The sequence below is a fragment of the Polypterus senegalus genome, chromosome 13, assembly GCF_016835505.1.
Source record: "Polypterus senegalus isolate Bchr_013 chromosome 13, ASM1683550v1, whole genome shotgun sequence".
Taxonomy (NCBI): domain Eukaryota; kingdom Metazoa; phylum Chordata; class Cladistia; order Polypteriformes; family Polypteridae; genus Polypterus; species Polypterus senegalus.
This window is the reverse complement of record NC_053166.1, coordinates 87745051-87889229: the sequence shown is the minus strand read 5'-3', so window position 1 is coordinate 87889229 and position 144179 is coordinate 87745051. Positions and strand designations below refer to the sequence as shown.

The 144179-nt window shown below is 38.5% G+C and overlaps 3 protein-coding genes across 7 annotated transcripts; 2 read left to right on the top strand and 1 right to left on the bottom strand.

Annotated features, from left to right (window-relative positions):
- Positions 1 to 26298: 26298 nt before the first annotated feature.
- pih1d1 (PIH1 domain containing 1) lies at positions 26299 to 66426 on the top strand. Of its 2 annotated transcripts, XM_039774718.1 has the most exons (11): positions 26299 to 26403; positions 41476 to 41577; positions 42557 to 42630; positions 42982 to 43167; positions 43244 to 43305; positions 44753 to 44834; positions 50724 to 50820; positions 53451 to 53477; positions 53813 to 53903; positions 60690 to 60833; positions 66239 to 66426. In XM_039774718.1, exons 2-11 carry the CDS (start codon positions 41543 to 41545, stop codon positions 66278 to 66280), a joined length of 840 nt encoding a protein of 279 aa, XP_039630652.1. In that variant the 5' UTR covers positions 26299 to 26403; positions 41476 to 41542; the 3' UTR covers positions 66281 to 66426. The 2 variants fall into 2 exon arrangements, with proteins under 2 accessions (XP_039630652.1, XP_039630651.1); XM_039774717.1 differs by lacking the exon at positions 26299 to 26403 and having other exon boundaries at positions 41481 to 41577; positions 42561 to 42630.
- An 8-nt stretch (positions 66427 to 66434) lies between these two features.
- prl (prolactin) lies at positions 66435 to 111865 on the bottom strand. Of its 3 annotated transcripts, none has more exons than XM_039774721.1 (6): positions 111792 to 111865; positions 83312 to 83508; positions 70584 to 70753; positions 67863 to 67973; positions 67488 to 67670; positions 66435 to 66758 (listed from the first exon to the last, which is right to left on the bottom strand). In XM_039774721.1, the coding sequence occupies exons 3-6, from the start codon at positions 70746 to 70748 to the stop codon at positions 66549 to 66551; spliced, it is 669 nt and encodes a 222-aa protein (XP_039630655.1). In that variant the 5' UTR covers positions 70749 to 70753; positions 83312 to 83508; positions 111792 to 111865; the 3' UTR covers positions 66435 to 66548. The 3 variants fall into 3 exon arrangements, with proteins under 3 accessions (XP_039630655.1, XP_039630656.1, XP_039630657.1); XM_039774722.1 differs by having other exon boundaries at positions 111762 to 111808; XM_039774723.1 differs by lacking the exon at positions 83312 to 83508 and having other exon boundaries at positions 111792 to 111855.
- On the top strand, positions 104032 to 137892 carry tnnt1 (troponin T type 1 (skeletal, slow)). Of its 2 annotated transcripts, XM_039774719.1 has the most exons (15): positions 104032 to 104116; positions 109882 to 109939; positions 110138 to 110148; positions 113356 to 113382; positions 121054 to 121074; positions 122545 to 122550; positions 123171 to 123192; positions 123498 to 123558; positions 123654 to 123770; positions 124932 to 125009; positions 125093 to 125206; positions 125913 to 126022; positions 129390 to 129480; positions 133652 to 133692; positions 137589 to 137892. In XM_039774719.1, exons 2-15 carry the CDS (start codon positions 109905 to 109907, stop codon positions 137635 to 137637), a joined length of 783 nt encoding a protein of 260 aa, XP_039630653.1. In that variant the 5' UTR covers positions 104032 to 104116; positions 109882 to 109904; the 3' UTR covers positions 137638 to 137892. The 2 variants fall into 2 exon arrangements, with proteins under 2 accessions (XP_039630653.1, XP_039630654.1); XM_039774720.1 differs by lacking the exon at positions 113356 to 113382 and having other exon boundaries at positions 104033 to 104116; positions 137589 to 137651.
- The last annotated feature ends 6287 nt before the right edge of the window (positions 137893 to 144179 follow it).

The window sequence follows — 144179 nt, the reverse complement described above, 5'->3', positions numbered from 1 at the left end:
GTAGTCATTAGACAGTTAACAGAACCTTAAGTTGCTAAATTGAGTATTTTTGACAAACACCAAGAGAGAGTTTCTTATTTTGAGGGATTATTTCCCATATGGCAAAACAAACGGAAATATCAAGGTTTTTCAGAAAGCCTTGTTTAGCTATATGGAATAAATATCCAGGATGCAGAATACACAGTGTTATTCCAACAAATTAACAGAAAAGTGGAAACAAGACAGCAAAAATGGTCATGCCTTTTGGAGGTGCTTGACAACTGCCCTGTGGACATTTTCACTAATGCTAATGCTTTGCTGCAAGTAATGTTTTTTTTCCCTCCGTAAATCAGTTCAAGACGTGTTTGAGATCATCATTGTCATCAGTTGGTTTCAGTAACTTGACCTTCTTGTCATTTGAACACAATCGTGTTGAAAATCGAGATGCGTCTCTCGTAAAACTTTACAGAATAGGTAGGGACTGATTTTGTATGTGTGTGTCAGCCGTAGCACAATAATGTGTGATTGCCTTGATAATTTTTGGTCAACTTTTGCATGGTCCTAGTAATTCAGTTATGTGAATGTACCACAGTATACCACTTTATATGAGTAAGACTAGAACACCCATTTTAACACAGGCCCACCCTAAAATATATTCCTGGCTACACCCCTGCTCACAAATGGTGGTGAGGAATAAAGTACGATATTTGCTCAGTTTTAACATATATCCATTTGGGAGATGATCATAGTTTGGGTTAAATCAGCTTTTAGCAATTATACAAGAGCTACAGTCCTGTTGCCATTTTAATCATTTAATGTTATTTCATCATGTCTGTCTCTTCTGTGCTGCAGTTTTAGGATTATTATTATTGACATCGTCATCATTGTTGTTGTTGGACTTTGTAGGTCATCAGACTTTAAGACCGAACATTGTTAGTATGCAAAAATAATATGGAACACTATAATTGCTTTGAGTCCGAGTGTTTGTAGGTCTGTATTGTTTAAAAAAAAGTGGTGTTGCCCAGGGCTGTTTCTGGGCAACAGATTATCCTGTGCATGATGTAGATGCTGCTGAGGTGCACAACATAAATATTTCTTTGTGTTCCGGTCTGGACAAACTTTTCTAAATCAAATTAGAGAAGGTTTCTGCTGTAGGTTGAAGACTCGGCCTAAAATTGTAAAATAAAAATAGGAATCTCTATGTTGGGCTGCAGTAATGCACCCTGACCACTAGACACTTACCTAGACCACCTATGCCCAGAAACAGCCCTGCCTTAGCTTATCAAAATTACGCCACAGTACTTACCCATCCTTCAGCAATGGTAGGCTGCACCACAGCTCACTGTCTGCACCCAATATATCACCACTAAATGGACTAACAACGATGTCTCCTCGTTCTCCTGCAGGACCTCGGTGAGACACAAACAATCTCTAACCCCTCAGGGACTGCTAGTTAAAGTGAGATAATAACACACTTTAGTTCATCTAAACCTACATTTGCTTACAGTGAATCCAGACGTATCAAGCACTAGGAATTAAAATGGATGAAAAGCGCACCACCTGTACGATTCAAATCATCCATCATCCAGTGCATTTACTTGTTCCCTAACCATCTGGTTATTCACAGAAAGCTGGTTTCTTCCCTATGTGGGGTTTGGTACAGTTTCTCCCTACTGTCCAAAGATGCATGCAGATTAGGTGAACTGGTGATGTTATATTGGCATGTGTGTGTTCACCCTGTGATGGATGGCTCCTCATTCAGGGTTTGTTCCTAGCCTTTCACCCTGTGCTTGCTGGGATAGGCTCCAGCACCTCCCTGTGAACCTGGCCTGGTTTAGGTGGGTAAGAAAATAACTTGACTTTATATCCACCCAGCAGCCTATCCATCAGTCTGTCTGTATACAGAGAGCTCTCTTCCAGGAAAACACATACTTCTCTTTATGAGCGATTCTATCAATTCAAAAACAGCATTTTCTCTAAATAATCCTGTTTCAATGGTAGACCCATCTAACAAAAATTTTGTAAGTCTTGTTATCATATGATGTATGAAGTATTATTTTAATCCCAGTACAGCTAAAATACATTGCAATGCTTTCATTACATCTCATGTGGATTATTACAATTTAGTTCCATCCTTATTCGCCATTTCTTTCCACTCATCAATAACATTTGGCTCAGGCAGTACCAGTAACACTTCTGAGCAAACCTAGATTGTGCCGTGTGTGCGTTTCAAAAGTCCAAAGCTGATACTTTCCAGAGTGCTTTCACAATATCTAAGAAGGTCGAACTATCCTGAATCCCTGATGTGTGCACAGATGTTGGGGACCACTCGTAGTTCCTTTTGTCAACTGAAGCGACCAACTTGTTAGGTCAGTTCAAACTCCACTTGTACACCAATAAGAGAACAGCTACGCAGTGTCATGTTTCAGCTAGGGTTCAAATGCTGTTAGGTTTATTTTGTTCATATTCTATGTTAATTGCATTGGTTATTTAGTTTCCTTGTGTCAATGTGTACAGGGTGCTCCAGATCTAATTATGCAAATCTAGATCGTCTGGGTGACCTTGATTATGCGGGAACAATTCCAGTTCAGCACGAAGACGATTCTTCATGTCGTCAGTTCGCACACTTCTCGATGGTCTAGGATTTTTTGGGTGATTTTTCTATGTAATAAACTTAATAAGTTTTATAGCGTAATGAAAATTACATACAGTAATTAGATCTGGACCACCCTATATTGTGTTATGTCCTAAGTGTTTTGTGGGAGGTCCCCCATGGGGTTAGGGGAGGGGGTCATATGCCAATAACTGCAAGGAATGGCCCTCCATCCTGTACATCAAGAGTGTCTCCCATAGTTTCTGGCGTATCATAATGAATGCTGTTGTGCTCATTGGATTACCTGGATTTCGGCACCAATGCTCAGTCTTTTGACCATTATTTGATATTTGTATTGGGACTGTGCTTGCCTTGAATTGCCTTGTCTTCAGGCAGTTCCTTTTTGTGCTCCATGGAGCTTCATGTGCTACAGAGCATTTTTGTTAAATATAGTTTATTTTATGAAAATTCTCTGAGGCCCTTTTTTTTTCTAGTCAGAGTTTTGATGGTAATCCCTTTCCAGTGAGTAATTCTGGAAGTATTCATGAGATTTATATGCTGTTGGGACTCCCAGTTCATGACAAGCAGTGAGTTCTACTGTGTATATTTAGATTATTTTGTAAATGACTAGGGGGCTCCGGCCCTGCTCACTTCGCTCGCCCATCCCCGGGTTTGGTTTACCAGATATACAGTACATTTAAAGGGATTGTTATTTTCATGGGAATTGTTTACATATGCATTATTTTCACTTTTACTTTAAAACTTTTGTAAAAACAATACTTGTCCTTTATTTCCAGCCCCGGGTGTTGGTAAATCTCTTTCTCACTGGACGTATAACGCTGCTTGTGTTGTGAAGGGGGGGTCAGCTGAACGCACGCTAAGGAGATGCCGAAGCTGCTGCTGCTGGCGAGCTGCATGTTTTGTTTGTTGTTCTGCTTTCGATCATTTAAAACCCTGTACAGCAGCTGTCCTTTTGCCACTTCATGTCTCTGCCGCTCATTTTTTGAGGGGGGTGGTATGAACACACGCTAAGGGGAAGTGGTCGGATCATCTGCTGGCTTGCTGCTGCTGGCGAGCTACATTTTCTGCTTGTTGTGCTTTGCATCAATTATTTCAAAGCCTGTACAGCAGCTGTCCTTTTGCCACTCACGTTGTGAAGGGGGTGGGGGGGGGTTGTTGGGTTGTGTCGCTGACCACACACTGAGGAGAAGCGATCGGATCATCTGCTGGCTTCCTGCTGCTGGTGAGCTGTATTTTCTGCTTGTTGTTGTTTTAAGATCTGGGAGCACATGAAGTGTGTCTGCCAAAAGCATTCCAACAACTGCTAGGTTTGATGCCCGTGAACTTGTTTTAAATGTTGTCTCACTGCCTTGTCTCGCAGGACGTTAAAGTGTCTCTCGGGACGTCAAATTGTCTTCCAAGAAGATCACATTTCATCTCCCTAGTCTCCCTTCCAGGAATTTTTTTTAGTAATAAAGAGACTAGATTTTTGACCTTGCACTCCATTTTTGACTTCATTTGCTGGATTTGTGATTTGGACTTGTTTAGCTTGGATTGCCTTTACCTTTTCAGGCATTCTCTGCTGTGCCTTTTGTGTTCTTTGGAGCTTCTCTGCTTGACAGAGCTTTTTTTGAAAATAAATATTTTATTTACAAAGATTGTATGTTGCCATTTGTGTGACTAGCAGGGTTTTTGATGGTATTTCCTCCTCTAGTGGGTATTTTAAGTATTTTTGGTAGCTTTTGAGCTTGGGACCTCTCTAGGCTGTAACACACAGGAGGGAAACATTTTATGAAAATACAAATCATTCTCTTTATTAGTTACTATAGGCACATGGCGGTGCACAAAATTAAGATATTATGCATTGTAAATTCCAGCACAGCAGTACTTACTCAGCCCTATCTTGACCCAAAACCTTTTTTTCATAGTTTTTTACCACTGACAGTTCATGCTAAAGAGGATTAAAACCATGCAAGGGGAAAATGAAATGAAAAATGAAAAGCATTTATTGATTATAAAATAATTATAATCAGATTATAAACTGATTATAAAATAACAGCTAATTAATAATAATAATAATAATAATATACAGTTAATAATTAAGAATGACTGCCCTTCTGTCAACACTGACTTTGACAACTGCAGTTAGATGTGAGCTTACCCAAATTATAGCCAGACCATCCTAGGGCTGTAGCCCAGGGCCTTGATACCTTATGGGCCCCTAAAAAATGTTTTTCTCTGATCTGTTTCCTGAAAATTTGCCATGCGGGTGGCTTAGGCAAACATTTTTTTTCCCAGATGCTTTGTGAGGTTAGCGTGACTTATGTTGCACATTCCTGGGTGGTTCTTTGATATATTGCCATGGCAACAACTGATATCATCACTCCAAAATAACAAACAAATACGGTTTTGCAGCTAGACTATAAATATTTTCTACTTTTACATTTCACCATAAATTGAAAAAACAATGCTATTTTTAGATTCCTTGAAGGTCAATATACATCTATTTAGATGCATATTTGTTGATAATTTATCCAGGAAAACCTACAAAATTTAACAAAGACTGCTATTCTTCTATATACCTGTATATAAAAGTCAGTGTGTGTATGTGTGTATGTTCCAGCATCACTTCCAAACGGCTGGAGAGATTTTCATGAAACATGGTACACATGTTTCTCATTGGCCGACTAAAAATACCATAGTGTGAAATTAACACTAACCCACCCCCTTCTGGGTAGAGTGGGGGGGATCTTGCGGTATGTTATCATCCAGTTGACACTCGGAATGACCACCAGAGGGTGAACTGGAGGTGACTGCCAGCATTCTTTATGTTTGAGCACCGCCTCGCCCCTGTTGCTTTTGAAATTAAATAGTGTGGCCCGGTTCCGAGTGTCAACTGGATGATAACATACATACAGGACCACAAGACAAGCACATTAGTGAGTCTTCATTGTTTGTTAATTTATTTTATAAATTTGTATATATTACCGTATATACTCGCAGATACATTCACCCACGGATAAGTCAGAACTTGATTTTACAGTATAATTTCAGGTATTTTATAATGTCGGCCGTATAAGTCGAATGCAGAAAACTCACATTATTGGTCCAAGAGATTATGATACGATAACGCGCACCTGACACAGTAACCACAGAGCACACTGCCTTTTTTTCTATGTGGGTGCGGCAATGCGCTGTATTAGCGTGTGCTCCTAACAACAACAACATTTATTTATATAGCACATTTTCATACAAACAGTAGCTCAAAGTGCTTTACATAATAAATAATAGAAAAATAAAAGACACAATAAGAAAACAAAATAAGTCAACATTAATTAACATAGAATAAGAGTAAGGTCAATGGCCAGGGGGGACAGAAAAAAAAAAAACTCCAGACGGCTGGAGAAAAAATAAAATCTGTAGGGATTCCAGACCATGAGACCGCCCAGTCCCCTCTGGGCATTCTACCTAACATAAATGAAACAGTCCTCTTTGGATTTAGGGTTCTCACGGAAGGACTTGATGATGATGATGGTCACGTAGACTTCTGCCTTTTAATCCATCCATCATTGTTGGAGCATCATGAAGCTTTGAGTAGGTGGAGGTGGCGCAGGCCACCACCACAAAGAAAACGGGAAAAAAGAAACAGAAGAGAGAGTAGTGGTCAGTACAGATTTTAGAGCTACCATGAATAGTTTTTATGATGAATTGAACATACAGAGTATCAGGATTAAGTTAAATTGAAGTTATAGAAAGGCCATGTTAAAGTAATGTGTTTTCAGCAGTGTTTTAAAGTGCTCTACTGTATCAGCCTGGCGAATTCCTATTGGCAGGCTATTCCAGATTTTAGGTGCATAACAGCAGAAGGCCGCCTCACCACTTCTTTTAAGTTTTGTTCTTGGAATTCTAAGGAGACACTCATTTGAGGATCTGAGGTTACGATTTGGAATATAAGGTGTCAGACATTCCGATATATAAGATGGGGCGAGATTATTTAAGGCTTTATAAACCATAAGCAGAATTTTAAAGTCAATTCTGAATGACACAGGTAACCAGTGTAGTGACATCAAAACTGGAGAAATGTGTTCGGATTTTCTTTTCCTAGTTAGGATTCTAGCAGCTGCATTCTGCACTAGTTGCAAACGATTTATGTCTTTTTTGGGTAGTCCTGAGAGGAGTGCGTTACAGTAATCTAGTCGACTGAAAACAAACGTGAACTAATTTCTCAGCATCTTTCAGTGATATAAGAGGTCTAACTTTACTATGTTTCTTAAGTGAAAAATGCTGTCCTAATGATCTGATTAATATGTGATTTAAAATTCAGATTACAGTCAACAATTACCCTAAGCTTTTTACCTCCGTCTTGACTTTTAATCCTAATGTATCCAGTTTATTTCTAATAGCCTCATTGTATCCATTATTGCTGATCACTAAGATTTCAGTTTTCTCTTTATTTAACTTGAGAAAGTTACTATTCATCCATTCTGAGATACAGTCAGACATTGTGTTAGTGAATCAAGAGAATCGGGTCATCAGGTGCTATTGATAAGTACAGCTGTGTGTCATCAGCATAGCTGTGGTAGCTCACGTTGTGCCCTGAGATAATCTGACCTAACGGAAGCATGTAGATTGAGAATAACAGCGGACCCAGGATAGAGCCTTGTGGAACACCATATGGATATCATGTGTCTTGAGTTGTAATTCCCACAACTAACAAAAATTTTCTCCCTGTCAGGTAGGATTCAAACCAATTTAAGACACTGCCAGAGAGGCCCACCCATTGACTAAGGCGATTTCTAAGAATATTGTGATCAATGGTGTCAAATGCAGCACTCAGATCTAAGAGGATGAGAACAGATAAATGGCCTCTGTCTGCATTTACCCGCAAGTCATTTACTACTTTAACGAGTGCAGTTTCTGTGCTGTGATTTGTTCTAAAACCCGACTGAAATTTATCAAGAATAGCATGTTTATTGAGGTGGTCATTTAACTGCATAATGACTGCCTTCTCTAGAACTTTACTTAAGAAAGGCAGGTTAGAGATGGGTCTAAAATTTTCAAGAGCGAGGGTCAAGATTATGTTTCTTAAGTAGGGGTTTAACTACAGCAGTCTTAAGACAGTCTGGGAAGACCCCAGTATCTAGTGACGAATTTACTATGTCAGAACATTATCAATTAGCACCTGATACTTCTTTGAAAAACCTTGTTGGTATTGGGTCAAGGACGAGGTGGAGGGTTTTAATTGAGATATTATTTTTGTAAATCAGGTAAATCTATCCTAGTGAAAGAGTTTAATTTGTTTATAACAGGATGCTGGGGTTTAGGAGGATCCTTAGTGTTGGAGGGATATACTATGTTATTTCTAATATCATTAATTTTTGATTGAAAATACAGCACAGCCTCACAGGTTTCACTGGAAGTACTTAGGAGGCATTCCTTTGAGTTACCTGGGTTTAGTAGGCGATCAATTGTAGAAAATAAGACTCTGGGATTACTAGCATTGTTATTTATAATCTTAGAGAAATAGCAGCACCTCTCAAGACGGACAGTGTTATTGTATTCTGTTATTTTGACTTTTAATATTTCATAGTGGATAGTAAGTTTAGTCTTCCTCCATTTACGCTCAGCTCTACGGCATGTTCTCTTTAAATCAGACACTCTTTGGGTCTTCCATGGTATAACAATGCTAGAAGATTTTTTCACTGTCTTTTCAGGTGCAACTATGTCAACAGCAGCTCTCACTTTAGTATTAAATCTTTCCACCTTACTATTTACATTATCCTCGCTATTATAGCTGGCACTATAAACGGACTGATTGCTTAGAATGTTTGTAAGTTTTAAAGCTGCTGCTGAGTCAAAGAAGCGTTTTTAACAATATGCTTCTCATGGGTGTTTTTTATCATTATTTCTATATTAAAAGTAGAAGAAAATGGTCTGATAGACCAATATCAATGATCTGTTTTATATCAACTTTCAGTCCTTTAGTAATCACTAAGTCTAATGTATGACCTGCTTTATGTGTAGGCTGATTTATGAGTTGTCTCAAATCAAAAGAATCCAGGAGGTTCATAAATTCTTTTACTTTTAGATCACACTGATTATCTATATGAAAATTAAAGTCGCCAACTATTAGGAGTGTGTCATAGTTAGTAATTAAAATTGACATTAAGTCAGAGAATTCCTCAAAAAACGCGTTAAATTTTGGAGGTCTATACACGGATAATACTAGAACCTGAGAATCTCCATGAATAACAACGGCGAGATACTCAAGGGACTTGAACTTACATCTTTACATTTTAACCGGCTCGAGTAAATGTTTGCCAACCCCCCCTTTTTCCCTGGCGGTCTGCACGAGTAAAACTGTAATCCGGAGGCGCAGATTCGATTAAAACAGCCGCGCCGTCTGAGTTAAGCCACGTTTCACTTAGTGCAATAAAATCTATTTTTTTATCACTAATAAGATCGTTGATAAAAAAACGTTTTGTTGGTTAAAGCTCTAACATTTAATAGTGCCATATTTAATGTTTCGGAGGTGCAGAGATGAATACTATGTGCTTATTGATATTTGGAATAGGAACTAAATTATTTTATTAGCCGCTCTGTGTGTATTTTTTGTTTAATCTGTGATCTGTTTTTATAGTTTTAATACATTGTTCCTCTAAAATAGTAATTTTAATTAGATTATTGGAGTTTATGCCATATTTCCTAGATTTTCTACGTGCATTGAGATTGCTTATTACAGTATTAATGTTGTGCACTTTAACGGAAGATTCTATTAAACACTTATCATGTCCTAGCACAACAGTATCATTTCGGAAGGGGTTAAGAGCAGAGATAGATAGTCAACCTCTCTCTCTCTCTCTATTGTGCCTACGTGACCACACAGTAATACCTGAACTATTCCGAAGCAATGTTTGCAATAAGTTGTGTTTTTTGTATCTCACACCCTCATACACCTTTATCGTAAGAGCATCCCTTATCTACGATGGATCGTTCAATCAGAAGAAAATATGAAGCTGGTTTTAAATTAAACGTTGTTAAAGTAGCCAAAGAAATTGGTAACTGCCCTGCTGCAACAAAATTTAATGCGTCTGAGAAACTGATGTGAGATTGGAGGAGGCAAGAAGAAGAATAAAAAAAATAATGTGTCACATTTTTGACAGGGCGTATAAGTCGGGGTCTGATTTTATGATCGATTTTGTGTTTCAAGACCTGACTTATATGTGAGTATATACAGTATATTTTTCTCAAATAATTAAAAAAAAAAACACTTTATTTTCCTCCCGTGCAATGCTGGGTATGTCAGCGAGTCAATATGAAAAATGCTATAGTATATTGTGCTGTGCTATTGGGATTTTGTTTTCTGTGCTGTACTTGTTTGAAACTGATGTCATATATATATATATAGTGGTAGATAGGGGGCACTCTCGCTCCCTTGAACCCCTGTCCACGACTCCAAACACCAGGTAAAAGTCCAATTGTTGACTTTATTTTGTTGCCACAGTGCACAAAGCACACTCTCCACCACAATACTCATATAATAACAATAACTACAATAATAAACACAATAAACCAATCCTCCAGCTCCCAGACGCGTTGCCACGCTTCCGCACACCTCAGCTTGTTGTCTGGGAGCTCCCACAGTCCTTTTATACTCCCTGACCTGGAAGTGTTCCTAGCCAACAGTCCACAAGTCCATATTCCTTCTGGGTCAGGGTAAATAGTACTTTTTTTCAACCCGGAAGCCCGTCGCTCATTCTATGACGAACTTCTGGGTCATAGGGCACAAAGAATTCTTCAGTCCTCCCTGCAGCTCCCTCTCGTGGCCCCCATGGCATCCAGCAGGGTGGTGCATAAAAACTCCATTGTCCATGATGCCCTGCTGGTCTTCTGGGGACCTCCATGCTGCTCCACCTGGCGGCTTGGGGGTATTGGCCGGGTTAAACGACCGGCCATCCTCCACTATATATCCTCCATATATATATATATATATATATATATATATATATATATATATATATATACACTCACCTAAAGGATTATTAGGAACACCTGTTCAATTTCTCATTAATGCAATTATCTAATCAACCAATCACATGGCAGTTGCTTCTATGCATTTAGGGGTGTGGTCCTGGTCAAGACAATCTCCTGAACTCCAAATTGAATGTCAGAATGGGAAAGAAAGGTGATTTAAGCAATTTTGAGCGTGGCATGGTTGTTGGTGCCAGACGGGCCGGTCTGAGTATTTCACAATCTGCTCAGTTACTGAGATTTTCACGCAGAACCATTTCTAGGGTTTACAAAGAATGGTGTGAAAAGGGAAAAACATCCAGTATGCGGCAGTCCTGTGGGTGAAAATGCCTTATTGATGCTAGAGGTCAGAGGAGAATGGGCCGACTGATTCAAGCTGATAGAAGAGCAACTTTGACTGAAATAACCACTCGTTACAACCGAGGTATGCAGCAAAGCATTTGTGAAGCCACAACACGCACAACCTTGAGGCGGATGGGCTACAACAGCAGAAGACCCCACGGTACCACTCATCTCCACTACAAATAGGAAAAAGAGGCTACAATTTGCACGAGCTCACCAAAATTGGACAGTTGAAGACTGGAAAAATGTTGCCTGGTCTGATGAGTCTCGATTTCTGTTGAGACATTCAAATGGTAGAGTCAGAATTTGGCGTAAACAGAATGAGAACATGGATCCATCATGCCTTGTTACCACTGTGCAGGCTGGTGGTGGTGGTGTAATGGTGTGGGGGATGTTTTCTTGGCACACTTTAGGCCCCTTAGTACCAATTGGGCATTGTTTAAATGCCACGGGCTACCTGAGCATTGTTTCTGACCATGTCCATCCCTTCATGACCACCATGTACCCATCCTCTGATGGCTACTTCCAGCAGGATAATGCACCATGTCACAAAGCTCGAATAATTTCAAATTGGTTTCTTGAACATGACAATGAGTTCACTGTACTAAAATGGCCCCCACAGCCACCAGATCTCAACCCAATAGAGCATCTTTGGGATGTGGTGGAACGGGAGCTTCGTGCCCTGGATGTGCATCCTACAAATCTCCATCAACTGCAAGATGCTATCCTATCAATATGGGCCAACATTTCTAAAGAATGTTTTCAGCACCTTGTTGAATCAATGCCACGTAGAATTAAGGCAGTTCTGAAGGCGAAAGGGGGTCAAACACCGTGTTAGTATGGTGTTCCTAATAATCCTTTAGGTGAGTGTATATATATATATATATATATATATACAGTAATCCCTCCTCGATCACGGGAGTTGCGTTCCAGACCCCCCAGCGATAGGTGAAAATCCGCGAAGTAGAAACCATATGTTTGTATGGTTATTTTTATATATTTTAAGCCCTTATAAACTCTCCCACCCTGTTAACATTATTAGAGCCCTCTATACATGAAATAACACCCTTTAGTCAAATGTTTAAACTGTGCTCCATGACAAGACAGAGATGACAGTTCTTTCTCACAATTAAAAGAATGCAAACATATCTTATCTTCAAAGGAGCCATCAGGAGCAGAGAATGTCAGAGAGAGTGCTCGCTAAGAAAAGCAAACAATCAAAAAATCAATACGTGCTTTTAAGTATACAGAAGCACCGCGATAAAGCGGAATTTTGTAGAGGAGCCTCCGTGTCCTCTGTGCAAACAGCCCCTCTGCTCACACCCCCTCCGTCAGGTAGAGAGAGTGAGAAAGATAGAGAGAAGCAAACAATCTCAAGCACCGCGCGGGAAGCATATCTTATATCATTGAGGAGTTTTAGTTAATATGTAATACATGCTCTGATTGGGTAGCTTCTAAGCCATCCGCCAATAGCTTCCCTTGTATGAAATCAACTGGGCAAACAAACTGAGGAAGCATGTACCATAAATTAAAAGACCCATTGTCTGCAAAAGCGCGAACCAGCGAAAAATCTGTGATATATATTTAGATGTGCTTACATTTAAAATCCAGCGATAGTGAAGAAAGTGAATAGCGAGGATTACTGTACCTGTATATATATATATATATATATATATATATATATATATATATATATATATATATATATATATATATATATATATATATATATATACATACACAGTATATATATAAATTATTTCTGAGTATATAAAGTCAAAGTATGAATATGCAATCAAGTATATATTTGAATATATTCAGACTTTTGGCTTTATATATGAAGACATTACATTATACAGTAATCCCTCGCTATATCGCGCTTTGACTTTCGCAGTTTCGCTCTATCGCGGATTTTATATGAAAGCATAACTAAATATATAACGCGGAGTTTTCGCTGCTTCGCAGGTTCCGTGGACAATGTGTCTTTTTACTTCCTGTACATGCTTCCTCAGTTGGTTTGCCCAGTTGATTTCATACAAGGGACGCTATTGGCGGATGACTGAGAAGCTAACCAATCAGAGCACGCAGTTAAGTTCTCCTGACTGAGAAGCTAACCAATCAGAGCATGCAGTTAAGTTCCTGCGTGCTGAATGCAGTGTTAACCAGGAAGTCTCGTCTCGCTCATTCAGCATCAACGTGTTTCGCTGTGTAAAGAGTTGTGCTCTTTTGTGTTTATCTTTGTGCATAGTCAAGCCCTTCATTATGGCTCCAAAACGATCTGCTACTGCTTCAGGGGCCGTGCCCAAGCGGAAACGGAAGATGTTAACGATTGCCGAAAAGGTAAACGTTTTGGATTTGTTGAAGGCTACGATTCTTTTTATTTAAAAAGTAGGAAAGGAATATAAGATCTACGGCCGCAGTGTCCTTTTAACCAGGGTGCAAAACGAGTTGTAAGTGGATGTAATAAGACAGTAGTCTGGATGGAATCTGCTTTAGGGATTTGGATTGAAGACTGCCAGAAGAAGAACAACGGCAGTGCTACACAATCGCCCGAAGTGGCTCCTTTAAGGGCTGTAACGCTCTCCTTTGTTGAGCAGTAAAATTAAACTCATTGTTATCGGACAAGTCATCGTGTCATTGTTGGTGAGTAACCATAATTAATTTTCTACTTACAGTACTTAGTACATGTACGTACGTTTAGTGTCACTGTACACACATTTACTGTATACTATTTTTGTTGCATTGTACATATTTATTGCTGGTGGCATGTCTATCGTAATGGCTGTAACATATGTGATATCGGAGACACTCGATATCTTTAAAATAATATTTAGGTTTTACTGTATATAAACAGTGTGTTTATATACATAATTTCAATGAATCTTACCTAATATCTAAGAGAATACAAAGGGATTATGCTGTATAACTCTGCGGGGAATATTTACAAACAGTGTGGGAGAGTTTATAAGGGCTTAAAATATATAAAAATAACCATAGAAACATATGGTTCCTACTTCGCGGATTTTCACCTATCGCGGGGGGGGGTCTGGAACGCAACCCCCGCGATCGAGGAGGGATTACTGTATATTCAGGAATGACTTTATATAGTCAAACTTCAACTTTATATATTCAGGAGTCACTTTATACATTTAGACTTTAGATTTTGAACTTGAGAAAATTCAATATATTTGCCTGTTTGGCACCCATAATTGCACATGTAGACGAATAGATTTTTTTGTTAGTTTGTGGCTGTTATGGTGTATAAAATCTGTACATTTTGGTTTCCATTATATTTTGTTCAAGACAAGACAACAGATGAACTAAGACAAATTAAAGCAGGTTTTCCTCCCTTACACCTTACTTTTATAACACTTGTTCATAGCTTCGTGCTAATTTGGTTTTATAGCCTGGGAAAGGATGCTCAGCTGATACCTCAGGCTATTGATTACTTTATGGATGGACATCTGGAACAACAATTTGCTTTATAGCCTGGGACAGGAAGAACTACTGATACCTCAGAGCACATCAAAGGTTTTGTTGTGTGGGAAAACGGACATTGAATTAATTCATCAATCATTTGGACAGCCAGCCAATCAGGTGCATGTGTTGTGAAACCAAGGCTTGACATTTCATAATAAATATGCCTTGGTTTGGAAAGCAAGAAGAGAGAAGCAAAGGGAGAAGAAGAGAGAAGAAGAGAAGAAGAAGAGGAACGGATGAAGACGGCCCTGGTCGTCAGAAAGGCATCATGAACATCGATTGCTAAATCAAACACCTCCCTGGGACATTCATCCTTGTCATCTGTAACTTTTTCGTAAGCTTTTTCTAAAGACTATATATATTCAGACTTTCCTATCACTACCTATTTTCTAGTATTCTTTGTTCTTGTGGTATTATTATTGTTCTTGTAATAAATACCATGCTGCTTTTAACTTTCAATGCTTTGTCTTAATGTCTAGAGTGATTGAAGTAATAAGTTAGATTTCTTTGAGCACCTGGTGACAGCCGGATTTTTGCCATTATTTCTGTGCTGCAAGGTTTATATGGCTGAGAGTGAGAGCGCTATACTCAATAGAAGGAACAAATACGAGAAAGAAGGTATTCTTGGCTGATGAATGGCCTATAGTCAAGAGTGCCGAGTCTTCTTATGTTTAAATGTATTCTTGTAGACCAAAAGTAATATTTAGGTCTGAGATATCACTAAAACATCGTATTGTTGTTTGTGCCGAAAATAAGTAAGTCTCTTGAAGTGCTGAATGACAGGCTGTTATTCCTATAGCACTTGTGTGGTTTAAAGTGCTATGGGTTAATCAGCGTGTGTGTGTCATTCATGGAGCACTGTTGTGGTTAGGGTCTGTGTGTGTGTTTATCTATGTGTGTTTGTGTTCATCTTAAAGTGCAACAGTAGACCAACCCGATAACGAACTTGACGAGAACCCTTACCCTTGAGGAATCAGGTAAAAGGGCAAGTGGAGGGAAATACCACGATAATACAGTGGCCATTTGTTATATTTTGTTATTTTATTTGACAGTATTGTTCTGTCTGTGTCTTGTATTGTTTGAGACAAGGTGTTGCAGTGGTTAGCAGATTGTACAGATCAGAGAATTCATAAACAGTAACGGCATTTCATCTACTCTAGAGCTTTTACTGTTTCTTAGAGAAAGAAAAAAAAACTTGTAAGACATCTCTACAACCCCCCCACCCCGATGCAGACACTGTCTGTCACAATTGCAAGTGAAAGAGACTTTTCTCCAAATTCCAAACTCAGATCCACAGTGGAAGAAAAAACACTGAATTAGTTGACTCTGATGTCATATGATAGCGATCTGGTTTGGAAACTGGACTTTAGTGATGATCCAGTAAAGTACAATTTTGTAAACCAAGCATTTATCTGTGTTAACATATGGAATGGCCTATGTCTTATTTTAATGTTCCTGCTTTTGTAGGTGTTCACAAAACAATAGGGTTCAATGGTTGACTTTCAAATCTTAGTTTGTGATGGCTAAATGTTCCTCTGTCCTGTACATTCAGGGGTTTTGCTAGGCTGTGACTGTTGAGTGTTCATTCTTGTTCATTTAAGTGGTCTAATATCAGCTGACATGTGGACTGCATTAACACGCGCATGCAAATTTACACCCCATGGGAGTGTCTAAGGGCATCCTAACCACATGCCTGAAAATTGCTAGGGGTAGCTGGCTTGACATGTTCCCACTGTGACCTTTAACAGAGAAAGTGGATTGAAAGTGAAGTAAAGTGAATTGGTAAACTAATTCGAAACCGACTTTCAGTATACACAATGCTTATAAAAAGTTTTTATGTTTTATTTTTACACAACATTGAATCACAGTAGCTTTGATTTGGTTTTTGACACTGATCAACAGGAAAAAAAAAAGACAGATGTTTGCAAAGTGATCTAAATTAATCGCAAATATAAACTACTAAATCATTGATTGCCCACTTTAATATGACACTCCTAAATCATAACTGGTGCAGCTAATTGGTTTGAGAAGTCACATAATTAGTTCAATTGAAATCTGTAGCCAGGGGGTGTAAGAGCCATTTGCTAAGAGTTAGCGAAGTTAGTGGATGGACGCTATTGCATTAATCTGCCTTTTAAAGATGAGAAACTTAATATGCATTGCAGAGCAGTGTGCCATTGGCATCAAGAGAAATCTTAAAAAGAGCCTGGCATTCCATGAGGATTACAAAATTTTCATGAAAGACATTTTAGAAAAGGGATATGCCGTTAAGGTACCCTCAGCACAATTGTCACTCAAAGAAGAAAGAGTGTGGTACATCTCTCACCATGGAGTATATCATCGGAAGAAAAATAAAATTATAGTGGTGTTTGACTGTACAGCCACTTACCAAGGGTAATGAACAGTTGCTGAAAGGTCCTGACTTAACTAACACCCTCAATGGAGTTCCTACAACATTCAGAGAGCAGCCAATTTCACTAATGGCGGATATCAAATCAATGTTCTACCAAGTAAAAGTTCCAGATGAAGAGTCTGATGATCTTCATTCTGTGTGGTTGACTGAAGGTAATCTAAACAATGGACTTGAGCAGGGTGTCCATGGATGGGTTTCAGAGGGTCCATGAGGGTCAGATAAAAAATAAATTTATATTCACTATATAGCCCAATACTGTTGATTTAGAGTAGATGTAGTAGTAGTAGTAATGGTAGTAGAAAACATAGTAGTAGTAGATCTGTTTTAATTTGCACAAGAGGATTGTATTTCATAATTATAATGAGTGGCCATTACTTTTTATGTAAAAAGGAGTGTTTTTCTTAGATTGTTTACTTAAAAGTTTAATAATACTTTCAAATCTCGATTAATAAAGCACATTAATTTCACTGCATGCAACGTTGTGTTCATGTGAATATTTCTAAGGAAGGGGGTCCATAGCTTTCATCAGATTCTTAAAGGGGTCTGTGACTCAAAATAAGTTAAGAATCACTGGACTAGAGGAATACAAAATAACAGTACATCTTTTTGGTGCTACTTCTTCACCCAGTTTTGCTTCTTATGCTTTACGAACAACAGCTGAGGATGCAAGAAGCACAGCTTCTGAGGAAGCCATTAACACTGTGCTTCACAATTTCTAGGTTGATGACTATTTAAAGTCAATTGCTACAGAAGAATAAGACATAAGAATGGCCAAAGATCTTCAAGTGGTGCGTCTCAAAGGAAGATTTCACCTTACCAAATGGGTGAGTAATAGACGAGCAGTCTTATTGTCCATACCTATAGAAGACGGGGCTATTGAACAAAAGGACTTAGACTTAAGCCATGATTTGTTACCAATTGAGAGAGCCTTCAGTGTTCAATGGTGCACACAGATTGACAGTTTCAAGTCCCAGGTAAAGCTGCAAGACAGGCCTGCTACAAGACATGGTATTCTGTCAGTGGTCAGTTCAATATATGATCCACTCGCATTTTGTAGCACCAGTTATGTTGCCTGTTAAACGTATTGTAAGGGAACTGCGCAAAAAGAGAAATATGGATGGGATGAAGAAGTGAAAGTTAAGGGTGCCCAGCAATGGAAAAAATACATGGACGATTTGTATCAATTTGTGCATTACAATGTAAGCAGGTGCATTAAACCGACTTGGTTTGCTCACATAATGTCTGCACAATTGCATCACTTTGGAAATGTTTCTGAAGATAGATACAGCACTGCTTCTTATCTTCTCCTAACTGACAAAGAACATAAGAGGCATTGTCCATTTTTAATGGGTAAGTCAAGAGTGGCACCACTGAAACCTATCACTACACCAAGATTAGAATTAACAGGAGCTGTGGTAGCAGTCAAAATAGATAACATGCTAAAACACAAACTGCAAATTCCCCTGCAAGAGTCAACCTTATGGACTGACAGTGCCACTGTGTTAAGGTACATTGCAAATTAAAGTGCTCGCTACAAAACCATTGCTGCCAACAGAGTTACAGTGATAAGGGAGCCCTCACTGCCCTCGCGATGGAGATATGTCACATCTGCTCTAAATCCAGCAGACCAGGCACCAAGACGATCGACCTTAGAAAGCTTCATCAATAGTAAGACATGGATTCAAGGCCCAAACGCCCTGTTAAAGCCAGAACATGAATGGCCAAAAAGGCCTGATGAAGGGGACTTGCTTATTAATGAAGATCCAGAAATCAAAATCTGTGTAGCAAATTCAACAAGTGTAGGAAAAAAAAAAAAGAAACAGTAAAAGAACTTACAGACTACTATTCAGAATGGCTACGTCTGAAGAAAGCAGTAGTGTGGTTTCTTAAATTCAAGAAAGTGCTACTGCATCTGATAGATAAATGAAAGGCACTCCAATATATAGTCAGCCAATCTGAACACAGCCCAGAAAGACAAAAAACACTAACCACAGAACATATGAAGGAATACAAATCAACAATGAAGATAAACCCACCTTCTTTAGAAGACATATCTAAAGCAGAAAAGGAGCTTATCTGTCACAGTCAATTACAAGTTCATCCAGAAGAGATTAAAGCCTTATACAAAAATCACCATGTAAAGAAAAGTAGTCAGATTTACAAACTTGATCCGGTCAGAAATCTAAACGTTAGAGCCAGACTCAGCTATGCTAGAAGAGGCTAAGCATTCACAAGTTGCCGCCTTTGTTTTGCAACACATCCATAAAGAAAATGGACATTGTGGACATAACTACATGCTAGCACAGTTGCGTCAGAAATTTTGGATTCCTCGAGCCAATTCAGCTATCAGAAAAGTTATTTCAAAGTGTATAACCTGCAGAAGATACAATGCCAAAATAAGTGAGCAAAAAAAGCAGATTTGCCAGAAGATCATCTACTCCTGGACCAGCCCACTCTTTACCAACGTTGGAATCGATTATTTTGGACCTTTTCAAGTAAAAAAAGGATGAAGCTTAGTCAATTAGTCAGGTATGGAGTAATTTTCACTTGCATTAACAACTAGAGCTGTACATATAGATTCTTGTATCAATGCCATATGTCGATTTATTTGCAGTAGAGGGTAAGTTAAAATTATGCATTCAGATAATGAAACAAAATTTATCGGAGCAGGAGAACTGCGAGAAGCAACTAAAAATCTTGACGAAGAAAAAATCTGAAGAAGAAAGAAATCAAGTAGATTTTTAATCCACCATTGGCCTCCCATCAAGGCAGTGTGTGGGAAAGACAAATTAGAAGCATAAGAAAAATTCTAAACTCAGAACTTAACCAACATACACTAGACAATGAAAGTTTCGAAACAGTGATGTGTGAAGCTGAATCCATCATCAACAACAGACCCATTACAAAGGTGTCAGATGATCCAAATGACTTGCTGTTACTCAAGACTCAACCCAGCACACCCCCAGGACTTTCTTCTAAAAATGACCAGTATAACCAAAGACGCCGGAAACAAAGTACCTTGTTGATTTGTTTTGGAAAAGATTAACTAAAGAGTATTTACCAATACTTTAAGAACGTCAAAAATGGCTTTCACCAAGAAGAAACTTTGAACCAGGTGACATTGTTCTCATTGTAGATGAAACGGCACCTCGTAACTCCTGGGCCACGGGTTGAGTCATCAAGACAATGCCGGATGCTAAAGGGGCAGTCAGAAGAGTTTGTGTGCAGACCAAAACCAGCACACCGAACAGATCTGTGAACAAATCGTGTCTACTACAAGAAACAGCAATTAGTTGAAAGGATTAATTTTAAAATATGCATGCTTGAATTGTGTTTGTGCTTTTACATTTGAGTTTAAGTTTACATTTAAGCCTAGGATTAAGTTTTAAGTTTCCTAAGTTTAGTTTTATTTTTCATTGACTAGTTAAGGCTCTTACTAACTAATGTTAAAGTAGTTGATTTTTGCCCTTAGCATAAACAAGTAGGGGCTGGAAGTGTAAGAGCCATTTGCTAGTTATTTAAATTATATTAAACGTTTGCCTATATATTAGATCATAGTCTATGAGAGGTTCTTATAATCCACCAAGCTGAACTGAATTGGTATATTCTAACTATTTATTTTCCCTAGATTAGTCTCAGTTAGTGACCTGCCATGCTGTAGGTAAGCCATAGAAGGCACACAGTTTTAAACCGTGCCTTAACGTGCACAGTTGTATGTTTAGAACGTACTGAATGTGAAGTAAAGCCTAGTGAAATAATTCATCCTTAAGTATAGAAACAACTGAAATTTAAAAAGAAGAAACATGTTTCCTTTTTTTGCCTTTTATTCTAGGCATGTAAGAACTTTTCTCTATTCTTCTGTGGACTGTTTGCTTGAATTTTCAATAAACCTTTTTAAAACAAACCTTTCTGGACTGAGAGATTTCTTATGGCACGCGTCTGACCCATGCTTGATCCTGCCTTAATTACCAGCAGCTACAGGGTGGGGGGCATCAGCTGATTGTAGTGTAAATCCATCTGTATCTGGGAGGTCCAACTTGTGGTGAGTCAGTATTGTGTTCTAACCTACATAATGAAGACAGAAGAACTTCATGCAACTCCATGAAAAGGTAAATGAAAAGCAAAAATCAGAGAATGGATGCAGGAAAATAATCAAGTCACTGAGTAACCCTTGAAGTTGTGAAATGGAAATAGTATGGCACAGCCGTAAATCTGCTAGAGCAGACTGTCCACAAGAACTGAGTGATTGTGCAAGAATGAGTCTAGTGAGGGAGGCCACTAAGAAACCTATGAAAACTCTGAAGGGGTTACAAGCTACAGTGGAAGAGATTTGAGGAGACTGTGCTTACAACAAATGTTGTCTGGGTGCTTTACCATTCATAGCTTTATGTGAGACTGGCAAAGACAACGCCACTGTTTAATTAAAAAAACACACACACACACACACGACATCTCAGCTAGAGTTTGCCATAAGGTACATGGGAGACTCTGAAGTCAACTGGAAAAATGTACTTTGGTGTAATGAGACCAAAACTGAGGTTTTTGACCTCAGGCTAAGCGTCATGTTTGGTGTAAGCTGAGCTCATGCATCATTTGTGAATTTCCCCTTGGGATTAATAAAGTATCTATCTATCTATCTATCATTGAAAAGTCACCATCCCACCATGATACATAGTGGAGGCTGCATCCTGCTATGGGGACGCCTCTCTAAAGCAGACCTGTTAGGGTGCAAGGTGAAGTAAATGCAGCAAAAGACCAGGAAATCCTGAGGGTGGTCTACAGGAAACCTACGTCTTGGGAGAAGAAGTGTTTTACTGGCAGGTTTGAGCAGTTTTGTCAAGATGAATGGACAACAAAACTGCTGTGTAATGATGTGCAAACGTGACAGGGAGACTTATCCACACAGATTCAAGGCTGTCATGGCTGCTAAAGGTGCATGTGATTAATTATTTTGTGTTTTATATTTGTAATTAGTTTAGACCACTTTGCAGAGATCTGCTTTCACTTTTAACATTAAAGAGCCTTTTTTCTGTTGAACAATGTCAAACTACGAAATGAAATCCTTTATGATTCAATGTTGTATAATAATAAACTGTGAAGATTTCCAAAGGGCTTGAATACTTTTTATAGGCATTGTATAGGGTGGTCCAGATCTAATTATGCAATTTTCATTACACTGTAACATATTAAGTTTATTACATAGAAAATCACCCGAAAAATCCCAGACCATCTAGAAGAGTGTGAACTGACGACATGAAGAATCGCCATCGCGCCAAACTGGAATCGTCCCCGCATAAATCAAAGTCATCCAGATGATCTGGATCTGCATAATTAGATCTGGACCACCCTGTATACTTTTTTTTTCAGGTTCTTTTACATGTGCTGTGTTTTAGTCCTGTAATTGTTAGGATGTGATGTTACTGGTGGCAAATGAAAAGTTTTGCAAGGAAAGCTTTCTTTTTGTGTGAGCATGAAAAATTAAACTGTTAAAGTTTTGAGCATTGTAAACTTGAACCTGGACACAGACAGACACGGACTCAGAATGTCCCACAAATACACACGTTTTATTACCATTCTGCACAACACAATTAACACAACCAATAAAGCTCAGTCCTTATCTCTTCACTCTTCTCTCTCTTTTCTTCAGCCACCTCCATTCCTCACTCTCTAGCTCTGTCTTCTTCCATCTGACTCCGGCTCCCCGAGTGGAGTGAGCTGACCTCCTTTATATTACACCCGGCAATGCTCCAGGTGCTTCCTGATTAACATCCGGCAGCTCTTCCGGGAGTGGTGGAAGTGCTGCATGCCAAGGCTCCAGAGCTGTCCTGGCGCCCCCTGGTGGTGGCCACAGACCCCCACGGGGTTGAGCTTCTAAGCTCCAAGGGCCTCATGCGTAACACCGTGCGTAGAATTCGCACAGACAAATCCAGATGCAGGAATCTGTGCGTTCGCCAACTTCTGCATTCTTTCTACATAAATCCTGGTCAGCGTGAAAAGTAACGTACATGCACGCGCCTGCTGTCCCCAGAATTACGCCTCTTTGAATATGCAAATCAATATAAATAGCCCTTAAGCTCAGCATTCTGTGAAAAGACAATGGGAAAAGCAAGAGGGAAAATGGAAGAATTTCAGTGAATACCAAGTGGAGGCAAAGGAAAAACATACTATTTGTTGGTTTAAACAGTGGTATAAACAACAAGAGGAAGCTGATCAAGTGACCTAGTGTGTCGGAGAAACTCGAAAGCTCAAGTTCACAAAGTCGCACAGTGCCCGAAATGAAAAAGAAGCTGTCAAATATCAAAGTCGCCGTGAAAAGGCGAGTTGTAGCCCACCATCTGAGTGTCATATGAAAGCTTATTAAGGTACAGAGAAAAAAAAGGCACACAGTGGGAAAAAGCACGAAATGTCAACTTCAATCTCGAAATTTCCACTTTAATCACGTAGTTTATTTTGTCATTAAAGTAGAACTTCATAAACGTCATCTTAAAATCGTTTAATTAACCAGTTTCTCATCGTAATTAAAGTAGCACGTTAAATGCTTTGTTTTGTATGCGTTCTTCTATGTGCTCTATGTGTGTGAATCACTATGTGCTTCTTAAACCAGCGTTCTCTTCATCTGACAGGACACAGAATCCATTACATTTGTGATATTACAGCTCTCTGAATAACTAAAATACTGAGATGTATATGTGATATCATTTTCATGATGATAGAAGTTAAAGCATGTTATTAAAAATGGAAACACGGTGGCGCAGCGATTGTGCGCGACCTTCGATGAAATAATTTATTGCAGCAGTACTCAGGGGGCGGCCCTGGGAAGAGAAAGAATCGGTGGCCCCTTCGCCCGCCAATGTCAATATGGTATCTTATGAATGGCGGATGGCCACGTCCTTTGTGGACACTGCATAGCCGCCTCGTGCTCATGACACAAGAGTTTAACTTTTGCCGAAATTTGCCGCTGCGTTTTTAACTGTGTAGTTATTTTCTCTTTCTGTTTTATATTCAATATACGTTGGCTTGGCGGCCCTGTACAGGTGCACAGTTTGCACATGCCTAGGGCCGCCCCTGCAGTATTGTCTCTTTCAAACGTGCTAATCTCCAATTCTTGTCCTTCCTTTTCTTTTTTCAAGTATCCGATCGCCACACAATCAGCTCTGTAATGGACGTTAAGCCATCTGTAAGCTTATAACGCTGATTCTTCAAAACTTTTAAGGAACATTGAAATATGTTCATAGTACATGCTTAATTATTCTATCTTTCACGCCAGTCCCAGTGAAGCATACAGCGCGAATGGAGCGCCAGATCCTTGCTAGCGTAGCAACACTGTGTCCTTTAATTATTAACAATATAGATTATATAAATGAAGTAAAGTTTTATCTGTATAATATAATAAACATATTTTGCTGCATTTCATCTTAAAAATGATATTGTCATCATATGTAAATACACTCTTTATAAAGTGGCACAGGTTGTGCAATATTAGTGCAAGTTTACAGTGAGGTAATTGTACTTATAAGTACAAACAGTTCTACAAGGAGCAGTTGATGGACTGATTGAGTGCGTTTAGAACTCTTGGGATGAAACTCTTTCTGAACTGCGAGGTCCTTACAGGAAAGGTTTGAAGCGTTTGCAGTGTGAGAAACAGTTCAAATAGGAAGCATGGCTGAGGCAGCGTGTGCTTGATGCTGTATACCGATAATTCTCTTTCCGATCAGCTGCTCCGAGTGGTGCAGTGAGAGTAATATGGAAGAAGATTGTCCGCTGTGGCAACCCCTAACGGGAGCAGCTGAAAGAAGAAGAAGAAGGTGCAGTGAGAGTAACAATGCTAAATCAGCTATGGTATTTAGAATACTGTAGTTTGACCATTCCGTGGACCAGTATATTGTTACTGGTTAATTACAATCAGATGCATTAAACTAATAAACAATATGCGGTAAATTTCAGTGTATTTATAAAGCCGCGTCAGGAAAAGAAAGGATAACCACACAGGAACAGTAGCACTGCTTTGACGCTGGGGGCCGCCAGCGGAGAACTTGTGTACGACAGGGTATGAGGTACTGTGGAAATGTGCGTAGCTTTACGCCAAGTTTAGGTTTTATACATCGCGATTTGAACGTGGAAACGTTTTACGCAACATTTCTGGGCGTACCCACCGTTTATACATGAGGCGCCTGTTCCGTGGCCCCAATGTAAACAGGGGGCTGCCCTCTCATGTCCCGGGGGAGGTACTGTTGGTGATATGTCCATTCCCGTGGTCTTCTCCTCAAAAGGGCATCCCTTCATAGCATGTACAAAACAGCATAACTACAATGTTCAATCGTATATCATTATTTTGTACTTAGTATTAACTGGTACTGTTCCACTGAAGCTTATTTGGAAAGATGAGCCGGCCAGGGTGACCTGTGCGCATTACCTTGTTATCCTGTAATTAGCCCCACATTTGGGTTGTACATCATGCTAGTGTGCGTTCGGTTCAGGTCTTGTGTCTTGTACTTCTGATTTTTCTTGTTTCCCACTTCTCTAAATTCAAGGGACTTAAGATAGACTGCACCAGCATTTTACATAGGGAAAATAAATGAATCAGCATGTGAAAAATGAATGCACCATACTCAGTGCTCACCGAGTTATTTAATACTATGACTTGAAAGCAAATTCTGCAAATTTTATGACTGGATTTAGCAAAACTGGTAAATGATGGATAGATTAATGTTTCAGACAATCTTGCAATATTAAATAATTATTCTGGAGCCTGATATCAGCCACTTACAAATAAAATACATATTATTATTTGTGGCCAAAATACATGCTCGATTGGTGCAGACAAATACAAACCACAAATTCTGATTCAAATCAATGACTCAAATGTTTAAGCCAAAACCTTAATTTGCCGACAAAACATGTCTGTCTGATGTGCTGCATTCCTTATGATGGACAGTAAAGGACAAATGAAAATTAGTGAGTATGCCCTGGTGTATTAGCATGGTCTGCTGTAGGAAGCACATTTTATTTGGCAGTCATACCAATACTTTGACAGGTGAAATTGGGTTTTCAGAAAAGTACTGCTCTGGTTCCAATACAAGAATCATTGTGAAAATGCTCTTGATTCTCTCCTTCATATAACACCATAGGGAAAAATATTTTTTTAGGTATCAAAAGATGTTAGTTGCCATACAAGCAGTAATTAGAAAGGGGGATGCAGATTGACAAGTATTCTTTCGAACACAAAACGAGAAAAATAAGTGCGGCAACAAAAAAATCATAATCCAGTTAAACAGCCAGTCTGTGGGCAGGCACAGCTAGCACGCAGTTCATCAATTCGAAAACAGCATTTCAAATTTCGGAAAAACTATGAAAGCATCACGTCTCGCGAATTGCGGCTCTGTAGGTACGATGCATCCTCTAGCATGGCTTAAAGATGCTTCCGTGTAAGTGGACTCTTATTTTGATACATCGACGCGCATGAAGTACCGGAAGTCACTGTTTTCGGTTGTTAGTCGTTGCTAGCTTCATGCGTAGCACGCGTTTTGTCGGTGTTGATACCTTGGAGTCTGGGTGACATAAACCGGTGAGTACCTCGGAAGCTCGGTGAGTGAGAGCACAGAAAGACTTTCCGACACGTTCGAGTCACAGTCACTCCATTTCGTGGATATTTTGAAAAGCGGGACTCCTGCAAACGGAATCTACTAACGCAAATACTCTTGTCTACCCGGCATATCAGAAAATGTGCAAAAACACGAGCAGGTCTTGTTAAGCAAAGGGCTGCATGTGTCACAGAGAACGGGAGAGTGTCATATTGTATATTTAGCAACGTGCTTGTTTTGAGTTTGAAAAAAGGCCCGATGGAATGACCCGGTTCCACATAACGTGCGTCTCTTACTGTCTTGCTTGAGTTTACATTTTTAACGCACCGCACAAGAAAACAAGCACAGTCAAATAAATGAAAAGAGGTGGCAAGCGCACGCAATGTCAAATTGAATTCGTGGAGAAATACAGTACCATGTAATAAATTTACTGTCCAGTCTAGTCTTCTGTACCTCATACCCGTACGCCGTAGACCTAAAGAGCGAGAGACAGATGAAGTTATGAGAACAGAGGCACTGGTCAAATTTTATGACATTACCTGGCATATTTTATAGCCTGTTTCTGAACAGACAGTCATAAGAGAAATTACTGTTAGATAAATATATAATACTTGCAAGTACATATTTGTATATGAATATATTGCGTATATACATACCTGTCAAAAGCTTCAGAAAACCCCAGTTTTTCCAGGTTTTATTTAAACTTAAGCGTTTCTAGTCTAGTGAGTAACCTGAAATGACATCAATGTAAGCGGTAGACTTCCAAAGGTTTAAAAAAAATAACTTCTTGCCTAAAGTAAAAACAAATGCGTTTTTAACAATTATACACAAGAGTCTCTCCAGGCAACAAGTAATGGGTTAACAACGTACAGCGTTTTTACAGAAAAGAATATGAATTAAGCCTTTAAAGTTAATGTAAACAATTGTTACAGTTGTCCAAACAGAAACAAACTGTACTCACTGACACCTTCGGCTTTCTTTGCAATTTTTCCAAAGGAATGGCCTACACTTTAAGTGTTGTAATGCTTTTCCTGGCTGTCTTCATTTGTTAATTGCCCTTTTCTTGCAATTATGACTGCAATATACAGTGCAGTTATTGTCCAAATAATGCTTCAGAGGTTGTAGCAATACATTTTGTTCTAACATTGCTTTTATACAGATGGATTGTTTGTGAGTAATAAATAAGAGGTGGGACATCAGTAGGAATTGTTTGCATCAGATTTCAAGGCTTAATTAATTTCCATTGCTGCAGATAAGCTGAATGTTGTTAATTCATTATAGGTTACCTGGAAAAGGCATTTTTGTTTAACTCTGAAAATTACATTATTTTTAAAAACCAAAAAAATTTTTAAACTCCTGGTAGTTTACTGGTTGCTCTGTACCACTCAACTTAAACTTTGTTTCAATAACAACTGAAGAAATGGTGTGTTCTAAAATGTTTGACTCTATCTATCTATCTATCTATCTATCTATCTATTCTATTCTATCTATACTATACGATTATACTGTATCTGTGTGTGTGAAATGTCTGTATTGAGTACTGGGTAGTACCAGCCCATTTCAAGCATCGACTTTACCTTGCCTCCTGATGTTCAACTAATCCTGGCTGAATGAGGCTTTGCACTATGCAAGATGTGAATAAAATCCGTCCATCCAGTGTTTGTATGAATCAGGCTAAAAAATGCTCGTGTGAACTGGACCAATAAAGCCCAGATAAGTTACTTCCCATATGCATAAGAGAGAAAGTTAATGCACTGCTAGAACTTTCTCATAAAGATGTATCCCTGTTTCCTGCATCCATAGACCTTTTATTACATACATTAATGATCTTTCTGATCTTGAGATGGAGCTGGTTAAGTTATATCATTGTAATAAGTTGAAGAAATTACATGAAGGGATGGGCAAGCAGAGTAAAAAAGAACAGCAGATTAAATTTGGAAACAAACTGGATAATAAACAGAATTGGTGAACTTGAGGCCTTAATGACCATCTAGTTATAGAGCACATTTAAAACAACATTACTATTGCTGTAGCCAAAGTGCTTTACAACAAAATATACAATAAACATAAATAACATTACAGCACAATACAAACTAGCAGTAAATTGAAACAAACAAGTGATTATGAGGAAGGAACTGTCAGTACAGTAATCCCTCCTCGATATCGGGTTGCGTTCCAGACCCCCCCGCGATAGGTGAAAATCAGAAGTAGAAACCATATGTTTCTATGGTTATTTTTATATATTTTAAGCCCTTATAAACTCTCCCACACTGTTTATAAATATTCCCCGCAGAGTTATACAGCATAATCCCTTTGTATTCTCTTAGATATTAGGTAAGATTCATTGAAATTATGTATATAAACACACTGTTTATATACAGTAAAACCTAAATATTTTAAAGATATTGAGTGTCTCCGATGTCACATGTTACAGCCATTACGATAGACAGGCCACCAGCAATAAATACGTACAATGCAAGAAAAATAGTATACAGTAAATGTGTGTGTACAGTGACACTAAACGTACGTACATGTACTAAGTACTGTAAGTAGAAAAGTAATTATGGTTACTCACCAACAATGACACGATGACTTGTCCGATAACAATGAGTTTAATTTTACTGCACAACAAAGGAGAGCGTTACAGCCCTTAAAGGAGCCACTTCAGGCGATTGTGTAGCACTGCCGTCGTTCTTCTTCTGGCAGTCTTCAATCCAAATCCCTAAAGCAGATTCCATCCAGACTACTGCCTTATTACATCCACTTACAACTTGTTTTGCACCCTGGTTAAAAGGACACTGCGGCCGTAGATCTTATATTCCTTTCCTACTTTTAAAAAAAAAGAATCGTAGCCTTCAACAAATCCAAAACGTTTACCTTTTCGGCAATCGTTAGCATCTTCCGTTTGCGCTTGGGCACGGCCCCTGAAGCAGTAGCAGATCATTTTGGAGCCATAATGAAGGGCTTGACTATGCACAAAGATAAACACAAAAGAGCACAACTCTTTACACAGCGAAACACGTTGATACTGAATGAGCGAGACGAGACTTCCTGGTTAACACTGCATTCAGCATGCAGGAACTTAACTGCGTGCTCTGATTGGTTAGCTTCTCAGTCATCCGCCAATAGCGTCCCTTGTATGAAATCAACTGGGCAAACCAACTGAAGAAGCTTGTACAGGAAGTAAAAAGACACATTGTCCGCAGAACCCGCGAAGCAGCGAAAAATCCGCGTATATATTTAGTTATGCTTTCATATAAAATCCGCGATAGAGCGAAACCGCAGAGTCAAAGCGCGATATAGCGAGGGATTACTGTATCACTAAAGGTCACAGAAAGTGAGAGAACAGAAATGCATCTTCCATTTAGTTTTTAATAGTTTAATTGAGTGTGACTCCATAATGTAATTAGGTAAAGAATTCCACAGACTTGGTGCAGCTGCTGCAAAAGCCTTGTCCCACATAGTTTTACACAAGACAACTGACTGGTAGATCTAAGCTCTGTGGATGGCTGGTGTATAACACACAATTCAGATGAATAGGCAGGAGCATACCCATGTATTGATTTAAAAACCAGCAGGAAAATTTTAAAATCAATTCTGAAACTAACAGGCAACCAGTGTAAAGAAGCTAAAATTGGAGATCATCATCTTCTTTCGGCTGGTCCCATTAGGGGTCACCACAGCGGATCAGGAGATGCAGAATCAAAACTTTCTTTCCCTGACCAAAAGCGGGCAGCAGCATTCTAGACCAGCTGCAGGCTGCATGTCAGGGATTTGCGGATCCCAGAATACAACAAGTTACATTTATCAAGCCCGGAAATGATAAAAGCTTGAGTAACTTTCTCAACATGCCTAGGAGATAAAAAGGGCTTAACCTTTGCTAATAGACAAAGCTGGAAGAAGCAACTCCTGACCATAGAATTGATCTGGTTCTCAAAAGAGAGGCTACTATCAAAAATAACCCCAAGATTCCGAACATGAGGTTTACAAAAGTCACTGCAAGAACCAAGGAGTTCAAAACCAATTTGAGCTTTGGCAACAGTACCAGCTATCAGCACTTCCGTTTTATTTTGAATTAAGATAAAGAAAATTGTCTGCCATCTAGGATCTAGGTTAAGGAGGACAAGGACTGCTGCCACACCTGAGTCAGTAATAACAGGGAGGTCATTTAAATACTTTCAGAAGGGCTGTCTGAACACCAAGATAACACCTAAAGCCGGATTGGTAGATCTCAAATATATTATTGGAGTTAACCAACCAATTGCTTATAAGTAATTTTTTCTGATATTTTAGCCAAAAATGGCACTTTGGAAGTTGGGTGAAAATTAGCTATCACTCCAGGACCTAATTCTGATTTTTAAAGACTGGGTTGCACTACTGTACAGGATGTTTAAAAAATGAGGGCACATTCACCTCACTAATGGAACCATTTATAATATCCAACAATGCTGAATCCAAGATATCAAAAGCTTCCAGTAAGAGCTGTGGTGGAATAGTATCAAGAGGACAAAAAGTGCATTAAGTGTGTCAGTAGAGTACCTTTTAGCTGTCAAAAGTGAAACAACATCAAAGGATTCTAAAACAATGCCATGATTAACAATAGGAAGTATATACTGTATCCAGTTTCAGCAGATATTGTATCTTTTTGCTAATAATAAATAAGAATGTTATCAAAATGTGGAGTGTTTAGCTAGCAACAATTGGCAACAGAAAAAAGTACTTACCCCGTGGTAAGTGCAACAAAATGTTTCAAGATAGAAACGCCCTCAAACCTGCAATCCTCTAGTTTACAAGACTAAAATAAGTAAGATGTTTGATATTTTTTAAATATTTGAGAAAAGGGTAACTGTCAATTATGTGTTGTAGGCATGTTTGTGAGAATCCTGTTATGAGGTATTGAGTGTGCTTGACGTGGGAGAAAAATTGAAATGATTTCAGGACAAAGCTAAAACCTAGCAAAATGTGAAAAAAAAGTAAAGGGGTCTAAATATTTTCTCAATTCCCACTGTATTTGCAAGTGTTTGTTTATATTGTATTTATATTTACATTGTGTGTTATGTCAATATTTGTTTATTATGATTGACCCTTAAGCAACAATATGACCTGTAGATAGAAACTCTACGAGTCTATTGGTGCAAGTGCAGTTGGTCCTGTATCGTTTACCAAAAAAAATTAGTTTTCGCATGAATGCAGTTTCTTTTGTTTTTTCATTTGTATTAAGTTACTAGCAAAATACTCGCGCTTCACAGCGGAGAAGTAGTGTGTTAAAGAAGTAATGAAAAAGAAAAGGAAACATTTTGAAAATAACGTAACATGATTGTCAATGTAATTGTTTTGTCACTGTTGTGAGTGATGAGTGTTGCTGTCATATATATATATATATATATATATATATATATATATATATATATACATATATATATATATATATATATACACACACACATATATACATACATATATATATATACATATATACACATTCATCCACATATATATACATATCTACATACACACATATATATATACACACACAAACACACATATATATATATATATATATATGTATGTATATATGTATATATATCTATATATATATATACTAATAAAAGGCAAAGCCCTCACTCACTCACTCACTCACTCACTCACTCACTCACTCACTCACTCACTCACTCACTCATCACTAATTCTCCAACTTCCCGTGTAGGTAGAAGGCTGAAATTTGGCAGGCTCATTCCTTACAGCTTACTTACAAAAGTTGGGCAGGTTTCATTGCGAAATTCTACGCCTAATGGTCATAACTGGAAGGTATTTTTCTCCATTAACTGTAATGGAGTTGAGTTGGCAATGATGTGGGGGGCGGAGTTTCGTGTGACATCATCACGCCTCTCACGTAATCACGTGAACTGACTGTCAACGCAGTGCGTAGAAAACCAGGAAGACCACCAAAAAGCGCTTAAGAAAACATGCATTATATAATTGAGAAGGCAGCGAAACAATAAGAAGCGAGCGAGTGACATATACTACCATATTCATGACTGCTGCTACCTCGAAAGAAAGCAAGGTGTAAACCTAAACTTTAAATTAAGTTCATAGACAGGCTACGCTGGCGTTTCACATGCCCACAGGTAATGCGGGATACAAGTTTAATGAGAGGACGAGGATATAAGCGAGAGTTTTGATCACTTTATAACTAAGTTAAAATTGTAGGTGAAGGGGTGTGCTTATGCAAATTCCGAGACTGTGTTTGTGGGGATTGACAGTTAAGGCGGGTGGGGGAGTCACGTCATCATCTCCCCTCCCATTCATCTCATTTGGCTCTGAGCTGAGCTCTGCAGCTAACGCCGTCTTCCGAAGCAACTTGGTCAGACTGCCACCAAATACAGAAAAATCCACAAGTTAATACACACGCTGTCTCTATAGAGTTTCTCCACACTGAATCCTCCAGGCACTACTTACAAAAGGTTACATTGACAATCGTGTTACGTTATTTTTAAAATCTTTCCTTTTCTTAGCACAAGCACAGCTGAAAAGCTTGATGCATGTGCTCCATAACGCTAAAAATAATGCATTTAATCACACTTTGCATTACAAGCACAGGGAGCTTTTGTCAATGCATGATTTCCTGGTACACGGATTACATTGATCAGCATCCCGATTCATTTTACCCTCGCACCACCTTAGTTTGAGAAGAAGTATGAAAAAATATGAGGTTAACACAGAAAAACATCACCAATTCAAGCTTTATGAATAATCGCCCATCAATAATTGTTTTGGTAAAGCCATCCTCCTTCCATTTTATAATTTTTCCGCCACTAGCCGTGATTAAATGAACGGTAAATAAAGTAAGAGCAAAGCGAGGGTGACTTATTTAGGCAGGCATATATATGACAGCAACACTCATGACAATGTCAATCATGTTACGTTATTATTAAAATGTTTCCTTTTCTTTTTCATTACTTCTTTAACACACTACTTCTCCGCTGCGAGGGGCGGGTATTTTGATATATATATAATATATGAATGACCTCCAAAGAGCGCTGAGACTTTTGATATCATGAACGTGTCTGCAAAAACTGTGGTCTCCTGCCCTGCAAAAGTCGAGCAGCCAGCGCTGCATAGCTGTGCCGCCTTTGAGACGCTGACTGCGCTTCTGCCTTAAGTCAAAGTGAGCACTTTTAATTTTTTTCATCCTCCCCTGCGCTATAGCCCAGACAAGTGCAAACACGGGACCCCTTTTCTACACCACGGCAAAATAATATTAAGGCGATTCACACTTTCTTTTGCACGTATACGATTATCAGGTTCTCACCCCGGATTATGAAGACACGCACGAGTAGAGGACTGACAGTGCCATCACAGCCGATTAATGGCGAGGACGTCTCACCAGTCTACACAAGACCCACCGCGACTGTCGTCAAAAGGCGATCATAACGTCAGCGAACACATCTCTCTATACTATATAAAAGAAAAAGGCAACTTTCCTTTCTTTACAACTTTTTTCCTTTTATCCCAAACTAAAGCCTTTCTCTTAACACTGCAGAGGACACAAAACTAATTTTCTTTAAATGCCGGTAAGGCACATTACCAGAGGCACAAATTTGAACGTTCACATAGAAAATGTAATTTCTATACCACAGCCGTCGTGTAGCGCCTTTCAAAAGGGATCTACTACCGAGAGATGATCCATATACATTTTAGCTGCTGTTAGTTACTTACCTGTTGTGTTACACAGTCTTTAAAATGTAGTTTACCCGCAACCACTCCAGTAGTGCTCAATGTACCTGTACTTCTTAAAACGTTAATGTTTTACTGTTTAATAACTTATAGACTATATTTTATTATTTCTCCCTTGCACTCAGTGACCAAAGCTATACACACACATACTGTATATAAAAGCTATACACACAAGTATATGTATGTGTATATATATGTATGTATGTGTGTATATACACACACACACACACCCCTATCTACATTATATATATATATATATATATATATATATACACACACACACACATACATACATACATACGTACGTACGTACATACATACATACATACATACACACATATATATATAATTTGTGTGTGTGTATGTATGTATGTGTGTGTATATCTGATGTAGATAGGTATGTGTATATATATATAGATATGTATATAGATATGTAGATATGAAGATATGTATGTGTATATATATGTGTGTATGTATGTATGTATGTATGTGTGTGTATATATATATATATATATATGACAGCAGCAATCCAAGCTGTGAGAAAACAGTAAAAAGGAGGCGTGTCAGACGTCGTGGTACATTTTCTGATGCAGCTAGACGAAAAAAACTTTGTGACGCTGCCGCCAAATACACAAAACAATTACTTTGACAATCATGTTATATTATTTTTAAAACGTTTCCTTTTCTTTTTCATAACTTCTTTAACACACTACTTCTCCGCTGCCAAGCTGGTATGTATATATATATATATATATATATATATATATATATATATATATATATATATATATATATATATAGATATATATAGATATATATATATAGATATAGATATATAGATATATATATAGATAGAGAGATGAGAACAACACTCATATCAATGACAAAACAATTACATTAACAATCATGTCACGTTATTTTTAAAATTTTTCCTTTTCTTTTTCGTACCTTCTTTAACACACTACTTCTCCGCTGCGAAGCGCGGGTATTCTGCTAGTATATATATATATATATACACATATATATACACATACATACATACTCTTTGGGGTGCGAGCAACTGTTGCTGGGGGTGCCACAATCCATAAAGGAAGAAAAATGAAAAACATTATTTGTACAAAATCTTAATTTATTTATCCATTCCTAAATAATTAAATGGGCAGGCTATTTCGTATCCGTGCAATATGCTGTTTGTTAAAACGGATGACTCCCCCTCTTACGTGCAAGTCTGCGTGGATATTATGAACTATTGTATCTGTTCAAGTTCTATTTAAATTTTAAATAGAAGGAAATTTTATTTAGTCGACAGAAATATCTTTGGTAGGAATGTAAGCTAAATGTAGGCATCATTGCATACATTTTTCTTCACCATATAAATGTAAAGAGTAAATTCGCCTTACATTCCAACCAAAGATATTTGTGTCGACTAAATAGAACTTGAAAAGATATATTTTTTCGAATGTGATCGTGCAATTCAGATCGAGTTGACGCGCACCGACGCATCGAGCCCGCGTGCTATTGTGGTTTCGCCTGTGTGCCTCAATAAGTCACCCTCCTCTCGCTCTTACTTTTTTACCGTTCATCTAATGATTACACTGAGTATGGCTTTACCAAAACAATCATTGATGGCGAATAAAGTATTCATTATTAATAAAGCTTCAATTGGTGATCTGTCTTTCTGCGTTAACCGCATATTTTTTCATATGTCTCAAACCAAGGGGATGCGAGGGTAAAATAAATCTGGAAGTGCGCGTACATACTCAGTGCACCCCTTCTCGGGAATCGAACCTCGGACGATGGCGCTAGAGGTGAAGCCTCTGCCATTGCGCCACGGCGTGTGGTTTGTTTATTTGAGTGTATGTAGATCGGGGTGTGCATATATATATATATATATATATATATATATATACACCAAGCCGCAGCGGAGAAGTAGTGTGTTAAAGAAGTTATGAAAAAGAAAAGGGAACATTTTAAAAATAACATAACATGATTGTCAATATACAGTAATTGTTTTGTGAGTGTTATGAGTGTTGCTGTCATCAAGGATTTGATTATTATTTCTTTCAATCAGGTTCGTATTTGTAGGATGTGTTGTGTTCAAGTTACATTCCGTGTTTATCAATCGTTGTAAAGATAACAGGTTTCATTCATCGATTCGTTTCTTACTGCATCAATAAACAGCTCGTCTTCCTCTTTATCTGAGACGTGACACACTGCATGCACGGGTTTTTTTTTACACTGTCTTCCTTTAGCGGGACATTGACTTTTTCCACCCCACGGCTGTATTTAATGTTAGCTAAGACCCGGCACTTAAAAATTTCTCTCACAGTTTCGCTCAGTTTGTGCCAAACACCACCCTGACCATCTCATCTTCCTCTGCATAAGCACAGTCCTTCACCCATGAATATTTAGCAGCAGTGTTTCTATTGGATTGCTGCTGACGGACGGCCTTATATGGGCAGGCACTAAATTACGTGGGAGGTGTAACTCCGCCTCCCACGGGCATCGAGCAGCAGTCTATTATACAGTAGTATATGGACGAAAAAATAGGTTCCAGTTATGACCATTACGCGTAGAATCTCAAAATGAAATCTGCCAAACTTTTGTAAGTAAGCTGTAAGGAATGAGCCTGCCAAATTTCAGCCTTCTACCTACATGGGAAGTTGGAGAATTAGTGATGAGTGAGTGAGGGCTTTGCCTTTTATTAGTATAGATAATTTATATGTGCAGAAAACACTATCTTAAATACACTACCTGGGATGATTACTTTATTAATTTAATTAATGCATTAAAAAATTGATAACATCTTGAGAAACTACAATCTTTTAGAGCTTTGTTTAAACACACATGATTAAAAACATGCAATATATTTCATACCATGTGTCTCTGAACTGGATAATCAGGTTAGAAAATGAATGGATATTATTAATTTAGTGGTTTAAATATTTATTTGTTCATAATATTCTTGAAAATGCTTGTGGGAATCTGACTCCTGCCTTGAAATTGCAGTCAGAAGTGGAAAAATTGAAGACTTGTTGAATTTCAAGATGAAAAGATGTGATTAATCAGTGTTAGTTTTCATCAATGAGGGTGCATTTTTATTTAGTTTTTGTTACATATTCATCACAGAAAAAATGTTGTTTACAAGTAATTTTCATCTTAGTTTTTATCAACAAAATTAAGACAAATATTTTTAAAATCCTAGTTGACAAAAAGTAAACGAAAAACAAAAATGTTGCAAACAGACAACTAGTCAGTGAGCAATGCAATGCCTTTTGCACATCTCTTTCAAACATGACATGGTCCGCCAACAAATAACGAATATGAATGCAGCGGTATAATTTAAAAAAAAAAAAAAACCCAAAAACTTGTTTGCATGCTTGTAAGTGGACTCTACTGTGTACTCTAGTGTATTGGACTCTAGTGTAGTTGACCACTAGTTAGGGTGCCATTAGGAAATCATTACGCCAGCCAGAATAGTGCTCCACTCCACCCCTAAAATGTGAAGAAAGTGGTAGAAGCACTTGTGTCATATATTAGAATATAGCATGTTAGTGATTGTAATTCAGTCTCACAGTTATGATTAATTGACTAGAGGTAGCTTTTGTAATTCTGGATTTGCAATCAGGCTAAGCAGTAACAAAGTCTGATCACTCATGTGACACACTTTGGAAACACCACAGCAAGGACACTTTTGTAAGAGTTCTGAAATACAGGATTAATGTAAAACATGGACTCCTCTGTTACATGCTACTCTTTAATGAGTTTTTAACAAGCTAATGATGTAAAAATAAATCTTTCAATAACAAATGGTACAAACCTAACAGTGGGATTCTCTGACAAACCAGATTTTAAAAGTATTTTGTTTACAAAAACAGCTTTTAAGGATTTGTTTAAATGTAAATTTTTACCAACGTTAGTTTGGAATTCACTAGTATAACAGTGTTTGAAGTGTTGTTTTAATCAGTGGTTTTCAGTTGCTGGATTAAAAAAAAAATAAAAACTATCACAAGAAAAAATTTAAAATGTGCAAATGGTCTGATAAATCCAATAGTCCATGATGATAATGTTCTTTCTAAATCCTGTGCTGAAATTAAATGTGTGCTGCTTGGTCCAGCCATTTTTGGTAAAATCTCATAGCAGCATAACTAAGTCATGGTGAAGGCCAGAAAACTGTGATGACAGACCAGAGCTGCCATTATCTGACCAAGTTCTTCTGGATTTAAATCCTTTCTACACATACTCCTCATTTCATGTTCAATAATCAATACGTGCTGGTTTGCTCATTAGTGTACAAGTTAGTATAATAGTTTAGAGGTACAGTATATTCTGTGCATATTCATATGTTAAACAAGATATCCATCTGCTTTTGACTGTTTGACTACTTTACTTTTAGTCAACTAAAAATGATTTACTTTTTCTTGACTAAAATGTATTTTTTGTCAACTAAAGCTGGACTAAAACTAACAATAATTAAATGACTAAATTGTGACAAAGGCTGAACTGCAATTTAGTCAGAAGACTAAGACTAAAATTACATTAAAATTTATTGTCAAAATTAACAGTTGACACTAATGCCAAACCATACATCAGTCCATTTTCCTATCAAAGTAATCCACATCAAACTCTGGAGCTATACTATGGCATCAGTGGCTGAAAGGCAGGCACTAGTTCATTGCAGAACGTGCTTATACCAAAATGGAGTCACCAGTCAGTGTTGCCCATGGGTCTTTAGAGAAACTTTAGAAAATGACATGTAAAGTGACAATTAGTAATAAAAATATTAAATAATACATGATAAATAATATTACATTAATATTAAATAAAGGCTTAGTCACTCTATCTTGGTGACCATATGTCCATTACAGAAAGACTTGGACACCCATAGTGCCAAGCTTTAATGATAAATGTGGTATAAATGAAAATAAAACCTCCTTCAGCCTGCTCCATATGTGCCAGTAACGAAGTTCCAGAATCTTGTTACGTTAATGAATTTCAGTAAAGAAATGTCTAATCCATTTTTGGCTCCTTGAAAATAGTTTTTGTAAAAAACAAGATCATGAACGTACAGCTGAATTTAGACTCTTACAGACAACATTGATATGCATATTTAGTGTTTGTTGTTTGTCTCTGTGCACATAGATGCACAGCAGTTCTTTGAATGCTCAGGCTGTGCAATTTACTGTCATGCAGTAAAGATGTTTTTGAATTTAAATCAAACAATGGAATGTGAGTGAAATTTAATGATAAATGAGTTGTGAAATGTTTGTTGTGTATTGAAATGTTATTTAAGCATGTAGTTACATGCTACCTCAAAAATGTAAAGCCAAGCGCACACCGAGTCTACTCAGTTACTTTATGAAGGTAATAGAAATCAGTGGCTTTGAACTATTGCATGTTAGGAGTAGACTGAAATATTTGGGGATTGATAATTGGGATTTGCATGTGTCAGGACAGCCCGTTTATGTTTTAAATAAAAATTGATGATAAAACTTCGTACTTACCTTCCTCGGTCCAAAAGTGTTGTAGTTAAGTTAAATGTTTGCTGTCATTATCCCTGTTTTCAGGATATTCTTCCATGACAAGAGTTCAGGGAGATGACGCTTGCATATGGTGGCATTTCAGTCCAATGCAGAGTCTTTGAAAAACATTGTTTAAAGGAAACGCAATCCTGGAGCCACTGTTGAACACATAGACTATGTAGTTATGCTTTGAAATTAAGTAAAGTGTTTAGGTCAGGGTTGTCAAAATTTTTTTCTCTGGGGCCACAGAGAAATATATGGAGGTCCGAGCCACCCACTAGAGGTGAGCTACAGTATATTGCCTCACTTCCTGTGTATTAAGATAGCAAAATCAATCAAATATACGAGAAATTATGCTTCATAAATGAATATGCTTAAAGAAAAAAAACGCATCACAGCTCTCCATTAATGGGTTTTCATTTAGTCAGTCAGTCATTTTCCAACCCGCTATATCCTAACACAGGGTCACGGGGTGGTCTGCTGGAACCAATCCCAGCCAGCACAGGGCGCAAGAAAGGAACAAATCCTGGGCAGGGAGCCAGTCCACCACAGGGCACACACAGTAAGCACACACTAGCGACAATTTAGGATATCCAATACACCTAACTTGCATGTCTTTGGACTGTGGGAGGAAACTGGAGTACCCGGAGGAAACCCACGCAGACACGGGGAGAACATGCAAACCCCACGCAGGGAGGACCCAGGAAGCAAACCCAGGTCTCCTTACTGCATGGCAGCAGCACTGCCACTGCGCCACTGTGTGACCAGTTTTCATTTATTGTATTTCAGAGTGCTTTTATCGCATGTAATTGAGTAAAAATCCAAAGTACAAGCTTTATCTGACACGTGATGTTTTAAGTTAGCTGACAAATCTTCAATTTGCCACACAACTGAGTTTCTGGACAAGCGAATGTTGTTGAATTCCTGCATTTTCTCTGGACACATTATTCCTGCAACTTTAGTGAGGCACTGTTTTATGAAGTCACCATCTGAGAAAGGTTTCCCGTGACGGGCAGTGAGTTGGGTTACTTCGTAACTGGCTAATGTGGCATTTTCTTGTGTTTTGTTAGCACGGAAAATATCCTGTTATTGAGTTAGCAGACTAGCTGCCATTTGCTTGACTTTCTGTTCTCGCTCAGCACCAGTGTAGGTCAGATGTTTGGTTTCTTAGTGTCGACACCCATTATACTCTTTCATCACTGCAATACAGTATTTTCTATTGCAAATCAAATAGACACACTTGCCCTTGACTTCTAGGAAGAAATATTCATTTTCCCACCTTATCTGAAATTTTCTGCACTCACTTGCTATTGTGCCTTTCTTTGGTTCTGACATTTTTGGTCACCCATAGTAAAATTGTTCTTTGGTTGTGCTTGTTTGTGAAGACGCTGCCTTGATCAAGACAGTAACTCCGCCTTGTGTTAAACCTAAGAAGTACACTACAGTTAAGAAGAAGTTTCATGTGAGGGCCATATTCCACTATATTTTTAGAATTTGCTGCGGGCCAATTAAAAATGGACCACAGGCCACAGTTGGCCCACGGGCCATAGTTTGGACACCCCTGGTTTAGGTCAAAGAATTTTAGGATACGTTACTAATACATATATGGCTAAATCATTTTTACACATCCATGGTTTACAAGTTTTATTCATAAAAGCCTGTACATTAAAAATAAATAAATAAATAAAACATTTACATGAGCAGCAAAATTATTACAATATTCACTTGACATCTATTTTGCTCTTGACTACATTGTATGGTATTTTTAATATTCCTTACTCTTATGTGACCTTTTAGGAATTTAAATTCATGAAAATGCCATCCAACACCACAACTGATCAGTCCCTCCTTGCCACAGAGATGGATGCAGAAGATTTCTACAGTCAAATTCTACTTCAGGTGCAAAGCATTTGTTACTTTCTCTTCATGTCATAAAGAGTTTGGTGAATGTAAACTAACATGACATTTCATAATTCAAATTTTGAACAAGGGCTTAAGCTTTGGTTGTAAATTATATTATCAGTAGTTTCAAAAACAACATAAACATCCCTGTCATATAAATTAACTGAATTTATAAGGGTAATAAGGCTAAATTAGAAGTTTAATGGAATATAACTTGGGCAATACAAGTTATTATTCTAAATACTGAAGATAGTTTTGCACTTTGCGTTCAAGACCACTTTTATGGCTGTGCCTTGATCAGCAGCCAAACATACCATAATGAGTGCATTTGTCTGTTCAAAAACTGGCACCTTTCCAAAGCTTTCTTTTCAGAAATCCTGCAGCTGTCAGTTAGCGGCAAAGTTCTAAACAGACAGTCTGGAGTGAAGCTCTCTTGAAAACAAAACATAGTTTTTCAAGCTATAACATTTGTGCCTTTAATTATCTTGTAGCAAGAGAAATAAATAACGTAATTAAATAAACAGTTTAAAAAGATATGTTTATACTAAACTTAAACACTCTGGCCTACAGGCAGTGTTTTTTTGGTTAATTAAACCCATATAAGTTCTACAGTAATTTCTATGCTTGGCACCTTATACAGTAATTGTATTCTGACTAACTGGCTTGTCATTTAGTACACTGATTCAACATTTTTTAATTTTTAAAGCAGAAGGGAATAAAAGCAAGAAGTGTGGCTTAATGCAGTGTCCAGATTTGGATTTTTGTTTTTCTGGCCCCAAAACTGAAGTGAAGATTCTATTTCCATATTTTCACGATTAAAATACCTTTGTTTTATATTTCTACTGTAACATACTGATTTGAAACCCACAACCTTTAAATAGATATTTGGTACTGAGTCCGTCTTGTATGAAAAATTAAATATACTGTACTGTGTTTTTGCTATCTTTAACTGAATGGCTGTGTTTTGTTTTGTCAGACAGGCAGCTCAAGAGATGCAGAGTCAGGCAGCAACTGCAGACCCTGGATCAAAACAGATCAGACCAGAGCCGGGTAGGTGTCCATACTAGTCTTCTATCTAATCAGTGACTGGCAGAAATAGGAGAATTTGGTTATTTTTCTGACTTATGTTGATGTGGGTTTTTCAAAGTTTTCCCAGTAAGGGAAGACAGCATTAATCAAAGTTAGTATATAACCGAATAGGCTTCTTCTTGGCGAACATTACAAAGATATAGTGAATATGGTTCAAGATTTGGTTGAGGTTTTTTAGAGTACGACAGAGTAATCAGTTGTTTTAATTTTAGAATATTTTGGACCGCTTTATTCTTTTCCTTTTTGTAATCAGACTACAGAGATTTTGTTCATTCACTCTTACTGTCATTCCTGTTTCTTTTGTTATTTTAGGTTTGTGTGTGAAGACAAAGTGCAGTGATGGTGGGAAGGTGTTTGTCAATGTGTGTCAGTCTTCACAGGTTCCTGCTCCTCCTCCCTTGTCCGAGGCTGAACTTATCCAGCTGCTCGAATCAGATGATCCATCCAGCTTTAGGGTTCCCATGAGTCTCGGAGAACCACATGCAGAAGTTGACAACAGTAACTAATCTTCAGGATGATTTAAACCATTTCTGTTGTTTAACTTGAGTTTGAAATACACATTTTTTTTTTGAAGGTTCACAAGGCTGCACTGCATATGATGTTGTGATAAATTCTGACTTTTTTCAGAAAGCAAAGGTAATGTCTTAAAATATTATTTTTTTTTATATAACACTCAAGCTCTACTTTAAATTTGTCACTTTTACATGCTTCCTGTTGTTGATCATCATGTGGCAGAGCTTTCTTTATCCATCAAAATTATATTTGTTTTGTTGATTTCACCAGTCTTTAAACAAAAATATGTAAAGGCTTTATTTTTATGATTATTGCAAATTATAAAGTATATAAAAAAGAGATCATTTTTTGGTATTTTTATTTGCAAGAGGAATCCTCTGATAATTTAATTTAGCTTACCACTTTCCTCTGCTATTGAAACTGACCACAATTATTTTTCACTATATTCTTAAGATCTTAAACTCAATGTATTATTGTTTTATTTTTGTGACATGAAAATCTATTCAATCCAGTTTTTAATTATCTAAATTTTGATCAGTTATACTTTCTCAAAGCAGTCAAATATTAATTCAGACAGCTGGTTTATTTTGATGAGAGGACAGCTTAACACAGTCTAAGATGATAGTATGAGTACTGCCAAAAATAATTGATATGAAACACTGCTTCAAATCTTTGAAAGTTCAGTTGTATTTATTTGCGATTTGGTGGACTACAGAAACAATAAGTAGTGTAATAGATTTTTTTAAGCAAGGGGGAGGTGAATAAATGAGAAGCCTGTTGGAAAGACACAAGCAGTCATGGCACGATATAACATCCTGAGCTGCATTTTTTATTTTCATTTAAAATTCTGTTCGAACTAAACAGTTTCATGTTGGCCTTAACAGTTTGCTTTTGAGGAATCATACTGAAAATTATCTTGAATGGGATGTTCATCCTGTTTTTTATATATGGACTCACTATTAATGTTTACCTTAGTTGGTGTCGATACCCTGTTTTTTTTTTATCCCATCTTTTATGTAAAACATTTCAATAACCGTAATTTATCCCCTGTTCCTCGTAGGCACACAATCAGTATTAACATTCTCTTTTTAAACAGACAGATTTTTTCCTGTGGCTATAAGTAGCACTCGGTACTTTTCAAATTAGTTATATTTATTTAATGACTTTTTTAAATTTAGGAAGTAACACAATTTCACTGTAAATTTGGAATGATCTATTTTGTTGGATTACCCTCAAATTCCTTTCTTGAAGTCCCCGTAATACAGAATGCTGCTTAGTCTCACCTGCTGTGAGAATGAAATGAAATGGCTAAAAAAATAATGCTAAACATAAGGTTTTTGAAAAAGTAAGGCTAATTTTCAATACAGTATTATTAACTCAGTAAATCAGTTAGATATTTAAAGCAAAGTACAAATTAAGAAAAATCTGAGCAACAGATGAAAAAGTAGTTTTGAGTATGAAAATAGAGAAACTGGTAAACATTATTGTCAAAAATAGTGGATCTGTATGATCAGAGGGAGCTGTTTTTTGGTTTCTGTACACCTTTACTCTTTTAATTTATTTTTTGTAGTGTAATAAACTTTTCCTTGAGTTTATCATTGCTGTGTGCTTGGAAGGTCTGGAAATCAAATACAACATACTTCTATCAAGAGGTGAGTATTGTAATTTAAAGTATAAAGCAGTTAGAACATTAGAACACTCTAAACGAGAACGGGCCATTCAGCCCAACAAAGCTTGCCAGTCCTATCCACTTATTTCTTCCAAGAAAACATCAAGTCGAGTTTTGAAAGTCCCTAACATCTTACTGTCTACCACAATACTTGGTAGCTTATTCCAAGTGTCTATCATTCTTTGTGTAAAGAAAAACTTCCTAATGTTTGTGCGAAATTTATCCTTAACAAGTTTCCAGCTGTATTCCCGTGTTCTTGATGAACTCATTTTAAAATAACAGTCTGGATCCACTGTACTAATTCCCTTCATAATTTTAAACACTTCAATCATGTCACCTCTTAATCTTCTTTTGCTTAAACTGTATAGGCTCAGCTCTTTTAATTTGTCCCCATAATTCAACCCCTGTAGCCCTGGAATCAGCCTAGTTGCTCTTCTCTGGACCTTTTCTAGCGCTGCTATGTCCTTTTTGTAGCCTGGCGACCAAAACTGCACACAGTACTCAAGATGAGGCCTCACCAGTGCATTATAAAGGTTGAGAATAACCTCCTTGGACTTGTACTCCACACATCATACTATATATCCTAACATTTTGTTAGCCTTCTTAATGGCTTCTGAACACTGTCGGGAAGTCGATAGCTTAGAGTACACTATGACTCCTAAATCCTTCTCATAAGGTGTACTCTCTATTTTCCGACCGCCTATTGTGTATTCAAACCTAACATTTTTACTTCCTATGTGTAATACTTTACACTGACATTAAATTTCATCTGCCACAAATCTGCCCAGTTCTGTATGCCATCCAAGTCCTTCTGTAATGATATAACGGATTCCAAATTATCTGCTAATCCACCTATCTTGGTATCATCTGCAAACTTAACCAGCTTGTTGCTTATATTCCTATCTAAATCGTTATATATATATATATATATATATATATATATATATATATATATATATATATATATATTAAAAATAGCAGAGACCCTAGCACTCACCCCTGTGGAACGCCACTCTTAACATAGGCCAGTTCTGATGAGGTTCCTTGCACCATCACCCTCTGCTTCCTGTGTCTGAGCCAATTCTGCACCCATCTAAAAACATCACCCTGAAATCCCACTTGTTTTAATTTGATGCCCAACCTCTCTTGTGGCACCTTATCAAATGCTTTCTGAAAGTCCAGATAAATAATATCATAAGCTCCAATTTGATTGTATCCTTTTGTTGCCTCCTCATAGAATTCCAGCATGTTTGTAAAACATGACCTCCCTCTTCCGAGCCCATGCTGACTGTTCTGTAAAACTCCTGACCTTGCCAGGTGTTGCTCAGTCTTATCTATACTAATAAAAGGCAAAGCCCTCACTGACTCACTCATCACTAATTCTCCAACTTCCCATGTAGGTAGAAGGCTGACATTTGGCAGGCTCATTCCTTACAGGTTACTTATACTGTAAAAGTTAAGCAGGTTTCATTTTGAAATTCTACACGTAACGGTCATAACTGAATCCTACTTATGTACATATATACGTCCATGGAGTTGTGTCCCCCATCCTCATGCCTCCCACGTAGTTGGCTGCCTGCCAATATTGTATCCCCCATCCCCACGCCTCCCACATAATTGGCTGCTTGCCCATATAAGGTCGTCCATTGCTCCAGTCTGTTCATTCCCTTTCTTGCTTCGCCACAGTATTCATGTCTCCTTGCTGATAACTGCAGCCTTTTTATTTAATCCACGGGTTCTCCATTATTTTATTGTGCTGATAACTACAGCCTTTTTATTTAATCCACAGCTTCTCTGCTGTTTTATTGTTCGTTTATTATGCTTATAGTTATTGTGTAGGTATTTTAGACTTAGTTTACATTGTTCGTGTATCCATTTCTTTTACCGTTCCAACCGTACCCCCATTAACATGTCTATCAAGGTGATCACCATCGATCAAAGAACTGTCACTTACGTGGTTTCCATGCCCGGAGATGCTGCCTGCCTTTTCGATTCTCTGTTTTACATATTGCACAGCCATATCAGGCTCACTTTTGTTATCCGGAGGAACATTGTGTCTTATGCATTGAATGACAGGGACAGGTTCAAGGTGTGGACTGATGACGGTACAGGAGATAATTATACTACACAGGAGCACTATAAAAGAGTGAAATGCTTAAGCCCTTCACCTATGCTTCTGCATGTGAGTTGATGGCTGCCGCTGAATTGCTCGGTTGTCGCTTTCAAGTGTACCGAAATGGCCAAATATTTTACACCTTTGGAGAACTGCCATTGCCTCTTAAACATCTTAGATTCACTGGTGACGATTTGAGTAGTGGACACTTTGATGTTTATGAATGTTTCAACTCTCAAAAGCTAGATTCGAAGTTATCGATGAAACCGGTTGTATGCTTACAACGCTTGACATATGCCGAATGTCACTTCAACACAAGTCCTGCAAATATTAACGTAATTGAAACAAACCATGAAACTCAAACCGATTATGACAGCAGCAATCCAAACTGTGAGAAAACAGTAAAAAGGAGGTGTGTCAGACGTCGTGGTACATTTTCTGATGCAGGTAGACGGAAACATCTTTGTGACGCTTCCGCCAAATACTCGCAGTAAAATCAACAAGTTAATAGACATGCTGTCCCTAAATACTTGCGGGCAAATCCACAAGTTCATAGACACACTGCCACTAAATACTCGCAGGCAAATCCACAAGTTCATAGACACGCTGCCGCTAAATACTCACAGCCAATTCCACAAGTTCAAAGACACGCTGCCGCAAAATATTCGCAGGCAAATCCACAACTTAATACTGGGAATGCCTGTTAAACATCTTAGACTCACGAGTACCGATTTGGGTAGTGAACACTTCGATGAATGAAACCTGTTATCTTTACAACGGTTGGCAAACACGGAATGTAGCTTGAACACAACACGTCCTCCAAATACGAACCTGATTGAAAGAAATAATGATAATCAAATCCTTGATGACAGCAACACTCATAAAAGTGACAAAACAATTACATTGACAATCATGTTACGTTATTCTTAAAATGTTTCCTTTTCTTTTTCATAACTTTTTTAACACACTATTTCTCCGCTGCGAAGCGCAGGTATTTTGCTAGTCCTTAATTCCTTCCATTAATTTTCCTGTAATGCATGTTAAGCTTACTGGCCTATAGTTGCTTGGATCTGCCCTGTCACCCTTTTTATATAATGGGATGATATTTGCCATTTTCCACTCCTTCGAAATCTCTCCAGTGCGCAGTGACTTCCTAAAAATATGTGTCAAGGGTTTATATATGTACTCACTAGCCTCCTTAAGAACACGAGGATAAATATCTGGTCCTGGGGTCTTCTTTCGCCTTATCTGCTATATTCCTCTCCAACTGTCTTTTAGCCTCCCTGATATCCTTCTTAATGGTTGTCCTCATGTTCTCATACGCTCTATGATTCACTTTGCAGTCATTAGTCTTATATGCCTTATAAAGCAGTTTTTTCCTGTGCAACATCTTTTTTAAATCTTTATTAATCCACTGTGGAGTTTTTTTTTAATTTAGTTTCCTATTATATACGAAAGTTGCTTTGTGAGTTGCCCTTACAAATTGTTTTACGTTTCAAAAATATATTTTCGTTTTGTTTTTGTTTACTCCTTTCTCAACAACAGCTATAGTGTACATACTGTGAATAGAGGTCTGTACTAACATTAAAAGCATGTCCACCCCCCTCTCTCAGCTGCACAATTGTAATTATTTTCTATGTCGCTTCACTAATTTGTAGCTTTATGCTAGTCCGTCTTAATTCTGTTAACTAGGTTTTTATCTAATGTTAAAGATATTATTATGATGCATCTGTTCCACTTCTATAAAATCACAGCAGTGTATGGACATTTTTTAAAATGTGTTTTTTAATCAGATACTCTTCAGTCATAATGGTTTATTTTCTGGATGCTTCTCACTGATGATGTGAGGCCATTCACTGATTTAAGCTGAACAACCTTGGCTTTTACTTCCCTACTATTCAGGAAGGAGATTTGATCCACTAGAGGATGTCTTCTTAAATCCATGTTTTTGGGCTTATTTGGTGTATCGATTTCTTTGCAAATGATCTCTTAATTGGGGGATAATGTGTAGTTACAATAGAATTTATTTACTTAAAGTTTTAAGTTAATTGAGTCTTCAGTGAAATACACAATGTTTTTGTAATATTGATTTCTATAACCACAGGGAATGCTGATTTGTGAAATAGCCAGAAATCTAAAATGACAGACCTGTCACTTTATTGTCATACATGTTAAGTCTATTTGCACAAATATTTGACTTGTTGCTTCTTGTGTAAAAATCCATACTTCTCCATGGGTTCCCTGGTGAGATGCAGGAAAACAGAATTAGGATTTAAAGAATGTATGAATATTAATGGCAGATGATTTTATTATTAAGTGAAATATGCAAAATAAAGTTAGGGTTGGGGGTGTCAAATGATAGAGAAGACTAATTTGTGAAAAATCCAGATGTACCAGATGAAAATATCTTGGTTCCCTTGTGATAAAATTGAAGATTTTTAAAGTTTTCTCAGCCTGTGGTACCTGGAGTTAAAGGGTGGTATGCAAAGGAACACAAAAGTCTGGAACAGCAAGTCTGAATGACGGCAGAGAGTGAAAAACGGAAGTTGTCACTGTTGCAGTTATAGATAAAGACACACTTGTGCAAAAAATAAAAAACTTGTTAACACTTTTCTCTCTTTATGGAGTTAGTTAAGAACCGAAACTGGTTTGTACTTGTTTTGACAGCATGCAGATATGACTAATCAGTTGTCAGTTGCAGTCATTTTTTAGTTGTACTGTCGCACATTTGAAAGAGGTAGTTGAAACAGTGGCAAGATTATTTGTGGTTTAATACAACACCATCTGTAGTCCCGATAATTGAACATATGCTTTACATTCATCCTCTTGATTGTAATGAATATGGCTACAGTTGTGCATACAACCTTCTATCCATTTTATAACCACTTTCTCAAGTTCAGGATCATTGGGAGCAGGTTGCAGGTAATGTTGGCACACGTATCCATCTAAAAAGGTGATGAAGTGACCCACTCCCAGTAGGGAGGGTTTCAATACATCCACATTGCCCAGACATTTGTGTGGCTGACCTTAGGGCTGCTAAAACATAATACTTAATTGACGGCAACAAATTGCCAACCATTATAAATTTGTGGTGTTTGGTTTTGAAATCAAACTTATGTTAGTAGAAAAATTAAATTTTCCATTTTCAGATTGTATGGGAGCAAATTGGACAAAGTCAAGTGAATGCGTCACCACCTTCAGTTATTGGTTGTTATGTCTGTCCAATTCAAATTGTTCAGTCAATGGACAAACTGTAAGTGAATACATTTAGTATGTGTACATGGTAAAGGTGAATCTGTCCACAATGATCATATAATTGTTTATAATCACTATGCCGAAAACCCCAAAGCCAATAAGATTGCTCCCATTTCTTATTTCTGGGGAAAACTCTGAACTTTATATTTCTGTGAGTTAAAAGTATAGAAACACTATACTTTTATCATTTTTATTCCAGATTAAACTGCAATATTATTCATACAAAAAGTTCACTAAAAATAGTTTTACGTATGAAAGACTAAAAGACACACACATGCAAAAACAACATCTAATACAGTATCTTGTAAAACTCCCAGATACAATATTTGGGAGGTAAAGAAATATCACCTTTACTGTTACATAATAATAGTTCAGCACTTAATAATTAGGCCAAAACAATTGTGTTGCTTAAGAACATTTCAGTTCCTAGGATGGTATTCTAAGGAAAAAAAGGTTTAGAACCCTTGTTTTAAACAATATTTCATTTTCTTTTTTTATGTGCAGAATGGAAACTGTTGAAAAATCGCAAGTTTCTGGGCAACATCTCGGAGCAGCATATACGAACCAAATCTAAGCCAGTCATTCAGGAAATTGGCTCTGAGTAAAGTTTACTGTTCATGGTTACTGAAACTTTGAAGTGCATTTTAATGTCATTCCATATTTAATTTTTAAATGATTTGTAATTTATCTCATCTTTGATGTTGTTTTTAATTGTATTCATGTTTTTGTGAAGAGCTTGATTATGGTGGTACAACATTTTCTTTTTTTTTTTTTTTATGAGAGTGTGCTTTACTGAATAGGACTGTCTTCTGAACCAATAATTTAGATTTAAGTATCTATTATTAGAAATGTAAACTCATTTGAATATATTTTGAGTTGCATATTTTTCATATGATCTTCTGTGACAAAAATGATAAGGAGACCAATAACGTGCTTTTTAGTACATTTATTAAGGTTCCATTATTTATCATGATGTGGCATAATTATTACTTAAACAAAATGTACTTAGCACAATTGGGTTCACAATACTGATGAAAGTTTCATCTTAATGAATTATCTGGGAATATTTTAACATGCCTCCATTTTATGGAACATATTTTATTATGAAAAGAATAAACTTAACTACTGTAAAAATCAAGATGGCAGAGGTAGGACTAAGTTCTACATATGCAAGTCTCAAGCTTAAAGTCAAGTCTGAAATTAATATAATTACATTCAAGTCATAGTTGAGACGACTTTAGTAAAAAAAAGAAAAAGTGCTTACACTTACAATCAGTCTAATTATGATAAAATAAAAAAAATCTTTCTAAACAAAGAAAAGATGTTCTCATAAAAAACAGTTCTTAAAGAGTACTACTCTGGTTTATAGAATAATTGTTTTACTTTGAAGTATTGTGCTTATATACTATTGATTTTTCCAGTTTCCATGTGCAGTTTATCTCTTCCACATAGTATTTAAAGAAAATACAGTTTTAAAAGCTATGACAGCTCAGAGTATCTGTGCACTTGCAATACCTATTATATCCTCATTAGGGTCCTGGGAAAGCTAGAGCCTATTGCAGCAAGCAAAAGATACATGTCAGGAATAATCTGTGGACTGGGCACCAGCCTGTTACAAGGCAAACACACAGACACTAAAGCCAATGTAGTATTACCAGTCCACCAGACCTGCAAGTCTTTGGACTGTTGGAGGAAAGCCAAACACAACATGTAAGCTCCATATAGGAAGGACCTGGGACATGAACTGTAGGCTCGCTCCTTAAGGCGAGGCAGAAATGCTACCATTTGACTACTGTGTTGCCCACTTCAGAGTATGTTTACATAGTCCGCTCTCATTTTACATAATTTTACATATTTATTAATCAACTAAAGATTTCAGCAATCCCCCATTATTTAGAACATATTGTGCTTACAGAAAGTTACATTTTCTCACATATTTGTGAACGATGTGGCCACATTAGCAGCCCTTCATGACTGAACGCCTGCTCAAGTGGTTGATGGCAGTACTAGTATTCTCACTAATGCTTTGAACCATGAGGGAGAGCCAGTTAGACTGTTCTCTCCATTGGAGATATCAAAGTAGTGATTCATCTGCACTGCAACATTCAACTTTTTTTTTTGTGCCTATATGTTACATAATGTCATAGCTTTTGGTTTATAGAATACTTGTTTCTGTTCTTAGATCATCGTAAAATTTGACCTTTTAAAAAGTGTCTTCACCAAAACCAGCAAACATTCACATGCAGTCATTAAAAAATCTAACTTGAGTTGTTTACACATATTTGTAATAAAAAAACATTGACTTACAGTTACAATATATTAATAGTTCAAATTTGTTAATTCACACAACTAGATGTACTGTGACAAATGCAATACTGCATACATTAAACAACATAGTGATAGATAGCAATACCTGTGGTTTGGGTGAGCTCAGAATGGAACATCAAGAAATTCAATTGGTGTTGCATCAAATCCAGGCTATTCATTGATCACAATTAGTTTTTTCTGTAGCTACAGCTGAAGCAAGGCATTCTATGTGATGGGCCAAAGACATGAACAAACAAAAAAGTCAATGAAAAATGTACTATAATAAAATAAATGTCAAATGAAGATGTCAACACAAAAAACATATTGTGATTACAAAAATGTAAACAATGACATGCAAATTAAACCAAAAATAAAGCAAAGTAACAATTTATTTGCTGAGAGCCAGTTGGTAATTGTCCATACTGTATGTAAAACACAATAACCCTGATAAATCAAACATTCCTGGGATGTTCCAATCTTACCACATATTAATTATTCTTACTTTGGCAGACACTCTTTAATACATATTCAGACATGTTCTAAAGTCAGATATAAATGTGACAGGCCTACTACTTGAGAAATGAATGCAAAGTTTTCTTCACACAACTTAAAATTCGCTAGGCTGTTTCAGGTTTTGATTGTCTTACAAGTATGTGGCCTGTTTTGCACTATTTTAATAATTTATTTATATAGCTCTTCTCCTATGCTCAAATGTTGTGCTTGTACATGTTCCCTTACCAACCCACGGATTCAGAATACTGTATTTGAATCCTGTGCCCTGCAATTTTTAGTTGATTTTTGATTCCAGGGTGATCCACTGTTGGTGTGAATGGTGTGTGAGTGGGTCCTGTCATGAATGGTAAACTGTCCATAACTGTTTTGTTATGTTAATGATAACTCACCATTTATGTTAATTATTTTTAGGTCACCTCAGATCTCAGATGGAAATAGGTGAGATGTATATATTTTAGTTGGGCAAGTAATGAATTATTTGCTTATGGTGTGGTGGAGGGGTTGAAGTGTGGAGATAGAGATGTCTGATGGCATGAAGTGTTGTATAAAAGGGCTACACCACCAATGTAGCCTTTTAATGTATCAGCATTAATAGGTCATATGCATGAAATTTCTGCCTGTCTGCTGTGAACTAAATTTTCCTTCTACAACTAAGCAGCTTAGGATGATACACAGACATACAAAATAAAACTTCTTAGTGCTTCCTTTTTTCTTTGTTGTGATAGGTCATCACAATTGCTGCTCTTGATACTGTTCTGCTTTTCTCTCTGTAGTTTAGGAGAGAAACCTCACTTAACCCTCACTGTAGAGCCATGTATTGGAGACCCACAGCATCTCATTGCAGAAATAAAACTTCCAAAAGTGGTAAGGAAGCCTTGCATCTATCTTGAATTTCTTTCTGTGTCTCCATTATTATCTCTGCGAATACAAGTACAATACACACAACAGTTTATTATTAGAATGTGCAGTATTTTTACATTTTCAAAAGTAAGCAGCGGGTGTCCCAAAATTCATGCAAGATTTGAATTTGGCGCCATTTGTACGGTAAAGTGTTGCCAACGAAAAAAAAAGTGTGACAACTCACAGTTCAGGGTTAGTAGAAATGGAGCGCTACACGAAAGAAAAACGCGTTTTCATTGTTAAGCAATATTTTAAAAATAATGAAGATTTGGCAGCTACAGTTTGCAATTTTCGTACAAAATATGGTCGGAATAGTGATTTAACTTAATCAAGTTTTTCAAACAAAATCATCTTCAGCGATGAGGCTCATCTTCATCATGATGGCTTTGTTAATCGTCAAAATTGTCGTATTTAGGGTTCAGAAAATCCATGAGTGATTGTTGAGAAACAAATGCATCCACAAAGTGTCACTGTTTGGTGCGGATTCTGGGCTGGAGGCATCATCAGACCATTCTTCTTCAAAAATGCGGCTGGTCAAGCAATAACAGTTAATGGTGCTCACTATCGCGACATCATAATCCAGCTTTTTGTGCCTAAATTGCAAGATATGGATGTGGTTTCAACAAGACGGTGCCACATGCCATACAGCCCGAGACACAATTCAATTACTGTATGAGTCATTTCCTGGTCATGTAATTTCCGGTTTTGGTGATCAGAATTGGCCGCCCAGATCATGCGATTTAACGCCGTTGGGGTTTTTTGAAGTCCAAGGTTTATGGCATCAAGCCCACGACCACCCACGCCTTGAAGGAGGAAATTTAGAGCTGTATCAATGAAATTCAGCCACATTTATGCAAAACGGTCATGGAAAATTTTGACAAAAGAGTGCGTATGTGCCAGCAAAGCCATGGAGGCCATTTACCCGATATGCAATTCCGTACATAACCCTATACTGTATACTTTATGAATCAATTAAAAATGTACAATTTTTAATTAAAAACCTTTGTTCTCTATCAAAATTACTTCTTGCGTTAATTTTGGGACACCCTTTATTTCTTAGTATCATGATAAATACTGTGTCCAATTTGTTGTATTGATCATTCTTACTACGTGGATTTTAGGTTTGTCTTCTTTGTAAAATACAAGATATTTATCCCTAGGGGAAATTTGGCTTTTTACAGAAGCACGTTAAATTATTAAATAAATAGGTAAATGCACACAGACAATGGTCTGAACACACCCCAGAGTGACTATTATGAAAGAAAACTTCTGAGTTGGCAGCCCCAGTACCAGTGAGACATTATGCAGACACACTTCTGTTGAATAATTTGTTGGCTAAAAGTCAGAGAAAGGATGTGCAGCCTTGTTCATAATAACACTCCATTTTATTTTAATTATCTTCTTTGTTACTACCTCCAGGGGGGCAAGAGTGCTGCCCAGAACTGAGCCTGCCCTTTTAATTACAGTAGCTTCTTAATTTGGTGGACATCTCCTAAAGTGATGCTCCTGGCTCAGCACACTGCAACATTATAAATTGCACTGGTCATCTCAGAATTGTAGAAAATGTGAAGGACATCATTACCCACATTAAAACAATGCAGTCTCCTAAGAAAAAAGAGCCTCATCTGCTCTTTTTTATATAATTCCTCTGTGTTACGAGACCAGTCCAAAGTTTCATTAATGTGGAACCCAAGTACTTGTAAGAGTGCACCACCTTTATTCCTCTTCCCAAATAGTTACTGGACATAGTTCTTTCTGCATCAAAAAGCAAAGTTCTCCATCTAACTCCTATACTTGTATTGATACACCCCATACGTACAGAATCAGCTGAGAATTTCTGTAGGTGACATGACCTGGTGTGTTGCATTTGTAGTCTAAAACATACGGGAGTGAAGAGAAAATGAGACAGGTCTCCTCCTTGTGGTGCTCCAGTGTTGCTCATATCTGTATCGGAGACCAAGATTTCCTTCTTTTTTTAGTACAGATTTTGTGATGCTAGGATAAAATAGCTTCTCTTTTATATACTCCATTACTGGAAAATGCACTTTAGATAGCAGAAGCAATCTGAATCTACTTGTATTTTCTACGTTAAATGTTTCAGTACTCTATTACAAGACTTTAAATTTAAAAAAAAAAAGCAATTGTTAACATTATGGTGCAGAATAACACATTACATCTACATCCAAACAAATTTAGAGTGTCCACTTAATACTGTACTAATCAAGATGTACCAGCATATGAAGAAGTAACAGAAAAAAAACAATAATGGAAATAAAACAATAAAGGCAAGGTGGGTCTTAATCCACTGTAATAATTCTAGTATAGGTGGACTTGGGTGGGGACTAGTTGAAATCTAAGTAATTAACATAGACCTCTGCATTAATGTTTACAGTGCAGTATCTATTAAAATGTATTTTGTAATGTATGTAATAATAAAATGTATTGCATTTGTCATTCCAACAATGGCAAATCACAAACATTAGCACTGCTTTTTTGAATCCCATTCCAAATAGCAACAGAGACATAGCAACTGGACAGATACACAGAAACTTGTCCTTTTATTAAGGTGAATTCTAGAATGAGAGAAAAGGTCAGAGTTACATAAAAAATTGGTTTAATTCAGGTAGCATTATTTTCTGTGAATTGTTCACCTATGAGCTTCCAACATGAAGGGCACTTGTGTGACATTTCCAACCAGGTAACTTGTATTTCCTATTAGTCACCGAGCACACAAACCCGGTTGTAGCTGCTTGCTTTTTCCCAAAATTACCAAAGTTCAGCAGCTTCAACTCAAAAAATGGGATTCAACAAAAGCCTGATGTGCAGAAATGATTTCACAGGCAAAATATCTTCATTTTTAAAAGTTTAATTAAGTTTCAAAGTAAAATAGTTCACACAAAAAAAAGGAAAATTAAAATAACAAAAAAGGAAAAATTAATGTTAAGAAAAGTTAAATTCTAAACTTAATCTTGTTACATCTCAAATCATTACTATTTACTTAACATTTCTGAACCATTTCAAAATGGTCAGAAAACTGTATGCTTATCCCATCTCTGAGTAGAAAATGGGTCTTTCAAGTCCCTCTTTAATTGAAATCTGTTCTTACCACAACTAAGCTTATTATCACACTGTTACTCAATTATAGTAAGAAGGTTGTATCTCTTATTAACTTACTAGCAAAATACTCGCGCTTCGCAGCGAGAAGGATTGTGTTGAAGAAGTAATGAAAAAGAACAGGAAACATTTTGAAAATAACGTCACATGATTGTCAATGTAATTGTTTTGTCACTGTCATGAGTGTTGCTGTCATATATATACAGTGGGATGCAAAAGTTTGGGCAACCTTGTTAATAGTCATTATTTTCCTGTATAAATCGTTGGTTGTTACGATAAAAAATGTCAGTTAAATATATCATATAGGAGACACACACAGTGATATTTGAGAAGTGAAATGAAGTTTATTGGATTTACAGAAAGTGTGCAATAATTGTTCAAACAAAATCAGGCAGGTGCATAAATTTGGGCACCACAAAAAAGAAATGAAATCAATATTTAGTAGATCTGCCTTGTGCAGAAATTACAGCCTCTAAACCCTTCCTGTAGGTTCCAATGAGAGTCTGGATTGTGGTTGAAGGTATTTTGGACCATTCCTCTTTACAAAACATCTCTAGTTCATTCAGGTTTGATGACTGAGATGACCATTCCAGAACATTGTACTTGTTCCTCTGCATGAATGCCTTAGTGGATTTTGAGCAGTGTTTCGGGTCATTGTCTTGTTGAAAGATCCAGCCCTGGCGCAGCTTCAGCTTTGTCACTGATACCTGGACATTGGTCTCCAGAATCTGCTGATACTGAGTGGAATCCATGCGTCCCTCAACTTTGACAAGATTCCCAGTCCCTGCACTGGCTACACAGCCCCACAGCATGATGGAACCACTACCATATTTTGCTGTAGGTAGCAGGTGTTTTTCTTGGAATGCTGTGTTCTTTTTCCCCCATGCATAATGCCCCTTGTTATGCCCAAATAACTCAATTTTAGTTTCATCAGTCCACAGCACCTTATTCCAAAATGAAGCTGGCTTGTCCAAATGTGCTTGAGCATACCTCAACCGGCTCTGTTTGTGCTGTGGGCGGAGAAAAGGCTTCCTCTGCATCACTCTCGCATACAGCATCTCCTTGTGTAAAGTGCACCGAATGGTTGAGCGATGCACAGTGACTCCATCTGCTGCAAGATGATGTTGTAGGTCTTTGGTGCTGGTCTGTGGGTTGACTCTGACTGTTCTCACCATTCGTCGCTTCTGTCTATCCGAAATCTATCCGAGCCTGTGGTCTTCCATTTCCTCAATATGTTCCTAACTGTGGGAACAGACAGCTTAAATCTCTGGGACAGCTTTCTGTATCCTTCCCCTAAACCATGATGGTGAACAATCTTTGTCTTCAGGTCATTTGAGAGTTGTTTTGTGACCCCCATGTTGCTACTCTTCAGAGAAAATTAAAGGAGGAGGAAACTTACAATTGACCCCTTAAATACTCTTTCTCATTATAGGATTCACCTGTGTATGTAGGTCAGGGGTCACTGAGCTTACCAAGCCAATTTGAGTTCCAATAATTAGTTCTAAAAGTTTTGGAATCAATAAAATGACAACGGTGCCCAAATTTATGCACCTGCCTGATTTTGTTTGAGCAATTATTGCACACTTTCTGTAAATCCAATAAACTTCATTTTATTTCTCAAATATCACTGTGTGTATCTCCTATATGATATATTTAACTGACATTTTTTATCGTAACAACCAACGATTTATACAAGAAAATAATGACTATTAACAAGGTTGCCCAAACTTTTGCATCCCACTGTATATATATATATATATATATATATATATATATATATATATATATATATATAGCAAAATACCCGTGCTTCACAGCGGCAAAATACTGCCTCAATATTTTTATTAAGAAAAAAGTAAACATTTTTAAACTGAGGGAAAATATACAAAAAATTATTTGTCAAGTATCTCTTTGTATACTACGTTGTGAGTTCGGCCCTCCGGTTGTAATATGACCAAGCTGTGCGCTGAGCATGCAACATATAGTTCTTTGATCGATGGTGGTCACCTCGATAGACATGTTAATAGGGGTACAGTTGGAAGAATAAAGGGAATGGGTACTTGATCAGTAAACAATGTATAAAATACCTACACAATAACTATAACAATCGTAATAAACGAACAATAAAACAGCGGAGAACCCGTGGATTAAATAAAAAGGCTGCTTCGTTGGCGATGCAAGGAAAAACGACGGCTGTATATGTAGTTCGTTTATAAAACAGCGGAGAAGCTGTGTAAAGGCTGCTTCACAAACAAACAGCGGAGCGCCTTATATGGGCAGGCAGTCAGGAAAGGAAAAGGAATCAAATAACTATAATCGTAATAAACGAACAAAACAACAGCAGAGAAGCCGCGGATTAAATAAACAAAATGGGTACCTGAACAGTAAACTTAGTGTAAAATAGCTACACAATAACTATAACAATCGTAACAAATGAACAATAAAACAGTGGAGAACCCGTGGATTAAATAAAAAGCCTGCTTCCTTGGCGAAGCAAGGAAAGGAATGAACACACCGCAGCGAAGAACGGCCTTATATGGGCAGGCAGTCAATTACATGGGAGGCGTGCTGATTTCCGCAGCGGCCGCACTTATGAATATGCTACGCACAGTCCTTCACCCGCGAATATTTACCTTATATGGGCAGGCACTCAATTACGTGGGAGGCATGATGATGCGAGACGCAACCGCCTCACACGACAACCATGCTGCCCGCTATGGCCGTATACAGTATATGAAAGTAGGTTCCAGTTATGACTGTTAGGCGTAGAATTTCGAAATGAAACCTGCCTAACTTTTGTAAGTAAGCTGTAAGGAATGAGCCTGCCAAATTTCAGCCTTCTACCTACACGGGAATTTGGAGGGTGAGTGAGTGAGTGAGTCAGTGAGGGCTTTGCCTTTTATTAGTATAGATAGGGGGAAAAGACTACCATAAGTTATGACTATGAAAGGAATTCATATTCTATTTAAATTAAGCAAACATTAATATGAGTTTAACTCAAACTTTAACTTTCTAAGAGTGGCTCTTACACCGGTAGATTACACAGTCATTTTGTTTGTTTAGAGCAGTAGGGTGTTGTACCGTGTTAGCCATTATGGATGCTGTGAGAAGGCAAGCAACATGACACCTTTTATTGGCTAACTGATCACATTACAATATGCAAACTTTTGAGGCAACTAATGCCTCTTCTTCAGGCAAGATGTTTGGAGTAAAGACAGTTTCTGTTTGTACCCTAAACCTTACACCCCACAAACTTTGTTTTGATTTTATGATTACTGAATGAAAAGCATTTCTTGCATGCTGTGATGCTTATGGATAATAAATTGTTAGTTGGTATCTTATTTGTCCCAAAGGAATATTTAGTTCAGTAGTTTTAAATAATAATAATACTATTAGACAGAAGTAATACAGTCTACTAAACTACTACTAAACACAGTCTACTGCTAGTATTTTACACTTGTCTGCTTTTTACATTACACAATTTAATATGATTTTTTTAAGAATTTATATTTTATTGTATGAAAGAACCTTTTATAACTGTTAGTTTTAACGTTATATCACTGCTCCTATTGTGCTGTTTTAGTATATTCTATAATGTGCATCTTATGACACTGTCTTGTTCTGTTTTTATTCTAGTCTTCCTCCCGCTCCCTTATTCTTGACCTGGGAGAGGACAGGATAGTATTGTCCGCTCAGCCATCTCTTTACCATATGGACTGCTATCTTCCATTCTTAATTGATCAGGAAAACAGTCAAGCTCAGTTTTACAAGACAAGTAAGGTAAGTAATACCTGTATCTCTCAAATGACTGACAAAGTTGTACGATGATTTAGAAAGCTTCCTTAAGAATTCCATTGGCAATTTAGCGATGTGTGAAATTAATTTAAATGAATTTTATTTACATTTTTTTAATACTATATTTTGAAGATTCCAAATAATTGGTTGCTGTTACAAGATTATTCCAGCCTCTGAGGATTATTTCTTGCATATATTTAATTTGAAATGTACTATTTTCAAGGTGTTTTTTTCTGAGGCCCACTGCAATTCTAACTTTTGTTTTTTATAGTTGCTCACAAATATATAATATATATATTTTTCTGGTATTCTTTTTCATAGAGACCCCCTTATCATGTGTTCTTGTGTTAGGCTTCTTAAGCCTGCATGATGATTACTTGATGGCAGAGTGGCCTAGTGCTGTCTGTCTCACGCCTCACTGTCTAGGATGAGGGTTATATACTCCCACTTTATCCTTCTGGGCTTTTCCTCTGGTTATTCCCGTTTATTCTCTTGCATCCCAGAGACCTGTAAGAATACTGTGGTGTGTGTAAGAGTTGTAAAGGACCAAAGTCCTTTACCTAATGCTAATGCCGAGAGAGATACGTGGGGCCTCATTTATAAAAGATTTGTGTGGATTTGAGTTTGAAAACGTGCTTATGCCAAGAATCAAGAAAATGCATACAGCAAAAAAAAAATCCGATTTTTAAAGCCTGGTCTACATACATGTCTGTTCAGTTTACCTTTATAAATCACAATTTTCATGTAAATGTGTATATGTGAACGCACTTTGAACTCCAGAAACAACCATATATGTACCATACTAATCAACCTTATGCAGATGCAGTCATGATAGTGCAGACCTTCATTGGCTGGTAGAACAATCTCCCTCCTGTCACATTGCGTGGCACTCTACAACAACAACATTTATTTATATAGCACATTTTCATAAAAAAAGTAGCTCAAAGTGCTTAACTCTACAACTAAGTGTGCCAAGAGCATGTGTGGCGTTGTAATTCCTCTCCTTTGTGCTCTGGGCACTGGAGAAGCATAAGGCACCAATGTCACATGTAATGACATGATTGCTGTTTGAATGAATAGTACAGGCCATATGAAAAATGAAGGTGTCAGTCATGTATAGTATCATCACATCTGCCAAAGCTACTTTGCCTCAGAAAAACTAATCATAGGTTGGCCCAGGTCACCGAGCTACAAAGTTTATCAGTGTCATCTTGACATCCCAAATGGCTTGTGCATTAATGGAATGTACCTGCTTATGGTTAACAAAATAAAGTTTCATTCTTGCTAGTTGCCCTTATTGCAATATGAGTGCAGTAAAGTGCATTGATAACGTTACACTGCTGCAAATTACCTTTTTATATTGATATATAAAATCCATTAAGTTTTATGTATGAACACCCACACCAAATGAAAACTGAGTGTAGCACCTTGTAGGTCAGTTAATGGCTTACAGCACAGCGGGTGTGACTGAGAATTTCCTGACCTGTTGGCCATTTCTCAGAGAAGTGACAACAGGTTGTTGGTACAAATTGACAAAAAACCAAGCAACTTCTTTAGTGCGAGTATGCAGAATTGACGGCCTTAAAGGGGAACTGAAATAGTCTGTATATCATTTCACTTTTAAGGTGTAATATGCTTATCACGTCAACACACATAACAGCAGTGGCGCGGTGATATGAAATTAAACTTGGGAGTCGTCTTATACTAGGAGCTGCTTTGGCTGTATTTTCCTACTTCAGTGTTTCTTAAATTATAAATTGCGATAGGTCGCTGCATGCATGACTGAAACAAACCCTCTGGATAAAGTGTGTTGAAAAATCTTCAAGGGTAACCCCCTCATTCTGAAGCTGTTACAAGTTGTGAAGACAAGCAGTAGGCAAAATTGGGTCAAGAAAAAAAGTTTTAAGAACCACTACCCTGCTTGATCCAGGGTATCATCATGTCCCAATTTCTCTGAAATGTTTTATATACAGTATCTCACAAAAGTGAGCACACCCCTCACATTTTTGTAAATATTGTATTATATATTTTTATGGGACAACACTGAAGACATGACACTTTGATACAATGTAAAGTAGTCAGTGTACAGCTTGTATAACAGTGTAAATTTGCTGTCCCCTCAAAATAACTTGACACGCAGCCATTGATGTCTAAACTGCTGGCAACAAAAGTGAGTACAACCCTAAGTGAAAAATGTCCAAAATGTACCTAAAGTGTCAAAATTTTGTGTGGCTACCATTATTTTCCAGCACTGCCTTAACTCTCTTGGGCATGGAGTTCACTAGAGCTTCACAGGTTGCCAATGGAATCCTCTTCCACACCTCCATGATGACATCACAGAGCTGGTGGATGTTGGAGACCTTGCACTCCTCCACCTTCTATTTGAGGATGCCCCACAGATGCTCAATAGGGTTTAGGTCTGTAGACATGCTTGGCCAGTCCAGCACCTTTACCCTCAGTTGGAGGTCGTCTTGGAGGTGTGTTTGGGGTCGTTATCATGTTGTAATACTGCCCTACGGCCCAGTTTCCGATGGGAGGGATCATACTCTGTTTCAGTATGTCACAGTACATGTTGGCATTCATGGTTCCCTCAATGAACTGTAGCTCCCCAGTGCCAGCAGCACTCATGCAGCCCCAAACCATGACACTCCCACCACCATGCTTGACTGTAGGCAAGACACACTTGTCTTTGTACTCCTCACCTGGTTGCCGCCACACATGCTTGACACCATCTGAACCAAATAAGTTTATCTTGGTCTCAACAAACCACAGGACATGGTTCCAGTAATCCATGTCCTTAGTCTGCTTGTCTTCAGCAAACTGTTTGCGGGCTTTCTTGTGCATCATCTTTAGAAGAGGCTTCCTTCTGGGACGACAGCCATGCAGACCAATTTGATGCAGTGTGCGGTGTATGGTCTGAGCACTGACAGGCTGACCCCCCACCCCATCAACCTCTGCAGTAATGCTTTCAGCACTCATAGGTCCATTTTCAAAAGACAACCTGTGGATATGATGCTGAGCACGTGCACTCCGCTTCTTTGGTCAACCATGGCGAGGCCTGTTCTGTTAAACTGCTGTATGGTCTTGGTCACCGTGTTGCAGCTCAATTTCAGGGTGTTGGCAATCTTCTTATAGCCTAGGCCATCTTTATGTAGAGCAACAATTCTTTTTATCAGATCCTCAGAGAGTTATTTGCCATGAGGTGCCATGTTGAACTTCCAGTGACCAGTATGAGAGAGTGTGAGATCGATAACACGAAATTTAACACACCTGAGACCTTGTAACACTGAGTCACATGACACTGGGGAGGGAAAACGGCTAAATGGGAACAATTTGGACATTTTTTTTACTTAGGGGTGTACTCACTTTTGTTGCCAGTGGTTAAGACATTAATGGCTGTGTGTTGTGTTATTTTGAGAGGACAGCAAATTTACACTGTTATACAAGCTGTACACTGACTACTTTACATTGTGTCAGAGTGTCATATCTTCAGTGTTGTCCCATGAAAAGATATAATAAAATATTCACAAAAATGTGAAGAGTGTACTCACTTTTGTGAGATACTGTAGATAGGTCGGAGTTGCTGCAAATATACACATGTTCTCGCGTCAAGTTTTCTTTTATAAATTCTGACATTTGCATGGAAAGTTACGTACACAGAATTCTGTCTCTCTTTGTGCGTACTCAAGTTTTATAAATCTGACCCCTGGTCCCCACTTAGTTTATCTGTAGCTGTGGTTTGAGGCAGAATGAGCTGATAAGTTTGCTAATTTGGAACAACTATAAAACACACTGAAGTTGACATAGGAAAGTATCCACTTGCTTTTTACTTGACTTTGAAGTTGTACCCTATTGTTGCAATATGCTGAAAGTAAATTCTGCCAACATAACTTTGGTTGGGTCAGTTTTACGCTTAATTATTTTGTAAATATTAAGTGCAAGTTACAGCAGAACAGCATGAAGGAGGCATGGAATGGAATAAGGACTATTTCTGGCTACAGGTGGACTGTAAAATCACCAGAGGAAGGGAACAACAACAGAGCTGATGAAGTGAACTGAACCAGTGCTTCAACAGGTTTGCTCATCCTTGTCATTTCAGCTCTCCTCCAACATTGCCAGCCTCTGTTTGCAAGCTGAGGAGGTTCTGGACTTCCAGCTGCAATCTCTACCCTGCAAGACCTCCAGTGATATCACTCCTGTGGTGTCCAGGTCTTGATCCTCTGAAGTTTGTGTGTCAGACACATATGGGTGTGGAGGATATTCTAATCTACATGTTCCACAGAGCCTACTGACACTTGGACAAAACCAGCATCACGGTCAGAATAAAGTTGCTTTTACCTGTTCCATTAACTCCTTGTAACAACAGACAGGAGTTTGAGAGGCTCAGGGACTGTGTCAGAAGTGATGGTGTGCCATACCGAGGCACATCAGGGAACTGTCCTGTCTCCCTTCTTGTTCATCCTCTACACATTAGCCCTACAGTATAACACCAGTGTTTGAAATACACAGAAATTCTCTGATGACTCCTCCATCTTAGACTGCATTGATAAATGAAGACAAGTCGGAGTATAGAAGGCTTTTGCAGGACTTTGCTTTGTGATACAGAGACAACCAAGTTCAGCTAAACATCAACAAGACAAAAAAGTTAATGCTGGACTTCTAGTGTACCATAGAGCATCTGAGGCCAGTCACTATTCAAGGGGAGTACATGGGAGTGGCACTGTGCAAGAAGAACCAGAGCAGACTGGACTTTCTGAGGAAACTCCTTTTTTTGATGTGTGTAGCAAGCTGCCTGGAGATTTTCCACCAGTCTGTTGTTGTCAGTGTATTGTTCTATGCTGAGGCCCCTGGGGAAGCAACTTGAGTTCAAAAGATTCACAATGCCTGAACAAACTTATCAGGAGAGCCTCCTCCACCACAGGGCTAACCCTGGACACATTGGAAGTTGTTGTGGAAAATAGAATGATGGCAAACCTTCTAGGAGGTACTCTATTGGAGCACTTTTAGCCACAGGCTTGTTCCTCCACTCTGTGCTAAGTAGTGCCTCTGGGGGTCTTTTCTGCCCACTGCTATTAGGCAATTCAGTGCTTCCTCCTGATGTCCAAACTAAATACTTATTTGTACTCTGTAATTTGCCATTTTTGCCCAATATACATTATTTATTTATCTGTTGATTGATTTTTAGCCCTGGGAGTCTCTATTTTTCTTTTATGTTTCTGCTGGATTAATAAGGTTTATTCAATTTCAGTTTTGTTTTGTAATTAACTGTACTAACAGCCAATTGTGAGTTAATCTTTATACATCATAACCTTGGCTTAAGACTGAGCTGGAGCCTAATCCTAAACTGTAATGCCAGCCCATTGCAGTCATTTACCAATTTGCTTTTTCAGGTTCTGAAAATAAAGATGCCTGTTGTGTCATCGGTGGAGTAACCAGAGCAGATGAGAATGCAGTTCCAGTTGGATATTAGGGTGAGAGTTCTGTCCATGAACCAAGAAGAGGGATGAACTTCAGCAGCATGTTTACTGTAAATCTACATATTTTTGCACAAATAAATGTACATATGGTTTTTACTTTATTTTAGTCTTTTTTTTTTTTTTTTTTAAAGATCTTACAATTGTTTTGTTATACATGTTTGGTTATTACTGTCAGGATTAAAATGCCTGTATTGGCCAGATTTTCTTTAGATGTCTATCAGCCTCAGCAGGATTCAGGATGCATCTTTGTGGCCCTACAGCGCAGCAGCTTCACAAAACTGTCAATCTTGTTTGAATCTCGACGGAAACAGGATAAGAGGAAGTGAAAGTTGAGTAAGTGAGACTTCTTGTCGCTGCCCATCTCCAGGCCAGGGCCTCCACTCCATGGCGAAATAAGGTCATTTGAGAAGCTGTGGAAGCCTGTAGGGTCGAGCTGTGAATGAAGAGGTACTAGTGAGTACTTGTGTGTACGCACCGAAATTGGCCCCCTCCCCCCATATTCTTATCTCCGGTGTAGTCTTTTGGCTAAGCCATATCCATGGATTATACTAGCTAAGTATCATTTCTTTTATCAAATATTCAGAGAGATACTACATACACTCCTCATTTTATAGTTTCAGCCTGGAACACACCCAGCAGCAGCCATACCTTAGAATAATGTGTGTCATTATTACAAAACTATTTTTTATGCATTTATTAATGGGAATAGACTAGACTTAATAAAATGAATGTCTACATAGAAAACTGAAAAGTGATTTGCTGCTTCTCCTGGAAGCTAATCAGGTTGCCACAGTCAGTCTCCACAGTGATGAGCGTACAGTGCTATCGTATCCCAGTCATACTAAACTTAAACATTTCAGAAAACATCTGCACCGTGAGGGGTTGGTTTACAGAATGCAGCTTTTCTGTTAGCTTTTTCTAAATAAAGATACTCTTTATTACACATAAGTGAGACCCCTGTGAAAGTATTTCTGGGTTGCCAGTTTAGGGACTGGAGCCGCTTTGGCAGTGAATCCCCTGTGTGTGTATGGTGAAAAATGAAGTTTGAAGGTGATGATAATGTAAATGTGGCAAATTGGCCATGTATTTAGTGACACATTACCTCTCATCACTTAGCTTGAGTGTACTTGTAATCTTGTCTGCTAGTGCTACATCCACTCACCTTGTTGAGGATCTTGTCTATCCCTCTTGCTAGGTTTTCTGTCTGCTGGGACAGCTCAGCCATCTTCCACAGTAGAGCGTCGTTGGCAGGGTGAGGCAGTTCCTGGGCCTCCTTGACTAAGTACAGCAGTGGGGTGCCCCAGGATTTCAGCAGCAATGCAACCATCGTGAGCAAGTCTTCTTGCTGGAGCATTAAAGATAGAGAAGAACTGTTTATATAACCCATTGAGAACATGGCAGGACTGACGTATGTGTAAATTGTTTTTGTGATTTCATGTTAAGGTAAATAGTTTCACATATTTTTACATTTAAAGAGCTCCACCCAAACCACCTGTAAAGTTATGAAACCTATACAGCAGAAACTTTTAAGACTCACGCTGAGTTGGAGGACTTGCTCTTTATCTTCAGGCGTGTTCAGTGAGGATGTGTGGCACAGAGACAGAGGGCGCATCATTACCAGTTTAAGGGCAGGGGCAAAGTGGTTATTCTAGTGAGAGAAAAGAATAGGTTTAGATACAAGTTCAGTTTCTAGATGACTTCTGCTGTACATCATCTGCCTGGGCTAACTGTGAGGACATTCTACTACTTAACATTAAGTCTGACTGGGTCCTGCTGGTAAAATATCCACGTTCAGCATACAGGCTTTTCTGCAGCATGTGTTTCAGTAAAAGTATTTTGCCCAAAGATCTACATCCATAATTCCATACTGAAAGCCTCTTAATTGAATTCCAGTTGAAGAGATGGAGCCAGTTACTGACAGAACTGAGTGCAATATATGATCAATGTTGTATTTATCTATATTAATGTGAATGGTACTACAGCTATGAAGGGATCATAAGATGAGCATAGCCCTGTCCCCATAATAGTGTGCTGCTCTAATTCTTACTTCTTTATTTATATAACAACACTGCTGTCCTCACCCCAACCATTTTTGGTTTCTGCCTTGTCCAGAATTGTGCCAGGATCAGTTCTGCCTAACCTTACTTCATACTGGAATTAAAGATTTCAGAAAGCAGAAGGATTAATGATGAATGTGAGTGCTTGCCAGGAGTTTCTTCTGGCCTTTCAAGGAACCTAAGCAACTGTACCAGTTTTGGGGCTGAAGAGAGGGGTCACTGTCCTCTGTGTGGGTTCTTGCCCCCTAGACTGTAGCGTCTAAGCAGCCATTTACGAGTACTTTACTTATGCCAGGAATAACCCTTGTGGTTTGGTTGTAATGCTTTTTGTGAGTTGTAGACACTTAATTCCTACCTTTTTCCCCAAAGCCTTTGTGTTAAGGCTTAGCTCTGCACAATCTGGCATGGAAAAAGTGGATCCACAAAGTTTAATTAAAATAGAATAAAAGTAGACCCTTAATTTTAGATATGTGTACCAGCTGGTTAACAGTATAGCTTCAGTGTGGACTTTTCATAGGTGGTCACTTATAAATGGGTCATGTTCAGGACCTTCACCTCCAGTTTAGTCATGGAAAGCTGGAATGTGAAGTAACAGGAATGTAAACTAAATGTAGCAGATGATCAGCATACAGTTGCTCTGTCTACAGTACTAGAAAGCAACTGGACTTTAAATGAATTTGTTTTTTTGTATTTGCTATTGGTTATTTTAGAAATTTTAAAGGAATGATTGTATTATGTATCAATAGTGGTCCAGTGTCCTGGCCAAGATTTGTTTCTGCCTTGTGACCTTGAATTGTTAATAAAAATATAATAAGTGGAAGTTTTACTTTGTTACTGTGTGAGCCCAGAGTCCAGTTTAATGATTCTACCGGACTGATTATCTGCTTTATTCAGAATGTGCTCCCTGTTTATAATTAAAGCTGTGCTGCCGTCACAGTCCCTTCATAAATTGGGTGCTACAGACTACAATGTTAGGATTTTCCTAGACACACTGTGGACTTTACTTTGCCCTTTAGTCGCTAGGTGGCCCCAGTGCAGCATCTATGAAGTCAATTGTATTTATAAAGCACCCATTCTTTATTAAGCCACTTAATCCAATACAGGATTGCAGGGAACACATCTTATCCTAGAAGCAGTGGGTGTGAGGCAGGAGTTGGTGTAGTGGTCAAGGCACTGGGCAAACTCCGAGGCTGCCACAATTCCTTTCCTGCCAAAATTATATCTACCTGTGTTTCAGGCATTAAAAATGTCTTCTAACAATCATAACCTATCCTGTACTTGCATTAAAGTGTTAGCCAAATGTACAATAATGAAATCAACCCTGGCTGTAGTGCTAGTCCATTGAAGGACATGCTCATGCGTGTATCAATATGGCATCAATTAAAAGAGTCATTGGGAAGAGACAGAACCCCCCCCAAACCCCCATTATAGTCACCTTGAAAGTACGCACACTGAAAGGCTACGGAGCTCAGGACTCTGGAGCTGTGAGGCAGTAGCTTTGCCCGCGGTGCCTATTTTGTTGCCCAATTAAGAGGCATGTTAATTATTACATTTTACTGCTGTGCTTTTATTACTCGGACTGTGCATTAAATCTTGCTGTTTTCATAAATGTGTAATTGAACCAGCGCCTTCTGTCTTTAATTTGAAATTTAATATTTCAAACTTGTTTTCTGATACAGTGAGTGTGTTAATTCAGCAGAAGACCTTGACGGTGTGTGATCAGACATGCCAGCCTTGTCTCCCCCAACAAGGCTGACTGGTGTAAAAATAGCACAGACATCATCACCGAGACTTATTTGTAACACAGCCTTGTTAATAAGGCGGATCACAGACTGGGCACTTCCAGAGTACGATGTGCCCACTGCCATTAGCGAGCTGGAAAGGAGCATTCAGACAGTCAGAAATACAGTATACCCTTCAAAGTTTTATGATGTTGTGTCTAACTCAGTTGTACCATACTGGACACAAGATAACTTATTGTCACCATTCCGGTTACTGGGCATGATGAGCAAAATATGTTCCAAAAAACTGTAATGGCCACTCCAAAGTGAGTGCTTCAAGTTTAAGTCTTTAATTACTGAGATAAAGCCTAGTGAGGTGCTGTAATCTTGTCTGGCCCATCATTCCCAGCACAATGCTTATCCTTTCTAACCCCAATGTCAGCTGTCCAGTTCACCCCAGACAGGTCATCATCAGCTTACCAGATCGTTGGAGGCGGCCGTGGAGAGGGCATGGAGGCGATGAGAGACTTTTGCAGCTCTGTCCAAAAGATCTGTCACAAGAATGGGCTGACAGCTGCCTGCTCCACACAGAGGCTGGGGTGAGGTGACCCAGTGAGGAGGCATAGAAGTGACCAACATGGTCATCAGCACTGAAAAATACAACAAAAGTACAACTTAAACAAAGTGATAGTATTTATGGGTTTAACAACTTCACCTTGACTGAGATCTCCATTCTTCTGGGTTGTCTTCAGAGGGTGTTTGAAAGATGATATTAAACTCAATGCATTAAGAAGTGGCTATGGAAAGTAATGTGAGAAACCTGAGCAAAATGGGACCGGCTTGAGCAGAAACCAGAGCAAGATACCATTGGTCCATCCAGGTTCACTTTAGAGGCCAGTGGTCCTAATCAGCATGTCTCTTGAATTTGCTTATTCTGATTCCTGGTCACATAATAGATACTGACTGCCTACAACATACCAGTCTGTCACACTTGTGCAGAACAAGTTTACTTGTGTGTTGTCAATCTACTTATTCCAATTCAGAATTTAGATAGAAAGTAACCTTGAACGGCCATTACAGGGAAAATAGAGTGGCCAGTCATGGTAACCTGCACCATTTTGGATTAGCAAGCGTGCCTCATTCAGAGAGCATGTTAACGCCACAAATACCATCTCGGCCAATAATCAAACATGACAAAAATCATTTATGGATAGAAAGCAGCTCACAGCCCACAATAGTACTGATAAAGGCAGCAGCAGAAAACAACACCAGCTCTGTACAGAGAAAATGATGAATACTAAAATGAATCACAATGGCAACCTCCATGTTACACATCAACTCAATCCTCATGTGGAGCTCTAGCAGATCCCACTGCAATAGCCTCTGCTAGATGCAGTCCATCGTCCATTAGCCTCACAAAGCCATGCAATGTCCAGCAGCTTCCAGAAAGCTGTGGAAGGAGCTCAAAGGCCATGGCTTACCTACCTGCATCTCTGAGGGTGGACATGAAAACCATCATGTCTGGACCCCTGTGACCCAAACAGACAAGGCAAGCAACTCACTTGTGAAGGATTTCCAGTCTGCACTCTGTGGCGCCATCTCATCTGAGTCTGTCTCTCCGGTAGTCCAGTCTGCACTCCCAGTCTAGTTTATATAGTTCCTTGCAGCTCATGCTTTAATGCAGGGTTCGGGTGGAGACGTAGACTCTGATACGCAGAGATGAATTTTCCTTCAGGAAATTGGACCGTGAGTGACGTCTTTTCAAAAATACTGAATAGGTACGAGTTGGCCGCTAGGTTGCTCTTACGTGTCGCCACAGACGTTTTAATGAATAATGTTTTTTATCCAAGTGTCTTTAATTAGGGAATCCTACATTATTCATCTTCAGGAGATGTTCTAAGCACCTGCTCTTTACCGGGAGTGTTGAAGGGGTCCGCTGCTGTTTCACTTTAGATTTTCTTTTGTTCTATTGACGTAGTTCGGGAAAGAATAGATCCATTCCCCAATGCACCTTTGCTAGGTGATCTTAATTGAGTTATTGGTGGGGTTGTGGGACGGGGACTAGAAAATGATTGGGGGTGTAATGACAGTGATGTGCCACTGTTGTCATTTAGGATGTTCATGGTGAACTCTACTTTGCCAATTGCCTTACAATAGCAGTATAACATGTAGTCAGTAAGATGAGCCCTGGTGAGCTGAGCTACGTTGTAAAGCAGGAATCTATAACCATGACTTCCCGAGTCCCGCTCCTTAAGTGTCAACTGACAGTAATGGTTGATAATACAAGGAAGTTAAAAGTGAAAGAAGCCCACAGAGCTGGAAATCGCTCCCCAAAGTGGTCCTAGTTCTTTCTAGAAGTTCAGGAGCCTGGGGGTGACAGGGTTTCTGTTTCGTTTGGGCCCTTCCTTGACATCATGCCACCATGCCTGGTCATTGCCAGCCTGCAGCTTTATATGAAGAAATTTAACTTATTGTAAGAGTCCATTCAAGCTGCCAGTACAATGTCATTACCAAGTTGCTGCATTTCTTGCATCCTTTAGCTTTCTAGACATTATTTGTATGTCTTCAGGGCCTTTGCTTAGCTACATGCATCAGCAGTTTGTTCCAAATTGTGAAAAGGACTGCTTCCAGGGTTCCTTATTAAAGACACTTCTGCTGAATTGCAGGTGGCCTTGACTTTGTGATCTGTTGCTTAACTGAAAGCAAACTGGGATGGATTAGTTTGAGAATTTTAAAGTCTTGGAATACTGAAGGTGTTCACGCTTGGATGGGATCCAATTCTGGATTTCCAGGTTCACAAAGGCTTCCATATAATCAGTTCATCAGAATTCTTTCCCTGCTTTAGTTTGAGAGCCTCTTTCGCTGGAAAATCTCACGTCAAAGTCCAACTTGCCCATTTAGCCGATGGAGGCACTTGGGTCCACATATGGTGCTGTGCTGAAGTCTGACACACTTTAGGTAGCTCACAAAAATGTTTATCTTAGAAAGTTGTTGTATGTCTTCTGAGTAAGCGTCTCCATAAAAAGCATCACATTTTAGAGTTCCAAACATTTCTTTTGCAAAAAGTGGAGCAATACAATAAGATATTTGAATGTCCTTAAAGAAACCAGCATAGTACTAGATCTTTATAGATGTACAGCCCAGAGCTTGATTAATCAAAAATAACTAAGTGGTGCTAATGATCAATGGCAGAATGTGCAGGTTGAAGCAAAGTGATTAACTGAAACTGATATAGTTGTGCAAGGGACCACCAGACTGAAAAGAAAAGGTAAAGGTAGATGGGACAGTTTAACCTGTAAATCGGCAAAAGGGAGCACAGCAACAAGACACAGGGTGGTCATCCTGCATCATCAAGGTATCTCTAAAATATCATGGCAGACTGCATTTCCAGATGTGCTGCCCAAGCTCATCTTTAGAAGCACAAATGGGCAAGGATCAAAACTAGAAATGTACTGGTCGGCCACAGACACAGTGTAACGAATGTAAAAAGCATCAAGCCCACTTCATTTGGAAATCAGAAGATGTCCAATGCTAATATTCACTCAGAACTGTCAGAAATCACTGCAATGCTGGTACGTACAGTACATCTCCAGTTCAGAGAAGAGATGGTCTTCATGGAAGGGTTGTGACCAAAAAGCCAATCCTCTGAGATAGCAATAAAGTCAAACAACTCACCTACATGTGAAAACACAAGGACTAGGGTGCAGAGAAGTGGCTGCAGGTGTTCTAGAGTGATGTGCCAAAATTGGACTTTTTTGGCACAAAATTAGTACAAAAAGGTTTGGAACAACTTACCACGCGAGTACTTTCAGAAACTGCAGGACGGTGGACCAAAGAGAATTGCTGTTGTTTTAAGGCAAATGGTCTTCATGCCAAATTGATTTCTTTATGTTTCTTCAATTTATTGCACTTTCTGGGAAGTTTATTGAATTAAAGAACAATGTTAATTATGAAAACATTCCCCCCTTTACAGCATTGTTGATTTTGTAAGTGATGCAGTTACACAATCCACAGTGAAGAATCAGGGGCTCTGCACTGAATTGAAGGTTATTTGAACTCTACTGCAAACTAATGTCAGCGCGAGTCCGGTCATCTTTTTCTTGCTTCTTTTAATGGCCACAGCCAGAATGGAATGCCTTATGTGAATGTGTAATATTCTGGTATCCTTTTCTTTTAGTGCAGCATGCAAACATATGATGATATTGACTGTTGTGAAATTTGTAGGTCACTTGTAGAACAGTCCTAGTTACGAAGTTAGCTACAAAGATGTTGTTTTTCCACAGAAGAGTTCATTTTTGCCTACTAATATTTGCATCAATTAAAATCGGACATTTGGCCAAATGAACTTTCCAAATTGAGCTTGACGAGTGATCAACCAGGGTCCACTGTGGCTCACAATCTTGTGTATTTCACCGCTCATACTGCACTACAACTTTCAGAATACTAAATTAGCCCTCTCGTTGTTCAGTTAATTCTAATTCAAGACCCTCAAAACTGAGCAACGGGACACGACTTAAAAACTCTCAATCAAGATGTAATTTAGGTGACGATTTTGAAGGGATGTGGTAAATAAGAATCTGTTTTTATTCCTCCAATATTTTCCCACTAGTGCCTATTTTGCCCTGACCATTAGTAAAGCACCGGGCCAGACTCTGAGATCTGGTGCTGTCAACTGAATTAGGTTTCTTCTCACATAGCCAGCTTTTGTAGCTTACACCCTGGTGAGAAGCAGCACTAAAGTTTATTTATGCCCCAAAGAAACCTAATAATGTATGTTTCACCGGGGAGAACTGCACTTACATGTGTTACCTTATGCCCCGCACAAACTGAAACAATATGTCAGTGCCCAAGAGTGAAACTGAGAATTGGCCTGTGTACGCCTCAGTCCTTCACTGGAAAGGCTTCTATGTTCAAGTGCCAAAAACAAGTTTCATTATTACAATATTTACTTAAAAATGATTTGTAGTTCAGTGTTTAAATTCATTTTTATAAAAGTCAGTAGTCATTAAGGTGACTAGGCTCCTCGCTTAGTTTGTAATATGTACAGGGTTCCTGTTTTTTTTTTTTTATTTCTTTTTTAATATGTTGTCACTTTTACTGGTGACTTCAGATTGTCCTGCTGTGAGTGAGTGCACCTTGAGATGGACTGATGTCCAGTTGGTTTCTACTTTGTGCCTAGTATGTTAACTTGGATGGATGTATGTTTTTTTTTATATATATTGGATAAATGAAATTATTTTTGTTCATTAACTGCTTGTTTTCCTTAAAACTTTCAGGAATGTAGGACTGTGTGCCAGAGAGTGGCAACGTGCTGTATGCAAATTTTCCAGTATTCTGTACACCTGACAATGAGGATACATATACTTTAAGTGGGCCATGGCTCCCCTGCACTGCATCTGCTATGCTTTGGGTTCACCAGTGTGTTGGTAGAAACAGTGTGATGCCACTGCCATTAAAACCCAGTACTTCACGTGCTAGGGCGGCACTGCAGTGTAGCAGTTAATGCTGCTGCTGCTTCATGGATCCAGCTTGTTGGGCCTGAAGTCCATCTCTGGTTGTTGGCTGTGTGAAGTTTGCATGTTCTGCCTGTGTCTGCATGAGTTTTCCTCCCACATTCCCAAAGACATGCAGGCCAAGTTAATCAGCATCTCTAAACTGACCGTCTGCAGGCCATGCGATGGACTGGTGCCCTTCCAGGGCAGGCTCCTGCCTTGTGTCCTGTGCTGCTGAGATGGGCTCTGCCCCACCACAACCCTCAATTGGTTTAAGTGACTATGACCACGTTATGTTATGTTACTTCAAGTGCCTGGAACACTTCATTTTGACAAGAGGTTAGAAAGTAAAGGATGAGAATGAATGCACCAGTCAGCATTGAGCTGAAAATCATACATCGTGGCGCAGTTGTGTCAAAACCAGCATTTTCTGTGAAATTTCAATTTGATAATAAAACTGGAAATTCTCCCTTTGATTTTAAAAATGAAGATCTTAAGATCTTATACCACACAACCAACTAGTGGACAAAGTGGGGTTTATATGTAGCTGCCTAGCAAATTGAGAAAAACTACATACATCCCAGTTTTATGTAAATCTTGTACTTTTTAATATAAGAAAAGATCCTCCTTTCTCTTAACACCTCTGTCTACACTGCCTTATTTTCCTCCCAGAATTGTCGCATCGCTCTCCGATTTACAAAAACATTTTGAGTAGTTCCTGGATTCCTTTTCCATTAGTATCAGGTTTTATTTTACTCTTGAGCCACACAGACACGGAGAACATGCAAACTCCACGCAGGGACCCGGGAAATGAACCTGGGTCTCCTAACTGCGAGGCAGCAGTGCTACTCACTGCGCCACCGTGCCACCCAATGGCTATTTAATGGCTGTGTTATTAGACTTTGTCCTTGTATTTCTGTACAATGCCTGCAATGTGGTGGAGAGGAGTTCATTGCAGGACTCACTGAACTGAGAGGTAGGAGTATATTTTTGTGGTCCCATTTCTATAGGAAGCTGTCAACTGCTCACAATGTGCTATGGCAGTGCCAAAGGAAGATAGCAATCCAAAGTGTTGGATTTTCATGTAGATGTCTTTTAAAAATGGATCATTATTTGTATGGGGGAAAAAAGGATTCTTCTCCATTGTTAAGTCTGTGCAAGGACTGTGGACATTGGGCCGCGCTCTTTGTTTCTAGTATTTTGCACCATTTGGTAACAATACATAAACATAAAATTCCTAAAACTGATTAAACCCATTTGTGGTCGCAGATGGCCAACACCTGTCCTGGTAGCACAAGGATGGAACCCGTTCTGTGCATCTTCCTATATAATACGCCACCGTGGCTGTTCATTTGTCCAGGATTTTAAATCACCTTTAGCTCACAAACCGTTTCACCTATTGACCTGAAATTTGGTACACATATACTACGTGATGTCTATTATCCACTTTCAGGGTAATGATTGACCTCCAGGGTTATTCCTATTTTTATTTTACTGTAGAATCGACTCTCAGTAGCAGCCAGCATGGCGGCTATGCGGTGCACGCATCCGAGAGCCTTTCTCATCCCTACCACCTTCGCCATCACTTCCTCTTCCTCTTCATATCTTAAATCATTTTTGAGGCAGATTGAAGACTTAAGTACCAGCTTATGGAAAAGTTACTAAGTAATTGCAACACAAACACTGACTTAATCAGTTTTAACGTAAAAAGACGCTGATGAAAGAAGAGAAGAAGCGGGCCACTACGGTGAAGAGAAGATGAGCTGCTCAGGAAGCAGCAAGCATATCAGCCTCTGAGCAATGAATGCTAAACATACAAAGAAAGAAAGAGTATGAAAACTATGAATGCTCAAGTCAAGTGTATTCACTGCAGGTTATCGTGCAGTACACCGTTACTGGTTTACAATAATTGATGCAGGATGTGATAAAAGTATGGACATGTTTCTTAGCATTAGAAAAGAAGAAGAATGAGCAAACATGGGATATGTTAGGGAGGTGAAAGAAAGAAAGTTTCTTAATGTGGTTTATGTGGGTGGAATAAGAAAGGGAGGAATCAAAAATGACACCAAGATTCCTTGCATCAGAAGGTGGTCTGATGAAATCAACGTCAAGAGTGTCTGAGAAGAGGCTCATTTTCTTAAGTTGTGCCTTAGTGCCAATGTGCAGGAGTTCAGTTTTGTGGCAATTTAATTTTTAAAGAGTTCCACTCCATCCAGCTTTTAATTTCACTGAGGCAAGTTGTGAGCTGAGAAAGTCCTGATGAAGTTTCACTTTTAACATTGAAATAAAGATAAGTATCATCTGCATAAAAGTGATAACCCAGTCCATAGCTACAAATGATATGGGGAAGCATAGAGACAGAGAAGAGCAGAGGGTCGAGGACAGAGCAACAAGGGAGTCCTTGTGTGACCAGCGCTGAGCTTGATCTGCTGTTGCCAAGACTAACAAACCCTTGCCTGTCAGTTAGATAGGACTTAAACCACAGGAGGGCAATGCCAGAGATGCCCAGCATGTTCTCCATTCTGGACAGTAAAATGTCATGTCTGACAGCGTCAAATGCTGCACTAGGATCTAACTGAATTAATGCCGCTTTGTCCAGTCTGCTGCCATATGCAAATGATTAGTTACCCGAAGCAGAGTAGTTTTACCGCTGTGCTGTGCCCTGAAACCAGACTGAAGGGGTTCTATCAAATTATTAGAAGTTAAGTAATTAGTGAGTTGGATGGCTACAACATGCTCAAGAATTTTTGACAGAAAAGGTAAGTGAGAAAATAGGCTGAAAATTGTTAAGATTGTCAGCATCTAAACCAGGCATTTTTTTTAACAAACACTGGCATTACAGAAGCAATTTTAAAAGTGACTGGCACAAATCCAGTGTCAAAGGATGTATTTATTATTATTTTAACAGTCAGGATTATTGCATGAAGGCAGGATTTAAGAAGTGTGATGGGGTCCTGAACACAAGTAGTCGGCCTCATCTTACAAAGCTGGTCGTTTACAAATGCAGATGTAACTGGTTAATATTTAGAAAAAAAGCTGAATGGAGTGGGAAGACAGGTAAAGATATAAATGGATGCTGGATTTATGTTAGTTTAATTATTTAAATCTTTAATTTTTTGCAGAGATTTGGAGGATTTTCTCCCTAGACTTCGGTAGAGAAGGTAATAGGCCAGGTCGAATAGTTTATTAACTACAGAGAACAAAACTCTTGGGTTATCATGACCACTTTCTATTATTCTGAACATAATGGGTGTTCTTAGCTGCTGTTAGTGCATCCCTGTAAGCCCTTTAATAGTCAGAGAAAGCCTGGGCAAGCATAGTGAAGCCAGTCTTACATCACATTCTCTCAATGCTTTCATAGACCATAATTCTGAATTATACCATGGAGCTAAACTCTTAAAGGAAATTTCCTTATGTTTTAATGGAGTGCTGAATGAAGGGCTGAGTTATAGTGGTCAACAAGAATAGAATAGGTAAAGACAGAAAAAGATCACAGATAGAACTAGCAGTTTTTCTGATTTGATATTCTGATTTACAGTCCTGAATCTTAAAATGACAGGCCACTAATTCTGCATAATGTGAAATATCAGGTTAGGTTGGGGAGCATACAGTGTGTTGCTGCACCCACCACATGACGAAACAGCTCAGGATCTGAAACCCTAACACAGGCAGAAACGCGGTCCAGACCCAGCCTCAAGAAATGACTATCTGCTACAAGCCATGTGTTACATGGGTGTCCCCTTGACTTGGTCCAGCTGCTTGGGTCCCGAGCAATGAGAATCCTGTGACCCAGATCACTCTCGGGGAATTGCACCACATGGCCGTAGTGCGGTAACTGACACTTCCTCACAATGCAGGTAATGTGCCTCATTTGGGGCTCTCTGAGCAACTGCTCGTTTGACAAAGTCAGACCCAAAGATTCTTTGAAGAAACACAGCACTGTAGGAGTCCAACCTTGCAAAGATATCGGGAGCGCCACACACCCCTTTCCAGCGACCTCATGAATCACTCCCCCCCACCATGCTCTCCCAATTGGTCTACTGACTAAACAGGAAGATTTACCAGAGACAAGAATGTTGCTGCCAAGGTAAGTAAACCTCTCAATGAGGTCAAAATTCCCTCTGCATACAGACACACTGCTGACGGCTGTGCCCAAGAGGTCATTAAAGGCCTGGATCTTAGTTTTTATCCAGGACACTTGCAAGCCCAGACAATTAGACTCCTTACCATCAGTCCCTCAGCAGCCCTGATTAAATCTTCCATTGACTCTGCGAAGACCATAGCATCATCGGCAAAGTCAAAATCAATTAATCTTTCTTCACCAACAGATGCCCCACAGCCGCTGGACCCCACAACCCTGCCCAACACCCAGTCCATGCAAGCACTGACCAGAATAGGAGCAAGAACACATCCCTGATGAACCCCAGAATCAACTTGGAAAAACGCAGAGGTTCTGCCTCCACTCTGCACAGCACTCACAGTACCAGTTTACAGGCCAGCCAGGACATCCAGTAACTTTGTGGGGATCCTGTGAAGTCTCAGGATATCCCACAGGGAAGCTCAATCAGTTGAGTTGATTTACAAAAATTGATAAAGGATGCAAAGAAACTCTGCCGATATTTGTGTCTGCACTCAATAAAAGCCTCGGTTCCAGTCAATGGTAGGTAGGTATAGGTGGGTAGGTATAAAAGCAGACTGCTCTGGTCGCTGGTAGGTAAGCAAATGACTCCAGATCCTATAGAGGATGACCCTAGCAAGGACCTTACCCAGCACTGACAGCAGTGTTATCCCCTTGTAGCAATCCAGGCAATCATCCTTGTCTATCCAGATAGGGATGACAAGTCCGGTTTTCCAGTCAGTTGGCTTGATGCCTGTCTCCCAAATGGAATGCTAGGAGGACAGCCTTACCACCAGCCTGGAGAAGTTCACCCCAGATACCACAATTTCCGGCAGCCTTCCCTAACCTCAGCTGGTTCACCAACTGTGCAACCTCAGTTTGACTGGGTAGTTCCATAGCTAACTGGAGGATCAACCTGAAGAACCATGGACCAGAGGTGTCCAACATCCTAGCCGAAGGATCAGCTTTAAACAAATGTGAAATGTGGTGAGGTAAAGTATTTTCTTCAACAATAATGTCAAACTTCATTGAGTATTTGCAAATGAGTTGCTGCCACTTTTGAATTATTCTACTATTTCCACCTTTCCATAGCTAAATCATCACCATTGACAGTTTTTTTTTTTATTAGTTTATTATTTTTATGTTCAGGTGAAAGTGAAACTTCCAACTATGGCATGGAAAAAAATGAGAGAGTAGAGCACCAAGCCCTAGGATGACAATGTTAAAAGGGCTTACTTCATGGTTAAAAAAAAAAAAAATGGAAATAAGTCTTAAGCTGTACTGGTAGCTGCTTTGAAGCTATTCTCCTCTTGCCAGCTCTGTAACTTTTCATATGGACTATGGAAGAATAGTAAAAATAGAGACCTATAAGTCTTATTGCAAATTTGTCAATATTTTACCTGCAGAGAAAAAGAAAATGACCCCCCAATTAATTGAACATCATCCATTTTGCACCTAAAATATGGTGGGTTTCTGGTGATAAATATTTTCTGAGACAAAGTGTACGTGTTAGGTTAGTATGCGACTCTAAATTTGTCACCACATTCTTTCTATAGGGGCACCATCGAGTGCATGCTGACTAGATGCATCATTGTTGGGTTTGGGAACTGCGGTGTCTCTGACTGCAAAGTCCTACAACAAATGGTGCACTCAGCAGAAAAAAAAATCATTGAGACCACCCTGTCCCTCTTTAAAGACATCTTAATAAAGTATTTTATCCACAAAGCCTCTACTATTGTATAGGACCACTCCTTCTCTCTCTTTGGGTGGGTCTTTTTGCCGTACTTTAGTCTGCCAGAAGGTACTGAATCATCCAAACCAGTTCTGCAAGGTTTAATAAAAAATAGGTATAACTTTAAATTAGGTGTCCCTAATTATGCTGTACTTACCAAAAAGGAAAAAGAATTAATTCTTACTGCTATAATACACATAAAAATCCTCTTCGTTCAGTATATGGCATAAACAGGTTGTAATTTCTGGATGGATTGAAAAAGCAAAGCCCAGGAAATAACGGCTGGCTTGATTAAGGTAGGAGAAAAAATGGCTTGAAACAAAAACCTACAGACATTGGGGCGCTTGGACTAAACCACTGCTTTATATTTCAGTTTTCTTGTTCTTTCTGTCACTCCAGCCCTCCATTCCAGGTTTTAATGCTCCAACTGTTCAATGTGAAGCCCTCAACCCAAGTTGAAACCTGGCTAACTTGTTTGGAGTGATGCAGTTTGGTCCCATACCAGGCTGCATGGGTGGATGAGAGTGCTGTTGCTTTGGTTGCCAGTCTTGTACCACAAAAAAAGTACAAAGCAAGACCTTCTCAAGCCCACTTAATCTTAACTTGGCAGAACTTTCATATCTGACCATGACTTTTGGTTATAGAATGAGGGCAAAGTTTGGTTATCTGTTTCAGTAGGAAGTAGTTAAGACCTTTTGAAAAAAAAAAAAAAAGATGACAATGATGGTGGATGTCCTTTTATGTATGCCGTACGCTATGCACTTATCTCCAGACTTGTGCACCTTTTGAAATTTGCATCCAGTATTCAAATCACTTCATCATGCAGACTCCACACAGGCAGAATCTGAGGAAAATATGAGCTCAGAATCTTTGTGGCAGCACTGCTAACCATTGTTCAACAGACCAGACCTGCATTAATCTGCTTTAAATAAAATTACATTTGAAGTGAAACAGTAACCTGTGAGGCTCTTTAGACCAAGGTCCTGTGTTATCATGCATTTTCCCATAACCTTCATCTTGTGTGAAGAACTGTGGTGGTTGAGGTGTGTTGATGCTTAAAGTAGACCCAGAAGGAAACTTATCACAACGTAAAATGTGACAACCACCAGACCCATCACTACTAACCTTGAGGAGTTGTACACAAACTGGCTCCAACACTGCTGGCCAGAACAATTAGGAGAACAAGAGGTGTAATGGAAGACAAGAAGCAGGACCTGTGGCCAACTCATGATCTCACAGGCAGAGCCAGGTGTCTAACCTGAAAACGTCATTCGTTCTAGGAAGACAATCATATTCGGTTCTTTGCGAAGCTTTTGAACAGACACAAAGACATTCTGAGAAAACCCAATCATCTCCCTGGGACTCATTCAAGCGTGCAGCAGCTGTCTGCCCAGCCCTTCTAGTGCCCTCCTCCCTCCTGTCTACCATGATATTTTGCATGGGTGTAGCAGGATGTGATGAATTAGCATTTCATTTAGCATGTCCCATCTCAGTGTCTGCACAATGCCTAAACGTCATGAGAATGAAAGAGGCTTGTGCTATTTAAGAAAAGTTTCTGAAACATCAGCCTCTCTTTTTCCATGTGTGTGCTGGAGACATCCTTCAAATTTTTGTTATGCTCTTTGGTGACTCTTCTTACTGTGGACTTTTGACAGGTGGGAAATTATAACCTTTCATATATCAAGCTTTCAGGTTGATTTTGCCTGTGATTCTTACATGTTTCATTTTTAAACCTCAATATTCTGATACTGCATTAATTTGGAAATGTGTAATAACTGTAACTTAACCTCCATTTATACTTTATCTAATAAAATACTGGAAGACTTAAATAAAGTAAAACAAGTATTGTTGATCAATCTTCACTTACCTCTTCACCCTCTAGCAGGTTACACTTGAAACACACAGTCTCACAGCTCCCACAGCTAGGGTTCTTTCTGTATGGGGGTCTGCATGCTGTCTGTGTTAATCTGTGGGTTTCCTGCACAGACTGTGACTGTTACTCTTCACTGACCCCCACGGACATCCCCTGTCTCTTCTTATTCAATGTAGCACAAGGCACAGATCCTAGTTTGAAAAGGCAAGGGACATAATGAGACTAGATGCAGGTCTGACACAGAAGATGAAGTTCTGAACTATGAACAGAGCAGTCAATCTGAGGTACTGTTGGTTCCTGCCGGGTACTGCTGGAATAGACAACAACCTCCGAGGATCCTGAACTGAAGTAAGTTGATCTGAGAATATTGTGCTATTGATTCAGCAGTTATATTTTTAATATACTATTTTGATTTTTGATTTTTTTTTCTTTTGGTAAAATAAAATTAAAGTGAGGAAAATGAAGAGTGAACAAAGTGACAAAGCAGTGCAGGAGATCAGCATATGCTATTGAATGCGTACAGACAGAGTCCTTGAGATTAGCTGGGCTCTCCCAGCCTTCTTAATGCAGCTGCTCTTATCTCAAATTTCAACTGATGAGACGAGACTAGGCTTTGATTCAAAGTGACTTTCTCACCATCGGCTTAAAAAGCATTTGTGTTTTTAAATATACATTAAATAAAGAAAATCCAGAGGAACTGTAACTGACTTCTCTGTGTATTTAATAGGCACACTTGGCTCACTTTAGGTCCCAAACATTTTTTAAATATATTCACTTCAGTTTTGTATTGGCATAGTGGTGAGGGGACTCCAATATCAGGATGATATCAAGAAAGCCAAACTATATAAATATAAGACGACAAACATAAAGATGAACAGAACAAATGCAATTTAACAAATTAAAACAAAAGATAATGAAACCTCTGCACCCTTTTTATCAACAGTTACTAAGCCCAACTACCTACACTGTTAAAAATAAAGGTGCCAAAGTGATTCTTTAGTATAATGTCATAAAGAAACCGTTTTGGGTATCCAGGAGAACCACCTACAGTACATGAACATTCCAGAAAGAATCTTTATTTATTCAGATCTGAGGTTCCACAAATAACCTTGAATAAATGGTAACAGATTTGTGACCGATGGGCTCCTCATTTTAAAAGGGCCCTTGCTGCATACAGTTACACAGGCTAAGCTCTGGTTTTCTTGATCTCTTAGTATCCCGATAGGTAGCCTATTAGATATTAAATATTTCTGTTTTGTTCACATATTATGAACCTTTTAAAAGGCCAAATAACCAACTTCAGATTCCTAGAACTTTTCTCAGAATAAAATGGTTCTTTGTCATGCAGTGGTTTTACAAGGAACCACACAGCCCAGTAAAGTGCAATTTTAGAACCAATATTTTTAAAAGTCTAGCTAGCTTGTTTGCCCAGAGGAGCACTGTTACCTTACATGTTACCTTTCACTTGTCTTTGTCTTTCTCTCACTCACTTTTGAGGTCTGTGTGCTCATGCCTTTAGGTATCAACTGGGCTTAAACCTGTTCTGCCAAGGCCAGGATTATTAACAGAGACACCAGGCAAGATGTACACCAGAAAGGTTAAAAGGGGCCCTGTCCACTCACCCAAGGGCATCATCTTGTTGGCTTAGAGGTCTGTGCCCAAATTTAACAGGAGTCACAAAAATACTCCTAGGAGTGGCGCTAACCATCTGAATAGGATAAGAATTTGTCCTACACCAGAGAAGGACATGAGAAGTAGTTATGAAGTATCCCACATCCACTCCCAGTGAGAAGTAGGAGTTTACATTTAAGAATAAATGACATCACGATTTTACAAAACCATGAGAACGGAAAATGGCATTCATGAAGGCATTTTGTAGTTTAGCTGGAAATTATGAAGATATTTTATAGTTTTCTGATACTAATGCTAAGGCTTCACCACAAAGATGATAATAATGATGATGATAAAAATAATAATCTCTACTAATAAAAGGCAAAGCCCTCACTGACAGACTGACTCACTCACTCGCTCATCACTAATTATCCAACTTCCTGTGTAGGTAGAAGGCTGACATTTGGCAGACTCATTCCTCACAGGTTACTTACAAAAGTTAAGCGGGTTTCAATTTGAAATTCTATGTGTAACAGTCATAACTGAATCCTACTTGCGTACATACTGTATATACGTCCACAGCCTGCAGCTTGGTCGCCGTGTGAGGCGGAGTTGCGTCCCCCGTCACCACACCTCCCATGTAGTTGGCTGCCTGCCTATATTGTGTCCCCTATCCCCACGCCTCCCACGTAATTGACTGCATGCCCATATAAGGCCGTCCTTCAGCAGCAATCCAAGCTGTGAGAAAACAGTAAAAAGGAAGCGTGTCAGACATCGTGGTACATTTTCTGACACAGCTAGACGGAAACAACTTTGTGACGCTGTCGCTAAATACTCACAGGCAAATCCACAACTTCATAGAGACGCTGTCGCTAAATATTCGGAGGAAAATCCACAAGTTAATACCAGGAATGCCTGGTAAACATCTTAGATTCATGAGTACCGATTTGAGTAGTGAACACTTCGATGAATGAAACCTGTTATTTTTACAACGGTTGACAAACACGGAATGTAACTTGAACACAACATGTTCTCTAAATATGAACCTGATGGAAATAAATAATGATCATCAAATCCTTGATGACAGCTACACTCATAACAGTGACAAAGCAATTACATTGACAATCATGTTACGTTATTTTTAAAAAGTTTCCTTTTCTTTTTCATAACTTCTTTAACACACTACTTCTCTGCTACAAAGCGTGGGTATTTTGCTAGTAGTATTAATAAAATTCAAAGTATCAGAAGAAGGAGAAGAATCAGGAAAACATGATAAAAGATTTATGCCACTCATGATGTACTCTGCAACGATGAGCAACATCAGTCCTTGAGGTTTGTGTTTAGAGTGTTTGTGTTCTAAAAACCAATTTCTTAATGAGAAGTCAGTTATTGCTGATGAAGCACTTATTGCTCAAGCAACGTTTTGAGGCTTCATTTTAGTTTTCTTACTTGTTAAGATTCCTCACTCTTAATTGATTATTTTAGTCTTAAAAAGCTGTATTTATTGTTTTCAGTTGCTCCTTATTAGCAATAAAATACACATGACAAAGGTACCAGCAGGTCTCAGCACAGCTGTTTCCATTTACATATCTATGTATTAATTATGAACTACCTGGTTTAACATACAATATTTCAAAGTGAAAAAAGTGAAAGACTGAGAATTACTCTTCTGTTTTAGGCTTCAAATTATTTGAATGATATCCTAGGAAAAGAAAAAAAAAATCTATGATATAAGAATGACCTGACACTGCAAAGTTAAAACACTGACAAGCCATGAAATTAAATAAGACCTGTTATTTGCAAGGACTGGTTTCTAATTAAGCAACTGGGTTGGAACAAAAACCTGCAGCCACAGCGACCCTCCAGGATCATCTTTGTTGATGCCCACACTCGAGAATCATGCATTGAACCAGGACATTCTCAAAAACATTGTGAATAATACAGTTTGCATCCATGACCATCTGTGTATTGATACTGTGATAATGTTTGCAATTCACATATACATGCTTATCCACTCTTGGGGAAACGATCTTTATGTACGTGTACCCCAACAACTCCAAGAAAACTAGTGATTTGCATGAATGCAGTTTGCTTTAACATTTTCTCATGTGAACTGGTGAAGAAATGCATAAATCTGTGTATTACCTCGTGTATTGTAAAGGCATCCAAAGTCTGGGGCATATCTGCACTGGACCACTTGGTGTTGCCAGTTGATCTAACTTGGTTGTCAATGGATGCGAGGGCAAACCAAAGGGTGTAACAAAAGAAATATAAAGAAATAAAACAAACAGTAACAAACTTTGAGACAGCAATTCTGTTCATGTTTCCACTCCAAAGGAAACAAATAAAAGGAGTTAATAATAAAATAAAAATAACACTGAAACAGTAAAAATTTAATATGTTTCTTCAAAATATGTATATTAATCTAAATGTTACCAATGTGAAATTATATTACATATATTCATAATATTGAGTTTTTTTAACATTTCACATAGTTGGAAATAGCTCAGTTGTTTTACTGAATGTATCGGAGTCTTTCCGTTTCCGTTATGTTTTGTTTTTCTCACTGTGTATTCCTTTTTCTTTCCTTTTATGGATTTAATAAAGGACAACATCAGTGCACATCAGGAAAATGAAGAACAGGGAAAGGCTTTACAACCTTTTTCAGGTGTGTGTGTGTATATATATATATATATATATATATATATATATATATATTATATATATATATATATATATATATATATATATATATATATATATATATATATATATATATATATATATATATTTTGTGGTCCCCAGCCGGGATGCCCAGGAGGACGTGAGGAGGGCTTGTGCCTCCTCCAGACCGCGAGGGGGCATCCGTCCTGGTTCTGTTGGGGCCGCGGGTAGAGGGCTTGGAAGCCCAGCCCTGTAGGGACCCGTGGCCACTGCCAGGCGGCGCCCCGATGCCAGTTTATCCCATGTGGTCGCCGGCCGGGACACCTTGGAGGACCAGAGAAGGGCGTGTGCCTCCTCCAGACCGAGAGGGGGCGTCCGTCCTGGTTCTGTTGGGGGCCGCGGGTAGAGGGCTTGGAAGCCCAGCCCTGTAGGGACCCGTGGCCACTGCCAGGTGGCGCCCCGATGCCGGTTTATCCCGTGTGGTTGCCGGCCGGGGCTGGAGCCCGGCTGGGACGCCTTGGAGGACCAGAGGAGGGTGTGTGCCTCCTCCAGACCGAGAGGGGGCATCCGTCCTGGTTATGCAGGAGGCCTCGGGTAGGGGGCTTAGAAGCCCAGCCCTGTAGGGACCTGTGGCCACCGCCAGGCGGCGCCCCAGTGCCTAATTATCCCGGTGTGGCCAATGTTAAGTGCTGGGAAGCAGCTGGAGCCCATCCGGGTTCCCATAAAAGGGGCCGCCTCCCTCCAGTCATTGGTGGACGTCGGGAGGCAGAAGGACGGAGCTTGAGAGAGGACAGGAGGCGGCCAGGAAGCAAGGCACAGAAACTGTGGGCCCTGGACTTTGGGGGATTCAGTGCCAGCAGCACTGGGGTTTGTGAGTGCACGTGATTTGGACTACTTTGTAAATAGTGTAAATAAAGAGTGTGTTGGGTGCAAAAATGTTGTCCGTCTGTCTGTGCCGGGGCCAGCGTTCACAATAAATTATATATATATATATATATATATATATATACACATACATACACAGGGAAGCAAAAGTTTGGGCAACCTTGTTAATAGTCTATTTTCCTGTATAAATCGTTGGTTGTTACGATAAAAATGTCAGTTAAATATATCATATAGGAGACACACACAGTGATATTTGAGAAGTGAAATGAAGTTTATTGGATTTACAGAAAGTGTGCAATAATTGTTCAAACAAAATCAGGCAGGTGCATAAATTTGGGCACCGTTGTCATTTTATTGATTCCAAAACTTTTAGAACTAATTATTGGAACTCAAATTGGCTTGGTAAGCTCAGTGACCCCTGACCTACATACACAGGTGAATCCTATAATGAGAAAGAGTATTTAAGGGGTCAATTGTAAGTTTCCTCCTCCTTTAATTTTCTCTGAAGAGTAGCAACATGGGTGTCACAAAACAACTCTCAAATGACCTGAAGACAAAGATTGTTCACCATCATGGTTTAGGGAAGGATACAGAAAGCTGTCCCAGAGATTTAAGCTGTCTGTTTCCACAGTTAGGAACATATTGAGGAAATGGAAGACCACAGGCTCAGTTCAAGTTAAGGCTCAAGTGGCAGACCAAGAAAGATTTGGATAGACAGAAGCGACGAATGGTGAGAACAGTCAGAGTCAACCCACAGACCAGCACCAAAGACCTACAACATCATCTTGCAGCAGATGGAGTCACTGTGCATCGTTCAACCATTCGCGACTTTACACAAGGAGATGCTGTATGCGAGAGTGATGCAGAGGAAGCCTTTTCTCCGCCCACAGCACAAACAGAGCCGCTTGAGGTATGCTCAAGCACATTTGGACAAGCCAGCTTCATTTTGGAATAAGGTGCTGTGGACTGATGAAACTAAAATTGAGTTATTTGGGCATAACAAGGGGCATTATGCATGGAGGAAAAAGAACACAGCATTCCAAGAAAAACACCTGCTACCTACAGTAAAATATGGTGGTGGTTCCATCATGCTGTGGGGCTGTGTGGCCAGTGCAGGGACTGGGAATCTTGTCAAAGTTGAGGGACGCATGGATTCCACTCAGTATCAGCAGATTCTGGAGGCCAATGTCCAGGAATCAGTGACAAAGCTGAAGCTGCGCCGGGGCTGGATCTTTCAACAAGACAATGACCCGAAACACTGCTCAAAATCCACTAAGGCATTCATGCAGAGGAACAAGTACAACGTTCTGGAATGGCCATCTCAGTCCCCAGACCTGAATATAATTGAAAATCTGTTGGTGTGAGTTAAAGAGAGCTGTCCATGCTCGGAAGCCATCAAACCTGAATGAACTAGAGATGTTTTGTAAAGAGGAATGGTCCAAAATACCTTCAACCACAATCCAGACTCTCATTGGAACCTACAGGAAGGGTTTAGAGGCTGTAATTTCTGCACAAGGCAGATCTACTAAATATTGATTTCATTTCTTTTTTGTGGTGCCCAAATTTATGCACCTGCCTGATTTTGTTTGAACAGTTATTGCACACTTTCTGTAAATCCAATAAACTTCATTTCACTTCTCAAATATCACTGTGTGTGTCTCCTATATGATATATTTAACTGACATTTTTTATCGTAACAACCAACGATTTATACAGGAAAATAATGACTATTAACAAGGTTGCCCAAACTTTTGCATCTCACTGTATATATACTGTAGACAATATAGAAGATGTAGCCCTCCTTGTGTCTCTCCCGAACCATGAAAATGCCAAAAGACAAAGAAACTCACATTTACTGTATGTAATGAAACAGGACGACTACACAAGTGAGAATAAAACATATTAGACTAAGAATGTAACAATGTGAAAGAAAGAAACTTATCCTCTACTAGGACAAGTCTGATAAAAAACCCCAATGTCAGAAGCAAGGCAGGAGGAGACCGGTTTGTTGTGTCTTTATTTATCTCTTCAATAAAGTACAGGAAAGGGAGCATTCATCAGAGTAGTCTTGTACAGAATGGTCAAAAAAATAAGGGCAGAGGTCCATTTTATAAACAACTGAATTTACATAAAAGTGCTGATTAATACTCCAAATGATTAATTAGAACATTAGAACAATCTAGACGAGAACAGGCCATTCAGCCCGACAAAGCTCGCCAGTCCTATCCACTTGTTTCCTCCAAGAAAACATCAAGTCGAGTTTTGAAAGTCCCCAACGTCTTACTGTCTACCCACTACTTGGTAACTTATTCCAAGTGTCTATCGTTCTTTGTGTAAAGAAAAACTTCCTAATGTTTGTGCGAAATTAACCTCGAACAAGTTTCCAACTGTGTCCCCGTGTTCTTCATGAGCTCATTTTAAAATACAAGTCTCGATCCTCTGTACTAATTCCCTTCATAATTTTAAACACTTCAATCATGTCACCTCTTAATCTTCTTGTGCTTAAACTGTAAAGGCTCAGCTCTTTTAATCTTTCCTCATAATTCAACCCCTGTAGACCTGGAATCAGCCTAGTTGCTCTTCTCTGGACCTTTTCTAGTGCTGCTATGTCCTTTTTGTAGCCTGCAGACCAAAACTGCACACAGTACTCAAGATGAGGCCTCACCAATGCATTATAAAGGTTGAGCATAACCTTCTTGGACTTGTACTCCACACATCGTGCTATATAACCTAACATTCTGTTAGCCTTCTTAATTGCTTCTGAACACTGTTGGGAAGTTGATAGCTTGGAGTCCACTATGACTCCTAAATCCTTCTCATAAGGTGTACTCTCGATTTTCCGACCGCCCATTGTGTATTCAAACCTAATATTTTTACTTCCTATGTGTAATACTTTACATTTACTGACATTAAATTTCATCTGTCACAAATCTGCCAAAGCCTGTATTTTATCCAAGTCCTTCTGTAATGATATAACGGATTCCAAATTATCTGCTAATCTGTTACTTATATTCCTATCTAAATCATTTATATATATTAAAAATACCAACGGCCCTAGCACTGACACCTGTGGAACACCACTCATAACATCGGCCAGTTCTGATGAGGTTCCTCGCACCATCACCCTCTGCTTCCTGTGTTTGAGCCAATTCTGCACCCATCTAAAAACATCACCCTGAACTCCCACTTCTTTTAACTTGATGCCCAACCTCTCATGTGGCACCTTATCAAATGCTTTCTGAAAGTCCAGATAAATATCATCATAAGCTCCACTTTGATCGTATCCTTTTGTTGCCTCCTCATAGAATTCCAACATGTTAGTAAAACACGACCTCCCTCTTCTGAACCCATACTGACTGTTCAGAATAACTCCTGTCCTTGCCATGTGTTGCTCAATCTTATCCTTAATAATTCCTTCCATTAATTTTCCTGTGATGCTTGTTAAGCTTACTGGCCTATAGTTGCTTGGATCTGCACTGTCACCCTTTTTATATAATGGGATGATATTTGCCATGTTCCAGTCCTTTGGAATCTCTCCAGTGCACAGTGATTCCTAAAAATATGTGTCAATTGTCTTGCACCCAAATAACATATTAAAATAAAAGTCTATTCTATTACACTCTTGTTCTTCTTATGTCCTTTAGGTTCAAATATTACCCTTGAAATCTCTGTGTATGTTACAACTGTCCAGTCTTCTTGTTCACAGATCATCTGCCGATATCTTAATCATCTCTTAGTACATTTTGTGTATTACATCAACCTTCCTCTTGTGCATTCTTGTCTTTTATTCACTCAACCACCTCAGTAGTTCTCTTCATGACATTTCTAAAAGAAATACCTATATATTTAAATATGCACTACAGGCCAAGATACTCATCTATTGTTACCTCCAAATTATTCTCTCACACCAAGCACAACTCCAACACTGGAATCCTCTGGGCAATCATTGGTAGTTTAATGCTCCAAACTCTCCTCTAACTCTAACCCCAAATATCCTCAGACTTAAGGTAACTTTAAACTGTGTCCTGAAGTTTTATTTATTCTGTGGTTAATTTGGAAACCATTATATATGCTTAGTGCTAAATTTAGATATTAATCATATGCCCCTTATGAATGAACACAGAATCGTTTTATATTTGTCTGATTTAAAAAAACAATTGCATTAGAGCAAATATGTTTTTAAAATGCATTAAAAAGATGTTAATCAGTGTGTGTGTGTGTGTTGTTTTTTCTTTTTGCGATTCTTACTCTATTTGGGGTAATTCTGATTGGACGTATTCTTGTATTTTGCAAGTAGCTGTGCGACTTGTCGAAGATGGGTTAAAATCTAAATAATCAACACAGAACTTGGCATTAACGTTTGCAGCAACATGCTTCTCCTGGCATCCAAGATTTTGAATTGGTAAATAACTTTTTTAGTGCTATTGATTAGTTTGCTTAACATTTTTCCGATTTTGCATTCTTTTATTTTTTTCTTGACATCTCACCTTTGCCTGTTTAACGATTTGTAATTTGTTCTTTCCAGCTCCCAGTACTATCTAAAAAACATATCTCCTGTATATATACTGACTTTCCTTCACAGCAGTACATTTCAATCATATCGCAGTTCATATACATGTATTTCAAATTGTTGCAATGTATAATGTAATGCATGTTGTAATAACATGCATTGCATTTCTCATTCCAATGGACTGCACATCACAAACATTTGCACGGCTTTTACGAGGCTCACGCCAAATAGCATAAAACAGAGAAACAGCAACTGGACGGATACACAAACACAGATACACACTTGTTCTTGTATTAAAGTGTATTTCTTCAAGATTTAATGCTGTTATTGTATTTTAGCTGGTTTTTGTAATGTTTTAAGGCACCATTTTGTGAACAATTTTTGCTTGCGGACACTGTCATTTTTTCACCAGAGTGCAGTCCTATTGTTTACTGATGCCATGGCAGTTGCTGGTCACATGGTTAACTTGCACTGCACCTATGCCATTGAACTGCAGTTAAAAGTTATGGTGGAGCAGTACTGTTGGTATCCAAGCTTTTGGATGGTAAACTAAACCTGCAGCTCTCTGCATTTGAAATTTAGTGTCTGTTAGTGACCTATCTTCTAGTCTGGTTTAGAAATCTTTTGCCTTATTACTTTGATTTTCAGTTTAATTAACAATTTTGTTTGGTTCTTTGTCTGGTTTTAGAACCCTGAATGCTTTAATTACTATTTTACTCTCTCAACTTATTCAACTCCTGGTTCAGGATCATCTAAAAGACAAAATAATTATTGTCCTTTGGACAGCCTGTTTCCAGATAGGCACAATAATTTTGTATGCTTACAATGTTTTTCTCAATTAAATTCAAAGTTGAAGAGTCACGTTCTAAGCTGAGGACAACACACATATTTTCTGATGTGTTCTCCTTAGCTATGTTTCTATTATTCAGTAGATATACCTTTCTAAGAAAAGCACCATTTGTTTCCATTAGCCATTCATGTACAAAGTTAAACCTTAAACGTTAGCCACAACTGTAAGTGTTTTAAGTTGTGAAGTAATGAAGAGGGAGAGGAAGAAAACTGCTCCAGAGAATTCCATTCTCCCAAGTGCAGTGGGTTTCTTTGATATCTAGAAATATTTAAACAGGATGTTGGGTTTATAAAAGAGCAGAAAGGACTCGGAGAAGAGAAGAAGACAGATTGACTATAAAATAGAGAGAGACAGAAACAAGTGTGAAATGATGAAGGGAATGGAGTCTGTATTTTTGTCACTGTGCCTGTAAATGAAGGGACATGTAGCAGAACTAATAGGAGCCATCAAAGCAAACAGAGGCTGCTCAGAAGAATTATCTTGGAAATCCATGTGTGGAGAGCTTGGTCTTCTCCACTAAGGACAAGTTTAGCTTACAATTAGATTGGATTAGCCAAATCTTTCACTCCAGTTACACAAAGAAAACTAGAGGGCTTTGAATCTTAATATACAAAATGTAGTATCTGATCCTGAAGGATGATAAGTCATGGTGATGACTCAGAGATGTTTAAATCCATACTCAAGAGCATATTCCTTCTTATCACCAGCACATCAGTTACTCAAGAATTGATTACTTCTTTATTAAGAATAATTTATTGCCCACTATCAAATCTTGCAAGTATGATGGTATTATCTCCGACTATGCCCATCTGAATAATGGAGCTCAAATCACTGTGCCCTACACACTCGTGTTGTAGCTGGCGTCATTAACTGATGAGAACTGTACAGAATTCACCTCTGAGGAAACTGATTATTTTTTTAGAGACAAATGCATCCTCAGAGGTCTAAGCAGGAATACTCTGGGAAACTCTGAAAGCTTTTTAAGCGGACAAATTATTTCATCTCTTTCCCACAAAAATAAATTGGAAACTAATGAAGCATTAGAACTAATCAATGCAATTATCAGAATAGATCATGAATATGCCGAGTCTCCAAATTGAGCACTTTATAGGAAAAGACAGGTCTTGTAATCAGAATTTAACTTCGACAACAAAAGAAATGGAACAGCTCATCATTAAATCATGATATCAATACTATAAAAATTGAGAGGATGCTAATAAGATCTTAGCTCAGCAAATTCACAGAAGGAGGTTTCAGAACACAATAACAGAAATTACAAACACAAATGGAGATAAAATGATAGACCATAAAAAAAAAAATCACATATTTAGAGAGTACTACAAGTCCTTATATTTTACCCATTTAAAGATAAGACACAATCTAAAGATTTTTTGATGCATTATAAATACCACAGCTGGATACTCTTAGTGCAGAGGAACTGGATAAACCTCCGACACTCTTAGAATTACTAGACGCAATAAACTCACTCCAGTGTGTGAAAGCAGCAGTCCCTGATGGATACCCAGTGGAATTTCATAAAAACAAATCAAATGCATCAGCTCCACAACTATTAGCAATGTTTGTAGAAGCTAGAGACAACAAAATTCTACCGCAAACTTATCACCAAGCATTAATTTCCATCTTTCCAAAGAAAAATTAGTATTTATTACAATGTGCATCATATAGACCAAATTCACTACTGAACAATGATGTTAAGATACTCTCTAAATTTCTGTCTAAAAGGATTGAGAAAGTACTTTCCTCTGTAACATCACAAGGCAAAACCGAATTTATTAAAGGTTGACACTTGGCCTTCAAATCTTTTGTTGGAATTTTTTTGTTAAACATTTGTTTAATGTAATATACTCACTTATAAATAACCAGAGATCTTATTATCTTTGAACACAAAAAAAGCATTTGACATGATTGAATGGGACTATTTATTCACCACATTGCATGCATTTGGGTTTGGCCCAAATATATGTGCATGGATCAAACTAGTCTACACTAGCCCAGAAGCTAGTGCATTATCAAACATTATTTCAAATTACTTTAAAGTAGAATATGGTACTCAACAAGGATGCCCCCTATTACCATTGATCTTTGCAATCGCCACTGAGCCTTTGGCCATTCACTTTCAAAATATATCAGAGATAAAGGGGATTACCAGAGAAGGACTTCAGCAGAAAATATTACTGTATGCAGATGATATGGTACTGTATACATCAGACCCAAAAACCTCCATATGAGCAGTCCTTAATGCACTAGCAGAGTTTAAAAAGATATCTGGATTCTAAATTAATTTGAATAATAGTGTGTTTTTTCCAGTGAACTCTAGCATACAATATTAGACTGGACACCATCCCATTTATTTTTGCAGATCAGTTGAAATACCTAGGGCTAAACATCACAAATAAATATAAACATCTTTTTCAACAGAATTTTGCAATCTGCATGGAAAAAATTGAACAAGATGTGAACAGATGGTCTGTCCTCCATCTCACAAAAGGCATCTCTACAATGACCTAAACAGAAGGAGGCATGGCACTACCTAACTTTCAATGTTATTATGGGTGGTGAATATGCAAGCTATAAAGACCTGGGGCCTCATGTATAAACAGTGCGTACGCACAGAAATGTTGCGTAAGAACTTTTCCACATTCAAATCGCGATGCATAAAACCTACACTTGGCGTAAAGCCACGCACTTTTCCACGGTACCTCATGCCTTGTCGTACGCAAGTTCTCCGCTCGGTTTTGCAGACTGGCGGCACCCAGCGTCAAAGCAATGCTACTGTTCCTGTGTGGTTACTCATTATTTTCATGACGCGGCTTTATAAATACACCGAAACTAACCGCATATTGTTTATTAGTGTAATGCATCTGATTGTAATTAACTCGTAACAATATAATGGTCCAGGGAACAGCCATAGTATTCCAAATACCATAACTGCTTTAGCGTTGTTACTCTCACTGCACTTTCCTCTTCTTCTTATTTTTCTTCTTCTTCTTTCAGCTCCTCCCATTAGGAGTTGCCACAGCGGATCATCTTTTTTCATATTACTCTCACTGCACCACGCGGAGTATTTATATCACTGTATCTGAGTGTGAATCACAGCAGCAGCTGATCGGAAAGAGAATTATCGGTATACAGCTTTAAGGACACGCTGTCTCAGCCACGGCAAAATGTTTTAAAGCCTTTCCTGTACAGACCTCGCGGTTCAGAAACAGTTTCATCCCAAGAACTTTAAATGCAGTCAATCAAGTGCTCCTTGTAGAACTGTTTGTACTTATAAGTACAATCACCACACTGTAAACTTGCACTACAGTTATAATATCGCACAACCTGAGCCACTTTATAAAGCGCGTATTTACATATGATGACGATATCATTTTTAAGGTGAAATGCAGCAAAATATGTTTGTTAAATTATACAGATAAAACTTTAACTTCATTTAAATAATCTATATTCTTCACTGGGAGTGTCGTATGATAGAATAATTAAACATGTACTACGAAGATATTTCAATGTTCTTTAAACGTTTTGAAGAATCGGCGCTAAGCTTACAGATGGCTTAACGTGTATTACAGAGCTGATTGTATGGCGATCGGTTACTTGGGGAAAGAAAAGCACTGACTGCAGTGACAGCTACGCCAATATATTTTAAATATAAAACAGAAAGAGAAAACAACAACACAGCGACAAATTTCGGCAAAAGTTAAATGCTTGTGTCATGAGCACAAGGCAGCTATGCAGTGTTTGCAACGGACGTGGCCATCCACCGTGCATGACATTGGCGGGCAAAGGAGCCACCGATTCTTCCTCTGCCCAGTGCCACCACAAGCCTAGAGCCCCTGAGTACTGCTGCAATAAATTATTTCATCAAGTGAAACCATGTTTAATAACGTGCTTTAACTCCTATCATCATGAAAATGACATCACGTATACATCTCAGTATTTTAGTTATTCAGAGAGCTGTAATATCACAAATGTAATGGACTCTGTGTCCAGTTGGAGGAAGAGAGCCGGTTTAAGAAGCAAGTAGTGATTCACACACACAGAGCACATAGAAGATCAAATACAAAACAAAGCATTTAACGTGCTACTTTAATTACGATGTGATTTGAGAAACTGGTTAATTAAACGATTTTAAGATGAAGTTTATGATGTTCTACTTTAATGACAAAATAAACTACGTGATTAAAGTGGAAATGTTGAGATTGAAGTTGACATTTCGTGCTTTTTCCCCACTGTGTGCCTTTTTTTCTCTGTACCCTAATAAGCTTTCATATGACACTCAGACAGTGGGCTACAAGTCTGCTTTTCACGGCGACTTTGATATGTGACTTCTTTTTTATTTCCAGCACTGTGCGATTTTGTGAACATGAGCTTTCAAGTTTCTCCAACACGCTATGTCACTCGATCAACTTCCTTTTGTTGATTATACCACGGTTTATTTGAACAAATAGTATGTTTTTCCTTTGCCTCCACTTGGTATTCGCTGAAATTCTTATGTTTCCCCCCGTGCTTTTCCCATTGTCTTTTCACAGAAGGCTGCGCTTAAGGGCGATTTATATTGATTTGCATATTCAAAAAGGCGTAATTCTGGGAGGAGTTGGGGCGTTACATAAAGCGCGCACGAAGCGTTAGTTTTCACGCTGATCGGGATTTATGTAGCGGAAGAACGTGGAAGTTGGAGTACGCACAGATTCCTGCATCTGGATTTTTCTGTACGTAAGCACATTTCGGCTTTTGTGCTTACGCCATGTTATAGTGCGAGTTCTACGCACGGTGTTATACATGAGGCCCCTGGACATCAAAAAAAAAAAGAAAATGCAAGTATGATCTCACTTATTCTAGAGCATGTCCCAATATTTGTTCTTTTGTAAGATTAAGGGTGATCTATGTAAATAGATATTATAAATTAATGGTAATAAAGTGTTTAGTTTTCTTATATTTAAATTCCTGTTTGTTGTATGTAGTGGTATAGTATACATACAATTGCTTTCAATATTGCATTTTTTAACAAATAAAAGCATTAGATTCTAAATAATATAATTTAATAAAAAATAGATCATTAAAGACAACATAGATTCACTTTTGCAGCAGACTCCATGGAAATGTTCACATTGAAACTGAGCAGACTGAAACAATGGAGTGACATAAAATTATGAGAAGGCTCTTATGTAAATAACTTGCTATAATTTCCTAATCGAACTGGAAACTACTACAATGCTTTTATTGACCCAGGTTAACCCCTTCTTCAATGCCCAGTCCTAGAAACATTTTTGCAGCTCTTTTTGGTTATAACAACTGTGTCCTAGTGTTCTTGATGAACTTGTTTTAAAATAAAACTCTCAATCCACTGTACAATGTCCCTTCATAATTTGAAACACTTCAATCTGGTCTTCTCTTAATCTTCTTTTGTCTGAACTGAAAAGGCTCAGCTCTTTTAAATTATTCCTCAAACTCCATCTGTTTGTAGCCCTGGAATCAGCCTAATCACTCTTCTCTGGACTTTTCCCAGCCTAGAGACCAAAACTGTACATAGTACTGAGGTGAGGCCTCACGAGTGCGTTATAAATCTTGAACATAACTTCTTTGGACTTGTACTCTAAACATCATGCTATACTGAATAACCGAACATTCCGTTAGTCTTCTTAATGGCTTTAGAACACTCTCTGACACTACAAAAGCCTTAAGTAGTGTTAAGAAGGTGATTTCTCCAAGGCAGCTATGCTGCTACCCACTTTTGTAAAAGGGAGACACGGTCCTACTCATCCAAGTTAGGGCCTTGTGCTGCCTCATGGTGACCAAAGTGGAAAAGTACACACCTACTGCCAGTGTCCCCCACCTTCTCTATTAGAAGCCCTATACTGCCACTTACTGACCTGAAGGTTTTCTGGATACCTTCCAGAAATCCATAGCTTCTCTCTCTCTCTCTCAACCAGTAGAAGATGGCATACCATCTAGAGTTATCTTTTTAGCGGAGGCGTGGGGGTGGTTTTGTTATCTTATTTTTACTCTGGTATAGTTTCCCTTTCAGGAGGCACAACTGCTGAGACCAAAGTCTATGCTAGCAGCATCTTACCAGCTATGCCACCCCCTGCACTGGCTGTGTGCTATCAGTAAACTGTGCTTCTAGTTATGAGTTTGTACAGACATGGTATATTTGTGTCATTTTGTATGATGTGTTTTTGAACATGTGATTCAAATGCTTAATTTTACATTTGTTTTGTGTATATTTGAAGTGTATGTTACTTTCATTAATGTCTTCCATTATTGGATTTCTATTTTGTGCTTAATGTATTTGATTGTATTTTCTTTTTACATGCATTATTTCTGTACGAAGATTGATTATATAATGAAAGAAGTATCATGATACTTGATTTTTCAATTCTAAAACTAAAGTACAGATTTGTCATATTTCTTAAAATGTATTATTCTTTAATAGGAGAATGCTGCAATTGTGAATAATTGGATATAGACTCATTGCTGTAATACATACCACATTGAAATTTATTATCATTTGTAAAATCAAATACGTATCTATTTATTTATTTATATATGATATACAATTTTCTTATGCATTGTGAAGAAGAGTTGCCAAGGGCATGGGTACCACCAGTCCAGTACAAGACGGTACCTATATGTTTCTGTGGTGTCCCAAAAGAACAATAAGCAGGAGCTTCAGTCCAGGAAATAATGAGATATGGTATGCTTAGAGAAATGTAATGTTCCCTTAGACACTGAACAATGCAGTTACAGGAATCCCTGACCTTCCAAGAAAAAGAAAGATTGAGATTTAGGGACCAGTCAGTGTGGGTAAGATGAAACAAAACTTTCTTGCTCATTGGAAACAGCATAGTGCTACTAGCTAGAGAACCTGGAGTCCATTAGCCAATTCAAGGATGAGCCAGGAGAGGACTGACTGGAAGTCAGTATTCTCCTAGCCATTCCTGAGGTGAAAGAACAGCTCAATTCTTTTAAAAGAGTAGGAAGCTCAATATTTACCCTTGAGACCCCTGTTCTTTAAAAGTAACTGAAGGCTGAGGGAATGCAGAGACCCCAGGAATCAACAGAGGGAATTTTAGCCAGGTGGTGTTGTATACCTTATTAAATTTGGCTTGAAGGGCAGCACAACATTCACATATTTCAGGTTCATACTTCCAGTTTACAAGTGGAAAGAAACAATGGAGTAGGACAACCCTAGCATTATTTATCCTATTAACATCTGTCATAAGAATTACAAAAAATATGACGATCTTGTCCTAGAAATATTTCTGTGCACTGGCTTGCAGTGATTGAAGTTTGACTATGTACTGCATATCTATCTGTTGTGACTCTCCGGTTGAAGGCAAGGAAATTAAACATCTCACAAAAGATGCCAAGTTTTTAGTAAAGCTCCTGTTAAGAGGAGATGACCAATGACCATTTCTGCTGCTAAACAGGTTTGGGTGCAGTGCTTCTGTTATGAGAAAACACAGATTTGAATGTATGTAGGTGAATGTTGATAAAATGTTTAGGAAGCACCTTGCTAGTTAGTGTGATGTGTAAATAATGTGTAAATGCAAGAAAAGAAGATTCACCAAGATCACTGTCTCTTTTAGAAATTAGTTACATAATTATTGATATGGTCATTATAATTAAATAACATTTTTTTACATAAGCAAAATTTGAATAATGTGAATTTTGAAGGGTTTGTTGGAGATTTAGTCAACGCTTTTCTTCATCTTTCCTAACTTTTTATAAAATACAGAATTCTGAGACTACAGCAGTCACATCTTGACATGACAACCAGGCTCAGAGCAGTCATTTACACCCTGCCTCTCACAAGACTTCATTTTCTGGCGGGCACAGCAAACAGAATAGTGTTTAAAGAGCTGGTCCTTTTCTTCAGTAGTGATTTTGAGAATGTGTCCAAAAAAAAAAAAAAAAATAAAAAATCACTAGTTGACAACCATGTGCTTTATGGTTTAGCTATTTAGGTAAATCAAACACTGTGACTAATGCTTTTCTCACATCAACAATACGTTTAAAATTCTCAAAGTGTAAAGATTTATTTTCCTGTATTTTAACAGATGACATTGGTGGCACACGCTCCATATAGGTAAAACTGTATTTGTCCCAGGAGGAAATTGTTATTTTACAGAATCTCTTTAAATAAATAAATACATAAATATATATATATATATATATACACACACACACACACACACACACACGATATGGTCTGAACACACACCGCAATGGAGGAAAAGAACAAAAATGTAAAAAGAAAGAAATATCCACTAACTTCAGTCATTGCTAAGTTTTGTTGGATTATAAAAGATGCATTACACTTACAAAGAGTACAGGTTGACACCATCAACAGCAACAATTACTGCATGTTTACATGCATTACTTCATAATTGAAAGTAACAATATGAGAGCAAGGTAACTCCTTGAACTTGATAAGCAAGTCAGAGAAAAAATTAATTGTCATAATCAGTGTACTGAAACTATTTACTCACAAATGCATAAAACATGCATATGCTTCGTGAAAGAAAAATACAACAAATAAATGGCATATCTTTCTGCAGAAACACAGGTGTAGTTAAATAATTTCCTTGGCCTGCAATATAACAACAACCTATCATTTCCTCAAAACCATAATGGCTGGTCTTGCACTCAGTGATGGACAGAACATCCTTTCCATCCAGTTTATGAAGAAAGACTCATCCAAATTTACACTGTAAACAATGATATGCTTCACTGTCCTCACATTTTCTCAATGTCTTTCAAACCAACCCAGAGGGGCTGCACAAAGGAATTGACAATATCTTATACGTGAGATGATGACATTTCCTTAAAATGACCTTCCAGTTTGTGGCGTTTGAGAATAATACTGTTCAGCGTCAATAAATTTGTGAAGTTTTGCTGCCATACCTTTTTAAGGTCTATATTACCTACTGCTTATTAGATCAGAAGTCACACATAATGGAGATAATAGAAAAACTGTAAACTGTGACGGTCTGGTTTGACTTCACATTCCTTGGTTGCTTCTGGGAGCCTCTTGAAATTAGATCTGCCGATAGTCATGAACCGAGGTGAGCTGGGCAAATGAGGACTCACAGAGAACTTGTCCAAATAATTTTGAGCCCCTGAAAATGGGAATACCATGTATAAAGATGTATGTCTTTTCTAAACAGTTTATACAATATTTTTGTTAAACCTCTTAAATTAAAGCTGAAAGTCTATACTTCAATCACATCTTGATTGCTTTGTTTCAGATCCATTGTGGTGGTATAGAGTGCCAAAATTATGAAAATTGTGTCACTGTCCAAATACTTATGAACCTGACTGCATATTTGAACATAGGACCCTAAGATTGTTTCGGCAGCAAAACTGTAGAACTCTTGCAGAATATAAAATAAAACAAAGAATTATTTAAAAGAACAGGTAACGTAATAACTGAGAAGGCTTCTCTGCGTTAGCTTTGCTAACTTTCATGTGACAAACATTAAGTTTTTTCTTCTCTGCTTGGTCAAATTTTGACAGCCATGGCTAAAATATTACCATTCATTCTTCAGTACCTTCAAAACAAATGATGGATGGACTACAGATGAATAAAAAAGCATTCGTAAGGAAATTAAACTTTTAAAGATAATCAGTGATGTCCAAGTAGGTGGACTGACTACTCAAAACCACAGAGATATTCCCAAATGACCAGTTGCTAGCACACAAATACCATATAAAACCCTGCCTTGATTTCTGTGATTTCAACAAACTGTGTAATCATCCAGGGTGATGAGGGGCGATAGCCAACTGACAGAAAATTTGGGTTTCCCTTTTGAGCAGGACAGGGTACCCATCTGAAACTCAAGCTCTCCGAGCAGCTGCATACAAATATAGAGAAACACGCAGATGACAGCATTGTCTGCTTTTGGGGTAGGGGGGAGAGTTGCTAACTGACAAGGACAATAACAGAGATGGGGATTTGAGTAATGACAGAAAGGAAACAGGTGAGGCGAACAAATTCTCATAGCTGTGCTTCACTCCCATCATCTCATTGTCCATTTACAGGCAGAACAGAAGTGCTGCAACTGTCTTCCTTCATCTGCCCCTCCCTATTGTGGAACAAAGCTCCCCCCATATCCACCTCCCAACCCTCCTTTTCCAATCCTCTGCCCTCCCACCATCTCTCATTTCAGACATCTCCTATAAAACATCATTGTTATCCTAACTAAGTTCAGATTCTCCTTTCTTTGTCCATCTCACCCTTTGGAGCCCTTGACAGGTGGGTGTCTTTCATTTGTGGATCATTGCTGTCTTTTTAGCTCTCTGTCACTTTCTCTTTCTGCCTGTCTGGTTACCTATTTGTTTCATCACTATTGACAACTTTATTGTGTGAAACTCTTCATGTGGATTCATTCAAAACGCTGGCTTCTCCTTTACTGTGTATATTTTATGGCTTGGTAGAGGCAGTTAAAGGATGCACCCATCTTACACGGGCTGTCATCTTTTTATTTACCTCATCAAAAGTAAGTTAAAAACAGCTGAATGGTCCAACTGTATATTGTTTATGTAATTAAAGTTTTAATCCCTAGCGGTTTTGTTTTACGGTGTAAATTTATCCACTCACCCATTGCTTCACAACACGTTTTCGTTACACTAAATGAAAGGATAGTTTGTTCTCATTTACTTTTTTTCCTTAACCAGATTTTAACAGTTATAGTAGCTGAGAAGAATAACTGGTTTGTCCAATTACAGTAACTATTATGACCTTTTTCTAAAGAAATGCAAATCCTAGAAGATCCGTGGTAACTATTTTTCCCCTTTGTGGTTGTGACGGTCCTCCGATTTCAGCGCTTGGCAGGCTCCACAGTGACGCTCGTTTCTCGTTGGCGCTGAGATTTTATAAGCGAATTACTTGCTTGTGTTGCTTACAGTGGACGATAACATGAAACTGGACAACTTTTGACAAAACTGGAGTCTGTATACATGCGAAATAATTCACCGATCGGCAAAGGACCGAATGCCAGCGGAGCTACGAGATCCGAGCTGAAACCGAGGAGGGCAAATAGGCGAAAGACTTTTAGTGCAGCAAACCAATAGTTTAAAGCTGCTCGTCTCTCGCCCTCGGAATTTCCATCGCAATGCTATAGCAGCTGCCGTCGGTTACTTTAGATTCTCTATCCTATTGTGTTCTGAGAACTTGGCTTTTTCTCATCACTTACAGCATCGCTTCGAGTGTTGCTGGGACAGAATGTAGCTGTCAAGGCTGTCGTCGCCTTGTGCCGACCATGCGTCACAGCCTTGGCATCGCTTCTCTTTTCACTGGGACAGATTTGAAGCATCGTTGTGCCCGTGGCTCAGCCAGGGTGCGGACTGGTATTTCAGTGTAACATGCTAAATATAGCAGCTTACATTCTGTTGAACAAGGACACTTTGAGTGATGATCTCTTTGTTCTGTCCAGGGAGCATATAAATACAGTGACACGACGAGCTATTCCTAGAGGGGTGAATTAACATTGGCTTAAAGGACAGTCAGGCAGATACGATATTTTATCGATTTTTTTTTTTTTGTCCATCTTTGTCTTTAATTCGATGATTATATTCCAGTAGGGCAAGGTGCTAGATGCCTCGGAAGGCTCGGTCACTTGTTAAGTTTCAAGTACAGCTTACGTGCACATTTCCCACCGGGGAAGGACAAGCAGCGGAGATGTAGCCCTTCTAGTTGTGTCGGGTCAGGATATAGTGTGGTAAGGCGAGATGTATACCCTTCATTGTTCGGAAAAGGAGTCGATGCCTCACCACAGGATCACCATCAATCGAGTTTACCAAAGTATATTTTTCGGAACAAAGTGGATTCATTTATATCTGAGAATAGGTACAAGTTTGGGAATACAAATCAGTTCGAGGACTCAGATTTATTTTAGGACAGTTGAATCTGTTAAAATGCAAGCTTGGCTATATGAAATTCTGAACTGCTCCATAACAAGGAGCCCCTCTGTTTTCAGTCAGAGGTGCTTCTACCGTAATTAGGCAAGCCGTTATTTCCCAGTTTCTATGATTTTTTTCTCCCCAAATATCCGGAAATTAAAGATTATTAATGTTATATTTGTAGTGAATGAGGCAGAAATTTATATATGTTAAATATGGAAAATTCAAGCTTTTTCCATTTATTTTTTCTGGTTATTTAGACAATCATTTACCAATAAGCATATTAGTCTGTAATAACTGCTCCATTCAGAGACATTTGCACTGAAGTCAGCTCTGCTCAATATTAATTGTCTGTATTCAGATACAATTAAGATAGCAAACTCCACAGAAAAAGTGAATTAAAAAAGTAAGCCTTTAAGGATACATAAAAAAACACAAGTCTTCATTTTATAGTAAGTGTCAATCTGACATGACAGTACTTTTCTAAATGCCAAATACAATGAAAAACTGGTCAGCTAATTAAACAATTAGATTAATTAAAAGGTAACAATGACTGTCTAAGAAACTGGTTGGAACAAAAACATACAGCTACAGGGAGATCTGAGAACTGAACATTTAGAACCACTGTACCAAGGGAGTTTAAAAGAATCACACATTTTTAGCAGCTCCAGACACCAGTAAATGCCAGTAACTTATAATGTTTTCTACCATTTGTGAGTAAGCTTTCTCCAGGTTTACTATATGGCTTTACTCTTGCCTAGGCCACTATGGATAAGTTGCAGTAGACAGTAATCCATTCCAGGGTATGTTACTGCCTTGCCTGATGCTGACATGGTAGACCCCAACCGTCCGCAAATTGGAAAATGAATACATCACTGAGTGTCTTTACTTTATAGCTTGCACAGCAAATGCAATATAGAGTTATATATGATCATGACAATATTTTACTGGTACTTGTTACATTTTAAAATTGTTTTTAGGTTGGGATAAGAGGTAATCTGCCTAGTGTTTGGTGGTCAAGGGTCCTAAGTGATCTCTGGCTTGTCCTTTCCCAACTTATTTTGACATATTTTCTTTGTATCTTTCTATACTTTGAAAATCAATAAAATTACTGAATGGCTGTGTCATAAAAACAGTTGGCACAGATATTCAAAAATAATAATAATGGAATTAGTACTCAAAAAGAGAATATTTTAAAAATAAATTACCTACAAGCAGTTTTGTTATGTATCAAAATTTAAGTCATACAATTCTTATGATCTGTTATTGAGACTATATATATATATATATATATATATATATATATATATATATATATATATATATATATATATATATATATATATAAATAAAACGTAGCCTAAAGTAATGGCTTTTTTGATTTATACCAGTTTGTCTGCTGAAAATGATGATCTAGTTTATGAAATAGGCAGCTAAAGGAATTGCACTATTTAAATTGCTTATCTTTTTTTCCTCATTTACTTTTTTCTGAAGGCACAGTCTCCCATTTCCATGAGTGAAACATTTAAATATAACAGTGATGGTACACTTAAAAATAATGGTTATTTAATGGCAGTTTATAGTGCTTTACTATAGTGTTCCTTGTGGTATTATTGCTTGACAAAGCACCATTTCATTTTGGGACAGACTATTTGCATATGAAGATGGTTCTTTGTGCTTTAAAAAAAAAATCTCATTGGTAAAAAAAAAAATACAAAAATTGTTTGTTAACCTATATACAAAGTTTAAGAAAACCTGAACTTAGCTTGAGTTATTGTATACAGCAAGAGTCCTTTTATAATCATGACTCATTGGTATTTCACAGATGCGTTATCGATTGTTCATGGATTTTTACTGCAGTGTTTCCCAACCTCGGTCCTCAGGGCACACTGTGGCTGCAGTTTTTTGTTCCAACCAGATTCCTAATCAGTGACAACACCTAATAACACTGATCTCATTTAATTAGCTGATATTATTTTTCTTTTATTCTACATTCAGAAAAGCAGAGCAGAATGATTTTTACATTTATAAGACATTTAGAAATATTTCTGCTTTTTCTATAGATTTAAATGCTTAACTCTCTTTTGTTGATTTCATTATATTTGGTCCTTTCTCTGTGCAGTTTTTCCCCTTCATTGTATCTTATCAATGACAATCAAAAATGAGCAGAGCAGACATGCTGGCAAACAACACTGAATAATCAAAGGCTGCAACTACTTTAGCATCAGACCCACTAATTAGTAAATAATGGATTAATTAAACACCTAGAAAATTAGAATGAAAATCAAGATGAAAATATTGTTGAATAGAAAAAAAATACATTATTCCCATATAACTGCTTGGTACCTTTTAATTATATATATATATATACTTATTATATTATTATTTACTGTCAAATAACGCAGAGTACGCAACACGTGTTTCACCCTTATTTGGCCTCATCAGGCGTACACACTCCACTGCACCCCTCACGGGGATCGAACCTCGAATATCAGCGTCAGAGACAAAGTCCCTTTATGCTGCGCCACGGCATGTGGTTTGTTTATTGACAGCCTGGTGATCGGAGTAATTACATTCATAGCATCCTTAGTATGAGTCTCGATCCGATTGTATGGGTGGTTACCTACTAGGTAACACATGTGGTTGGTCTGCCAGTCTGCAAACATCCGTCATGGGCCCTCTCAGTTGCGAGAAGCAGATCATAGAATGTTACATAGTTTACTGTCAAATAATGCAAAGAGTACACGGCACGTGTTTCACCCTTATTTTCTAATTTCTATATTGTTCCCAAAACACAGAACTTAGGAAATAACACATCACTTAATTGGTCCAGGAGTCCAATTAAAAACAGAAACTGGTTGGAAGAAACGCCTGCAGCCACAGTGTGCCCCCAGGACCGAGGCTGGGAAGCACTGATTTACTGTATGGAGTTTTTTATGGATGTAGATAAAAAAAAAAAGTTATTTCTGGAATCTTCATGTGGATGGGTCTTTTGGGGACCAAAAATGGTTCCCCTATGGCATCTATCTGAAGAACTGCTCTGGCACCTTTATTTTTAAGAGTGTACATGTTAAGTCAGTCAGTTTGTAACCCACTTAGCTCTGAATGGGTCATGAGGGATACTGTAGCCCTGGACAAACCCTGGACAGGGGGCCAGTCCATCACAGGGTGAGCACACACATCAGACACAAACTTTGGCCAATTTATTATTGCCAGTTTCCCTAACTTGCATGTCTTTAGACTATGGGAGAAAGCTGGAGTACCCTTAGGAAACTCACACAGACATGGGGAGAATATGCAAACTCCACACAAGGAGGACCTGAAATGCAAACCCAGACCTCCTTACTGCAAGGCGGTGGCTGTGCCATATGTACCCTATATGTTAGGTGTGTGTGTGTACATCAAATAAGAAGACTCACTTATCTACTCAGTTAACCGATTTGCGTAAGGAAATCAAAACTCTAGCTAGGTCCTGACAAAACTGAAGTCCATAACTGAAATCCTTAGACCTTACCAAGCTTGAATGGTACTGCCAAATTTGAAACTCAGACTTTATTCAAATGCAAGATCGCTCATCCTCTTTTCTTCTCAGAAAATGCAGACACACAAACTCACAAAAGGGAGTCTGACAAATGCAGTTATACAATGCTTAGCTCTGTTGCTAAGTAGAAATGCTGACAATAATCATGCAAATTCATTCCAGTTAAGTCAATTAAACTTGTTCTCTGTATCACCATATGATTTAAGAATTGTGTGCAAATATGATCCGTAAAGCTTTTGTCAGGTAGACCTGCACATGTGTTCTAATATCTGTCAGTAACTAATTACTTTGGCTGTTTTTATTTATATTTGCTTCATTTATTGAATGGTACTGATCTGTGCATATTTAATGCAACATAGCAATCTTATAGACCTCACAAAGTGCCCTCTAACGGTGCATTCTTTAAGTGGTGCTATATAAGAAGAACAAGAAAAAAAGACTGGTATACTACTACATATTATTTGTAAGCAAATGTGTTCATTATACCTTTGTAAACCAATGAACTGAAATGACCTTTTTTCTTCATGATAACCTGACTGTCCACCTGTAACATGCAGCTTCTGATTTCTGTTTCACAGGAAGCCTTATACTTAACACCACCATGTCAGACATTGAAGAAACAGGAGAAGAGTATGAGTAAGTGCTGGTTAAAGTAAACTGAGACTGATGAGAGGGATAAAAGAAAAAAGGATGAGCAAATAGCATCTGTGAGGACAAATTATGGAGAAGCAGGAGATGGGTGGGGACAGGAGTGGAGTGATTAATGAGTTAACATGGGGTTATAAGCCACTGCTTTGAAACATCTCTAATGCTATTTTATATTTTTTATTTCAGGGAACAGGAGGGTAAGTATATTTATGTACTTGTTTGTCCATCTGATGACTAATGCTCATCTCATACTATATATTGCAGCTGGTTTTCAACTATTTTTAAGAAGGACTGAATTACTCATTGACTCCCTATAGCACTTTTAATATCCTGTACAGATTTAAGTGCGACACATAACATGAACAGTATGGCAAAAGGAAAATATAAATTGTGATAATATACCCCATTTTATTGACGGCTCTTCTTATAACAAGGCCATCATGCTTTGGAGATGATGCCCACTGTTATCTATCCATTGTGGCATGTAGTGACATATTAATATAAATGGCTCATGGTATCTACAGTATATATATATATATATATATATATATATATATATATATATATATATATATATATATATATATATATATATATATATAGATATATAGCGCAAGACAGAGCCCCCCACCAGCAATTCGAGCGAGAGCAAAAGCATTTGCCAAGAATGTTTTCCTTAATCAAGAACGAAAGTCGGAGGTTCGAAGACGATCAGATACCATCGTGGTTCCGACCATATACGCTGCCAGCTGGCGAACCTCACCCAGCCCGGACACGGAGAGTATTGACAGATTGATAGCTTTATCTCGATTCTGTGGGCGCTTGTGCATGGCCGTTCTTAGTTGGTGGAGCGATTTGTCTGGTTAATTCCGATAACGAGTGCTAAATAGTTACACGACCCCCGAGCGGTCGGCGTCCAATGTCTTACAGGGACGCCGTCCATCCCCGTCCCTCGCTCTGGGAGGTGGGGGTGCGGCGGCGGTTCTCCAGTTTTCAGTCGCGGACAATTGTATATTGCTCTCTCCAAAGTTCCATCTTTTCATTCTCTTACAGTCGTATCCTCAAACCCACCCCATTCGGGTGACAACTGTGTCTTTCAGGAGGTGTTCACCCATCAATACATAATTATGCGGCGGCATACGCCGCAGGTTGGCTAGTAGCTTTATAATCCGTTTAAAAGTATAGCGAGTGTAAAAAAGCCTACAACAAGTGAAGGACTTCTAAAGTCATCCTCATGTGTCAGCTGCAAGGGTTACTCACGTCCACCACAAAGTCCTAATAAATGGCCCTTCCAAGAAGCGTTAACTTCATTTCTCCTCCATACGTTTCGGGGTGTATTTTGGGCGCATATTGGATAATATATTGGGTGTGTGGGAGCCGACTTAAAACTTTTACAGCGCAGGGTAACAGTTGAGTTCGTGGGGCGGAGAGTCGGTAAACGAATAACAAACGGGAAACACTCGACCTCTCTTCAACTCTGCTTTTAGACATGTACGCCCGATCTGGAATTATACATTGTAGTAATTTTAAATATTCTTTCAAAGTGACTTAAATAATCTAGCTGTATGCAATGCGCAATTCAAAATGTACATGGTCCTGTTGCCCGCGTATTTTTTTTTAACTTAATAGGCATCCTACAGCTTATAGTATCTGTTGTTTAGCTTCATTAAGTATTGAATACATCGTATGTGCTTCATTAGCTTAAATAACCATACAACTTTTATAAATACATTTCCAAGTGCGTCCTGTAACACATGGCCCCTTTTAGCAATTAAGGAAATTATACTACATAATAGCAAATAGTGCTCACAGGGTAGTGTAACTGGAAAGTTGTACTCACACCAGGTCGGCTCTCAGAGGACACATTGGTCGCACGTGTTTTCCAGCTTCTTTGACAATCGCTACACTTCATTAGATGACAAATCTACGAAGACTCCCAGAGAGCATCAGCCCGAACTGAAATTAAGTGCTTGCAAAGTGTCGTCTGTCCCGTGTATTTGCAACTTTATTTATTTATTTTTTTTTACAAACAAAACAAATACTAAACAAATCAACTAAACAAGCAATTCAAGTTTAAGTTTAAAACGTGCAAAGACAACATTTTTCAGTCTGCAGGAAGACGCCCGCGCAAACGAAAGCCAATCAGTGACCGCCACGTCACGACAGTGGTATGACAATCTTCACCTGCGCATTTTTAAGTACCTCTTCCCGAGCTCTCGTAAAGGAAACTGGCAGAAATAAACCTCCTGATTCCTGCTGCAAGTGATAAAGCGATACATTACAGCGTTCATTTTAAACAATTATTAAAAACCTATCATGCACTTTACGGTCCAACTAAAAATTAGTAAGTCGACGCTCGGTGGAGTCATGTTAATTACGAGTATAGTAAAATGTAGAACTTCACAGTACTAAATAGAAAACACAAATCAACTTACCTGATGTACTCCTAACTCCTGACTATGTGCTCTAGTTACCTGAAACCTTGTTGGGGAAAAAAAATCTGACTCTGTTCACATCTGTTAATAAACATACCAGTGATCTTGATAAAAATATGGGTAAGTACAACTTAAGGCATAGTACACCAGCCTTCTGTCAAATATATATATGCCAGACAGAGCATCTGCATATTCAGATGTGTAGAAGGTTTACTACAGATGTGTGGTTCATTCTTTCTGTCTTGAACATTTCCTTCTGGATTTGGATGCCCATATCTATCTATCTATCTATCTATCTATCTATCTATCTATCTATCTATCTATCTATCTATCTATCTATCTATCTCTCTGATGCACACATTTATAGTTATAAATTGGTAATAACAACCATCTGCACACATAGTCATTATAATATTTATTTCTATAGCTGTATTCATGTGAGATATGTAACTCAAAGTTCTTTACCAGAAGTTAAAAATTACAGGAACAAATTAACTGAACAAAATCCAAAATTAATAAATAACTACAAGCTTGCTTACAGTAATACCAATAAGTAATAGAAATGGCACCATCTTTAAATGTGGAATATATTGCTAAATATATTATTTAGTCTCTAATGATTAGAAAAATAAGTGCGATGCTATGCTCAGATGGTGAGGGAGAAGAGGAAGACAAATGATGCCAAAAAGGGGAACACATACAAAAGGAGTGTGTTTAGTCACAAAATAAACACGAGAATGATGACATCACCAGTAAATTATGAATATGCTCCCACTCCTGAATTGCGGCCAAGCGCTGCAATTTATTAGCCACAAGGTCATTTGCTGTCCTGCCAGTTTTCTGTGTCCTTTTAAGTTCGAGTTCAAAGTGGAAAGGCGTCCCTGTAAAGACCATTGGCATAACTTGCCTTGGCAGTGGTGAAGAGTGGCCTTTGAATTTTTAATCATGACTTTTTTTTACACTGTGTAGAAGAAGAACAGGAAGCAGAAGATGAAGGTAAGTTTGTGCCTTTACCTTTTGGTATTTCCTCGGCACTTCACCCCCAGTACTCACCCCAGCAATGCTGTCTGAATGTCGTTCTGGTCATGCTTTTTCCTTCATGTACAAGCCTGCAACTCATATCTTCCTCTGATCCTCACTGATTGAGAAAATGCGTGCTCCCTATTCCCCTCAATGCAGTGGTTCATAAAAACATAAAAGGTCACTGCAAACACATCTGTAGTAAAAGCAACAAAATCAAATAACATTGAAAAAATATTAACAGTTAATACTCATCAACAATGAAAGAAGTACAACGTGAAGCTGGAATGATAAATTTTACCTTGTGGGCAACACTGAAAAGAAAATTTCTCATACCTTTTGCTAACTTATCTTTTTAGATTGTCCTCACTTTTTACATTAACCATAATTTAGATCTTTTTTCTTATGCCAATCTCTGTTATTGGCAATGCCATCATTGTATCATCATTCCACCAATTAGGCGACTATACTGAATATCAAGGTACCCATCTGTGTGTGTGACTCTGACTGATGAATAAAGTAATATCAAATCTTTTGCATGGGGAGCAGCCTGACATTTACAAGATTCTAATAAGTAATGCTAAATAAATAACACTAAATACACACATATATAATTGTATGTATACTAATGGAAAAAAGAAACACAATCTTTTCTGGAAAGTTTATATTACAGTTATTAACTTGTATACTTTAACAAAAAGCTTTCAGTTTCTTGTAACCGTTAGAATTAGCAATCCAGCTTGTGCATTGGGGCATTTCTACTTGCCAAGCACACTCTTAAAAATAAAGGTACCAGAGTGGTTCTTAAGAGTGATGCCATAGGGGAAACAATTTTTGGCTCCAAAAGACCCATCCACATGAAGGTTCCAGAATGAACCTTTATTTATTAAGATCTGTATCAGGCTTCAAACAGTAAATAACTATGACTGGATGATTACAAATTTGTGAAATACCAATGCGCCATGATTTTAAAATGACTTTTGTTGCATATGTATGGTTAACACCGGCTACGTTCAGGTTTTCTTAATGTGTTAGTGTCCTGCTAGGTAGCCTACTTTACATTAAAAATGTAGTTTTCTTCTACATATTATTAGTTTTTAATTTTTTTTAATTAAATTTATTAGAATCAAATAACATTACATACAATCAAGTCAAATTTTACAAAACTATGTTTGAAACAAATCAACCTTCACCCCTGAGAAAGAGAGTTAGGCCAACAGAATAAAACTTTTATAGTAGTAAAAATAAGTAAATAAATAAATAGAACAAAAAAGGGAAGAGAATCCACTTCTTCAATTTAAATGCTTATTTGTAAAATGTTATAGATTAGATCATGCGAGGTTCTGAAGAAGTTTTGTACAGATCCTCTAAGTGAGAATTTCCAATTTCAGGTAATATATAACATCAGTTATCAACTGACTTAAAAGAGGTGAATTAGGATTCTTCCAGTTGAGCAAGATAAGTCTACATAGTGAAGTAAAGACAATTACTGTTTGTTTGCCTTTCTCCACTTTAAACCCACGAGGAGGTACACTAAACACAGCTATTAGTGGATTAGGAGGGATTGTGACTCCAAGGCTGTCAGAAAAGCATTTAAGGATTTTGGTCCAAAATGGTGTTAATTTTGTGCACATTAAAACATATGGCCCAATGAGGCTGGAAGTTGATTGCAACATTGGCAGGTTGTTTTTCAAAGCACAAAGAATCTACTTCAAATGCAAAGAACCCTTTTCAAAATGAAATAGTTCTTTGTGAAGTTCCATGTTGAACAATGCCTGATTAAGTCACCTTTAAAAGGAATTTTATTTAAATCTTCAGTCAGAGCAAAACAATGAGCACACTTAGTCAGTGTGTGCAGTGCCTCAAATGTAACCAGAAGCAAGGGAGAAGTTACCATTGCCATGCTTTCCAAGACTGGGTTAACCTCATGTAAATATACCAGAGCAGTGCCAATACATCTGACTAGCTCATCTCAGAGATTGTCTTCAAATTTTCTACCCTTATTGCTGCTAAAACTGCCGGTAGACACAATGCATATATTTGTGGCAGGATGGTGAGGAACGGTGTCCGAATTGCTGGTCTTGGAGTTTGGTCGCCTGTTAGATGCCCTCTGTGCACACCTAATACATGACCGCCTCACCCACAGCACGAAAATGTCAGGCCATATACAGCTGCTGTGGTCACAGCTCTTCTGAGGAATGCACTCTGGGGTGCAGGAATAGGAGGGTAACATCCCATAATTGCACATTCAGTGGCTCATGTGCAAGACTTGGTTACATAAGATACTGAAGAACTGTAAGATGACCGTTGGTAATGTTCACAATTGTTTTTTTTATTGTGGTCTTTTGTGTTCATATTATTCTTATTTATTTTATTTAAGCGACAAAGGTTGAAATTCCAATCAAACAATGAGTGTTGCATTTCTTTTTTCCATCAGTATATTTACTAACTAACAGTTAATATATGATCAACAGTAACCATTAGGAAATATGTTTATCTGAATGCCAGTGCAGAAATTTGTTCAGCCAAACTGGAGAAACAAATCCCTGTGATATGAAGGACCTGTAAGTCCGAAATATACTTTTAAATCTTTATAATTGCATGATCAAATTGCTTTAAATTTGGGTTTACTGACTTAAATGTAGCTAGAAAACAGGAACAAATGTAGGAACATAAATTATTCATTTCATGTTACTGTCTTAATATTAGTTATTTATTACCTGCAATACTAGCCTGGATGAATGGAAAATGTAATAGACAGTGTTGTAGTGCCACCTAGTGACCAAGAGGTGAATTTAAAATAATCACCCTAATACGCTTCATAAAATTAAAACACCTATTAGAACATTCTGTTTTATTAATAAATGTAATATCCAGTTTGTCATACAAATATAAAGGCATCATACTGGAAAAAGGACAGTGCATGATGAGTACTGTGACCACCATCACAAGAGTACACTTAAGTGCATACCTAAAGTCAAAGAATTCCAATTCACTTAACCTCCACATTTTAGGGCAGCGGGGAAAAATACTCCAGAAACAAACTGGGATTTGATCCTGGTCCCTTGGACCTGCAAGTTTGCATTTGCCATTACACCAACTCTTTATTTTGTTACCTTTTCTTATTCATTCTTTTACTCATTGATCCCTTTATTTTTTTTGTCCAAGATTATAAAGAGATAGAACACATCCCAGCATCAAAGTTGGGAAATACTCTGGAATTGGTGCCTGTTTATTCTAGGGAACATTGGAAGACATTCCCCGTCTCTTATTGGTGCTGTTTGTCATGTTATTTATACACTTTCTTTTTGTACACATATCTAGTGCAGTGTACCACATCACCTGCTGTAAATAATATGGTATCACTGTTTAGCATAGATAATATTTATTAGGGTGCATCTTTGGAATGTGGGAGTAAATCCATACAAGTACAAGGATGCTTCTGGAACTGAAATGCCACACTACTAACCACTGAGCCGCCATCCTTCTTCGACTAAGGAAAAATCTGGCCACTCATGAACTAATGTTAACTGTGTTAACTGTTTTATTGCATTTTTATATTTCTTGAGGGCAAAGATTATTCTGGCAGTATTGGGTAGAAAGTGCCAGTCTGCTAAAGAAAAATATATTTTTTCAGATTTAAAAAATGTAATTACTTGATGAATTAAAACATATTGTTTAACTTTAAGTTATAATTTGATCTAAACTAATAACAGTATAGAGGCCCCTAATAGATGTGAAGGCACTAATGTTTTTTCTTATTTACAGGTGCCGGTCATAAAATTAGAATATCATGACAAAATTGATTTATTTCAGTAATTCCATTCAAAAAGTGAAACTTGTATATTAGATTCATTCATTACACACAGACTGATGTATTTCAAATGTTTAATTTTGATGATTATAACTGACAACTAATGAAAGTCCCAAATTCAGTATCTCGAAAAATTAGAATATTGTGAAAAGGTTCAATATTGAAGACACCTGGTGCCACAATCTAATCAGCTAATTAACTCAAAACACCTGCAAAAGCCTTTAAATGGTCTCTCAGTCTAGTTCTGTAGGCTACACAATCATGAGGAAGACTGGTGACTTGACAGTTGTCCAAAAGATGACCATTGACACCTTGTACAAGGAGGGCAAGACACAAAAAGTCATTTCTAAAGAGGCTGGCTGTTCACAGAGCTCTGTGTCCAAGCACATTAATAGAGAGGCGAAGGGAAGGGCAAGATGTGGTAGAAAAAAGTGTACAAGCAATAGGGATAACCTCACCCTGGAGAGGATTGTGAAACAAAACCCATTCAAAACTGTGGGGGAGATTCACAAAGAGTGGACTGCAGCTGGAGTCAGTGCTTCAAGAACCACCACGCACAGACGTATGCAAGACATGGGTTTCAGCTGTCGCATTCCTTGTGTCAAGCCACTCTTGAACAAGAGACAGCGTCAGTCTCGCCTGGGCTAAAGACAAAACTGCTGCTGAGTCGTCCAAAGTTATGTTCTCTGATGAAAGTAAATTTTGCATTTCCTTTGCAAATCAAGGTCCCAGAGTCTGGAGGAAGGGAGGAGAGGCACAGAATCCACGTTGCTTGAGGTCCAGGGTAAAGTTTCCACAGTCAGTGATGGTTTGGGGTGCCATGTCATCTGCTGGTGTTGGTCCATTGTGTTTTCTGAGGTCCAAGGTCAACGCAGCCGTCTACCAGGAAGTTTTAGAGCACTTCATGCTTCCTGCTGCTGACGAACTTTATGGAGATGCAGATTTAATTTTCCAACAGGACCTGGCACCTGCACACAGTGCCAAAGCTACCAGTACCTGGTTTAAGGACCATGGTATCCCTGTTCTTGATTGGCCAGCAAATTCGCCTGACCTTAACCCCATATAAAATCTATGGGGTATTGTGAAGAGGAAGATGTAATACGCCAGACCCAACAATTCAGAAGAGCTGAAGGCCACTATCAGAGCAACATGGGCTCTCATAACACCTGAGCAGTGTCATAGACTAATTGACTCCATGCCACGCCACATTGCTGCAGTAATCCAGGCCAAAGGAGCCCCAACTAAATATTGAGTGCTGTACATGCTCATACTTTTCATGTTCAGACCTTTCAGTTGGCCAACATTTCTAAAAATCTTTTTTTTGCATTGGTCTTAATTGATATTCAAATTTTCTGAGATACTGAATTTGGGACTTTCATTAGTTGTCAGTTATAATCATCAAAATTAAAAGAAATAAACATTTGAAATACATCAGTCTGTGTGTAATGAATGAATCTAATATACAAGTTTCACCTTTTGAATGGAATTACTGAAATAAATCAACAAATCATGATATTCTAATTTTATGACTGGCACCTGTATGTGACAATAAAATTTTGGTAATTTAAGACTGCTTAAAAAAAGGTTGGTCTTCTCAGTTCTCATTAAGCATTTTTCTTTACTGCGATTTGAGAGTCAAACCTCTTGCCATATTTTGCAATGACTCAGTGACAATAACAGTTTTTTCCTTATATCACTGACACATTAGAATACCTCCTTATGTTTTCCCCCAGTAAAACACATAATTGCAGCTTGTGATACAACATACATTTCAAAGCAATAGTACAACAGGAACAGCAAAAAATGAATGTGAATATAAAGTGGAAGTCATTCAGCCGCCTTTTAATACTGACCTGAGTATAGGTGTGGGGCATTACCCCCATGGTCAGATGTCATAGCTCAAAATTGTCCAGTTGTGGTGCTAGTGTTGAAGACACCTTACTAAGTAACACTGATGGAGTGACAGGAGCAAACAGGGACATCTAAGACTATTATTAAGTTATTGATTTATCATTAAGATACAGAAGAATCTTCTTTTGTAACCATTGTGGTGTATGACCCAGACACAGACAGGCAGACATGTTAAACTCACCCCACACATGTATATTGACGAAGTCCATATTTACAAATGAGTGCTCAAACCCCAAAAGTCCCCAAAGTCCTGGCCACTCAGTCCAATGCCTTCACTCTGTTCAGGCCACCTCCTTGCCTCTCCTCCAAGACCTTGTCTTCTCCTCCCGACTCCAGCCATTGTCTGAAGGGAGGCGGCCCCTTTTATATGCACCCAGATATGCTCTAGGTGTCCTCCAGTGTCCGCCCCTGTCTGGCGGAAGCACCGGCTATGTACCCGGAAGTACTTCGGGTGTCCCCAATCCTCTTTCCCCAGCACTTACGGGTGTGGCGGAAGTGCTGAGGTCCAGGGCTCTCTAGGCACAGGGGCGCCCCCTGGTGGTGACCACGGGCCCCTACAGGGTAGAGCTTGAAAGCTCTGTACCCATGGCCCCCAAAGGAACCAGGGTGGTCACCCCCACATGGTCTGAGGTGGACGTAAGCACTCTTCCGGTCCTCCTGAGCGTCTCGGCCGGGTTGCCACCCCAGGCATCTTCGACACCATACAGAAGTAAAAGACATGGTATTCTGAGTTTTGTTAATCCCTTTTTAAGTATCCACCTAAGTGTATGTGTTTGTAACAGCTACATAGGTGAAGTAAAACATTCAGTACTGATGAACATGGCCTGTTGATTGGGCATACATTTGATAGGAACTATAAGCCAAAAAATAAATTAATACAAACAAACTTAGCAGTGTTTTGAGCACCACCTGGAACAAAATTAATGGCAGGACTATGCATTTGAACCAAACTTTTTTTTGCTCTGGCATTCTAATAATTATTGCTTGGAAACTGAAAGTCAAGGGCAAGCTAATATCATGGAGGCCTGGCAGACTTCAATAAAATTCACTAGCTTGTGTGTGAGACTTGGTGGTCAGCAGGTTTGATAGGATACAGCACACTGGTTTCAATACTTGCTTCTGACCGCACATCAATTGTCTTGTCCCCTGTTTGTGGATATGTTGTGCTTACCAGTTAATCACATTTGTGAGGCTCTGCAATTGAACATGGATGAGAAACTACAAAGCAGCTTTAATGGAAATGCTAGCAATTTTTGGTCTCATGTAATCTCTGAGGAACTGGTCAGATGCAAGTCATGGTAGTATGCCATGTCTAGATCATGTAAGAAAGCTCTGCCACTTCTACAGTGAACACGATTGCATTATTAAAAAGGCAAGCCCATTTCCTCAATGAAGTATTAAAGGAGCTACATCTACAATCCTAAACTATCTACTCCACCATCTCACTCTTACCCAGTGTAGTGACTACTGAACTCAGTGAAAGCGCTATACGGAACCAAAACGTTTTGACTATTGATCAGCATGTTGGCAGACCACATCTAAAAACACATCAACATCACCTCTGTGACCAACAAAATCTTTACAGCATCCAACGAGAGGAACCAATAAGCAGGCAGAAGAAGATACAATGGCTATTCTCCTATTTTTTCTCATGAAACTAACAGGTTAAGTCTTTAATTCTGAGTATTGCTCATATGTAACATTTAATTTTATTCATGCTAATAGAAGCTGGATGCACCAGAACTGATTTGAGGTGGGCAATATGTCAATGTAAAAACTATAAAAATGGTGTAGTTGGTTCATCTGATTTATCAGATTATAATTACACTAGCTGGCAAATCCATATAATTGGCGGTTGCTTCTTTGTTTATGTAAGCATAAAGGAGTGCTTTTAATCGTATTTTTCCTTTCTCTCTGACCAGAACAAGAACAACCAGAAGAGGGTAAGTCACAAAGTGATTTTGAAAGTGTTTATTTGTTTAACTCAAAAGTATTAAAGTGTCTGTGTGTGTGTTTAATCTTCTCTTTTCAATGCAATGCAAAGTTGTTGATTGGCAGAAGTCTATTGCACTCTTTTAATAAACCTTTTACTGGCTTCATATATACATTATTAAACCCACTTAATTCAATTTATAGTCACAGGAAGACACAATTTGTTTAGGTCAATTTTGGTTAAAATCATTCCTTAAATAACAAGATTATAAAGGTTAATGGTTCTTTTACTGGGGAACCCTAGCTGGAGAGTGTGGCCAACTTTTACATAGTACACTTACACACACATCCAGACTCACTTACAACAGACCAAATGAGAGTTGCCAATGTCCAATACGTAGTAGTACACGATAAGCTGCAAAGATGCCAAGATATATCAATTTTTACTATATGCAAAGAAAAAAAATAAATTAATCCATGCAAGGACTGTGCTCCATTTCAGATCATCAAAAGCAAGCCCATCTTCACCTTTCTCCATGCCGGAAAAAATATTGCTCAATTTCAAGGACCATCTCTGCAATATATAAAATTGTTTGCAGTCCTTCCCTTTTAAAGATCCAAGAGGACAGTGGGAAAAAGATCTCTTAATCAATATATCAGAAAAGGAGTGGAAAATAGCAATGCAGAGACTTCACTTGAGCTCCATATGCAGAAAGCATACAATCATTCAACTCAAAATTACATATTGAGCAATCTGTCTCGCCTAAAACTGTCCAAAATGTGTTTTGTAAAAATTGATCTATTTTTATGGAATGAGTACAACAAAATTAATAAAATTGAAAAAAAAAAAACTAAGCCCATCTTTGGTCTGAGACCTCAAATGAAAACACCATTCTCTTATTTGGCATTCTAATGTTTTTTTTTATATAAGTGAACAGCTCTTTCTTAAAATTTACCAACCCTTAATCTAGTCAATAAGCATTTAATTCAAAAATCTAAACCATAGCCAATAAACATAAAAATTCCTGAATGGGGGTAATATGCGGAGTTTTCAAAGCTGCCAAATCCTGATTCTCCATCAGTTCTCACTACTGTGTTCCGGTGTTGTGTTTTAAAAATCTTGACAATGAAGTCCTCTGTGTTTTTTTTTTTTCTTTCAGTAGGAGGGCATCAGGCCCACTCTTACCCTTTCTTTGTCCTTCACAGTTCCTCTTATTGATGTCTGATTCTTTTTTAGGACCTCTAGCTTCCTTTTAACAAGATTTTACCTAGTCAGTCAGATGATTTACAACATTTGTAAATACATATAGAGTAGTTGTGTGACTAAAGAAAGATAGGAACCAAAAACCTGTGTTTTGTGGGGTGTATATCTAATACTGTTTATTTATGGTTGTTTCATGAGTTTTCTCTTTATTTTTCATGTTCTTGCTGTTCAACAACTTTGGACTTGCTGGCATCTGACTTACATTGAAATCAACTAGCTCAAGGTAACTCTCTAAATTGTCACCCAGTCTCCCATTTCCTTGCATTGATTGTAGTGTCATATCCTAAAATTATTGTTTACTTCTGAAAGTTCTATTGCATCTTGGACTTGCCTTCTTCTATATGTCATATTGTCTTTTCTCTCTTGTATTCTTTCTATAGGTTTTTTGACTTTTTTCTTGTGTATCCAATTTATGCTTTATTCACCTTTGTCCTTTGTCATTTATTTTTACCCTGTCCTTCACCTCTTTTGCTTGAGTCTAACAATAAATCTGGTGGCTTCTGTCACTTGACTTGGGCCTGATCAGTGCACTAGCTTTCCTTAAATGTCTACAGTATGTGTCTGAGTCATCTAACATAATTCAACATGAGTTTAAACCGTGCCTGCAACATTCATTGTCCAATCCATGGTGGAGTCCTCCATGTTCAATTAAACCTGGCTGTTAAATCAAAGAGTAAGCCTAAATATGTAATAGAAGTGAGGGACCCAGTTGGAAGTAAGGTGACAAACATATCAGAGCAAGAACTGTTGCAGAGAAGAGGCTGCAGCATAGATTGCTAGTTACAACATAAGGTAAGGTTAGAAAGACAGCTAATTACTTTGTTTTGTTTTCTTTTTTTCTAGAGGAAGAACGCCCCAGACCGAGGTAATTTCACTGTTCTTGTGCATGCAGGTCTTTTTTTTAATTCTGTCCCTTTTATTTTCACCTCTGCCTATTTTGTAGTACTTGTAGAGAATTTCAGTTTTCTCTCTTGGTGATTTGGTGATAAAGTGACAGACTCTATTGTCATTGCCTTAGGCTTCAGGGTACTGTTTTATTCTTACATTAAACTGAACGTCTGGGGAACTGTAGACAGGTGTACGAGTTCTGCATCCAACCATTACAGCAGCACAGTGCTCATTTAGTGTTATTAGGGTTTTGTTAGGGCTGAAACATACTTTGTCTTCTAGACCTGTGGTCCCTCAGCTTGCACCTCCAAAAATTCCAGAGGGAGAGAGGGTGGACTTTGATGTAAGTAAACATTTATGTTAAATTTCATTGAGGAAAAAGAAGTATTAATGGCTACTGAAGTAAGATTCTATTTTGTAAGTGTGGCATTATTGCAGGACATCCACAGAAAACGCATGGAAAAGGACCTTCTGGAATTACAGACTCTAATTGATGTCCACTTTGAGCAGCGGAAAAAAGAAGAGGAGGAACTCATTGCACTAAAGGAGAGAATTGTACGTATTTTTGAAATTCAAAGCTAAGACATTAAATAAGGAGCAATACTAAGAATAGGAGAAGATGAAAAGAGGAGAGTGTGCAGATAGAGTAGTGGAATTGATCCTGGGTGAGAGTAGTAAATCTGGGAAAAACAACTGAGGATGAGGTAATATCTATCTATCTATGAATAGATTTTTTTGAATCTATGATAATAAAAATGGTGTGAGTGGTGAGAATGAAAAATCAGGGGACTGAAGAAAGTAAATCAAGTGTTTTGTAATAAGGATAGTAGAAAGTCATTGGTAAAAAGGAAAACATATTTCTTGACATATAAATGTAGATAAAGTTATCTTCTTAAAATGGTTGTGAATGTACATAAATAAAATTCTAAAAGATGGATGAATGGCATTTATAAACGTAGGAGAAGTCAATGCATTATCTTGTTTAAAGTAAGAGAAATATCAGGTCATCAGTGGGAAAGAAAACTCTCCAAGTTAGATCTTCACCTTTTCTTTTGTACCCACACTTTTGACAAAAATGGAAAAGGAGTGGCCTAGGAAAGAAAAAAAAACAGGATGAAATGAAAGACTGAATCAAAGCACAGTTGGAGTTGAAAGGCGCAAAGAAAGTAGGTGGGAACAGAGCTATGAGTCACAAAAAAGTAGAAAGGGCAAAAAAAAAAAAAAGGGTAACACCAAAACAAGAGACCGGCTTAAAAACTATAGACAAGTTGTAACAGCCTGGTACAAATGACAGCATCACTGCAGAATTTGAAAATTCCACAGAAAACAGTGCAAGCCAAGAAAAAGGATATAGCCTTGGAAAAACTGCCTGGTGAAGTTGATTTAGAGAGTGAAATGGTTGATTAAGTATTAGTAATGTGACCGGATGACGTCGATTGATTGTTGAGTCCAAAACACAGGAAAGATTTGCAGTTACAAAGACAATTTAAGCAGGTTCAGTGCTGAGGAAATTGTTTAACATGTTCATCTATACAAAATAAGGAAAGTGGTTGGGGTGCCTTTATATATTGATGGTAAAGAGTGAAGTTCATACTGACATATGTTAATCAGCAGACAATTTGGATATAAAATGAGTGAAGTTCACCTGAAGATATTTTGTAAAAACATAATGTAATGAGTAGTTACAAGAAAATACATAGAAATGTTTGTGTTCAGGAAAACCGGCGTTCTGAGAGAGCAGAACAACAACGCTTCCGGGCTGAAAAGGAAAGAGATCGGCAGAACCGGCTTGCAGTGAGTGCCTCTTTGCTCCTAGTAGACATGCAGAGGGAAAGAAAACGAGCAGCACAGATTTATCTTATAACCTCTCTCCACAGGTTGAAAGAATGAGAAAAGAAGAGGAAGAAGCCAAGAAGAGAGCAGAAGATGATGCCAAAAAAAAGAAAGTACTCTCCAACATGGGTGCTCACTTTGGAGGCTACCTGGCAAAGGTCTGAATTTAGAAAAACCTTTTAAAAGTAAACTATCTGATTTATTTTTGTGCCACTTCAAATAATGACAGGGAACTTTGTCAAAAATAGGTGTGTTTATTTAAATAAATCACATCAATAACATGCAATGGCAGGGAAAACTCAAAGATGTCAGTGAAGTAAAAAATGGAAAAGAAATGCTCCACTCCATTTACTGTCTCCCTTTACTTCTAGACTGTGACCTGTACTACTTCCAGTTAGCCATTTCTCCAATATTTCTCCAAAGTATTTCTCCTCATAGAAACAAATTGTCTTTAAAATCATTCCAATATTACTTCAGGGCAAAGATTTGAGACTCTTTTTATCCTTTTGGGGTCAGGGACAATCTAGCTTTAGGGCCAACAGGAAGAGCTCTCTTTAGTACTGTATTTCCAGTTGTTTCTCCACCACTGATCTTTACTTTAAAGTTCCTGCTTATGATGTAGTGCCTTGGCTACCTGCCCTTTTAACAGAGTACCACTTAGAGTGACAGGACTTCCATCCCCTGATGGCATTTGACTGCCCACAATAACATACACAGATGACCTGGGACACCCAGTGTAGATGTCTGTTTCTCTTTAAGATATTTATTCTGAATGGGACATTTTGTTGGCACCTTTGTGACTGGCAGTCTTACCAGTAAGATAACTTTTTTTGATACTCGGTCCCTGTGTTCGCTTATTTATAGGCTGAACAACGGAGAGGGAAAAGACAAACTGGCCGTGAAATTAAGAAGAAAACACTGGAAGAGCGCCACAGACCACTTACTGTTGACAACCTGCGTGAAGATGGCTTAAAGTAAGAACAAAGAAAGGAATATTTTAGACAGAAGATGACACATTTGCAGTTTCTTTCCTTGTGTGTACAAACTTGTGAAGTCTTTTATCTCATAACATCCCAGTTTTCAGATCATTTTTCTATTTCCTGGGCACATCCACTTCTGTTCTTATGATGGTTTTCAAATGTCATCCCAGGATGGCACAGTTAATTCAATTTTTTTTAGACCGCTTAATCAGTGGCCAATCCCTGCTGTCAAATGTTCGTCAATGTTTAAAGTCTATACCCTCGCAATTTCGAATGTTTTACTTTTGTGGCTTGTAAACTGGACTAGATTAGGCAGCCTTCAGCATTTTTGTCTCAGTCATTTCTTTCTGGTTACACACAGGAGCATTGAATTAATTCTCATGATTTCCCGATTATCTGCAGTTTACAGTAGTTAGTGTATCGTATGACACTTAACACCAAACCCATTAAAGACATGAAGACTTTTGGTGACTCATAAGCAAATATAAACTGTGAGGAAACTTATTTACAGTATACTTGAAAACAGGTGTGAGTAACAGTATTCCAAAACCAGAAGAAGTCTGCGTACTGAGGTCATTAGTATTAGGCAGGACCTCTAGTTGTCAAAATAAGTGCTTATGCATTGTGACAATGAGTCACCAAAGAACCTAACAGTGTTCCTTTGCACTTTCATCCAAACATTGTGCTCCTGTTCTTTAAAAGGGAATGATTCATGGAGTGTCTGAAGTGGTCTGTAGTTGGCATTCAATATTCTCCAATGCATGTGCTTATCAGAAACATACCCCAGACACACAGCTGACCAGAGATGGGCACTGATGTCATGCACATATCCCTATGAGAGGGTCAGGAAGATGCCGTTTTTTTGCCTGCTTCGAAAGGTAATGTGGTAGATGACTTGCTGTCCTTGATACTGTATATTGATGCATGAGTCAGACCCCCTCCCCAAACAAGCAGTAGAGACCACTGATTTTATAAGTCCTTGCATGCCATTCCAATGAAATCTGTTGTTCTAGTGGTGTGCTTTAAAACAATGTCCAGTTTGCACCTACGTCTGCATCATCATTACATGCAAATCTGATGATGATCTGTAAGAGGAATCCCTGAAGATGGCTCAGCTCCAGTCCACCACAGGCCAAGCTGATGAGGGCAGTCCAGAGGAAGTTCACAGTAGCAAGCAGTTAATGTCGGGCATTGCCAAGCATGTGATCAATGAGGCCCAATGGCCTTATCTGGAGTCCTTGTAAGGAGCCACATTTCAGCAGCTGAGTCTTGTGATGACCATCCAACAATCTGTTTGTGGCTGATTTCTGGCTCTTTACAGTTCTATTGCACATGTAACAGACATATAAAACTAATTATGTTCATACCTGGTTATATTAATTTCTCATGCAGGCTTTCTTTCAAATTGAGAAATTATTTCTGGATGGAACATTATTGTCACCTGTTATGTTTTAAATATTAATGTAAATTCCTTTAGTTGTCCATTCTTTGTAAATTTTGCCAGCTTTTCAGATTAGAGATCATAAACAACAATATTTTCAGCACATTATTCAGTTGTTCATAAATGCAACCTGAGCTGCTGTAAACTTCTCATATACACATTATGTGTGCATACTGTACATTTAAGTTGTATACTTTCTGCACATAGTAATTAAGGTTGTAACGATTGTATCCACTACACTTCGCTAAGTTTACACTGAAAAATTATACTGATGATTGCAGGTCAACCTCAAACTGCCTTCATCCCCTTCCCACAGCACAGAAAGATGACTTATAATAAAAAAAAGATATTTACTAAACCACACAGAGAAAAGATGCAACAAAGAAAATATAATTAATACATTTTCTATAAACCCCACACTTCCAATACTGTATATACAATAAACACAAAGCATTTTCGTTTTCTTATTTCCCCATAGTTCAGTTCCTTAGACATGTCAATCCCTTTCACGGTAACCGCAGTGTATCCGGAATCTTCGAGGTGGCCACCCCAGACTGTGCTGGACTTGTGGTGCTCCCCGAAAACAAATCTTTCTTCTGGACTCAGATGGGTCATGTCTTTTTTTCTTTCACCATAAAAACTTGGGCTGCCATTTCTCCCTTCTCTTCCTGCCTTTTTGCATCCCTGTTTAAATACTGCATCTGTTTCCAAGGCACTCCCGGAAATCGCAATGACGGCCCTGTACCTCTCAAAATGTCCTCTCTATCCAACCCGACTATCTTATCTTCTGTATTCTAAAATGACAACGGGATTTTACATAGAGAGAAAAGAAAAAAAACAAAACATTTTTATGTGGCATTGCTACAAAGTTAACGCAAGAAACCCTTCTGGCTGCATCCTGGCAGGTTTTTCTGTTTAAAAATATGATAGATTAAACCATCTTTATGAGTTTTTCAGAAAAAGTAAAACTCACAATTCAGGGAGTTTTTGAGTTTGCTTTCTATGATGAAGAATAAGCCAGTAATATATATTAGATATTAAAAAGGAAAAAAAAAAAACTTGGGCTGGTAATAGTGGATATAAAAACCAACTTGTGCTCTGCCTCCCAAAAGAAACTGAATTGCTAAAAAGTGTATGAAAATAGAAGTGAAGCTGCATTTAGAAGCAACAGCCACAGGAAGACACATCAAGGCAAAGAGTGAGGACTGATGGTTCAGAAGTTAAGTACTTGGGCCTGAGGTCCTCTGTTTTCATATCCTGCTTTATCTTATTGTGGGACAGTGGTCAAATTTCTTATGTAGTCCATGATCTATTCATGCAATAAAGTGATATCATATTCTCTGAAATATTTAATCCGATTTGGGGTTGTGGGAGGCCACAGGCTATCCTGGCAACATTGGATTCAAGGCAGTAACCCATAATGGATGTGGTGCCAGTTCATGATGGGACCTGCTCAAACTTGCACTTTGCCAATTTAATCTTCAATTAACCTATGTGGCCTGTCTGTGGAGACATGGGAAGATAACTGGAATAAAAACATACAAACTCCCTTGAGGTTCCAGAAATGCAGACTAATCTGCTTTTTATCAAGTCATATGTTGACCAAGGATTATAGTACTTTTGAATCTAACCATCAGAGCGTGTTGGTTTTTGTGTATGACTGTAGATATACATTTAAAAGAAGTCTCACACATTTGCAAGTAGTCAAATTAGACATGGTTTACCTAATGTGATAAGTCTTCTGATTCAGTACTGCATCTCTCCTATAACTATAACTGTAGAGTTCAGGTCAAGTGGTGGACACCTACAGGGCTTTATATGCAAGGAAATAGACCATTGGTGAATTCAATGTTTACTCAGGTTATTTTTGCTAAAAAGAATAAGTAATAAAACAGTACTTTCTCTACTTCTGTTTTACAGGGAAAAGGCAAAAGAGTTGTGGAACTGGATTTACCAGCTGGAGTCCGAGAAATTTGACCTGATGCAGACAATGAGACATCAAAAATATGAGGTGAGCCTGTGAACAAACTGCACAGGACCGGCAGGGAGCTGAAAGGTGACAACACTTTAGTAAATAAAAATAGGTCAGCATGTACATGTTGAAATATACCTAACTCTGTGAAATTCACTGTATTCCCTCAAATATATAGGGTGGTCTAGATCTAATTATGCAATTTTCATTACGCTATAACTTAAGTATATTACATAAAAAATCACCTGAAAAATCACAAACCATCGAGAAGTGTGCAAACTGATGACATGAAGAAACTGGAATTGTCCCCACATAAATCAAAGTCATCCAGACAATCTGGATCTGCATAGTTAGATCTGGCCCATGCTGTAGATCGCCTCCATCTTTCAGAAACAACAGTAGGCAAACTAGCCTTGTAAAATGGACTCCTAGGGCAGCCCATTGCAGGACCCACTCTTGCACACTCCTATGCTCACTCTCGCAAAGGTCCAATGTATTTTATTTATTTTATGTCACAATTTACAGTGAACAGTGTTTCAAAGTGCCTAGAAAACTGTTTTTATTTAATTACCCATGTTACCTTGCCTTGTGAGCTGTTTGACAAAATATATTAGTCAGTCAGTGCTTCATTTAGTGCCTTTGCTGTGAGCACTGCAATGCTCTCTGCACATGACCTCCACTTTATGTTGAATTTTACTGTTAGTATTTTAACCTGTGTGAACGCTCTCGCTCCCTTGAACCCCTGTCCACGACTCCAGACACCAGGTAAAAGTCCAAATGTTGACTTTATTTTTCTTCCACAGTGCACAAAGCACACTCTCTACCACAATACTCCTATAATAAATCTCAAATACAATAAACCAATCCTATATCTCCCAGACGCGTTGCCACCCTTCCACCCAGCTCAGCTCGCCGTCTGGGAGTTCCCATAGTCCTTTTATATCTCCTGACCCGGAAGTGTTACTGCCCAACAGTCCACAAGTCCTTATTCCTTCCGGGTCAGGGTAAATAGTCCTTTTCTTCAACCCGGAAGTCCGTCGCTCTTCCTCTGACGAACCTCCGGGTCACAGGGCACGAAGAAGCCCTCGGTCCTCCCTGCAGCTCCCTCCTGTGGCCCCCACGGCATCCAGCAGGGCTTTGCATAAAAACTCCAATGTCCATGATGCCCTGCTGGTCTTCTGGGGACCTCCACGCTGTAAGGAGGGCTCCACCTGGCGGCTTGGGGGTATTGGCCAGGATAAATGGCCGGCCATCCTTCACACCTGTTTTTTATACAGTAGCCTCTTTGCCATAAACATTGAGACTACAGTAAACTGTATCTTAATTTACATTATAACACATTAAAATGAGTTAATATATATTTATTTTACACAGTGCTCATTTTCAATAAAATTGTTAAATTAAGTCAGTCTTGATTGTTCTTGGATGGTACAGTGGCGTAATGCCTAGCACTGTTGCCTCGTTAATCAAGCACCCTGTGTTTGACTCCAAAGGCCATTCAACTCCCAGTCACATCTGTACATTCTCCAACTGTCTGGTGGGTTTTCCTCCCACATCCACAAAGATGCTCTTATTTGGTTTACTGGCAATTCCAAATTGGCTCTGTATGAGTGAGAGTTCTGGGTATTTGTGTGAGTGGGCTTTGCAATAGACGGGCACCCAATCCAGGGCTGATGCCTGCCTTGAACCAGTGCCATCTAGATGGGCTACGGCTCTAAGGACGTTGTGTTATTATTGTTGTCCACCTTAAGTAAACTTCTTAATATAGTCACAATTATCTATATATATAATTCACTAAGGCAAGACAACCATGGAAAGCATGCCGGAAGGGGCGTGGATTCACTAAGCCGCCGACAAGTGAGGCACCTATGGCGCACGCAGGAAAGAGCCACGCCCACCAACTCCAAGAACCTTTGGATACGACGACAACTCGCAGGGCCACGCCCACCAACTCGGACGCGACGACACAGAAAAAATGGCGCCATTTATATTCGTCTGTTGTAGAGGCCACATGCAGTGTAGATCAGGTTAATGTCATGTGCATGTCATGCACCTCCGAGCTACGTTGACTGTTCATAGAGGCATGTTTCTCGCGGAGGTGAATCGCCATAAGCAGCGTGTGAAACGGTTTGAGAGGGGTATCCCATGGGATCCTTAAAACAATCCTTTACAACTGAGGATGAAACACAATTAAGTAAGCAGTCTTTAAAAACCAACTTTTCGGTTACGACGCACGATCGCGTGCACCATAGCAAACTGTTTTACACGCTACATACAGCTATTCGCATCCGCGACAAACATGCGTCTTCTTAGATGCTTCTGCAGGAACACTGAAGATGTTTTCCTGCCCACCTACGCTCCTTTTTCACAGGCCGGCGACCGGCCGGCGTCTACCCTCGCTCTCTAGGCATTCACACTGCCTGCCCATTTGGCCGGATGCAAAAACTCACCGACCACCCAGTTAGTCCCTTTCGTCTGTGGTATGAGTCTGCATGCACGTCTGAGCCATGCAGCGTTTGTTATGCCGCAGGTTCACTATTGTGTTGTACTGTATTTTGCTCTCTCCAGAGTTCCATCTTTTCATTCACTTACTGTTGCATTCTCACACCAACCCGTTTTAGACATCCGTGTCTTTCCAGAAGTGTTTAGCATTCAATAAATAATTATGCATGACATTGACCGTGTGTCTACCCAGCGCAGAGAGGCGTAGGTAAGCCGTTTAACCCCATTCGGGCTGCAAGCCATGGAATTGCCACTAAATGTGACTCATACGCTCCCACTCATTACGTCCCTACCCTTTGTGCACACCCCCCTCCTACCGTGGTCGGGTATCTTGGTGGATTATATATAGAAAAGTAACCAAAACCGAGGGGTATCCTATGGGGTCCTTAAAACATTCCTTTACAACCGAGGTTAAAACACAATGAAGTAGGTAGTCTTTAAAAACTGCCCGCATGCACCATAGCAAACTGTTTTACACGCTACATACAGCAATTCGCATCCGCAACAAACATGCGTCTTCTTAGATGCTCCTGCACTTTGTTCACACCCCCCTCGCTACTACTGTGATCGGGTGTCTTGGTTGATTATATATATATATATATATATATATATATATATATATATATATATATATATTTATATATATATATATATATAAAGGCAGCCAAAACCGCACAGAGCAATGAAAAGTCTACAGTTCCATCTTTTCATTCTCTTTCTGTTGTATCCCCAAACCCTCCCTTTTAGACAACTGTGTCTTTCCAGAAGTGTTCAACCATCAATAAATAATTATGCGGCGTTTGTTATGCCGCAGGTTCGCTATTGTGTTGTATTTTGCTCTCTCCAGAGTTCCATCTTTTCATTCACTTACTGTTGTATTCTCACAGCAACCCGTTTTAGACAACCATGTCTTTCCAGAAGTGTTTAGCATTCAATAAATAGTTATGCATGACATTGAGCGTGTGTCTACCCGGCGTGGGTAAGCCGTTGAACCCCATTCGGGCTGCAAACCGTGGAATTCCCACTAACTGCGACTCATACGCTCCCACTGGTTGCGTCCCAACCCTTTGTACACACCCCCCTCCCACCTCGCTACTACCGTGGTCGGGTGTCTTGGTGGATTATATATAGAAAAGCAGCCAAAACCGCACAGAGCAATGAAAAGTCTATGTCACTCACAGGTACATTCTGGACTGTGTAAAGACGGCGACTCAAGTGACAAGTTGGAGGTGGGCACATGAGCGGGCAGTGCATACTGAACGAGAAATCAGCAGACTAGCATGATGGATGGAGCTGAATGGACGTCATTCTCCTTTCCTCCCGTTCCACACTCCGCGCCGTACACCCCCATCCCTCCGTCTGGCAGGAGAAGGCGCGAGTACGGTGCGCCAGTTTTCAGTCACGGACGATTGTGTGTTGGTTCGTTCCGTGCATTGTTACAATGTTGCTTTTCTTGCTGATTTATTACATTACCGATTTTTCAAATGTTAGTTTTCTCCCTCTGCTTAAATATCATTAAAAAACCGGCCCGATTATGCGGCGTATGGCACGCCTCAGGTTGGCTAGTGATAAATAAGCTGCACATGAAGTGTTTGAAAAACTTTAAAAATCATTTATATGTACAGCAACCTTAAAATAAAGATTCTGATGCATTTCATTTCCCTTTTGTTGAACAAGCCAATTAATTTCTTTTTTTCTTTTTTCTTAGATAAACGTCTTGCTCAACCGAATTTGCCATGCCCAGAAATTGTGAGTCCACATTAAGTATTATGCCTGTACAGAGAACTCCTCTTCAATGGTGCAGTAGGCAGCAGAGGGCAGCCTCATGCTGCTTTTCCCATTTGGAGATATCTTTCATAGTCAGGATGCAAACTGGTGTATATAAAAGTATATTTTTTCTAAAATTTCCACTTTCTGGATAGCAGCATGTTTAGTCAATCATTTATAGTACGGATGGTGACCTGGGGCTAGTGGAGGGGTTTGGGTGTATCAGACATCCTTGCAGTTATGTTGTTGAGAGCTTTGTGCCAATTAGTCTAAGAGCAGAGGTCAACAATCAAATACATTGATGGTCCACCCAAAAACTAAGACATCCTTTCCTGTAATAGAGCAACTGGGACTCAGTCCTGGAATTAGGTCTATGTACACTGGATAGTGTTTGATGGAGAGCTGGGCCATTTTGTAGTTCAGTTGTAGCTCATAGCTGATATTCATGCTAACAGCCATTGGCTTTAAAGGTGGGGATTTGAAGGAATACCTGTGGAGACAGTTTCAGACAGACTAGACATTTTCAATGGAAATTAACGTCTCAACATGGAATGCTATGTTACTGTTGACAAGACACTGGAGTTTATGCAGAACACTGGAAGAAATATAGTTGGATCATTCCTTCTTTCAGCAATGTCTCTTGAAAGTTGACCGATGTGAGGGCCAAAGTGGTTGTGAGAATATTTTCAAGCCAGACTGCTATGGCAGAAGAGTGTCTGTCAAGGTGTCTACTCTAAGACCCTTTGGTGGGCAGTAAGGTGAAAGAAGTAGAAGAAGGAGGCCTAATGGAGAAGCATGAGAGAGCCCAGAAAGGCACACCTGTGGCAGCAAAGGAAGGAAAGGTCCAAGAGTGAGAAATAAGATAACTTGTGGGCACCATTGCTTAAGTCCAGGAAATGCAATGGTCAATTTAGGAAAATTGCTGTTCTCAAGAAGGCTTTGAAAATTTATACCACAACAGACAGTGCTGTCAGGAGGTGGACGAACTGTTGAAGCAGGTAGATATTCTTTCATCAGCGGTCTTAATTAAACATTCAGAACATTTTCACTGACAAGGCTGAAAATGCTAAGGCTGCTGGATGCTATTGGCGTGTGTTGGTTAGCGTGGCCATGAAGTGAAGGAATGCGGTTTTAGACAAGTGGGCAAGGGCTGTGCATAGATTCCTGAATGATCACAGCGGTCAGCTTCCCTTAGAAAACATAAGAAGACTGGTTGTTGGAATGGTGGTGGCTTTAGATGGCAAAAGAATCTCAGATCCAAGTGGAGCAAAGTGGATTTTGCCCTGGCTGTTGAAGACAAACCTAGTCATTTGTCATTGCATAGACATCTGAGGTGTTGTGGGTATTGACCAAATCCCATGTACATGTGTTTTTTGGAGGTGGAAACTACTTTTTCAGCATGTACTGTGTTTTTCCTGTCAGATATGGTGCATAATTATTTGATTCCAGTGAAACTGCTGCATGTGATTCAGTCATTCAGCATTAAGTCAGATTCCTTCAAAATTAGTGTAGCTCTCCAGTAAGGTTCTCACTCATTTCCTGTACAATGAGCATGATGTCACAGGGCGACAGAAGGATGATGTACTCTTGTGATTTACTGTGTACAATGTAGGGCTCTAGCCTAACATTAATTAAACAGTAGGGCATTGCATCAGGCAGAAGAAGAGGAGTTAGAGCTTCTTCTGGAAGTCCTCAAATGACTCTCTTCATTTTCTGGTAAATTGACAGTCCCTTCTTTTGCATGTTCCTTTCTGTGACTGATAGAACATCAGAGAAGGGTTAATGATACTGCAAATCAAGTGGGGTCCATTGATGTTTAGATATCCAGTGTGGATGGATCTGTTACTTTCTAGAGTGTGTCTTTTTGGCAGAGGTGCATGGATTGCTTACCATCCCTTGACAGAGACGATTATGAAAACCGTGCCTATTGTGACTATGAAAACTTTAAGTGGAGATGTCCCACTCCCTGTCTTCTGCCTGAGGTGTCAGTGAGCAAGGTCACACATTGAAGGAACTGCCTAGGGTGATAACTGTGCAGGGGCCATTCCTGGTGGTGTCCTGGAATGGTCCTCCAGAAAGAGACAGAAGATCATATGTCTTGATTCTCAATGGAAGAGCTACAGAAAATAAAATTGGCTCTGATGTCCTTAGTTTGTTCTCCAGCTATCCTCACCAGGACAAAATGATACAAAACACGAATAGAGATGCAACCTTCCTTACAAAATAAACAAAACTATCAACTATAAGTTACACATTCACACTTCAAGTGTAAGCCTATATAGTTAAGGACTGATGAGTTTATGCTGGCTTGCAAAAAGGCTAGGCTGGCTCAAGCTGTCTCAGAAAACAGATATACATACATTTCCGAGTTAGATAATTCTACTGTAAGTTTTGAAAATTAGTCAAGTGTGTATTTGACCAGATCCACAAGAGAGCACACTGCTGTACAAATTCCTCAAATCAGTAGCAGGGCCTAACACAGGTAGTCCAGTTTCACTTGGTACACTCCCTCATTTGGGATAAATGGCCACAGAACAGTAGTGGGAAAGAAATTAAAGCTGAAGATGACTTGAGATGCTCTAGAAGTCTAGAAGTGAGCCATAATGTATTTATTTATGATTAGTTACTCAAACCACCTCGCAATTACACATTTAATGTACAAGGCAACAGTTTTTCATGGCCATTGCCACAACCTGAAATTTACAAATAAGCAATAAATAACCAGCCTATGACCAGAATTACTTCAGATTTCAGATATTTTCAGATTTTGGAATATTTACATGTAGATGAGATATCTGCATATATATTTGCATAATATTTGCATATAGATCAGATCTTAGGAGTGGGACCCAAGTCTAAACACAAACTGTATTTATGTTTCCCATACACCTTATTTAAAATGTAGTTTAAAATTACATGTATAAATTTGTGCATGAAACAAAGTTTGTGCACAGTAGCACCAGCAGAATACCTTTATCAGCTGTTCAATAACAGCAAACAACAGCAGGCATTCAGTCTCCACCTATATAATGTTGCATTTTGATTAAAAGGTTACTGTATACAGAGAATAAGCAAGACACATGGTGAGTAAAGCATGTAGGTCTAGCAGTGTCAATGGGTGATGACAAATTGATACCAACAGATCGTCCGTTCCTATGTTCCCTCAAAACTCCAACACACAATCTTGCTGCTCAATCCCAGTCCTGCTCCGATCTTTGGAAGTGTTGTGCAGCTGTTATTGGGCCTTTCACTCTTTGATAATGTACCTGCGACTACCAAAATTCCACCAGTAAATCCCAGACCCCCACTCCTGTTTGTTGTTTATGTATTGGAGCACTGCATGAAATTCAAAGGGGGATTTAAGAAATCGGTGGTAAACAGTAAGTAGCAGCTTATGTGTTTTTTACATCCACTCATTAGTTAAAAAAAATGCCAGGAAGCATTGGTTAGAGCCCCATATAGGAAAGTAGAGTCAGGCATGGAATTTTCCACTTGTTGGCGTCATGTCAGTGCTCAAAAAGTTCAGGATTTTTGAATTTCAGATTAGGGCTGCTCAATCTGTATTGAGATGATGCAAAAGAGATGAGCTTCAGTTAAAAAAAAAAAAAGCTAATGAAGAAAGTGTTTACAAAGCCCAAGACTCAAAAGAATGCTGCAGAAGCAGGAGTAGCTGCTTATCTTTCAGGTCATGTACATTTTCGTTTTACATATAACAGATGACATGATTACTCAGCATCACAAATAAGTCCAGCAGAAGACTCTGAACCTGCCACTCTGTGGATTCAGGCTCAGCACCATAGCCATCTTGCCTAAGTGCTATGTAGGCAGCTCACTCCAAGGATTCTCCTAACCTGTTAACTCCTGTTTGTTTCTCACAGCACAAAGAAGGGCGCTGGGAAAGGCAAAGTTGGAGGACGATGGAAATGAGCAGAATCAGGAAGAAGGCATCCTTGCGTGTTACCTTACAGTGTGAGTGTGTCAAGAACCAGTGAAGGCTGATTCCTCTGCTACTTTGTCTTCTTCATCTGTGACAGGGAACTGGAGCATCTAAGACACTCCTAATAAAGCTCACTCTAAAAGCATGTGAGCATTCTGAGTTTATTTTAAACAATGCAGCATGTTTCCAATCCCATCAAGATATAAAAGAACAAAATCCAGTTAAATAAACCATATCTAATGTCATTGAATGCATCTGCATTTTATTTGAATGTCATGTAATCCTTTATATGTAGTTATCTCACAAGATACAGTATTTGGTATCACATGCTACCCTGGCAAATATCTACACATGTGCCAATGCTTTGAATCTATAATTCATATAGTGCCTTTCACATTTAACACCATCAGCAAAGAGCTTTGCTTGTAGATCACAAATAGCTAACACATGAAACATACACATTATTTCTTTAGCCCCCCATTCTGTACTTTCACTACCTTTTGTGGTGACTTCCATCCCAAAGCAATTTACATGCAAATATAATGCCTGATATTGTACATCAACAAAGCCTTGTACATGGAGACTGTAGCACACAATAGCTAATTTCTAATACAGATAGAAATCTGTGTGTTTGCTTAACTTTTGGATTTATACTTTGTATAGCATCTTTCAAAGTGATCACTGAAGCTCTTGTACATTTTCACACAAAAAAGCTAGTTACTCAAGATCTAATGGCCGATACTGGCACTCATGCTTAGCTTTGTTAGCATCTCTGAAGGTGAAGAGCATCTCTGATGACTTTATAAGTAATTTTCTCCATACAGTAATTATAGTTACCCATGTTAACATGGCAGATATTTGTACATATACTTAACCTATAGCTTAGCTATATTTCATACAGTGCCTTCCAAAGGAAACACCATCTTCACTTATTGTACAGTAGCATTCCAGTTATTAGCTTTGAACATAGGGCTTACAGGTAATCGCCATCTTTTCTTCAACCTGCTCTTAACTATCTCACTGTAACCCATTAGTCATGTTTATCCTACAGTATCGTTATATCCATTACATATACTGTGGTGTACTGCAGCTTTGAAAGCAGGCATGACCTACAATTTGATCGAGGCAGACTTTGTTAGGACTTCTCCAGAAATTTAGTAACAGCTCAGACAAATCAAATGTCTACAGATGTTCTGAAACCTATCGACAAATTATTTCTTACCTTACAGAGTTTCTGTCCAGTCAGGAACACTAATAAAACCAGTTACAAGATTCAGTCCAGTGAGAAAAACAGTCATGCTTGCCTTAAAACCATGTACTGTAGATTTGAGAGCTAAGAGGCAAGATCAAAAGACAAAGGTGAATGAAATGATGTAGGGAAAAACGTAATGCCCGAACAGCTCTCAACACAACATCCACTAACTCCTTTGGGTTCTAAACCCACCTAGAAGACTCTAACATGACCCTGATATGCAGCATGTAATTCCACTTGAGAGGCCTGGCAGATTTAATTTAACTTTTCAATTGTCCAGAAACTAACTAAACCCAAGGGAACAAGAAAGAATTACACTTGGCCAGGTAGTGCCAATCCACGGTACTGCAGAGTCAAGCAACTGTGATTTTAGAGGCTGCTGAGAATTAACCAGCATAGCATTTCATGTCTGAAATGTTTGAATAATGTATCACTTTGCTCTTGCCGATAAGATCAATTATCCCAATGAAGGATCATAAATCTGGGTGTTAATGGTAGCTTCTCCACTAAAGGCATCCAATAGCCAACAGTGAGAAGCCCAGTCTAAAACTGGCTGCAAAGACTTAAAGGGGAAACTACTGAAAGACAGTCCAGGAAGAAAGGGCATCATTGGTAGAGTAAGCGCCAGTGTCATAAAGTTGGATGTTACCTCCTGTAACAAACTTGCTTAATGCAAGAAGCAAACAAGATGGGCTACCTTTGTTAAGAAATGTGAAGCCTGATTAAAAAAAAAAAAAAAAAGGAACTTTCAGGACATTAGGAGCCTGAAACCAACTGTTACTCTCTCTTTCTGGATTTTGTAAGCTTTTCATATGTTTGCTTTTGTACCACTTTTAAAGTCTAAATCCAAAAAGTTTTTCTTTACAGTGCTCTATTAGTTCATGCGAACGGCAGACACTTGAGTTATACAGTAGTTTCATTGCTGAGAAACCAAAATTGAGAAATCACTTAGTGTGTTGAAATGAGTTTGCCTCTGTGCCAGGGAGTGTTGTCAGTTTGTCGTGTAAATAATTAATATCGTCTTATTTGACCACTTTCTGGACACAGCCATGAGTGAGTTTTGCTTAAAAGTGGGTGGGACCAATTAGAAGGCCCACTGAATGTCACATTTCTAAGCCAATCCAATGCCTTCGTGAAGGTGGCTCTTAAAGTAGAGGTAGTGATGTTGAACTGCAAAGAGCAGAAGTGCTGTTAACCTGGACTGACAGACAGACAGACAGCTTCTAATTACAATGAATTGTCTACTGTCGAAAAGTCTCCTACCCCCCTCATCAAACATATAAATAAATGTTGCATTTGCAAGGATCATGTTGCAAGTGTTAAAAATAAACATAAACATGTTGCAAGGGAAAAATCTTTCTATAAAATCAGACTATACTTCAGTATTTGAAGACATCACTTGATATTCCCTAAAGATTAGAACTCCTCGCACATCAGTGGGGCAAGGAATCAAAAGTATCCAGGTTATTGGTTTATTATCTTCAATACAAATTTGTATACAATAAGTAATTCTTTAACTTTTCAGTTTTCACTACCAAATAATTTCTTACAACAGATATGTGATGATGCATGTTAGGAGTCAATGGCAGTGTACAAGTTTTTAAATAAAAGCAGTGTGTCTCATAACAGAGCTATACTGAATTTAGAATTATAGCTCCCAGCCGTCCCTGATGGGATGTCCGTGGAGAGAGCAGGGGTTGTGGGGAACAAGACCGGCCTGCGGGAGCTGTTGTGTGTGTCCGAGATCACCCTTCTGTCTAGTCAACAATATCATCACCTGTGGATTATTGTGTCTGTCATGTGAGTAGTGAGTCAAAATTGATCATCATGCTTTGTTGGAGGGACCACTCACAAATCTCACAACCCCCTGCCACATCAGGAATACCAGTAGGACTGTTTATACATTACTTACAGCAAGCTGTTCCCTGGATCCTCATTTTCTCCTTCATTCCACATCATTCCACTTGAAGGTAATCTGTCAGTTCTGTGATCCAAATTCATAGAGTTAGGTGCCAAGCTGAGGAGCAGAACTGAAAAGATAGTGTTCTCTGAAGTTCTGCCTGTGCCACACACCAGTCCGGGTGAGGAGACTGAGGAGATTAGAAGGCTTAACGTGTGTCTTAAATCCTGGTGCAGGGTAGAAGGGTATAGGTTTATGGGGCACTGGGACTCCTTTTGGAACAGATGGGACCTGTTCCGCCATGACGGGTTACATCTAAACTGGAGGGGCACCAATGTATTGAGGAGGCGTATATGTAGGCTATTCGAGGATTGTTTAAACTAGGGAATGGGGGGTAGGGAGTTTAGGACAGACCAGGTTTAGATCTATACATGGAGGAGCAAACAACAGTGTAGAAATAAAAATGCATAGTAATGTAAATTCAAAGGCAACATTTAAATGTAGAAGGAGTAACACATTAAAAATAGCTTGCCTTAATGCTAGAAGTATCAAAAATAAGGTAAGTGAGTTGGAGTTGTATGTAGCAGAGCATAATTATGATATTATAGCAATAACGGAAACCTGGCTAAATAACAAAGATGGGGATGAGTGTAACATAGAGGGATACACATTTTTAGGAAGGATAGACAGAACAGAAAAGGAGGTGGGGTTGCTGTTTATGCCAAACAGGGTTTAAATGTAAGACCTCTTCAGTTGGATGATGAGCCCCATCTTAGTGAGGACATGTGGCTTCGCCTGGAATATATTAGGGAAAGAGGTCTTATTTTAGGAGTGTGTTATAGACCACTCAATTCAGACAGTAATTTCAACACACATCTTTTTAGTAATGTCAAAAAGGCAAGTTTACAGTAGGATATTATAGTCATGGGGGACTTTAATTATCCAAATATTAACTGGGATAACCTTGCAGATAGAGGAGCAGAAGAGCAGGAGTTTTTAGAAGTAATCAGTGACTGTTTTTTAACACAGCATTTTAAAGCACCAACATGGGGTGAAGCCTGTCTGGATTTAGTATTCTGTAATAATCAGGATAGAATTGAATGGTGTAGAGGTGATTGAACCACTAGGGTCAAGTGACCATCATGTAATACAATTCTCAGTGGATGCAAAGACTAAAATCATTAAGTTTAACTTTGGTAGGGCAAATTTTGAGCAGATAAAGTCTAAGTAGGCTACACTGGGATAAGCTTTTAAATGTGAAGACAGTCGAGGAGCAGTGGAACAGGTTTAAAAATGTTTTACATGTAATGCAGGATAGGTACATACCTCAATTTGTAATTAGTAGGAAATTTAAAAAAACTCTGCAGTGGATTAATAAGGTGAAAGAAGACCCCAAGAGATTCTTTCAGTATTTTAGTAGTAAAAGAACAGTAAAGGAGGAGGTCAAGTTCATCAGGAATAGTAAAAGGGAATTAAAAGATACAGTGAAATAGCAGATACCCTAAACTTCCATTTTTCTGAGGTGTTTACAAGTTAGCAAGTGGATAACTTCCCAGAGGTAAACACGACTACTAAGGAGGTACTGAGGGATTTGGAAATTGTAGAGGGAGAAGTGCTGCTCAGATTAAATAAGATGAAATCAAGGATAAATATTATCTGGTCCTGGTGATTTGTTTGTGTTCTCAAGGAGGCTAGTAAGTACATATATAAACACTTGACACATTTTTAGGAAATCACTGCACACTGGAGAGATTCCAAAGGACTGGAAAATGGCTAATATTATTCTGTCATATAAAAAGGGTGACAGGGCAGATCCAAACAACTATAGGCCAGTAAGCTTAACATGTATCACAGAAAAATTAATGGAAGGAATTATTAAGGATAAGATTGAGCAACACATGGCAAGGACAGGAGTTATTCTGAACAGTCAGCATGGGTTCAGAAGAGGGAGGTCGTGTTTTACCAACATGCTGGAATCCTATGAGGAAGACACAAAAAGATACGATCAAAGTGGAGCTTATGATGATATTTATCTTGACTTTCAGAAAGCATTTGATAAGTTGCCACATGAGAGGTTGAGCATCAAGTTAAAAGAAGTGGGAGTTCAGGGTGATGTTTTTAGATGGGTGCAGAATTGGCTGAGACACAGGAAGCAGAGGGTGATGGTGCGAGGAACCTCATCAGAACTGGCCGATGTTAAGAGTGGTGTTCCACAGGGGTCAGTGCTAGGGTCGCTGCTATTTTTAATATATATAAATTATTTAGATAGGAATATAAGTAACAAGCTGGTTAAATTTGCAGATGATACCAAAATAGGTGGATTAGCAGATAATTTGGAATCCGTTATATCATTACAGAAGGACTTGGATAGCATACAGGCTTGGGCAGATTTGTGATTGATGAAATTTAATGTTAGTAAATGTAAAGTATTACACATAGGAAATAAAAATCTGAGGTTTGAATACACAATGGACGGTCAGAAAATCGAGAGTACACCTTATGAGAAGGATTTAGGAGTCATAGTGGACTCTAAGCTATCAACTCCCCAACAGTGTTCAGAAGCCATTAAGAAGGCTAACAGAATGTTAGGTTATATAGCATGATGTGTGGAGTACAAGTCCAAGGAGGTTATGCTCAACCTTTATAATGCGCTGGTGAGGCCTCATCTTGAGTACTGTGTGCAGTTTTGGTCTGCAGGCTACAAAAAGGACATAGCAGCACTAGAAAAGGTCCAGAGAAGAGCGACTAGGCTGATTCCAGGTCTACAGGGGTTGAATTATGAGGAAAGATTAAAAGAGCTGAGCCTTTACAGTTTAAGCACAAGAAGATTAAGAGATGACATGATTGAAGTGTTTAAAATTATGAAGGGAATTAGTACAGTGGATCGAGACTTGTATTTTAAAATGAGTTCATCAAGAACACGGGGACACAGTTGGAAACTTGTTAAGGGTAAATTTCGCACAAACATTAGGAAGTTTTTCTTTACACAAAAAACAATAGACACTTGGAATAAGCTACCAAGTAGTGTGGTAGACAGTAAGACTTTAAGGACTTTCAAAACTTGACTTGATGTTTTTTTGGAAAAAATAACTGGATAGGACAGGTGAGCTTTGTTGGGCTGAATGGCCTGTTCTCATCTTGAGTGTTCTAAATTCTAAATTCATCTGTTGCCTGTGATTTGGACTGTGTATGTCTCTGAGAGAGACTGTGTGCAAGTCGGTCAAAGGCCAGGTGTGTTGCTGAGGTTCTCAACGAAAAATTAAATAAATCACCATCCCTTCAATGGTGTGAATCTTAGTGGCACTGCGTCCTCTACACCTAAGTTATTGGTTCATTATCTCCAATACAAATTTATGTGCAGTAAATGATTCCATTAACTT

Bases quoted from the DNA above. Each gene is read 5' to 3' on its own strand.
- pih1d1 (XM_039774717.1), top strand. From the start codon at position 41,488: ATGAAAATGCCATCCAACACCACAACTGATCAGTCCCTCCTTGCCACA. The intron at 41,578-42,560 runs GTGCAAAGCATT...TTTGTCAGACAG, and splicing joins ACAGTCAAATTCTACTTCAG to GCAGCTCAAGAGATGCAGAG. The intron at 50,821-53,450 runs GTAAAGTTTACT...AATTATTTTTAG, and splicing joins ATTCAGGAAATTGGCTCTGA to GTCACCTCAGATCTCAGATG.
- prl (XM_039774721.1), bottom strand. From the start codon at position 70,748: ATGACCATGTTGGTCACTTCTATGCCTCCTCACTGGGTCACCTCACCC. The intron at 67,974-70,583 runs GTAAGCTGATGA...TTCTCTCACTAG, and splicing joins CGGCCGCCTCCAACGATCTG to AATAACCACTTTGCCCCTGC. The intron at 66,759-67,487 runs GTGAGTGGATGT...CTTCATTCACAG, and splicing joins TAGACAAGATCCTCAACAAG to CTCGACCCTACAGGCTTCCA.
- tnnt1 (XM_039774719.1), top strand. From the start codon at position 109,905: ATGTCAGACATTGAAGAAACAGGAGAAGAGTATGA. The intron at 113,383-121,053 runs GTAAGTTTGTGC...CTCTCTGACCAG, and splicing joins ACAGGAAGCAGAAGATGAAG to AACAAGAACAACCAGAAGAG. The intron at 129,481-133,651 runs GTGAGCCTGTGA...CTTTTTTCTTAG, and splicing joins TGAGACATCAAAAATATGAG to ATAAACGTCTTGCTCAACCG.